The following is a 144179-nucleotide window of genomic DNA, read 5'->3' as shown; positions in this document are numbered from 1 at the left end:
ATAGGTTTCCAAAGTCTGGTTGGTTCGTTCGGTTTGGCCATTTGTTTGAGGATGGAAAGCCGAAGAAAAAGACAAATCAATGCCCATCTTAGCACAAAAGGACCGCCAAAACCTAGAGACAAACTGGGAACCTCTGTCCGACACAATGTTCTCCGGAATGCCTTGCAAATGAACCACATGTTGAAAAAATAATGGCACCAAATCAGAGGAAGAAGGTAATTTAGGCAAGGGTACCAAATGGACCATCTTAGAAAAGCGATCACAAACCACCCAGATGACAGACATCCTTTGAGAGACAGGAAGATCTGAAATAAAATCCATGGAAACATGCGTCCAAGGCCTTTTCGGGACTGGCAAGGGCAAAAGCAACCCACTGGCACGAGAACAGCATGGCTTAGCCCGAGCACAAGTCCCACAGGACTGCACAAAAGAACGCACATCCCGTGACAAGGAAGGCCACCAAAAGGACCTAGCCACCAAATCTCTGGTACCAAAAATCCCAGGATGACCAGCCAACACCGAGCAATGAACCTCAGAAATAACTCTGCTAGTCCATCTATCAGGGACAAACAATTTCTCCGCTGGACAACGGTCAGGTCTATCAGCCTGAAACTCCTGCAGCACCCGCCGCAAATCAGGGGAGATGGCAGACAGAATTACCCCCTCTTTGAGAATACCAGCCGGCTCAGGGACTCCCGGCGAATCAGGCACAAAACTCCTAGAAAGGGCATCCGCCTTCACATTCTTAGAACCTGGAAGGTATGAGACCACAAAATCGAAACGGGAGAAAAACAGCGACCATCGAGCCTGTCTAGGATTCAACCGCTTGGCAGACTCGAGATAAGTCAGATTTTTGTGATCCGTCAAGACCACCACGCGGTGCTTGGCTCCCTCAAGCCAATGTCGCCACTCCTCGAATGCCCACTTCATAGCTAGCAGATCCCGATTGCCAACATCATAATTACGCTCAGCAGGTGAAAACTTTCTAGAAAAGAAGGCACATGGCTTCATCACAGAGCCATCAGAACTTCTTTGAGACAAAACAGCCCCTGCTCCAATCTCAGAAGCATCAACCTCGACCTGAAAAGGGAGCGAAACATCTGGCTGACGCAACACAGGGGCCGAAGAAAAACGACGTTTCAGCTCCTGAAAAGCCTCAACGGCCGCAGAGGACCAATTCACCACATCAGCACCTTTCTTTGTCAAATCAGTCAAAGGTTTAACCACACTAGAAAAATTAGCGATGAAGCGACGGTAAAAATTAGCAAAGCCCAGGAATTTCTGGAGGCTCTTCACAGATGTAGGTTGAGTCCAATCATAAATGGCCTGAACTTTAACAGGATCCATCTCGATAGTAGAAGGGGAAAAAATGAAGCCCAAAAAGGAAACCTTCTGAACTCCGAAGAGACATTTAGACCCCTTCACAAACAAGGAATTAGCACGAAGGACCTGGAATACCATTCTGACCTGTTTCACATGAGACTCCCAATCATCCGAAAAGACCAAAATATCATCCAAATATACAATCATGAATCTATCCAGATACTTTCGGAAGATGTCATGCATAAAGGACTGAAACACAGATGGAGCATTTGAAAGCCTGAATGGCATTACCAGGTACTCAAAATGGCCCTCGGGCGTATTAAATGCTGTTTTCTATTCATCGCCCTGTTTAATACGCACAAGGTTATACGCCCCTCGAAGATCTATCTTGGTGAACCAACTAGCCCCCTTAATCCGAGCAAACAAATCAGACAGCAGAGGCAAAGGGTACTGAAATTTGACCGTGATTTTATTGAGAAGGCGGTAATCTATACAGGGTCTCAGAGAACCATCCTTCTTGGCCACAAAAAAGAACCCTGCTCCCAACGGTGATGAAGACGGGCGAATATGCCCTTTCTCCAAGGACTCCTTTATATAACTCAGCATAGCGGCGTGCTCTGGCACAGATAAATTAAAAAGTCGGCCCTTAGGAAACTTACTACCAGGAATCAAATTTATAGCACAATCACAATCCCTATGAGGGGGTAGGACACTGGATTTGGGCTCATCAAATACATCCTGGTAATCCGACAGAAACTCAGGGACTTCAGAAGGAGTGGAAGCAGAAATTGACACCAATGGAACATCGCCATGTACCCCTTGACAACCCCAACTAGACACAGACATTGATTTCCAATCCAATACTGGATTATGAACCTGTAGCCATGGCAAACCCAACACGACCACATCATGCAAATTATGCAACACCAAAAAGCGAATATCTTCCTGATGTGCAGGAGCCATGCACATGGTCAACTGAGTCCAGTACTGAGGTTTATTCTTGGCCAACGGCGTGGCATCAATTCCCCTTAATGGAATAGGATACTGCAAAGGCTCCAAGAAAAAACCACAGCGCCTGGCAAACTCCAAGTCCATCAAATTCAGGGCAGCGCCTGAATCCACAAATGCCATAACCGAGTAGGATGACAAAGAGCAAATCAGAGTAACAGAGAAAAGAAATTTAGGCTGTACAGTACCAATGGTGACAGACCTAGCGAACCGCTTGGTGCGCTTAGGACAATCAGAGATAGCATGAGTGGGGTCACCACAGTAAAAACACCGCCTATTCTGACGTCTGTGTTCTTGCCGTTCAGTTCTGGTCAAAGTTCTATCACATTGCATAAGCTCAGGCCTCTGCACAGAGGACACCGCCAAATGGTGCACAATTTTGCACTCGCACAAACGCCGATCAATTTGGATGGCCAAGGACATTGATTCATTCAGACCAGCAGGCGTGGGAAATCCCACCATAACATCCTTAAGGGCTTCAGAAAGACCCTTTCTAAAAATTGCTGCCAGGGCACACTCATTCCATTGAGTAAGCACAGACCATTTTCTAAACTTCTGACAATATATCTCCGCTTCATCCTGACCCTGACACAAAGATAGCAAGATTTTCTCTGCCTGATCCACTGAATTCGGTTCGTCATAAAGCAATCCAAGCGCCAGAAAAAATGCATCTACATTAAGCAATGCAGGATCTCCTGGCGCAAGGGAGAATGCCCAGTCTTGAGGGTCGCCACGCAACAAAGAAATAATAATTTTTACTTGCTGAATGGGGTCACCAGAGGAGCGGGGTTTCAAAGCAAGAAACAGTTTACAATTATTTTTGAAATTCAGAAACTTAGATCTATCCCCAGAAAACAAATCAGGAATTGGAATTCTAGGCTCTAACATCAGATTCTGAACTACATAATCTTGAATGCTTTGTACCCTTGCAGTGAGATGATCCACACAAGAGGACAGACCTTGAATATCCATATCTACACCTGTGTCCTGAACCACCCAGAGGTTAAGGAGAAAAGAGAGACAAAACACACTGCAAAGAAAAAAAAATGGGTTCAGAACTTCTCTTATCCTTCTTTTGAGATGCATTAACACTTTAGGGCCAGCTGTACTGTTATGGACCTGGTGGTTAGGAACACCCGGAATGACCTGATGAGTAAACTCAAAATCGGGACTAGCTCTGGGTAAGTGGGAACTCTGCTGACCGCAAACCCTACTCCTATCACACACACTAGAAATAGCCGTGGAGCGTACCTAACTCTCCCTAGACGCCTCTTCACAGCCTAAGAGCTAACTACACCTAAAGATAGAAATAGAAGCCTTACCTTGCCTCAGAGAAATTCCCCAAAGGTAAAGGCAGACCCCCACATATATTGACTGTGAGTTAAGAGGAAAGTCACAAACACAGGAATGAAACAGGTTTTAGCAAAGGAGGCCAGATTTCACTAAATAGTCAGAGGATAGAAAAGGGAACTATGCGGTCAGCACAAAAGACTACAAAAAACCACGCAGAGTAAGCAAAAAGACTCCCCACACCGACTCACGGTGTGGAGGTGCCACTCTGCACCCAGAGCTTCCAGCTAGCAAGGGAATATCATGATAGCAAGCTGGACTAGAATTTAGCAGTACTAAGAAATATATTCAGGAAGCAGTAACAACAAATGAACTAGCAAAGACTTAGCTTCTGCTGGAGTAGACAGGTCCTCAGAGAAGTCCAAGAGAGATCTGAACCAATACTGAAACACCGACAGCTGGCATGAAGTAACGATCTGAGTGGAGTTAAATAGGGAAGCAGCATAGCAATAAACGAGAGCAGCTGATAAAGCCAACCTCAGTGACCAGCAGTTCCGCTCGAAGCCACCAGAGGGAGTTCAAGAGCAGAACCAACCAAAGTACCATTCATGACCACAGGAGGGAGTCCGAGAACGGAATTCACAACAGACCAGACCACATATTACCACCACATAGTGACTGAATACTACAATGCTGATCATTAATTTAAAAAAAAAAACACAATACTAAGTGCTATTGTATACAGGAACTCTGTATTTACTGTCAGTGTACAGGTAATACAGTGATCACTGGTGACATTATACACAGGAGCTGTGTATATAGTGTCAGTGTACAGGTAATGCAGGGATCAAAACGAAGTCCAGCTCACCACAATCGACATCCCTGGAAACTCGGAGCACGGAACCGCTGTGTCAGGGCGTGAACAAAACAGGAAAAAGGAAGGAGATCCAGCTCAACGATGTAGTGAAAAAATCCGTAACTTTATTCACTTCAAATCGTATAATGTGGAGGATAAAACATCAGCAGCAATAAGAATAAAAACAATATCAACGCGTTTCTGGTGACAGAGCACCCTTAGTCATGCTATGGACAACCACCAAAGGTATAGATGGCCAGTATTCCTTTTCTCCCTACGCGTTTCAACTCCAATGGTGGAGAATCATCAGGGGAGTTAAAATATCAGCAAAGGCCAGTAGGCATTCATAAGAAGTCCAGAAAAAAGTCCGTATGTATAGTGGGTCTCACAGTGGCTGGGTGCCCATAAGCTAAAGTGACTGCCTGTGTCTGCAGTCTGAAGTGGATTGGTTTGTTGGTGTCTAAGCGATTTAGATATATTTATTATTAAAAGTTATGTTTTAACATTGGGATATCCTCCATAGCTAATCTCTGTAATACCCTCAGGGATTTTGATATGGTGTAGCCTTTGTACACTTTTGCTCTTTATATGCAGCCTCCTTTACCCCCCAAATTCCATCATGTGCAGCCTCCTTTAACCCCCCAAATTCCACCATGTGCAGCCTCCTTTAACCCCCCAAATTCCATCATGTGCAGCCTCCTTTATCCCCCCAAATTCCATCATGTGCAGCCTCCTTTCACCCCTCCCCACTTCTTCATTTGCAGTTACCCACCATTTAATAAAAAAAAAAGTTTTTTTTATACTTACATCACCACTCGCTCCCCTGCAGCGCCTCTCTGCTTCTAGCGTCCTGGTCGGGACATGTCGGCGCGTGCCCGACACCTCACCCGGAAGCATAGAGAGATCATGGAGGGAGCGGGAGCTGTGCAGCCGTCAAGGTGACAGCCGCACACAGCTCCCAGACCCAGCATGGACGTGTGCGCCGACTGTGACTGCTGCCGGCCGTGTCACAGTGCAGCGCACACCGCCGCGCACAATTTGATGTGCGGCTGTACAGCCACCACCAGGCGGCCGGCCCTGAGCAGCTGCTGGGGGAGCGGCCCGGGGGGGCATTTGCATCTTTGCCACCCGGCCCAGCCCGCTCCTGCTGACCACATGTATTGCCGTTTCCCCTGGTACTGCGTTTCCCGTCCATTCCTGACCCGGCTTGTCTGATCTCTCTCTCACCACCTAATGGCACCTGCACTGCCGCACTGAAGTTTTAAGCTGTGAGTGCTACCTCTCTTCCTTCTCCAGCACCCCCTAGGAAAGGACGCATGACACTGCACTGCGGCAGCATTACACAAATAACAGAAAACTGACTGGCACATGAAAAAATAGTCTGAACAGATGCATACCAAAAAACAGCTACTTACATGTACAATATACGAAAATGGTTGCACTCAATCGTCTTAAAGCATGTCAGTGTGAAATATATGAATGAGAACAATAAAAATGGCTTTTGAATATTAGGAAAAATACATGAAAAATACGCGAGACGCTTTGCACAAAATTTGGCCAAATAATGTCTGCCCATCAACCAATGTCAAGGTGGCCTCATGAGTCTGATGGGTTCCTGACCAGTGTGAACACTTCTCTAAGGCTAATGTCTGAATGCATGGGTGAATGTTGACACCTCTCTCAGTAAAGTCTACATTTATGGGTTGGCAGGAACCGGCTGTAATTGAAATCACTACATACACTCACCGGCCACTTTATTAGGTACACCATGCTAGTAACGGGTTGGACCCCTTTTGCCTTCAGAACTGCCTCAATTCTTCGTGGCATAGATTCAACAAGGTGCTGGAAGCATTCCTCAGAGATTTTGGTCCATATTGACATGATGGCATCACACAGTTGCCGCAGATTTGTCGGCTGCACATCCCAAAGATGCTCCATACAAGGCAGGATGGATCCATGCTTTCATGTTGTTTACGCCAAATTCTGACCCTACCATCCGAATGTCGCAGCAGAAATCGAGACTCATCAGACCAAGCAACGTTTTTCCAATCTTCTACTGTCCAATTTCGATGAGCTTGTGCAAATTGTAGCCTCAGTTTCCTGTTCTTAGCTGAAAGGAGTGGTACCCGGTGTGGTCTTCTGCTGCTGTAGCCCATCTGCCTCAAAGTTCGACGCACTGTGCGTTCAGAGATGCTCTTAGGCCTACCTTGGTTGTAACGGGTGGCGATTTGAGTCACTGTTGCCTTTCTATCAGCTCGAACCAGTCTGCCCATTCTCCTCTGACCTCTGGCATCAACAAGGCATTTCCGCCCACAGAACTGCCGCTCACTGGATTTTTTTTCTTTTTCGGGCCATTCTCTGTAAACCCTAGAGATGGTTGTGCGTGAAAATCCCAGTAGATCAGCAGTTTCTGAAATACTCAGACCAGCCCTTCTGGCACCAACAACCATGCCACGTTCAAAGGCACTCAAATCACCTTTCTTCCCCATACTGATGCTCGGTTTGAACTGCAGGAGATTGTCTTGACCATGTCTACATGCCTAAATGCACTGAGTTGCCGCCATGTGATTGGCTGATTAGAAATTAAGTGTTAACAAGAAGTTGGACAGGTGTACCTAATAAAGTGGCCAGTGAGTGTATATAGTGTGGCTTTAAAAAAAAATTAAAAAGTTTCTCCTTAACTGGCCTCTGAGGCGCAAACCTTGATTCCGGCGTATGACAGTGACATCATACGCTGGCGAAGTGCCCGCTGACGTCAGCTGCTGGCCTGTGATTGGCTGGCGGATTTTCACTGTTGCTGTGTGGGAGGAATCTCCCGCACAGCAACAAATGTTAACTGTCCAGGCGTCTGAGGACGCACGGGCAGTTACTGAGCCAGCAGAATCCTGCTGCTGGGGCCTACTGAGCAGAGGAGAGGGGGCCTCTGTTCATCGGGCCCCATACACCAGTAAGGGCAGTATTGTCCTGATGGTGGCCCTGGACACTATACACAGCTCTGTATACAGTGTACAGGTAATAAAGGGATCACCACTAGCATTATATACAGGAGCTCAGGCTATAGTGTACAGATAATACAGGGATCACCAGTGACATTATAAACAGGAGCTCTGTACGTAGTATATAGTCTCAGTATACAGGTAACACACTGACTCGCCAGTGACGTCTCTAAGTTGAAGTCCTTCATCTTCTTCATGCAGCGCAGACGGCCATCACTTCTTCCAGCCAGGACTCGTCTCTGCAGAAAATAACACACAGTTATCTAGAGCACCGATTCCAGAGCACATTTTCCATTTTTTCTCCAACTTCTACACTATGTCACATAAAGAAAAAAGTGACATAGTGCCGCCCTGCACATTAACAGGACCCTCCCCTCAATTCATCATTTGCTCTCCTCACCTTCAATTCATCATTTGCTGTCCCCCACCCTCAATTCATCATCTGCTCAGCATCATTTGCTCTCCCCCACCCCCAATTCATCATTATTTGTGCTCCCCTCAGTAAATCATTTGTGCTCCTCCACCCTCATACATGGTGATTTTCCTTTTCAGTCTGAGATACAATGTCACTATTATTGCGGATTTCTCTGATGCAACAGTGGCACATACGTGACTTGGCGTTAGTGAGGACTGCCTCTATACAATGAGCGGGCGGTGAGGTATGCATGACAGCTTTTTTGGAGAAACAATATCTTTTATTTCAGATTCTTAAAAAACTGTTCTGTCAGCTCATTCAGACATATCTGACCGCTCTTAGGCTATGTGCACATGATGCGGATTTGCTGCGGATCCGCAGCGGATTTTGTGCACGCAGAAACCCTGCAGATCCACACTGTGATGTACAGTATAATGTTATTCAATGGGAAAAAAAAAAGCTGTGCAGATGGTGCAGAAAAATCAGTGCGGAATTGCTGCGGATTTCAAAGAAGGCATGTCACTTCTTTTGTGTGGATCTGCTGCGTTTCTGCACCCCCCTATGTTAAAATTCCGCTGTGGCCAAAAATGCAGAAAATCCGCAGCAATTCCGCATAAAAACTGCACAAAATCCGCATACAAACCGAGGCTGTGGATTCCGCCAGGAGATGCGGATTTTGTGCAGAAAATTCTGCACTTCTTTTCTTATGTGTGCACATAGCCTAAATCACAGAGATCTCCATGACTAACAGCAGCCAGCAACACCGGAAAAGCGTCAGAAATGTCTGTATGAGCCAGCAGAAGTTTTTTATGGATCTGAAATAAAGCATACTGTTTTTATAAAACATGTACATGAAACATTTTTTGAAGAAAAATCAGGTATGTAACTGCTGGGCAGCAGTTTGAAGCGGGTCCCACATGTGAGGTGACACTATATTACATGTGATGTCAGGGAGTTCACTTTGTATTCTCTTTGGAGGTTGTATGTACCTGACATGTGCATGCAGCGCCCCAGAGTCCTGGTCGTTGCAGTACTGTTGCTCCGCCACTAAGGGGAGTGATGGTACGTCTGATGGCACTAAAGGAGTTCACCTGACCAGGTATCACAGTCACACATTACACTTCACACTCCGGCCACCAGGGGGAGCAAAGGGTTCTATGTATTAGGCCACTCCTCACACTTTGGTAAAACTGGGGGTTGGATAGGAAGTTAGGGAGAAGCTGACTGGGTTTTGCCCAGGTAACATCTAGTGAGAGAAAAGCGTTGCTTGGGAAGACCCAGGGGGGTCCCTGTCAGGGGTGGGATCCTGGCAGAGGCCTAGCGAAAAGGACAGATCATTACGGAGCCGCGCCTGCACTTCATTGCGGCGGCATCTTAAGAAAGGACACGAAGCGAAGTATACTATGGAGAAGTGAGAAACGAGATCACAGCACAAAGGCGATAGAACCAGTAGGAGTCGTGCCCCGAGATCGGCAACATCCTACTGAGGCGCGTAGCCGGTGGCCGGAACGCCGAGGAAGTATTGGGCTCCACGCATTACTTCAAACCAACAGCAGGGCAGTTAACTCTAGGTTGGCTGTCTCACCTAAATCACCTAATGAAGACAAAGGAGGCAATTGTGGGAGAGGGGCGTCTCTAGGGACCCTATAAAATAACTCCAGGCCTACCCCGTCATACGGGTGTGTCCTATCCATATCATCTGGGGGACGGAGAAAAAGAACAGAAACATACACGACAGTTGTGAGGACTATCCCGTGGTGCTCAGCAGAGAAGTACTACAACACCCAGGTGCTAGTAGGTAGGCACTGATTTCCACCTGCAAAGGGAACTCTGGATGTGCCTTCGGACCGGCCGGTCTCAGCTAGCCCTGTTAGCAGTGCTCTGGATTGCGGATGCCGAAGCCTTCAGTAAAGAGGTAAAGAGACTGCAACCCTGTGTCCTCGTTATTTACTGCGACCTACACCACCACCTACACCTTTTATTGGGCGCCCCTTAGCAGGACCACGGACCGGGTCGAGCCACCGTGACATCCTCAGAACCGAGAGAGACCCGGTATCGAGTACCCCGCTATCCTGCGTCTGGGGGCCGTTCCAACTTGGCGTCAGGAACAGGATCTACTTAAGCCTGAAGAATCAGGTCATGTTTGCCTTGGAACTGTGATTGAATTGTGCTTGAACCGTGATTTATTGCAAAGGCTGTGTATTGCTATTTCCCGCCAAAACCGCCGCCATTACAGCGCGACGCGGAGCGCAGGAGAAGAAGAAGGGCGTGGATTTGTGGGCGTGAACAAACTGAAGAGCGCAAAGAGCAATGGCCGCCCAATCTAAATATTTCTGTACCTTGAGGACGTGTCCGTCAGCAGCCGAGATCCGCCTCCTGATTCTCAATGGAGGGCGGAGACAAAGAAAACGGAACCGCCCACGAAGGAGAGAGCGGGAAAAAGACCAGGAAGTGAGTCACATGGAGGACACCATGGCCAGTCACTCAGACCCAGAATGTGGGGTTGAAGCAGAGGACTCCCCCAGCTACCCAGAAGAGCACAGCAGCCAGATCTCCACGCTTGGAACCGGCCTCCTGCAGATCGAGATGGAGGAATTGATCGGGCAGCTTCTCCAACTACGGATGGAAACCAAGGCCTCATCCCAGGAGACGCCAGCGGAGGATTCCCCGACATCGGTTCCTGTACCGCTGCCCGAGTTATTGCCGAAGTCTCCACCGACGTCACCGCCAGTGGAGCCAGCCGCGAGGTAGGACGCCGCAATGGCCGGTAAGCCCGCCGACCCTGCCCCGCTAGCGGAGGACCTGCTGATAGGCTCCGTCGCAGCACCACCTCCCCCTGGGACCCATAGACTCCAGAGCCTTGCACCCTGGGATCAGGCCACGGGTATGGAGCACCTCCTTAAGGCCCCGATTTCACCGATCACCGTGGCGGGAGAGGTCTATGCGGAACGGACTGTATGCCGCTGGGTGAACCCAGGATCAAACTTCATGGGGTTCCCCGGGGTGAAGACGCATGAAGGGGAGATGGTGGAGGCCGTTAGCTGGGAGGAATACCAGACCCAGCTAGACCAACGGTGGGAGGAGGAGAAGGAGTACCAGGCCCGGCGGGAGGCCCATCACCAACAGGACCTAGCGGTGAAGGACCGGGCCCGCAAGGACCGCACCACCCACCAGGCCCCGCGCAGGCAAGGTACCGTTGTGGCTTTTAGACTCCATGGGGGTTGGGGCTTTATTAAAGAACCAGACTTGTATGCCGAGATCTTTGTAAACTGGCGAGATGTAGAGTCCCACCTCAGAGAAGGCCACCCGGACTGGGATCTTTACCCGGGAGACATTGTCACCTATACCAGGCACTTCGGGGAGAAGGGCTGGTTCGCACTGAACGTGCACAAACAGCAAGGCCTAGTAACACCGACACCCGAAGCGCCAAGGAAAGTGTCTCCCATGGCAGTGGCGCCCCCTCGTGGTCAAGCTACGGTTACTACAAAGACCACCGTTGCTACCCCGACGTGCACCATCGTCAAAACGACGACCTGCACCGTTGCTGCTACCGCCACTGTTGTGGCTAGAGAACTAACCGCGGTGATGGCTAGTGCCCAGGCCATCTCAGGATCCAAAACTGTGGGTACCCAGACCCCTGTCTGGAGTGAGGGAGCTCCTGGTACCACACCTGGTAGCCGCAGGTATCTGGGCGGATGGCCTCGCCCATTGCTACCTGTGGAGCTGCAGCCGCTTGAACAGCAGTAAACTTCAGAACTGGAGCCACTGTAAATAGTTAACTGTGTGTTTTCCTTGCTGCTAAAACCCGACCAGGGTTAGTTCTTAAAGGGATCCCTTTGTTTACCCGAGATCCCTACTGCTGTATGTTTGTTTTGCATCACTGTTTTAAAAGACTGCCGAATCATGGACGGTGAATGATTCACAAACTGTTGCTGTAAATAGTTGCACCTTCTTAAAGGTGCCCCCTACTGGTTTTACAAAGGAAAGAGCTTTTTGAAGAGACTGTTCCTTAGTACAGCGCAGAAGCTCTTGTTCCCTGCGGACTTGCAACTTGAGCGTTGCACTACCTCAAAGAGACTTGAAATGTCCCTCTTAAAGGGGATGATCACTGTTACAATTAGCCAAGAAGTAATGTTGCTTTAAGGAAGTTGGAAAGTAATGATGTTTTACATAGTAGTATGTAGATAGAAAGATAGTGATAAGGAATAGAACTGTTGATAATGAATAAAAATTGAAGTTGAAGTGATTATCGGAACTAATGATAGAGAGCCAAGGAAAGATGCAGTAAGCCCGTGGGGGTAGACGAGAGAGTCCTGCATAGGAGAAAGAGAGCTCAGGAAAATATTGATTTGCACTTTTAGTTTTGTAGTATGCCTTTAGTGGGTACATGCCTTACGCCCTTAAAGGAAAAGTTAAATTATTGTTCAGAATTTGCACCTAGTAGATAGAATGCCTGGCTGGGTAATAATGGTTATTTATAGCCAGTTATTTAATAAATGTTATTTAAAATCTTAAGCACTATGTAAATATGTTATGTTTGTAACGTTCAAGTGTTCTCACCTCCCATAAAGGGAAGCACTGTTAAATTTACTTGTTTATTGCATTTCAAAATTTTGTATGTCTTTTGCTAACATGTATTGTTGTTCTTCTTTCCCAGTCCGGGAGTACTGGATTTAACCGGGGGGGAGTGCAGCGCCCCAGAGTCCTGGTCGTTGCAGTACTGTTGCTCCGCCACTAAGGGGATTGATGGTACGTCTGATGGCACTAAAGGAGTTCACCTGACCAGGTATCACAGTCACATATTACACTTCACACTCCGGCCACCAGGGGGAGCAAAGGGTTCTATGTATTAGGCCACTCCTCACACTTTGGTAAAACTGGGGGTTGGATAGGAAGTTAGGGAGAAGCTGACTGGGTTTTGCCCAGGTAACAACTAGTGAGAGAAGAGCGTTGCTTGGGAAGACCCAGGGGGGTCCCTGTCAGGGGTGGGATCCTGGCAGAGGCCTAGCGAAAAGGACAGATCATTACAGAGCCGCGCCTGCACTTCATTGTGGCAGCATCTTAAGAAAGGACACGAAGCGAAGTATACTGTGGAGAAGTGAGAAATGAGATCACAGCACAAAGGCGATAGAACCAGTAGGAGTCGTGCCCCGAGATCGGCAACATCCTACTGAGGCGCGTAGCCGGTGGCCGGAACGCCGAAGAAGTATTGGGCTCTACGCATTACTTCAAACCAACGGCAGGGCAGTTAATTTTAGGTTGGCTGTCTCACCTAAATCACCTAATGAAGACAAAGGAGGCAATTGTGGGAGAGGGGCATCTCTAGGGTCCCTATAAAATAACTCCTGGCCTACCCCGTCATATGGGTGCGTCCTATCCATATCATCTGGGGGACGGAGAGAAAGAACAGAAACATACACGATAGTTGTGAGGACTATCCCGTGGTGCTCAGCAGGGAAGTACTACAACACCCAGGCGCTAGTAGGTAGGCACTGATTTCCACCTGCAAAGGGAACTCTGGATGTGCCTTCGGACCGGCCGGTCTCAGCTAGCCCTGTTAGCAGTGCTCTGGATTGCGGATGCCGAAGCCTTCAGTAAAGAGGTAAAGAGACTGCAACCCTGTGTCCTCGTTATTTACTGCGACCTACACCACCACCCACACCTTTTATTGGGCGCCCCTTAGCAGGACCACGGACCGGGTCGAGCCACCGTGACATCCTCAGAACCGAGAGAGACCCGGTATCGAGTACCCCGCTGTCCTGCGTCTGGGGGCCGCTCCATGCATATGATGGATGCTCAGGTCAGTGGGTTTGGGGAGAAGAATACTTATATTGTAAAGTCTTCAGGAATATAACAACTAATTAAGGTATATAAAAGAATAGAGTGAGGCCGTACTGGGCCGCAGGCCATAAAACGGAGGATGACATGACAGAGTTGAGAGTGATTGAAGAAGCTGAGGTTATAGTAACAGGGAAGTACTGCAGGGGTTAATTTATGATAGTAGATGGGGCCGGGCATAACTTAGGGTGAAGGGTGGGGTTATGGCTAGTAATATAAATAACGGGAGCCATCTTAGTGGGGCAACCATTTTAGGTTCCCCTTCACAGTGACAATAATCTCCAGGGTCTGTGTGGGGTACCTGTCAGGATGGACGTCGAGTCCATGCTGCAAATGCTGAGGGATGCCACGGGTTCCCAGGGCACAGGATGGCTGCAAGCTTAGGTCCAGGGCTTGCTTCAAGGGGCGGTGACAGGGCCCCTTCAGGCTCAGCAGGACGGACGTCAGCCACGGAGAACCAGGCCTCCGGTGCGCCTAAGTCCAGAGGCCACCCCTCAGGTGAGGCGCCACATCAGGAGCCTTTCTAGGGACCCTCCGGCTCAAGGAGCAAGCTGCAGGTCAGGAGCTTGTGAGCCGAGAGCCAGGTGGCGGGGCCTACAACAGGGGGAGGAGTCGACCTCCCTCTCTACAGCAGTGATGACAGGGATGCTGGATCCAGGCGCAGGTACGGGGGTGTCCATACCTCCCAACATTTTAGGCAAGGAAAGAGGGACACAGTCTGCGGTGACCACGCCTCCGACACACCCATTCAGTACTGCCGATCATTGTTTCAGAAACACTGCAGTAATCAAAACCAGAAAAAAATAAATATTTATTTCCAATAAGTAATGAATTAGAGTACACTGACTGTGAGCGCCGGCCATAAAGCACAGCACAGCGGTGACGTCACCGCTGTGCTCTGCTTTAACTTTACGGCAGGCGCTCACAGTCAGTGCGGGAAGCTGACGGCGAGGAACATGACAGACACCGGAATGTAAGTATGTAGTGTTTTTTTTTTACATTTACAATGGTAACCAGGGTAAACATCGGGTTACTAAGCGCGGCCCTGCGCTTAGTAACCCAATGTTTACCCTGGTTACCCGGGTGCTGCAGGGGGACTTCGGCATCGTTGAAGACAGTTTCAACGATGCCAAAGTCGTTCCCCTGATCGTTGGTCGCTGAAGAGAGCTGTCTGTGTGACAGCTCCCCAGCGACCACACAACGACTTACCAACGATCACGGCCAGGTCGTATCGCTGGTCGTGATTGTTGGTAAGTCGTTTAGTGTGACTTAGGCTTTAAGGTACCTTCACACTAAATGATATCGCTAGCGATCCGTAACGTTGCAGCGTCCTGGCTAGCGATATCGTTTAGTTTGACACGCAGCAGCGATCAGGATCCTGCTGTGATATCGCTGGTCATTGAACAAAGTTCAGAACTTTATTTGGTCATCAGACCGGCGTGTATTGTCGTGTTTGACACCAAAAGCAACGATACCAGCGATGTTTTACACTGGTAACCAGGGTAAACATCGGGTTACTAAGCGCAGGGCCGCGCTTAATAACCCGATGTTTACCCTGGTTACCAGTGTAAAATGTAAAAAAAACAAACAGTACATACTCACCTTCGCGTCCCCCGGCGTCCGCTTCCCACACTGACTGAGCGCCGTAAAGTGAAAGTGAAAGTACAGCACAGCCGTGACTTCACCGCTCTGCTGTTAGGGCCGGCGCTCAGTCAGTGCAGGAAGCGGACGCCGGGGGTCGCGAATGTGAGTATGTACTGTTTGTTTTTTTTACATTTTACGCTGGTAACCAGGGTAAACATCGGGTTACTAAGCGCGGCCCTGCGCTTAGTAACCCGATGTTTACCCTGGTTACCTGGGGTCCTCGGCATCGTTGGTCGCTGGAGAGCGGTCTGTGTGACAGCTCTCCAGCGATCAAACAGCGATCGGCATCGTTGTCGCTATCGCTGCAGCGTCGCTTAATGTGAAGGTACCTTTAGGGTTAGAAAAAGTGCAAAATCACAAAAGCAGCTCTTCAATCAAGCAGGGACACACCTCACCCCTCTAAAGTTAATTGTGCAATGGTGGAGGTATTTTTTGTGAGGCCAAGCCCCACCACCTGTGACTGTACGTCTGACCCCCTGTGGTTACGGCACCACTAGGTCTACCTACACAATGGGCCTAGTGGCTGGAAGAACAATGGCTTAGGCCCCCCCAAGATACTGAGAGTAAGGGTACCGTCACACAGTGAAATTTCCATCGCTGCGACGGCACGATCCGTGACGTCGCAGCGTCGTATGATTATCGCTCCAGCGTCGTAGACTGCGGTCACACTTTGCAATCACGGCGCTGGAGCGATGCCGAAGTCCCTGGGTAACCAGGGTAAACATCGGGTTACTAAGCGCAGGGCCGCGCTTAGTAACCCGATGTTTACCCTGGTTACCAGCGTTAACGTAAAAAAAAAAAACAAACAGTACATACTTACATTCCGGTGTCTGTCCCCGGTGTTCTGCTTCTCTCCACTGTGTAAGCGCCATAGCCGGAAAGCAGAGCGGTGACGTCACCGCGTCACCGCTGTGCTCGCTTTCCGGCCGGCAGGCGCTCACACAGTGGAGAGAAGCAGAGACGCCGGAGGACTGACACCGGAATGTAAGTATGTACTGTTTTTTTTTTTTACGTTTACGCTTGTAACCAGGGTAAACATCGGGTTACTAAGCGCGGCCCTGCGCTTAGTTACCCGATGTTTACCCTGGTTACAAGCGAACACATCGCTGGATCGCTGTCACACACAACGATCCAGCGATGTCAGCGGGTGATCAAGCGACGAAAGAAAGTTCCAAACGATGTGCTACGATGTACGATTCTCAGCAGGGTCCCTGATCGCTGCTGCATGTCAGACACTGCGATATCGTAACGATATCGCTAGAACGTCACGAATCGTACCGTCGTAGCGATGGAAATTTCACTGTGTGACGGTACCCTAAAGGAGTGATGGCTTTACCTGATTACCAATCTTGGGTCTCACTTTAGGTCTACAGAAGATCCAGCTCGCATGTCTTCATCTGCTTACGGTTACTGAATAGAAACATGGATTTCTGAAGCTGAAATGATGGGCAAGCAAATCTATAATTAAAATCAGCAAGCAAATCACCAATACAAACACAATAATATTGATGTAACCAACATAGCAGCCGGCTCCTCTTAAGGTACCGTCACAATCAGCAACTTTGAAACGAGAACGACAACAATCCGTGACGTTGCAGCGTCCTGGATAGTGATCTCGTTGTGTTTGACACGCAGCAGCGATCTGGATCCCGCTGTGATATCGCTGGTCGGAGCTAGAAGTCCACAACTTTATTTAGTCGTCAGGTCGGCGTGTATCGTCATGTTTGACATCAAAAGCAACGATGCCAGCAATGTTTTACATGGAGCTAATGACCAGCGAGAACGATAAGTGAGTCGCCGTTACGTCACTGGATCGCTCCTGCATCGTTCTGGAGCTGCTGTGTTTGACGTCTCTACAGCGACCTAAACAGCGACGCTCCAGCAATCTAGTTTAGGTCGGCTCATTGTCTATATCGCCGCAGCGTCGCTGAGTGTGACGGTACCTTTAGTCAGTGAGAGTGAACCCTAATAGCAGCTGCTAATTGGTTGCAGTGCTCACGTGGCATAACGTCACGTGAGCCTTGGGAGACCAGGTGCCTGCATACTAAGAGAGGGGAGTATTATAGAGTATTTTTATTTACAAGGGGAAATACTTTTGTCAGACTTTTGAATCCTGACTAGTGATGAGCGAATGTACTCGTTGCTCGGGTTTTCCCCAGCACGCTCGGGGGTCCTCCGAGTAATTTTTAGTGCTCAGAGATTTAGTTTTCATCGCCGCAGCTGAATGAATTACATCTGTTAGCCAGCATAAGTACATGTGGGGGTTGCCTGGTTGCTAGGGAATGCCCACATGTACTCAGGCTGGCTAGTAGCTGTAAATCATTCAGCTGTGGTGATGAAAACTAAATCTCCGAGCAGTCATAAATAAATACTCGGAGATCACCCAAGCATGCTCTGGAAAACCCGAGCAACGAGTATATTCGCTCATCATCACTACTCCTGACAACAACTGCACTGCATGTTGGGAGGATTCTCCAGTGCCGGCAGCGGACAGTCATGTGTCCACAAGTATGTGATTTACATACATGCAGTCAGGTACTGACTAGATGGGTGCGGACTATATCAATGCAAGAGTATTGACTGAGATTGGTCATGTCTAGTCAGAATGTTTAAAGGAGTAAGGAAGTCACATACTCAAAGTCATATAACCGCCCGCTGCCGTGTCTGGAGAATCCTCACAGCGTGCGATGTGAACGCTGTGAAGATTCAAATCAAATGTCTACAGTCACATAGAGCAACCGAGAACAGTGGCATGAATAGAGTGTGATGGGTTGTGGTGCAAGATTTGAACTGGACCCCCGCATCATATCCATCTATAATATAACACTGGGAGCATCACTGTGTCCGAAGCCTTTATAAACTGAGCAAGCGCCTGCGCAGTCTGGACTCCACAGAGTTATGCATCCGGGGATGAGAATTGTGGCCCAGGAGATCGCGGTATGCGTAAGCACGGAACGCATACTGAGATCTCTGATGGAGAATCACGGACGTGCCAGGAGGGCAAGTATGCGATATTCCCCTGTCCCCGTTCCACCACTGGGCTCCGTCTTCCGCGTCCTCTGGCTCTGACGTTCAGGTCAGAGGGCGCGATGACGTGCTTAGTGCGTGCCATCTGACTGAACAGTCACAGCCAGAGACCCGGAAGACAGACTGGCGCACAGCGGTGGAACGTGGACAGGTGAATTTCGAAAGTGTCGGGGGCCTGAACCATTTTTTTTTTTATTGCAGCAGCATACGGGGCATATTATGCTATGGAGCATCTTATGGGGGCCATCAACCTTCATGGAGCAGCATACGGGGCATATGGATGGGAGCAGCACATGACAGAATGGGGGCGCAGGATGGGAGCAGCACATGACAGAATGGGGGCGCAGGATGGGAGCAGCACATGACAGAATGGGGGCGCAGGATGGGAGCAGCGCATGACAGAATGGGGGCACAGGATGGGAGCAGCGCATGACAGGATGGGGGGCCAGGATGGGAGCAGCACATGACAGAATGGGGGCGCAGGATGGGAGCAGCACATGACAGAATGGGGGCGCAGGATGGGAGCAGCGCATGACAGAATGGGGGCGCAGGATGGGAGCAGCGCATGACAGAATAGGGGCACAGGATGGGAGCAAATGACAGGATTGGGACGCAGGATGGAAGCAGTACATACCAGGATGGAGACCATATAGCAATATGAATGCTCGCCACCCGGGCGTAGAACGGGTTCAATAGCCAGTCTATCTATATACACACACTGGTATATGTCCCTTATACTGGGCCTCATCTTGGTATATACTGTATATCCCCATCCTGGTAATATATATCCCTTATCTTGGTATATGCCCCCTCCCATTCTGGTGCTGTTCTTTAACTCCTTTATTACCTATGCCGTAATAGTACGACATAAGTAATAAACCCCGTTTCAGCGCGGGCTCCGGCGCTGAGCCCGCACTGAACTGAGCACGTCAGCTGATCTATACAGCGGAGCCGCGTGTGTGTACGAGGTGTACTGAGGGGAGCCGCGTGTGTGTACGAGGTGAACCGAGCGGAGCCGCATGTGTGTGTGAGGTGTACCGAGCGGAGCCGCTTGTGTGTGTGTACGAGGTGTAAAGAGCGGAGCCGCGTGTGTGTACGAGGTGTACGAAGCGGAGCCGCGTGTGTGCGTACGAGGTGAACCGAGCGGAGCCGCATGTGTGTGTGTGTGTACGAGGTGTAAAGACCGGAGCCGCATGTTTGTACGAGGTGTACGAAGCGGAGCCGCATGTGTGTGTACGAGGTGAACCGAGCGGAGCCGCGTGTGTGTGTGTACGAGGTGTACCGAGCGGAGCCGCGTGTGTGTGTGTACGAGGTGTACCGAGCGGAGCCGCGTGTGTGTGTACGAAGCGGAGCCGCGTGTGTACGAGGTGAACCGAGCGGAGCCACGTGTGTGCAAGGTGTACCGAGCGGAGCCGCGTGTGTGTGTACGAGGTGTACCGAGCGGAGCCGCGTGTGTGTGTACGAAGCGGAGCCGCGTGTGTACGAGGTGAACCGAGCGGAGCCACGTGTGTGCGAGGTGTACCGAGCGGAGCCGCGTGTGTGTGTGTGTACGAGGTGTACCGAGCGGAGCCGAGTGTGTGTACGAAGCGGAGCCGCGTGTGTGTACGAGGTGAACCGAGCGGAGCCGAGTGTGTGTACGAAGCGGAGCCGCGTGTGTGTACGAGGTGAACCGAGCGGAGCCGCGTGTGTGTGTGCGAGGTGTACCGAGTGGAGCCGCGTGTGTGTGTACGAGGTGTACCGAGCGGAGCCGCGTGTGTGTACGAAGCGGAGCCGCGTGTGTACGAGGTGAACCGAGCGGAGCCACGTGTGTGTGTGTACGAGGTGTACCGAGCAGAGCCGCGTGTGTGTACGAAGCGGAGCCGCGTGTGTGTACGAGGTGAACCGAGCGGAGCCGCGTGTGTGTGTGCGAGGTGTACCGAGCGGAGCCGCTTGTGTGTGTGTACGAGGTGTACCGAGCGGAGCCGTGTGTGCGAGGTGTACCAAGCGGAGCCGCGTGTGTGTGTGCGAGGTGTGCCGAGCGGAGCCGCTTGTGTGTGTGTGTGTGTGTGTGTGTGTGTGTGTGTGTATGTCTGTACGAGAATATAGCACATGATCTGATACAGTGTCAGACAGACTGTCACAGGCCAGGGGCTTTGGCTTAGCCCTTTTTATGTGTGGGGTATTAATAGCAGTCACAATAATAGCGTCGTGATCGTGTAGTCACCCTCTCCCAGGGAACTGCAGCTTCAGCCTTCTCCTCAAATCAATGCACTGACTGGAGACAGAATATAAGCAGACCAGTGTGTGAGTGGACTGGAGCTGCTAATTATTGAATAATTAGCAGCTCCAGTCCACTCACACAGCACACTGGTCTGCTGCTTACATTGCCACCGGCAGTGGCACCCAGGCTGTGTTCGGCTGTTACGTGTTACGTACCTCAAACTAGAAGTGACTCAGTGAGTCCCCTCTCTCTCCCTCTCTGAACAGTGACGCTGGGAGACTCAGAACATGGGGAAGGGGTGTGGCCTAACAAAAGGGGGTGTGACGAGATCTCCTGCTGTCTCCCGGGATCACAGCGTCCTGCGCTGGACAGCGGGGCAAAGAGTCAAATCCGGGACAATCCCGCACAATGAGGGACGGTTGGGAGCTATGGGGGTGTCCACTCTGGAACGGGCCCCGCTCGCTGTGGTACAGGAGAGGCAGCGGCTCGACACAGGCCTGCGTCGCAGGCTTCACTACGGAATGAGAGCAGTGACCGGAGGGTATGTGGCTCCACCCACCGACCAGAGGTGCCTGTGGCCGGCATGGACGATAGAGGAGTCCAGGGAATAGAACCGGCGGGTGACTGTTTCATTTCCCCACCGGCTCGGTGGCGCGATGAAGGAGGGGTGAGCGGACGGGGCCTGCGGTGCAGGTGCCTCTGCTGAGAACGCCTGGTGAGCAGCAGCAGGAGAGCTCCGCCCATTCCCAGGACATGTTAGGGAACTATATTGATGACGGTCAGCATTCGGCTGGCCTCAGGTCAGGGAGGGAGGGTTTCAGCAGTGTGGGTTCAAGCTAAGGAGGATTACAGCACCGCGGGCAGCTGTCAGCTGGCCTGGGCATAAGAGCTGATGACACAAGAATGTCAGCACAAAGGGGCTTAGTGCAGACAGCCGACGCAAGGGTTGATAGTGGCTGGCTGTGCAATGCCTTGGAGACCCCGTGCCCAGAGAACGTGCACGAAGCAAGCATCGATGTGTCGCGACACGATTCCAGATCTTCAGCTGCTGGGATCACAGCACCCAGGTGAGACTGATCACTCTTTCCTTATTAACCCTTCATTAACTTCTTTTGAGGGTAGGGGTAGGAACGCGTTTTCTGGGGAGGTTAGTGGAGGGATGGGGTTATTACTACATAGTCTTTGTGATTTGGTTAGATTGTGGGATTCCAGGAATTCTCGGGGTGGAGTATCACCTTCGGCAGCATGGCTGGGAAATGTTAAAGATAGGGGGCTTCAAGGGCATGTGGCGGAGTCAGGTTTATCAGACTCAGACTCTGGGGTAGTTCTGGGCATTTCAACAAATAATTCAGCGGTCCTACTTGATGAAAGGGGGTTAACTGGTCTGGGGGCATCATCCATTGATGGGGGATAAAGAGAAGGAAGATACAGTGCGCTTGGATGATACTGCCAAGGGCGAGGTATTCGTTTGTTTTGAGGGGCCCTTTGGGGCACATTTAAAACAGGATGTTAGGGAAAGGATTTGGAAAGGGGAATATGTTGAGATATTTTCTCTGCTACCTTTGGAGCGCTTCAATTTGGATAGAGGAAGGAGGGATGACCAAGAAGGAAGATGAGGAGGTTTTGTTCGAACCTTTGCAAATTGGTTACAGGCATTCGCTATTCTAGCCAGTGTGATAGGTGAAAAAGCCCCAGAGAATTGTTCAGGCCTGTTTTGTTACATGGATTCTATCGGGGAAGCATACAGAGTTAAGCAGGGGTGGCTTAGATATGATGAGCAGTTCTGGCAGAGAAAGGCAGTGCGGCCTAACATTCATTGGAAACATAAAGATATAGCTCTGTGGATGAGGATAACTGCTTCAAGTAGACTGGTACAAGGTAATCAGTTGTTTCCAGGGGGCACCGGGGGTTCAGGACAGTCAGGACACTTGGTGGCAATGCAAAAAGGGCTGTGTTTCTCCTGCAATGAAGGTTCCTGCCAATTTAGGGGTAAATGTAAGTTCAAGCATGAGTGTTCATCATGCGGAGGTAGTCATGGGGTCACAAAATGTTTTAAGGGAGGAAAGCAAATGGTTTTGAAAAAAGGAATGACACCAGTTCGGCTACTAGAGATGGATCGCTTTCTAAATAAATATACCAACAGGGCAGCAGAAACATTACTGAGGGAAGGTTATAGGGATGGGTTTAAAATTCCTTTTGTTTACGTTAAGGTAGGGCTATCAACTAAGAATCTAAAGTCGGCACTGCAGTTTCCGGAAGTGGTGACTGAAAAATTGAATAAAGAAGTTGCATTGGGCAGAATGGCAGGGCCTTTTAAGTCAGCTCCAATTGTTAATTTGAGGGTATCACCACTGGGTGTAGTGCCAAAGAAGGAGCCTAATAAGTTTAGGCTGATTCATCACTTTTTGTTTCCAAAAGGTCTGTCGGTGAATGACGGGATTGATCCGCAGCTTTCTTCGGTGATATACACTTGTTTTGACTCTACCATGGATTGGGTACGTTTGTGTGGAAGTGGGGCTTTGTTGGCAAAAACGGACATCGAGGCAGCATTCTGTCTATTACCTGTTCGTCTGGACAGTATGCATTTATTGGGATGTTTTTGGAAAGGGGATTTTTACGTTGATTGTTGCCTGCCCATGGGGTGTTCGCTGTCATGCGCGTATTTTGAAACATTCAGTACATTCTTGGAGTGGACTGTTAAGGAGATGTCCGGCCTGAATTCTTGTATTCATTATTTGGATGACTTCTTGTTCATTGGTCCAGCTGAAAGTAATGTGTTCTCATTGTTGTTCTGTACAATGGAAAGAGTAGCCGTGAAATTTGGTGTACCATTAGCAGCTGAAAAGACTGTAGGCCCAGTCACCTCACTGAGTTTTTTTGGGCATTGAAATTGATTCCATTGCAATGGAATGCAGGTTACTGTTGGATAAATTGTTAGACGTGAAGATAGATGTTAATCGGGCTGCCGGTTTAAAAAAGATGACGCTACGAGAAATTCAGCCTTTGTTGGGCAAATAGAATTTTGCTTGTCGCATTATGCCTATGGGCAGAGCATTTTGTAGGCAGTTGTCATTGGCAACAGTGGGAATCAAATCTCCCGGGCATTTCATCAGGCTTAAGAAAGATTTACGTGACGACTTGAAGGTATGAGCAGTTTTCTTGGATTCATACAATGGCAGATCTATTTGGATCGCTCCTGTAACAGCAGCAGAGGATTTGGGCCTCTTGATTGGTCCCATTGGTTCACACGGTTTCTGTCTATTTTTTCTAGGCGAACGGCTGCTGGAGTGGTGGCCGCAAGTTTGCAAAGAAAATGGCTTGGTAGCTAACCAAGTTATACGGGAGTTCTTTCCAATAATTGTGGCATTGTCTTTGTGGGGTGGGAAAGTTCAGAAAAGGAAGATTTGTTTTTCTTGTGAGTCAGGGATGGCGTTGAGGGCCATAAACTCATTATCTTCACCTGATTATGCTGTATTGAGACTTCTTTAACAATTAGGATAGGTTTAAGTTACAACTTGTGGATTGTGGCGGAGGTACGGTCTCATATGAATTACCCTATTCTCGAAGCTCTTTCTTGTTCACAGTGGGACCGTCTTGGCACCTCATGCGGATTCAACAGGGATGGCATGTCCAGTTGAGTTTTGGAACCTTCCTTTGGGTCGGTAAGGGAATTATTATCCAGGTCATTGGCATCAGGAACCTGGGCACATTACAGGAAACCATGGAATGTTTGGGAGGAATGGAAAGCTATGCTGGTGATGAGGTGGATGATGAAAGTAAGTTACTAATGTTGGTCGGTCATTATTGGGAATTGGTATGGTCAGTCCTGAAAATAAATAGTTTGATGGCGGGTTTAGCTTTCGGCTTTAAGTTCAGGGGATTAAGAGATTTAACAAAGTCCTTTTTGGTCCTTCAAGCTATGAGGGGCTAGAAAAAGGGTTGGAAAGTGGCAGATGGAAGTCGCCCAGTATCTTATGAGGTTTTGTTGGTTTTGTGTAATTATTTAATTGATATTTGTTCTTCTCCCTGGGCATTAGCTCTTTTTAAGTTGGCTTTTTCGTTTTTCGGGGCTTTCCGTTTGGGGGAATTAGTCAGTCCATCTAAGTGTAAAAAAAGTGGACTTATGAGACATGGCGTAGATGTTGGAGAGGATAGAGTTGTGATATTTATCCATTCTTCAAAAACAGATATGGAGGGTAAGGGTTGTAAGATACTGCTATTCGAGTTACAGGGATCTCCGGTGAGTCTGGTTAAGTGTATGAAGCAATTCTGGAGCAACAGGGGACCGGCCGATTTCCCACTGCTGGTGCATGAAGATGGGTCTTTTCTGTCCCATTTCCAGTTTATGGCTATATTCAAAAAAATGCTTAGAAAAAGGGGGCATTCCGACAAAATATTATTGTCGCCATTCTTTTAGAATCGGGGCAGCTACGGAGGCAGCAAAGAGAGGTCTAGGGGAGGATGTAATAAGGAGGATTGGCCGTTGGGAGTCAGTAAGGTTTCGTTCTTATGTTCGCCCAGCTTTAGGTTAAGTAGTATTTTCGATAATGCTATTGAGGATTTTTACTTGGTGTTATAATTTGTTGTGTTTCAGAACGCAGACAACTGATCGGTTGGATCATGGGTCACTTGTTTGTCTTTTGGGCGGCATTGAGGGCAGCGGTTCGTCCAGACGGGAGACAATTAGGTGTGTCAAGGGACGAGGCAGTCTTGAGATGGATTGGTAAGCGGAGTGTGGTATGGAAACAGCTGCTTCCTGAATTTCATAGATTCATTAGACTCGATCAGGTTCCGCATGTGTTGGCGATTCATCTAGGAGGTAACGATTTGGGGAAGCGTCCATGCCGGGAGCTGACTAATGATATAAAGTTTGATATGTTGCGGTTGTGGTCCATGTTTCCAAGAGTGATGGTTGTCTGGTTGGAGATTATTCTGAAAAAAGGTTTGGTATGGCGCCAGATCCGTACAAGGGGTGAATAGGGCAAGGATCAAGGTGAACAGGGCAGTGTCTCATTTAATGGCGAGGAATGGAGCAATTGTTGTCCACATGGACTTGGAATTGGGGGAAAGGGGATTTTGGAGGAATGATGGTATTCATCTGAATGCAGTGGGGTTGGACATGTGGTGTCTGGCGGTGCAGGAGGGCATTGAAATAGGTTTGAAGGTGTGGAGGGGCATAAATGTTTGAGGGGGTCAGAACATTTATGTTGGTGGCGTGGGGGGAGGTCATCGAAGTTGGTGAGGCTGGCGGCTCTGAGGGGGGATCGCAAGAGGTCCAGGACTCCCCCTGTGTGGATTCATGTGGACTGGTATTTAGTTATCCCGCAGAAGGGATTAAAGGGGACCCATGGTAGGGGATGCTGGCCAGGCGAGTTGTTTTGGTGTCTCTGAGCTGATGCTTAGCGGTTGAAGGCAAGACTCGGCCCGGGGCCAAGCTGAGCATTTACTTATAATAATGGGTTCTGGTTTGGGGCTTTGAGGACCGCCCCTCCTGGATTGTTATTAAAAAATTGAATGTTTTGTATCTGTTAAATAAACGGCTGCTGTGGCTAATTTATTAAAATTGGTGTGGAATGTCTTTATTTGGGTCACAGTACGGAATAAGGGTTGGGGGAATCAATAGTGAAGGGGTTTATCATTAAAAATGAAAGGTAGGGTAAAAGCGCTGATGAATCTCAAATACCCCGTTGTCATGTAAGACCAGGGTCAAACGAGTATGGATCCTCTCATGCGAGAGAATCGGCTCAATTATGCTACTGATACTTGGCCCAATCTCTCATCCGAGTGTCATCTTAGTGTGATCCTATTCTCCTGAATGAGAGAATAGAAGAACATTGAGAAGATGGAGAACATAATTTCTCCATCTTCTCCATTGTCTGAAGCCGCTCATGTCAGACTGAACTCAGATGACAGCTGAGTGCAAGCTGATGTTTCACACGCACCCATAGACGTGTTTGGATTCATGTCATCTGATTTCTGGAGTCACTCAAGTCACAACATAATGCATATTATTTTCCACAGACCAATTCAGTCTGTAGAAAAAAAATCACAGATCTGCGCTGTCCCAAAAGTTTAACAGCTGGATAGACAGCTTCATTAACAATGACCTTTTGTGGCTTACCCTCCTTGTGGAGTGTAGCAATGACTTCCTTCTGGACGTGTCAAGTCAGCAGTCTTCCCCATGATTGTGGAGCCTACTGAAACAGACTAAGGGACCTTTTTTAAACGCTCAGGAAGCCTTTGCAGGTGTTTCTTGTTAATTATTCTAATTTACTGAGATAATGACTTTTGGGTTTTCATTGGCTGTAAGCCATATTCATCAACATTAACAGAAATAAATACTTGAAATAGATTACTGTTTGTAATGACTCTATATATATGAGTTTCACTTTTTGTAATGAAGAACTGAAATATATTAATATATTAACTTTTTGATGATATTCTAAATTTGTGAAAAGCACCTGTATGTACATAGAGAGGCTGGTGTGGGTGGGATTAGCTTTCTCAACTCTGCTACATCTAAAAACTCTGTGTCAGGGGGCGTAGCTTCGGGCGCTGCAGATGGCAGTCGTGTGAGCACTCAGCTCCTGTGATACTACCCATTGAAGTGACTTATAACTCAACACAGACGTTTTTTTTCCTCACATTTTTTATTAAAAATTTTAACTTATTAAATGGGATCATTTTGACACTAAGAAAGTGAATTTTGGTTCAGTAATATTTGAACTGTGTCCCTCTGAAGGGAGCGGAGCCGGAGCCTGAGGTGATTTACAGCCTGTGTCCAAAATGTATGCTGCTGAAGCATGAAAACTAGAGTGATGGTAGACTTCACAGAAGACTAAGAATACACCAGGTATTTATCCTGTCATTGTCGGTACTGTTGTGCCTGTGAATCTGGGCTTTTCTGTTGTTGTGAGGAAAGACGCTGCTGTGGAGAGAACGGTGAGGCGCTGAAGAGGGAGGCGCCATAGTGTGGCATTAGACGCACCCTGCCTCGGGGCTGACGCCATCTTTCCCAGCCTTCCATTCAAAGCCTCAGCAACAGAGAATACAGACAGCTCCTGAGAGACTACAGGTTGGTAACAGTAAATTGTATTTACACAGCGACTATTCAGTAACACTAAATGTGAATGCTGGATCTCTGCAATATAAGAACAGGACCCCAGAGGAATAAATGACTCCTGGCTCTATCATTGACTTTCTCTTCCTATTCTTAATTGAAGCTACTGGGATTGTGTTTACCCGTTGTACCTAGAAAGGAACTGGAGTTTTCACAGCGGGGAAGCTACAAAGACTCACCATCTTGTGGAACTCGGATAATTCAGCACTAGACATTTAAAGACCCTGGTTATATTAAAAGAACTATAGGACAATATTGCAATTTAAAATATAGATCAAGCTTGTAGAGCTCCTTGATAACAGAATATTAAGAAGGTACCGGAATAAGCTACTCTCATATTGACATAGAGTGGGTAAGGTAATATAATGTGCTCTCTTACTAAGTGCTGGTAGAAGACATTGAGTTCATTCTATTGTTGCTCTGGTGAATAATTTCTAGTTCCTTTTGCTAAAGGAGGTAATATCTAGGTGGACAAGAATATAGCAGATCATTTGGTACTTATATGCACACCGACGGAAAAGTGTATAAGATTGTGTGAGTTTGCTAACAATAAGTGGTCTTAAAGTAGACAGGAGATTTAACCTACTATATAGTTTAACAGCTCATAGACCTGCCCTTAAGATCTATAATTTTTGAGTGGTTATATAAACAAAACACTAAGCTTCATTATGGAATCAGGTGGAGCTAGACCTAAATCTTCTAATAAAACAGGAGAACACTCTAGTAATAGAGCAAAAAACTCAAAAGGGAAAGAAAACCCACGACAACTAACATTGAACCCTACTGAAGATGCACAAAATCTGCTTAGTTCTCCAAGGTCTAAAGAGGAATCATTTATTAAGCCAGCCAAATTTTCCTCAATACCCATTTTTAATAAAACCTCAAAAAATGGAAATGATATGATTCACATAGTGTCAAAATCCTGTCCTCAAAGTACTACTAATAGACAAAATAATGCTACTTTGGAGAGCAACACATCCGAAAGTATGGATCTCTCAAACACTGCTAAGGCTACTTTCACACTTCCGTTGGTGTGGGCCCGTCGCAATGCGTCGGGTCAACGTACCGACGGACGCTGTGAAATTAACTGCAAGGCATGGGCAGCGGATGCAGTTTTACAACGCATTCGCTGCCCATTCTGCAGTCCGGGGAAGAGGGGGCAGAGTTTCGGTCGCGCATGCGCGGTCGAAAATGGCGGACGCGAAGCACAAAAAAAGTTACATGGAACTTTTTTGTACCGATGGTCCGCCAAAACACGATGCATCCATCGCACGATGGATGCGACGTGTGGCAATCCGTCGCAATGCGTCGCTAATGCAAGTCTATGGAGAAAAATGCATGCTGCGGGCAACTTTGCAGGATGCGTTTTTTCTCCAAAACGATGCATTGCGACGTACGCCATAGGACGGAAGTGTGAAAGTAGCCTAAAAGGAAAGGTTCAGACTCCAGAGCCCCAGATAAGAACTTCTTAAATGCTGATTCAGATAGCTTATCGGACAAGTTCTCCCCCAACATAAGTCCAAATAAACAATGTCCCAAAAAAATACCCTCAGAGCTTACTAGTCCACCAGACACTCCATTCCCTGTTATAAGTTATGAGGATTTTCTCCCCTCAGATAGACAAGTAACAGAAGGCTTTATGGCGAGACTATGCAAATCTTTCAATGACTCCATTAAGTTGGGTTTCGAAGCTCAAAACAAAACGCTCCAGGAAATGCAGAGTTCTTTCTCTGAAAGATTAGAAGACAACAAAAAAAGAATCTCAGAGGTTGAGACAAAAACTAATTACCTCTTAGATGAAAACACGGTCTTTAAACAAGAAATTCTCACTCTGAAGATCAAACTTATAGACTTAGAAGACAGGAACAGACGCAATAATGTAAAAATAAGGGGGATTTCTGAAAGCATAATGCAGAACGATCTCTCTAGTTACGTTAAAAATCTATTTAAAAAAGCTATCCCAAAATTATCGGATCTAGACCTCACTATAGACAGGATCCATAGGCTCCCACGACCAAAGAATATTACTCCAGACAAACCAAGGGACATACCGTATATACTCGAGTATAAGCCGAGATTTTCAGCCCAAATTTTTGAGCTGAAAGTGCCCCTCTCGGCTTATACTCGAGTCACGGTCTGTGGCAGGGTCGGCGGGTGAGGGGCAGAGAGCGCTGAGGCATACTTACCTAGTCCCGGCGATCCTGACGCTCCCCCTGCCCGTCACACTGTGCCGCAGCTCTTCCCCTGTTCAGTGGTCACGTGGGACCGCTCATTAGAGAAATGAATATTCATTTCTCTAATCAGCGGTGCCAGTGACCGCTGATAGAGGAAGAGGCTGCGGCACCCGGAGACCAGCTGTCCGGGGAAAGGAGCGGGACGCCGGGAGCAGGTAAGTATCGCATATTTACCTCTCCACGATCCACACGCCGGGCGCCGCTCTGTCTTCCCGGCGTCTCTCTGCACTGACTGTTCAGGTCAGAGGGCGCGATGACGCATAGAGTGAGCGCGGCGCCCTCTGCCTGAGCAGTCAGTGCGGAGAGACGCCGGGACCGGACGCTGGGGAGCTGCAAGCAAGAAAGGTGAGTATGTGTTTTTTTTTATTGCAGCAGCAGCGTTATATATGGCACAGATTTATGTGGAGCATCTATGGGGCCAAACTGAATGGTGCAGAGCATTCCATATGGGGCAGCTTTATAATGAGCATCTATGGGGCCAAACTGAACGGTGCAGAGCATATAGGGAACAGCTTTATAAGGAGCATCTATGGGGCCAAACTGAACGGTGCAGAGCATTCCATATGGGGCAGCTTTATAATGAGCATCTATGGGGCCAAACTGAACGCTGCAGAGCATATAGGGCACAGCTTTATAATGAGCATCTGTGGGGCCAAACTGAACGGTGCAGAGCATATAGGGCACAGCTATATAAGGAGCATCTATGGGGCCAAACTGAACGGTGCAGAGCATATATGGCACAGCTTTATATGGAGCATCTATAGGGCCATAATGAACGGTGCAGAGCATTGTATATGGGGCAGCTTTATAATGAGCATCTATGGGGCCATACTGAACGGTGCAGAGCATTATATATGGCACAGCTTTATATGGAGCATCTATGGGGCCATAATGAATGGTGCAGAGCATTATATATGGCACAGCTTTATAAGGAGCATCTATGGGGCCATACTGAACGGTGCAGAGCATTATATATGGCACAGCTTTATATGGAGCATCTATGGGGCCATAATGAACGGTGCAGAGCATTATATATGGCACAGCTTTATAAGGAGCATCTATGGGGCCAAACTGAACGGTGCAGAGCATATAGGGCACAGCTATATAAGGAGCATCTATGGGGCCAAACTGAACGGTGCAGAGCATATATGGCACAGCTTTATATGGAGCATCTATAGGGCCATAATGAACGGTGCAGAGCATTGTATATGGGGCACAGCTTTATAAGGAGCATCTATGGGGCCATACTGAATGGTGCAGAGCATTATATACGGCACAGCTTTATATGGAGCATCTATGGGGCCATAATGAACAGTGCAGAGCATTATATATGGCACAGCTTTATAAGGAGCATCTATGGGGCCAAACTGAACGGTGCAGAGCATTATATATGGCACAGCTTTATAAGGAGCATCTATGGGGCCAAACTGAACGGTGCAGAGCATATAGGGCACAGCTATATAAGGAGCATCTATGGGGCCAAACTGAACGGTGCAGAGCATATAGGGCACAGCTTTATAATGAGCATCTATGGGGCCAAACTGAACGGTGCAGAGCATATAGGGCACAGCTTTATAATGAGCATCTATGGGGCCAAACTGAACGGTGCAGAGCATATATGGCACAGCTTTATATGGAGGATCTATAGGGCCATAATGAACGGTGCAGAGCATTGTATATGGGGCACAGCTTTATATGGAGCATCTATGGGGCCATAATGAACGGTGCAGAGCATTCTATATGGCACAGCTATATATGGATAATATATGGGGCAATAATCAATGGTATGGAGCATTATATATGGCACAGCTTTATATGGAGCATCTATGGGGCAATAATGAATGGTATGGAGCATCTATTTTTATTTTTGAAATTCACCGGTAGCTGCTGCATTTTCCACCCTAGGCTTATACTCGAGTCAATAAGTTTTCCCAGTTTTTTGTGGCAAAATTAGGGGGGTCGGCTTATACTCGAGTATATACGGTAATATTACATATGCATTTTTTTGAAACCAAACAAAAAATACTGAGTTATATTAGAGAGAGGTGTACTTTCCCAGACCCGCATGTAAATATAAAAATCTTTGCCGACCTTTCCAAAGCGACGATGGAGGCTAGAAGGGATTTTAGAGAGGTTACAACAAAACTGAGATCTATAGGAGTATTATATAGATGGAGATTCCCCACAAAAATCGTGGTTTGGCACAGGGGCAAAACTACCCCAATATACACTCCGGAAGAAGGAATACATTTTATTTCTTCCCTTCTGGGGGTCCACAATAATAAAGATAATGGCTGAAGCTCTAAATTAATGGATACCTTGTTTCACTCTGATTCCTCAAATAATAGTGGTTGCCATTTTATTCAACAAATTGATCAGTTTAATTAATAGCTGGGTATGTCACGGGTTCGTGCCTATTTTCTTTTGTCCCCAAAGTAGGAGAGACATCACTTCAGGTGATATCCTCCAGGGGAATTCACAAATTTGTATTTTGTTCTGATTCTTTCTTTTTTTTTTTCTTAGTGATAAGTTTACTTTTCTTTATTCTCACTTTTAGCTACTATTGTGTTATCAGACGAGCCTAGAGTAGTCCACATGAAATTAAAAGTTCTTTCATATAATGTTAAAGGTCTAAATGGCCCATACAAACAATTTATCACCTGGAAGGAAATTAAAAACTACCAGGCTGATATCACTTGCTTGCAAGAAGTAAGATTTGCAAGAGATAATCATCCACTATTTCATCATAAGAACTATCCACACATTTTCAAATCATTACGAGAAAACAAGAGGGCGGGGGTTATCACTCTAGTTAGTAATAATGACCCATTCCAATAGATAAAAGAAGTGATTGACCCGCTGGGAAGGTTCCACATCCTCATTGACAACTTAAATTCTAAGGTCTGCACAATCGTAAATGTCTACGCACCAAATAGACGACACATCCATTTTTTTAATAAGCTAATAAAAAAGGTCAATGAGGTCAGGAGAGGAGATTTGATAATAGCAGGGGACTTTAATGTAGTGCCAGATGCTCTCTTGGACTCCTCTACTTTGGTACGCCGACAGTCGCAGTCCCTTAATAATTGGATCAATAAAAATGAACTGTTTGACGTATTTCGCTGTCTCAACACGTCTTCCAGGGAATTTACGTTTTACTCTACAGTCCATAAATCATTTTCGAGAATTGACTTGTTTCTGACCAATATATTGTCATTATCCAAATTTACAAAAATTGACATATTAGATAAATCCTTTTCGGACCACTCCCCAATTATGGGTGAATTTATTCTCGGACCCTCCCTCAATAATACCTTTCTATGGAAATCGAATCCAACCCTTTTTAAAATTCCTGAATACAAGGAAATCATAGATAAGACAATAGCCAATTGTTTCAAAGAAAACTCATCAGAGGACATAGACCCGTTTGTCCTATGGTGTGCACATAAGGCAGTATTGAGGGGGTGCCTGATCCAACTTTCATCCAGGCTTAAAAAGAAAAACAGGGAAGTGATTACCTCCCTGCAGTCTCAAATAAAAATAAAAGAGAATTTACAGAAAAACTTAACAACCCCCTTCTCAGAAATCCATTGGGAGATTCTAGACTTAAGGCAAAAACTCAAGGAAGCCATTCTTGCCGAGTTCGATGCCGTAATAAGAGCCTCAAAATTCAATTATAATTCAGCAACTAACAAACCAACTAAACACTTGATGGACAGATTGAAACAAGACCGCATAAGGAAAAGGATACTTAAAATTAAAACACCTTCAGGGGTCATTAAAACCCACCCCTCAGAAATAGCAAACGTCTTTGCAGACTTTTTCTACAAACTTTATAATCTAAATCAGGACCCTTTAACTCCTACCCCAGATATGGAATCAATAAACTCCTTCCTATCGGTCCTTAATCTCCCACAGTTAGAGCCCTCTGATTTGGTATCCTTGAATCGGCCTTTGAAAATACAAGAAATTACAAATGTCATCAATAAACTCAAATCCCAAAAATCACCTGGGCCGGATGGGTTCACAAACGACTATTTCAAGACTTTCTCTCAAATTATCACCCCTCAATTAAAACTCTTATTTGATCACGCTTACACAACTGGATCCTTCCCCAGAGAAATGATACAAGCCAACATAATTATGATTCCCAAAGATAAGGAGGATTCAGACAGGGTCCAAAACTACAGGCTTATATCCTTAATCAATGGGGATATCAAAATCTATTCCAAAATCTTAGCCTATCGAATGAAAAATTTCTTCCGTCACTCATTAAAGATGACCAAATCGGGTTTATCACAGGAAGGCAGGCTTCAGATGGCACAAGAAGGATATTAAATATATTAAACATAGTTAAATCCCTGAACACCCCCTCACTTTTTGTAACCTTAGACGCAGAAAAGGCATTTGATAGAATTAACTGGAATTACCTCAAAGCAACTTTATTTAAATTCGGATTCAATGATAAATTTATATCTTTCATTTTTGCATTATACTCAGACCCAAATGCCAAAGTTTATACCAATAACCATCTTTCTAAATTGTTCCCCATAACAAATGGCACAAGACAGGGGTGCCCCTTATCACCTTTGCTCTTTGCCCTGGCAATGGAGCCATTGGCTGAAAAGGTTCGATTAAATAATTCAATTATGGGATTTAATACGCCACACCGCCAGCATAAAATTACCTTATTCACTGATGATATCTTTTTAACAATTAAGGACCCTTTAAAATCAACTACTGCCCTTAAATCAGATTTGGACTCCTTTTCGAAAATTTCATACTTTAAAATCAATCCTCAGAAATCTAAAATCCTACCTTTTTGCCTCAACCATAACTTGACCCAAGAAATTAAACAGCATACTAATTATCTAAGGGAAGACAAAGAGATTGCGTATTTAGGAATCACACTAACAAATAAATTCCACTTGTTAATCCCTACGAATATAGACAACCTGACTAAAACCACATCCAAAGACTTTGCCCACTTTAAATTCTTAAACTTGTCTCTGTTAGGTAAAATCCTGGTGGTGAAATCCATCATTTTGCCAAAAATTCTATACTTATTTCGAACCCTTCCTCTGATGATCCATTCCTCCTCCTTAATAAAGATACAAAACTTAATAAAATTTTGGAATAACAGAAAGGCGAGGGTAGCTAACGACGTTCTTTATAAAAAAAAAAAAGAAAAAGCTGTTCTAAAAAATAGCAGTGTCTGCATTTGTCTTTACAAACTCACAATATGTACTATTTTCATTCCTGTGAATCACTAAACCCAATATTTAGTTGTATACCCACAGTTTTTTTTTAGAACTGCTTCACATCTATGTTGCATAGAGTCAACCAACTTCTGGCACCTGACAACTGTTATTCCAGCCCAGGATGATTGGACTACATCCCACAATTTTCTGGTATTTGCTGGCTTTGCCTCAGAAATGGCATTTTTGATATCACCCCACAAGTGTTCTATCTGATTAAGGTTCGGGGATTGGGCTGGCCGCTCCATAACCTCAATTTTGTTTGACTGGAACCAAGATTTTGCTCTTTTACTGGTGTGTTTAGGGTCATTGTCTTGTTGAAACACCCATTTCAAGGGCATATCCTCTTCAGCATAAGGATACATGACCTCTTCAAGAATTTTAATATGCAAACTGGTCCATGATCCCTGGTAGGCGGTAAATAAGTCCGGCACCATAGTAAGAGAAACATGCCTATATCGTGATGCTTGCACCACCATGCTTCACTGTCTTCAGAGTGTACTGTGGCTTGAATTCAGAGTTTGGGGTCATCTGATGACCTGTCTGTGACCCCTGGACCCAAAAAGAACAATTTTACTCATCAGTCCACAAAATGTTTCTTCATTTCTCTATAGGCCAGTTGATGTGTTCTTTGGCAAATTGTATAAATCCTGAGTCTGTTGGTTTTCTTAGAATCTACTGCACCAACTTGTAAATTGTTTGAGATGTAGTAACATAATTTATACCAAAAACAGTAATTAATATGGATAGTCATATTATCTTTTTTCAGCTCTCCAGTTCTGATGATTTTATAAGAATATGTGCATGTAGACACAGACATATCGCATGTATTAACTCTGCACAACTTGAACTTTTATTTTAGGTGGTGTGGTGCATCTATATTTCTACTGGTTCATACTTTTAGACACAACGTCCATGATTTGATAAAGAATTACAGTGTGAAACAGTATGAGTTATTATTTTGTTACTTAAGTTTTATCTGTAAATGTGGTTGTTGTTTAATCTTTATTTTCAGTTTTGAATAAATGATATGCTCGTGCTCCGGGGCGGCCCGTGGGGGGGATTGTCTTTATGGGGTGTTCTGCTTAGGTATTCATAATGCAGCCTGCTGACAGGTCACTGATCCCTCGGCGACCTGCGTCCTATTTTACATATGAAATATAGTATGTTTTAAAAAAATCACAGCAGGCCTGAGCCTGTGCTGTAGCATGATCACATCTATAATAGCAATTTAATTATTTTATTTAGTGATTTAACTTTCTTCAGGAAAAAAATATATATATTTCTAAAAATGGCGCCAGCCGTACTCCCACAGTAGCATCTATCAGAGATACTACTCTACCATCTTGGTAGAGTCATTTTTTTTTACCTCTAGCAATACGGCACTGGCGGCAGTAGTATCTATTGGATACTACTGAGAAATACATTTAAAAAAAAAAATCATTAAATAAATTAATTAAATGGTTATTATATATGCGATCATGCTAAAGTGCAGGCACCGCCGCCACCTGCTAAATGTAAATTTTTTGTTCAAAATATAATATATTCAGTATCTAAAATAGGGGGCAGGTCACTGAGGGATCAGTGACCTGTCAAAAGCTATACAGATTAATACCTAATCAGAGCACCACATGAAGACCCCTCTCACAGGCCGCCCCGGAGCACTGGCATATCATTAACTCAAAACTAAAATAAAGATTAAACAACAACCACAAGACGGATTTCATCAACCAAGGTATCACTTTAATCAGTATAACGGCGCCGACCTGACACTGTACGTAGGTTACTGTGCACAATCCTGCTGACAGGTACCCTTTAAACCACTGTCATGAACAACTGAAGACATTAGTTCAAGAAAACGGAAATTAGACCTACCGGTAATTGTATTTCCAGGAATCCACCCTGACAGCACCATTGGAGGACATCCTTCTTACCCTCAGTGGGACAACAAGCGGTTAAAAGGACCCTCCTCTTACCACCCACCAGTGATTTTCCAAAGTACCACATCTGAATGGATGCAAAAAGAGTTTATTAGCAAATTCTACACCAATGTTGCATCACATTAGTATATAATAGAATTTTGCAGTGCGAGGGAACTAGTAGTGCTGTCAGGATGGATTCCTGGAAATACAATTACCGGTAGGTCTAATTACCGTTTTCCAGTTCACCACCTGACAGCACCATTGGAGGAATACCAAAGAATGGTAATCTTAGGGTGGGACTACTGCATGCAATACTTTCCTAACAAAAGCTAGCTGTTCTGATGAAACATCTAGCTTAGCTCTAGAGAACCTTGCTATCCAAGGATGGGAGGTCAAAGAGGAGTCAAAGAAGACACTAAGGGCTGCAATCTGTACTTTTAGAGTGCTAGGCTGGAGACCTTTTTTAAATCCTAGTTGTAGAAAGTCAAGTATCCTAGGGATGTCCGGATTTGAAGTATCTACTGGGACTTCTCCTAAGTGGTAAAGTCTATATTATCACACGGTGATTCAAACAGGTGCAGAGAGAAACTCAAGTTCACAACACTTGGTGCAAATAATAAACGCAGCTTAGCAGTCTATAGGAGACTTCAGAGGAAAATGCAATCAAGCAGAAAGTCTATGAAGCAGTTATTCTTGAGGATACTTGACACGAATAAATCCTTGTCTTAGTCCAGACACAGATAGATATGCTTATAGGCAGTTCAAATCATATCTTAGCTCAACCAGGGAGGCCTGGTTAATAGTCTCAGGTTAATGCAAAGCAGCTTACATGTCCAGCAAATGCAGATGGAAGTAAACACGAGCAGCAGATGAAGGAGGATTACTGGAACTGGTGTATGCAGCAGGAACTCAGAGCAGAGTAGCAGGATCACCACACAGGTTCACAGGAGCAGGTGTATAGCCAGGGAGTAATCAGAGGTCAGGAGCTGGATGGAAGGCAGAATACTCTAGCACAGACTGAAGGCTGGGGTGGAGTTTTATAGCAGGAAGACACAGTGCACATGAGACCAAAGACGCCATCTTGGAAAAGGGCAGTAATGCACAAAAGGTAAAAATGTTCAAAGTCCTGACAACCGGACCTTGGTACAGTAGATCCTGTCTCTTCGTTAGAAGCATAGGCCTTTCTGTCGACATTCTGGATAGTAGGGAGAACCAGCTTCTTCTTGGCCAAAAGGGAACAACTAAGTTTACTGTTGCTCCCTCGTCTCGTATCGAGTGTTCTTGGGATCAGTGGAAGAGGTGGAAAAGCTGGCATATGCTGCTGAACACTTCTAGATTTAACTCCCACTCTCTGGGGTCTATTGGCATTCTGCTCAAAAAGTCTGCCACCTGATTTTTGGCACCTTCCAGGTGGACCGTCGAGATGGATCTGACAGATTTTTCTGCCCATCTGAAAATCTGGTCTGCTAGGTGCTGTAGAAATGGATGTTTCGGGCCTCCCTGATGCCTTAGAAATGCCACTGCTGTCACATTGTCGGACAGTATCCTTACGTGTCTGTCTCTGACCTGTGACTGGGCTTGGTAAAGCACTTTCCAAATTGCATAAAGTTCTCTGAAATTCTATGATTTGGTTGTCATCTCCGGACTCCACTTCCCCCGTTAGTATGCCTTTCCTATATGTCCGCCCCATCCGTATTTGCTGGCGTCTGTGGTAACGATGACACAGGGATAAGGATCCATGGAACTCTCATCTTCAGGTTCTTCGGGATGGTCCACCAGGTTAGAGACTTCTTTCCTGAAGGAGGAGTCATCTTCTTTTCCAGAGAACTTTGCCTTCTGTCCCAAGTTTTCAGAATCTTTCTGTAACCACCGTGAGCGAAATTGACTCCACTTCACACAGGGAATACGGGCCATCATTAAGCCCAGAAAGCTCATTGCCTCCCTTATAGAGGCAGGGTTCCCTCTGAACCAGCATACGCTCTCGATTAATGACACCTGTCTTCTGGCAGAAAAGATGTTCTGGTGTGGGAATCGAATATGACCCCCAAAAATTTTATTCTGGAAAGTGGGAACAGGTTTGATTTTTCCCAATTCACAATCCACCCCAGCTCTTGTAGAATGGAGAGTGTGAAATTGCAATCGATCCTGAGAAGTTTCTCAGATTTTGCCATTATTAAAAAGTAGTCCAGGTACGGTACTATGGAAATACTTAAGTAGGCTACTACCTCTGACATCAGATTGGTAAATATCCTGGGGGCCGAAGCTAGACCGAAGGGGAGGCACCTGAATTGAAAATGATAAACTACTCCCTTGTTCATCAGAGTGAATATCAGAAATTTCTGGTAGGAAGCATGGATTGGGACATGGTAGTATGCACTCTTTAGATCTAAGGTGCACATCATGATGTCTTTGTCTATCAGAGGTATTGTGGACTTTATAGACTCCATCCTGAATCTCCTGTATCTTATCCACCTATTCAGGGGTTTGAGATTTATAATCGTCCGGGAGTCTCCCGATGTTTTTTTTTATTGAAAAGAGGTTTGAATAATGACCCTTGCCTCTCTCTGGGATGGGTACTGGGACAATTGCCTGTACTTTTAATAACTCCTGGATGTCTGGCCACATAGGGGAGTTTAAGAGGGGATAGGATCTGGTTACTATGAACCTTTCTGGAGGACGGCTGGTGAACTCTAGCTTGTAACCCTGACCGATTACCTGAAGAATCCATGGATTTTTGGATATAGTCTGCCAACCCCCAAGAAATTTTTGTAACCGACCTCCCACTCTGATGTCATTTATTAGGTTTCCCTGAAACAGGACCCAGGAAGATGGAGTCTCTACCCTTTCCACCTTTGGGATAAGACCATCTTCCCAGTTTTCCCCCTTACCCCTGTAGTCTTGTCTTCTGACTGTGTCGGGACCTACGAAAGGGCTGGTATTTTTTCGTATTTTCCTCAGGGAACCCTTTCTTTTTGTCTGAGGCTTTTTCTAAAATGTCGTCTAGAATCGGCCTAAACACTTTACCAAAAAAACACAATACGAAGAGCAGACTTACCAAATGCACTAGCAGGGTGCAGCAGGCCCCCAATAATAAATTCTAAAGCATCACAGGTGCAAGATACTGATGAGAGCAACCACCCACTCATCCAAACATTAGAAGGGTTGGCTGCCTAGTAGCAAAAATGCACACAGGTAAGGCTTGCATAAGACACTATTCACACAGATAGATGTGATGCAGTGTCTGGACAACCTATTGATCATGCCCATAGTATTAGCAGGCGGGCCGTCCAGCACTATATATATGTGTGTATATATATATATATATATATATATATACATGCAGCACACAAGGAACAACATAAAGGGGCCCTGCCGCACCTTGCAAAAAGATGATAAAAAGTGCAAAAATATGAAAAATTAAATAATGTATATAATACATTAGATGAGGTATTAGTTACAATTTTGGCCAAAATGGATAAGCTCGCAACCCAACGTCAAGGGTCCTCATAAACTTGCAAGTCCTACTCTAATATCAAAAACAGATAACAGAAAAACTCAAAAAAGCACAACATGAAGAGCAGACTCACCAAATGCACTAGCAGGGTGCACCAGGCCGCCAATAATAAATTCTAAAGCAGCACAGGTGCAAGCTTCTGAGGGCAGAATCATAAAATACGCTGAGGGCTGCCACCTGGACCCTCAGAGTACTTGGTTTAAGACCTTTTTTTGAATCCCTGCTGTAAAAAATCAAGAATTTTAGGAATGTCAGGGTGGTCAACATCGACCGTTGTGTCTCCACAAAAACTGCAGAATTTTTTCCATATTTTTAGATAGATTGCAGAAGTTACCGGCTTCCTACTTGCTTGAAGGATGGAGATGACTCCTTCCGAGAGCCCTTTTGCTTTCAGGATCTGGCGTTCAGGATCCAAGCTGCTAATTGGAGGCTTTCTGGGTTCTGATGAAGAATTGGACCCTGGAAGAGTACATCTTTCCTTTCCGGAAGGAGATAGGGTTCCTCTACCGACAGCTTCCTCAGCAGAGGGAACCAGCTTCTTTTGGGCCAGAAAGGGACCACCAAAATAATCTGAGCTCTGTCCTCATATATTTTCCTGAGGATTCTTGGTATTAATGCAAGAGGGGGAAATCATATAACAGACCCCTGCTCCATGATTGAGAGAGAGCATCTACTCCCACAGGTCTTTCTCGAGGGTTTAGTGAATAAAAGGTTTCGACCTTCGCATTTCGTCTGGTTGCAAATAAGTCCACCGTCGGTGTTCCCCAGCGTTGACATATTCTGCTGAAACCTTCGCTGTTTAGTTCCCACTCCGTAGCTGATAGCTTTTCTCTGGTTAGAAAATCTGCAACTTGGTTCTTTGAACCTTCCAGATGCACTGCAGAAATTGAGAGCACCGACTCTTCCGCCCATTTGAAGATCTGATCCGCCAGATGTTGTAATTTTGGATGTCTTGGACCACCCTTGTGCCGAAGAAAAGCTACCGTCGTCGTGTTGTCCGAGAGAATCTTTAGGTGTTTGTTCTTTAGCAAGACCTGAGCTGAACACAGGACCTTCCAAACTGCGTGTAGTTCACTGTGATTTGAGGAATTCTTGCTGTCTGTTGAATTCCACTGCCCCTGGTAGTATCTTCCGAGGACCTGACCGCCCCAACCCGGTTGGCTTGCATCTGGAGTCACCATGACAGCTGGAGACTGAATCCATGGGACACCAATTTCCTGATGGGATAGTTGGAACTCCTTGTCCAGTGAAGTTTGTCTTCTGTCCCAGGAAGCGAGAACTGCTCTCTGTAACCAACGGGAATGAAACTGGCTCCAGCTGACACAGGGAATGCAGGCTGTCATCAATCCCAGGATCTTCATCGTGTCCCTGATAGAGATTCGACTTCTTGAAAATTGGCGAATTCTTTTTATTAAGTCGGACCGCTTCTTGCCTGGAAGAAAAGATTTCCTGACATTTGAGTCCAGGATAACGCCTAGAAATTTTATTCTTGGTTTGGGTGTCAGGTCTGACTTTGACCAGTTTATCACCCAACCTAATTTTTGCAGTGTGGAGATCACCAACTGACAGTCGATTTTGAGCTGCCCCACAGAGTCTGCCACTATTAGATAATCATCTAAATAGGGTATTATCGTGATGTCCCGTTTTCTTAGATAAGACACTACTTCTACGACAAGTTCTGTATAAACTCTGGGCGCTGTCGCCAGACCAAATGGGAGGCAATGAAATTGAAAATAGAAGATCCTTCCTTCCTTTTCTACCACAAACCTGAGGTATTTTTGATGATGTGGAAAGATTGGTACGTGATAATATGCACTTTTTAAGTCTAAAGTACACATTACCACATTTTTCCCTAACAGGGGAATAGTGGAACGTATCGATTCCATTTGAACCTCTTGTATTGCAGCGATTTGTTTAAAGGCTTGAGGTTTATTATAGTTTGGGATTCCCCCGAAGATTTCTTTATAGAGAAGAGGCCTGAGTAATTTCCTCTTCCTATCTGTTGAGGAGGAACTGGAGATATTGCTTCCATCTGCAGAAGATCCTGTATGTCCGACCACATAGGGGAGACTGAAGAGAGATGGACGTTGGACACAAAATATCTTTCTGGGGGAAGGAAGTCGAATTCTATTCTGTACCCCTGGGAGATGACTTGGAGGACCCAAGGACTTCTGGTAATCCTTTCCCACTCTACCAGGAAGTTCAACAACCACCCCCCTATCCTGGTGGCATCATTTCCTTCGAAACTCCGATCTAGAGGTCGAGGGACCTGATTCTCTATTTTTGTTTCTATTTTCTCCTCCTTTCTGATAGCTCCATCTCCCCTGCTTTCCCTTACCCCTATAGTCTGATCTATGACTATAATAGGGCCTGCGAAAGGGCTGGTACTTATGTTTTTCCTCTGGAAACCCCTTTTTCTCATCTGAAGCTTTCGCCAGAATATCATCCAGTATGGGCCCAAAGACTCTGCCCCCTGAAAAGGGGATGGAGCACAGGTTATTTTTTAAATGAACATCTCCTGACCAGTTTTTTAACCATATAGCCCTCCTGGCTGCATTTGATAAGGACTGGCCTCTAGCCAGTGATTCTGCAGTAGCATCTGCTAAAAAGCCGGTCGCTAGTTTCAGTAGAGGGATAGCTTTTATAATAGACTCTCTAGGGGTTCTAGCTGACAATTGATCTTTCCAGTCATCTACCCACAAATGCATAGCCCGCGCCATGGATGTCGCTGCCATATTTGTGCAGATTACAGCCGCTGAGCTTTCCCAAGCTCTTTTTTTTTTTTAAATTCGTTTATTGATTACAACATCAGTCATACATACATTTGCTTATATTCCCCAACATCCAGAGGGTACATAAAATTATTACACATCACCATATTTGGGATATTGCAAAGGTTACAAGCAACGCATGTCAATTATTTGTTCATATCTTGTTCAAACTTTAACTGCCTTATCTTCTAATGAAACCTCTAAAACTAACACGCTGCCATTTAAAAGAGAGTTCTAGATAAATTCCGCCCTGTAAGCAATTAATGTTCCGTACAGTTTGACACCCTTTCCTTATATGACTATTAAATTATGTTAATCTAAACAGTATGGGAAGAAGAGTTCCATCTTCCCCATATCTTCTCAAATTTGGCTGGATTGCCTCTATTCTGATATAATGCCCGCTCATATGGAACAATGGAATTCACCAAATCGACCCACGCTCTAAGAGTTGGGCAAGAGCCCCCCATCCACCACAGAGCCAACACCTTCCGTGCTAAAAACAGAGTCTCCCTCAGAAAAATTCCCGTGTGACGATCCCAAATCTGTCTCCCATACTCCAAATAAACATACCAGAGGTTCAAGTGGGACAGGGATAGATATCAGTGATGTCAATAGTGTCGTTACCTCATTCCAGAATTGGGAGACAATAGGACACTGCCATATCATGTGAATAAAATCTGCGTTGCTGGAATGGCATCTCAGGCAGTCTGATGAGTGTAGACGACCCATTTTGAAGAGACGAATCGGGGTCAGATACAATTATATATTATATATCAATCCTATCATCCTATTATTAACTGAGGGGGAGACTTTAGTTGGGGACTCCAAGATTTCATCCCATTCCTCCCCTAGTGTGTCTGGGAGGAGCCGTCCCCACTTCCCCTTAATGGAATCTAGAGTGGATCCCTCATTCATGGACAATAGATAGGTATATAGTGAGGAAATAAGTCCCTGGGGACCCTGCGAATTAAGGATACCTATTAGCGGTAAATCTGAGATAGCCCGACCTGTATCTACACTCCGCATATGTGATTGGAAGGCTGACCTTAGTTGTAGGTAACGGAAAAATTGAGATTTTGGTATATTGTGAGTAGTTTGTAACCGCTCAAAGGAGGTAAAGATCCCCTGTTGGTACAAATCACCCACTGTAAGAACACTGTACGATATCCAGAATTTAGTGGACGGATGACCCAGTAGTATCGGGAAATAACCATTATTCCACAACGGCATTTCAGTTGCTATACCAGCAAATCCTATTAATTTTTTAATTTGCCTCCATATTGATCGTGCTAGTCGGAGCATAGGAAGTATATGAGGAACCGCAGTTCTCTCCATTTCCAAAAATCCCAGTGGACAATCAACTTTGGCTGAGTACAAAATGTGGTGTTCAGAATTAGGGAGAATTTTCCCGGGCATCCACATATTCAACATTTTGGCCTGGCCCGCTAGGTAATATAGGTAGAAGTCTGGCAGGGCCGCCCCACCCCCTTGTTTAGGTCTCTGTAGAGTAGATAATTTAAGCTTAGGCCTAGCCTTTCCCCATATGAAGGATGTAGTAAGAGAATTTAGGGTTGCAAAGAAAGACTTGGGTATTATAACTGCACTATGTTGAAAACAATAGCTCAACTTGGGGAGTAATATCATCTTTATAAGGTTAATGCGTCCAGCTACAGATAATGGTAATTTGTCCCAGGTAGCGAATTTGGATTTAACCACATCCAGTAACGGGAAGATATTAAGATGTAAATCTAGGTGACTACTCTGGGACATATATATTCCTAAATATTTAAACTGGGAGACAATGGGTAGCAGTGAGAGGGTTTCAAGGCAGGGCATTGGGGTATGGGAAAGAGGCATCAGAGCAGATTTTCCCCAATTTATATAAAGGCCAGAAAATTTACTGAATCTATCAATCATCGTTATTACTTTTGGTAATGTGTCTTCCGTTTGATCCATAAACACCACCATGTCATCAGCATACAGACCGATGACATCCACCCTATCAGCAATATGTATCCCTTTAATATCTACAGAAGACCTCATTCGTATTGCCAGGGCCTCTATCGCCAAGGCAAATAGAGCTGGGGAGAGAGGGCACCCTTGTCGAGTTCCCCTATGCAAAGAAAACGATGCAGACATTAAGCCGTTCACCACCATACGTGCCTTGGGTTTCGCATATAGTGTATCTATCCCTCTCAAAAATTTATTCCCGAACCCATATTTCCGTAAACATGCAATTAAGAAGGGCCATTCGAGGGAGTCAAAAGCCTTAGCTGCGTCTAGCGAAGCCAATGCCCATTTATTATCTGGTTCTAGAGAACTATATTGTATGACCGACTGCACCCTCCTGATATTTATAGAAGTGTTTTTCCCCGGCATAAAACCGGTTTGATCCGGGTGTATGAGATCTGATATGATCTTGTTCAGTCTAGTGGCTAAAATCTTAGTAAAAATTTTGTAATCCACATTTACCAAAGAAATTGGTCTATATGATCCACAATCTAAAGGATCTTTCCCCTCCTTCTTAAGTACTATAACATTAGCATCATAAAACGTTTCAGGAATAGATTCCCCCTCCCATATTCCTTTGAGTACCTTCAGCAGTATGGGGGCTAGCTTGTCCCGGTATTTCCCATAGAACTCCATGGGAAACCCATCAGGTCCTGGGGCCTTTCCAGTTGCCATGTCAGCTATAGCCTGCTCCACCTCTTCCAAAGTAAATTCCGCCTCCATAAGGGCTTGTTGCGATGGATTTAGTGAGGGGAATGTTATATCTGATAAATAATCTAAGCACTCATCAACATCAGAGTCACTACTAGACCTATACAACAAGGTATAATAGTCATAGAAGCCCTGAAGTATTTCCTCAGAAGAGGATACTAAAGATCCATCAGACACCCGGATCTGCAAAATTGTATTGGAGGTATTGTGTTGACGTACCAAGAAGGCTAGAAGTGTACTGGCCTGATTCCCTAACTCAAAATAAGATTGACGAGTAAAAAACAGTTTACGTTTTGATTTAACCTCTGTATGTTGGGTATAAAGTCTTTGGGAGGTGAGCCATTCAATTCTGTTACTGCTGGATTGATTGGCTATATAAGCGGCCTCTGAATCTTTTAATCTTTGTTCTATCTCCTCATCCTCTTTCGCCGTTGCCCTCTTTATATAGGAGATAGTGGAGGACAGACATCCCCTTAAATATGCCTTCAGGGTGTCCCACAATAAACCGAGGTTCTGGAGTTCCGAATGTACCAAAATGAAAGTATTCAACTGAGCAACCGTCCTGTCACTAGAGTCTATTAATTTTAACCAGAAGGGGCTCAATTTCCAGGACCCACTGTTAGTATCGGATCGTCCAAATTTAAGTTTAAGGATAATTGGGGAGTGATCCGAGATCCCCCGGCTACCATGTTCAATACTATCCTACCCATAATGCCAATCCACTCGACCCAAATATATAATCTATCCGAGATAATGACTGTCTAGTGGATGAGTGACAAGTATACCCTTTGATCTCCGGATGACTCATTCTCCACAAATCCAGCCAACCACTACCATCCATAAATAATGCTAATTGAGAGGGAGTCTGAGGTATAGTGTCTCCCGACGTTGCGTCATCTAATCTCAGTCTATCTATGGATTGATTCATAGTCAAATTAAAGTCTCCCATGCAGATGACATTGGCTTCCGGGTACTTTAAAGAGAAGCCTAGGGCCATACGGAGAATTGATATATTGGCAGGGGGGGGGGTTATAGATACATAACAACACGTATTCTCGCGAGTTAATGAGTGCATGTACAAAAACAAAACGACCCTCTGGATCACGTCTCGCCTCCTTCGCCTCCCATCTGACCTCTTTGTGTACTAGTAAAGAGACCCCTCTTGAATAACTGGTGTGGAAGGCATGTAGGGACCACTGAACCCACGGTTTTTGCATACATCGGACTGTGTCCCTTGTTAAATGTGTTTCTACTAGTGCTACAATATGGGGGTGGCATCTTTTTATCTGTGAAAATACTTTAATTTTCTTTCTAGGAGTCTTTATGCCTCGGATATTCCAGGTCATGCATATAAGTTCAGCCCCCATATTTACTCTTAAGGGAAAAGTTAATACATATCATTATTATTCGGGTGTATTTCAACAACAGCATACTGGGCATAAAGTTAGTGTCAATGGCAGCTTTACCTAATAAACAACCAAAACAAAAACATAAAACCAAATTAAACAAGAAAATTTGAACAGTAGGGGAGAGTATTTCCATCCTCCCACAGTCAGATTGAAAAGGGGATACCCTCACTGAATTCAGTGTCCGGTATTGTTGATTTTCCCGCACCTATACGGAAAGCTCAATTTTATTGCCAACATACAAGGAACCCAAGTTAGGGGTCTTCCACAGTTGATCCTCCGCTAGATCGCAGCCAGTCAAACGCCTCCGCTGGGTCTGTGAAGAATAATGAGGAGCTTTTATGGACGATACGGAGCCGAGCTGGGTAGAGCATAGAATAAACAATGTTCTTGTCTCTAAGTTGCTTCTTAACATCCACAAATCTTGCACGCTGTTTTTGAAGATCCGCGGAAAAATCTGGAAAAATCGATATGGTGGCATTATCGAATTTGATGAGGCCCTTCTGTCGCGCCAGACGAAGAATAGTATCCCTGTCTCCGCAATTAAGAAGACGCGCCAGGAGAGGTCGCGGCGGAGCTCCAGGAGGGAGGCCTTGTTGGCACCCTATGGGCTCTTTCCACCGAAAAAGTTGAGGAGAATCCATCTCCCAGTGTGGACTTAAGCCAGTCCTCCAAAAATTGCTCAGGCTGCTGACCCTCTGACCGTTCCGGGAGACCTATAATTCGGACATTGTTACGGCGCAGTCTATTTTCCAAGTCATCTGCTTTTTGCTTCCAAGCATTTACAGATCCAGTGGCTTTGGTTAATTTGGCCTCCATAGGAGTGATAGTGTCTTCTATATTAGATACCCTCGTTTCGACCTCTGATATACGCCCCCTCATAGTTTGCATATCATGTCGCAGGCGGCCCACCTCAGTATGCACATCCTCTATTTTTTCCGTAAGAGATGCTCTAGTGAGGGATATAGCCTGCATTAACTGTTCCGATGCCTGTTTGAGAGTCAGTTCTTCCTCTTCCCCTGTACCATCAGAGGGGCGACCCCTGCGTTGAGAGGATGCAGGGTTGTTTCTAAGGTTGCGTACATTTTCATGGGGGTCATCCTTAGCAAATTTTTTAAGTTTTTCAGCAGCCGCTGCTCCTCTAGGATGCTGCATGGCAGGTATACACAAGAGGACCTCACAGATTAGTGCTAGAAGTAATTATAGGCAGACCGTGCTCCAACTCTATGGATATAAATGAAACAAGCTCTAACCCCAAGTTTTGTATAATATTAAATAATGCTCCAAGGCTCCATAAATTTTTTAGCAGGTGATGACAGGGAGGACCGCAGGGTAGTTCTCCAAGTGTTAATTTATGTATTTAGGCCTTATATACTGGGCGGGCGCTCAGTTCGTGCAAAGAGGGAGAGCAGCAGGGAGGGGGTTAATTCCCACTATTATGGTGCCACCAGTGAAGCGATTAAGTAACAGAGGAGGTGCAGGGCCCAATATCTCAGGGCATAAATACACCGCACCACCTCACTAGTTTTCCAGGCACAGAATTGTTTCACATGTAGCACTGCAGATGTGTTAAGCGTCGCTACCTTTGCTGTTAGGTAGCGCGCTGTAGTAATGGCCGCCTCTCCCCTCGAGCCCCTCCGCCCCCCTCAGGCCTCACAACTGTCGTGCGTTGGTATAGATCTCACCGCTGCGTTCCTGCCGCTCTCAGCTCCGTTATAAGGGAGGTCCGGTTCCAGCTGGAGGTGATGGCGCCGCGTCCTGTGTCCCGGAGCGCACGTGCATTGAAGATGGCTGCCGCTCCACGTGTGCCTTCCCAGGACCTCTGTCCCCTGCAGGCACCGCCGTCCGCCTAGATCTTCTGACTCCTGCGTGCCGGTGTCCTCCAGCGATCCCCACCAATGTCCGCAGAGCCGTCGGGTCCAACGAGGAGAGCCCGACACCAAAGGGAGCCGGCACTGCGCTCTGCTCAGCCGGAGCGCGCGCAGGTAAAATGGCCGCCGCCACACAAGGAATTCCTATCAGCCCGGGTCACCACAGCTTCCAGCACTCCAGGACCTCACGGCGTCCGTCCGGAGGGGTCACCAGATTCCTGGGGTCTTGGGGCACCAGCGCCAGCCTGTATTTTGTGTTAATGATAAGTTTTAACGGCAGGATAGAGTCAGGATAGTAGGAGCTTACACGAGGCACGTCTTCCTTCCTCTGCTACATAGCCACGCCCCCCCCAAGCTCTTTTTAAGAGTCCATCCGCCTTGCGGTCCATTGGCTCCTTTAAGTTAGAGGAGTCCTCAAATGGAATGGCGGTTCTCTTAGACACTTTTGCAAATGGAATGTCAATTTTGGGGATATCTTCCCAATCCTTGACCTCCTCATGATCAAAGGGGAGGCGAAGCCTGAAGTCTCTAGGAATTGATATCCTCCTTTCAGCTTCCTCCCATTCTTCAAAAATCATAGAACGAATATGGGCATTTACAGGGAAGACTTTCGAAGTTTGAGAGCGTAGCCCCCCAAACATCTCATCCTGAACCGTCTGAGTAGTTGAGGGCTCCTCAATTTGCATAGTCCGTCTAACTGCTTCCAGGAGCTCATCTATATCGTTAGATGAGAACAAATATTTCTTCCCTTTTTCAGGAGGATCCCTGCTCAACTCTTCCTCTTCCAGATCTTCTGCCAAGAGTCTTTGAGCTTTACGGCACAAATGGGGCACTTCTGTTACTTGCCGGACTTCTTACCCACCGACGGGGCCTACAACAGACAATATAAACACCTGATGGGCCCGTACGTTTAGTGAAAATTATAGGGAGCAGACCGCTAACTGGGGACTCACATGTGCCTGGCCCTCCTGCAGCGTCTCAGATTTCGTATCCTCCATACCGCTGCTTTAGGCTGGTAACTCCCTATAGCCCACACATACCTTATACACTAGTCGTCGCCGTCACCTGTCCCGGAGCCTCCTGACGTTGCGGGGAGTAGGAGGGAAGAGAACACTGCCCCATGCTGCCGGCCGCGACCCGGAAGTGACGCTTGCGGCAGCCGTGAACCGGAAGTGACTCACCGGGAAGCCACGATCTGGAAGAGAGCACCTGCCGCTCCCTGGACCACAGACACCCCGGCTCGCGTACCTTACGATGTCCTGCAGCACTACACTCCCCCGGATCTGCTTGCCAAGGGTGCACCTTGCAGAGGCGTCCGAACGCAGGTACATCGGGGCTTCGTCCAGGGTCGAGAGCCCCCCCGGGGGGGAGCGACCCTAAGCCAGGAGCAGCGCTACACTTGTACTGCTGAGGGACCCCATTACTCGGGTGTCAGCAAAGCAGAGTCTTGTAGTGGGAAGGAAGAGGCCGAGCCCCCCCGATCTTCACCCCTTGCACGGGCCAGACGGAGCTCTCGACGTTCCCATCCACAGTGGGACAGGAAAAACACTGAAGGGTGGTAGGGGGGGCTCCTTTCAAACTCTCGTGGTTTCCTGTCCCACTATGGATAAGAAGGACGTCCTCCATGGTGCTGTCAGGTGGTGACCTGGAAATGTCAGTTTCAGCTGTAAAGGGTTATGTCCAGCTTCTATACATAACAGGAGCTGTGCATTGTGTGCTGCTGTTGCTTTAAACTGTACCTGTCGTATCAAATAACTTTTCATAATAGGGTGGTATGTGTGTAAATGAGAAATAACACAATTTCAGGCCGATATATCACTTCTATTTTTACCAGGTTTCCCCTTTGCAGACTAATTTTTATTCCTCTCTGAGCTGGTTGCTGAAGACTAGCTTCTATAATGTTTTCTGTACACAACACACAAAAAGAGAAGTATTTCTTCTCATCCTTCTCTATCACAAGGAAAGAAACAGCAGCAGCATGGAGGGCACTATAATACAGTACTGAGCTGTGTACCTGTGAATCCAACACTGGAGTGAAGAAAAACAGTTAACTGAAGCTGCAGCTCAATCTTCCCGTGTCTGCTCAGCTCTCACAGAATTTAGTGTTCCTCACGCCTCCTCCAAATTCCATAAAATATAAAAGGACCTCACAATACTAACAGATTGTCTTGCTTTATTGATGAAGAATTTAAGCAGTTTTTTCCCCCAAAGTGGATGGTGAATTCAGGAGGCTGGGAAACAAGGAGAGCTAGGAACAGGATAAACTGTCTCATAATTGAAGAAAGAAGCAATTTTTTCTGATGAGATTTACCGTATTACAAAACTGTTATATTAATTTCTGCAAGGTTTGGTGAAATTACTGTAACCACTTAAGATTTTATGATAAGACATGGGCTGATAATTGGGAGGACATGCAGTTTATAGATGTTACAGCCCTACATAGCAAGTAATAGCATATACATTTTCAGGCCAAAATATTCCATTTTCCAATTAAACGCACACAAGATGTGTATGTTATGCTCAAACCAAGGCTTTTAATTAATTCATTTTAGATCCATGTTGATCGCTTAATAAAATAATAAAATTGGCACACAGCAACCCGCCATTTCTTCTCACTTTTCTATGCTTGAAAAAAATTATAAGAAAGAAAAAAAAATTCCTGTTTTGTTCTGCTGCACATAAGCAATTTATATTCAGCACTTAATATTTTAAACCAAATTTCATTATTCTAAAGAAAAAAGAGAAAGAAAAAAGAAAAAGAAAAAAAAAAGACCGCAGACATTTCAGAAAAGATAACTGTAAACGTGTCTGGCAGTTTCAGATGAACAGCATGCCAAGTCCTGAAAAATTATCAATATAAATTAATTTAGCATTTTGTATGAGAAGTTGCTGCAAGTCAGTAATGATACAGGACGGTAGAGAGATGGAGGGAGACGATTTAATGGTGTTCTTCATGATGACACAGGATGAGGTTTCCTGGCTCTTTGTTCTAGGAGATGACGAGACTGAGAAGTCTTCTGGTAACTATCCACAGTGACTCTCAAGGGTTTTATGTCTTTTAATTGCACTTTTGTCTTCAATCAGGCATTTCAAAGGTAGAGAACTTGGGCGGCCAAGCTGGATGTACTCAACTGGTTGCAAAAGTGTCCATAATAAGTTAAGTCATTCTTTAATCTGGTAAGGAAAAAAAATTCAAAATGAATATGAAATTCATGATACAGAACAATCCTTACCAGCGACACAACGTGCCGTAAACAAAATAAACACGGACCTCCCAAATTCTAAGAAAGAAATTATTTGCCTTATCCGGGCCATTAGAAAGGCCCCAACGATGACACCCAACACTTTAGCAGTAAAAGTTTATTATTTTTTCTTTGCCAAGCATAGTCCTAGTTTTTCGGTTTAGGACTAGATTTATTCATTAGAATACGTGGAAATGGCAAATCTATGACTGCTCACAGTCAAATGTAGGACGGTATTTTTTCCATAGTAAATCATCAAGAGTTTTGACTCCAGGAACCAACTTGTAGAGGTTCAGGGACCATTTATACAATCGTATCCATTTACACAGCTGACAATGGAGCCATTTATGTATTGTCATATTGCCAGAAGAAATGTTTAGTGCTTTATGTGACCACTATTACATTGTTAACAGTGAAATGAATTTCAGACCCAAGTCAGACGGGCACAGATTATGCTAAGGGTTTTATTTTCCCTGAAGCAATATCGAATCCCAACTCTAATATGGACAATTTTATACTTTTTTGCAATTTCTGTCATGGCAGAAACCAAGTAATAGTTTTAAAACGAAAATGTATAAAATACTGTACAGCGTTCGACTGAAAGGCTTGCTGGGAAAACTCTAGTGTTTTTTGTTTTCTTATAGGAATACGTTTTACAGCAAGTATCTTCTCCTGCTTAGCTGCCTGGACAATTAACTCTTCCGCGCTGCAAGAGCTTCTTCCCAAGAACTTTGGATCCGATTCATGAACGCTAGCGTTTTGCACAGTCTTCATGAAATTAACGAATTCATTAAGAGGCACCTCTCTAGTGAGTTTTACACATCTTTGCACTACCGCACGCTAGGGCCAGAAATTATGAATTTGTTGGGTGGGCTTGGCCATGCCCGTCCGGCCACAGCTCCGCCCACTTTAGTGTAGGTAGCGAGGACTGGTATCAAAATGCCAAAAGTCACATTTTTGCGCAACTTTGAGTTGTGCAAACATTTTTGGGAATTTTACGCCAGAACTGAAACTACATCATGAAAAGGGCAATATGATGTTTTATTTTTCAAGCAATATAGCCACATGAAGGCTTGTTTTTTTAGGCGTGAGTTGTATTTAGGAATGCCACCATTTTATAAACCATATCATATACTGAAAAAAAAACAAAAAAAAAACAAAACAGAACATATATAAATGTAATTCCACCACTGTTGCTTGGGTTTTACTTTAACATTATTTACTGTGTGCTAAAAAATAACTTGGGTGACTTTAATCTGCAGGTCAGTGTGATTTGGTGATGTCAAATTGATATACCTTTATTTTTAGTGTTTCATGGCTTTTTAATTTTTATGGGGAGGTGAAGTGATCAAAAATGATATTTCTAGTATTTTTTTTTTCCTCCATTTATCCTGCTGGATAAATAATGACTATTGAAGAGCGAATGAGCTCGATAAGTTTGAGACCTCGTTGCAGCATGTGATTTCTTGAAATCCTACCCACTATGCTGTCACAGCTAGCCACTGCGGGTTTGACGCTGCATAAATACGTTTCAGGGATAGAGGGAGAGGTTTTACATATTATAGAGTGCTAGAACCTGAGCTTCATAGCCAAAACCAGGAGTGGGTGATAAATACAGAAGTGGTGACGTGTTTCTATTATACACTGCTCAAAAAAATAAAGGGAATACTTAAACAACAGAATATAACCCCAAATAAATCAAACTACTGTGAAATCAAACTGTCCACTTAGGAAGCAACACTGTTTGACAATCAATTTCACATGCTGTTGTGCGAACAGACAACAGATGGAAATTATTGGCAATTATCAAGACACACTCAATAAAGGAGTGGTTCTGCAGGTGGGGACCACAGACCACATCTCAGTACCAATGTTTTCTGGCTGATGCATTGGTCACTTTTGAATGTTGGGTGTGCTTTCACACTCGTGGTAGCATGAGACAAACTCTACAACCCACACAAGTGCTCAGGTAGTGCAGCTCATCCAGGATGGCACATCAATGCGAGCTGTGGCAAGAAGGTTTGCAGTGTCTGTCAGCGTAGTGTCTAGAGGCGCTACCAGGAGACAGGCCAGTACACCAGGAGACGTGGAGGAGTCCGTAGGAGGGCAACAACCCAGCAGCAGGACCGCTACCTCAGCCTTTGTGCAAGGAGGAACAGGAGGAGCACTGCCAGAGCCCTGCAAAATGACTTCCAGCAGGCCACAATTGTGCATGTGTCTGCACAAACTGTTAGAAACCGACTCCATGAGGATGGTCTGAGTGCCCGACGTCCGCAGATGGGGGGGTTGTGCTCACAGCCCAACACCGTGCAGGACGTTTGGCATTTGCCACCAAACACCCGGATTGGCAAATTCGCCACTGGCGCCCTTTGCTCTTCACAGATGAAAGCAGGTTCACACTGAGCACATGTGACAGAAGTGAGAGTCTGGAGACGCCGTGGAGAGCAATCTACTGCCTGCAAAATCCTCCAGCATGACCGGTTTGGCAGTGGGTCAATAATAATGTGGGGTGGCATTTCTTTGGAGGGCCACACAGCCCTCCATGTGCTCGCCAGACGTAGCCTGACTGCCATTAGGTACAGAGATGAGATCCTCAGACCCCTTGTGAGGTCATGTGCTTGTGCAGTTGGCCCTGGGTTCCTCCTAATGCAGGACAATGCCAGACCTCATGTGGCTGGAGTGTGTCAGCAGTTCCTGCATGATGAAGGTATTGAAGCTATGGACTGGCCCGCCCGTTTCCCAGACCTGAATCCGATTGAACACATCTGGGACATCATGTCTCGCATCTACCAACGTCACATTGCACCACAGACTGTCCAGGAGTTGGCGGATGCTTTAGTCCAGGTCTGGGAGGAGATCCCTCAGGAGACCATCTGCCGCCTCATCAGAGCTTTCCCAGGTGTTATAGGGAGATCATACAGGCATGTGGAGGCCACACACACTACTGAGCATCATTTCCTTGTCTTGAGGCATTTTCACTGAAGTTGGATCAACCTGTAACTTCATTTTCCACTTTGATTTTGAGCATCATTCCAACTCCAGACCTCTGTGCAGGGCCGGCGTCAGCACCCGGCGTACCCGGGCAAGTGCCGGGGCCCTAGAGAGACAGGGGGGCCCATTCAGGGCCGGCGTTAGGGGCAGGCAGCTGCCTAGGGCCCCCGCTCCCCCAAGGGCCCTCAGCTAGTGGCACATCAGCAGCCGCTATGGGGCCTCTGTGAGGCAGTGGGGCCTGCTTGTCGCCAGCGCCAACTCCCCCGCCGCCGCATTGAACTATACCGGCGTCTGCCGGCAAAGTTCAAAGCAAATGATGGAGGAGAGAGCGTCACCTGACGCTCCCGCTCCCATCATTCCCCACTCTGCCTCTGACACTGCAGGTGCGCGATGACGTCATCGCGCACTCGCTGTGTACCAGGCAGTGCAGCGGCAGCAGCCGAGACCAGAGCAGTTAGCAGCGCGGGCACGTTGAGAGGTGAGGAGTGTTTTTTCTTTTAACTATAACAGTGAGTACTGGGGGCTGTGCTGCATACTACATGTCTGTGCTATATACTACATGGCTGTGTTATATACTACGTGGGCTGTGCGATATACTATATGGGCTGTTATATGCTACGTGGGCTGTGCTGTATACTACATGTCTGTGCTATATACTACATGGCTGTGCCTGTGCTATATACTATATGGGCTGTTATATGCTACGTGGCTGTGCTATATACTACATGGCTGTTCTATATACTACGTGGGCCGTGTTATATACTACGTGGGCTGTGTTATATAATATGTGGCTGTGCTATATACTATATGGGCTGTTATATGCTACGTGGGCTGTGCTATATACTACGTGGCTGTGTTATATACTACGTGGGCTGTGTTATATACTGCATGGCTGTGTTATATGCGATCATGAATCATGGTATGTGTTAAAGGGGGGGCCCACTGAGACTCTTTTGCCTGGTGCCCTCAAAAACCTGGAGCCGGCCCTGCCTCTGTGGGATATTAGTTGTGATTTACGTTGATCATTTTTAGGTTTTATTGTTCTCAACACATTCCACTATGTAATGAATAAAGATTTACAACTGGAATATTTCATTCAGTGATATCTAGGATGTGGGATTTTAGTGTTCCCTTTATTTTTTTGAGCAGTGTGCTTTTCCTCTGATTGTTCCACTACTGATTTTGGTGGCTCCCAAATACTGAGATAAAATACTGACCAAATACTGAACGTGTGAACATGGCCTTAGTGTAATACTGTTAAAATCAGTTTAAAAAAAAAATGTTACAAAAAAAATTGAGTTTTTTTTTCTGGATGAAAAACGAACGATTTTGCATACAGTTGTGTGAATGTGTGATCCAAAAGGCCAAATCCAGTTTTCTGTGTTAATAATTGTAATATATACATGAAAGGCACATAACATACAGATGATAGAACATGCGTGATCAGTTTTTTGGGTATAATGTGAGAGTCTGTATGAAAAGGGATTATGGATCATTGTATGCTACAATTTTTTGGACGCAGGTGATGAGGTCATGTATTAAAATGCTCATGTTAATTGCCACAGTGACTACATTGGTCAGTAACTGTCCATATGCTAACCATTTTTCATAAAGACATCACACAAACGTTTATTACGCTCAACTGAACAAGCTTTAAATCTAGAATTCTACCTCTGTCACTATGGATCAACTAAGGATAATTTGCTGTGAACAATGAGCAAAGGGACCTAGCGAATAAGAAAAACTATAGTACATTTCTAATTTGAAGTATTTGCTAATATTATTGTTACACCTACTACATGGTGGGATTTATTGCTTGATTTGTTCATAGCACACAAGTACCGTATGTACTCGAGTAAAAGCCTAGATTTCAGCCCATTTTTTTAGGCTGCAATTGCCCCTCTCAGCTTATACTCGAGTCATTCCCAGGGGTCGGCAGGGGAGCGGAAGCGGCAGCTGTCTAATAATACTCACCTGCTCCTGGCGCGGTCCCTGCACATCCCTGGTTCTCCGGGCGCTGACAGCTTCTTCCTGTATTGAGCGGTCACATGGTACCGCTTATTACAGCAATGAATATGGACCCGACTCCACTCCCATAGGGGTGGAGCCGCATATTCATTACTGTAATGAGCGGTACCATGTGACCGCTCACTACAGGAAGAAGCTGCCGGCGCCCGGAGAACCAAGGGCGTGCAGGGACCGCGCCGGGAGCAGGTGAGTATAACGGGGGGCAGTGCGCGGTATTCACCTGTCCCCCGTTCCGCTGTGTCTTCTGCGTCCTCTGCAGTGACGCTCAGGTCAGAGGGAGCGATGACGCGATTATTGTGCGCGCCGCCCTCTGCCTGAACAGTCAGTGCAGAGGACGCGGAAGACACAGCGGCGCCAACGGTGAAACGCGGACGGGTGACTATAGCAAGTGTCGGGGGCCTGAGCGACGAGAGGTAAGTATGTGATTTTTGATTTTTTTTAATAGCAGCAACAGCATATGGGGCATAATAGTCTATGGAGCATCTTATAGGGCCATAATCAGCATTTGTGCAGCATTGTATGGGGCAAATATTTCTATGGAGCATCTTATGGAGCCATGTGCAGCATTATATGGGGCAAATATCTCTATGGAGCATCTTATGGGGCCATAATCAGCATTTGTGCAGCATAATATGGGGCAAATATCTCTATGGAGCATCTTATGGGGCCATAATCAGCATTTGTGCAGCATTATACGGGGCAAATGTGTCTATGGAGCATCTTATGGGGCCATAATCAGCATTTGTGCAGCATTATATGGGGCAAATGTCTGTACGGAGCATCTTATGGGGCCCATCATAAACTGTATGGAGCATTATATGGGGCGTATTTTGTATGGAGCATCTTATGGGGCCCATCATGAACTGTATGGAGCATTATATGGGGCTCCTGATTCAATATGGATATTCAAAAACACAACCTACTGATGTCTCAATTAATTTTACTTTTATTGGTATCTATTTTTATTTTTGACATTTTCCGGTAGCTGCTGCATTTTCCACCCTAGGCTTATACTCGAGTCATTAAGTTTTTCCATTTTTTTGTGGCAAAATTAGGGGTCTCACTTATACTCGGGTCGGCTTTTACTTGAGTATATACGGTAAGTGGTATGGAACAGCCCTCTATGGCTGTACTAAAAATGGCTATATTTCTTGTTAGAATAAAAATAAATGTCTGGATCCCTTATGCTGTGATAAGTCTCAGTTGCTCAAATTAGCATACCGCTGGTATAAACATCAGCCGAGTGAAACATAATTCAGGGAACCAAAAAAAAACCCTGCACAGCAGCAACTGACCTCTGTGACAACTCCAGCTGCTATAGATGACCCACTGTACCGAAGCATGAACCTGCCAAGTTCTTTAAACTCCTTGTATAATTCTAAAGCAACAGGTCTTTGTGTTTGGAGCTCTATAATGGCATTCATTCCTTTCGTGAGACATCTGAAAGACAATAAAAGCAACCACTTGAAAAATTGGATTTACAAAAAAACAACTCTCTCTCTATATATATATACATATCTCGCGACCAATCACAAGACAGCGACATCATCGCAGGTCCTGAACCACACCATCTTTAGGAACCGAAGCGGCAGCATGCAGCGGTGAGAGGCGGGAACACTCCGGGGACCATCGAAGGTGAGTATATGACTATTTTTTATTTTAATTCTTTTTTTTTTACCAATTATATGGTGCCCAGTCCGTGGAGGAGAGTCTCCTCTCCTCCACCCTGGGTACCAACCGCACATAATCTGCTTACTTCCTGCATGGTGGGCACAGCCCCGTGCGGGAAGTAAGCAGATCAATGCACTCCTAGGTGTGCGGAATCCCCGCAATTCCGCATTTTTAATGAACATGTTGCTTTTTTTTCAGCGATGCGATTTTTTCGCGGAAAAAAATGCAACATTTGCACAAAAAATGCGGAATACACTGTAACTAATAGGAGGCATATGTTAGCGTTTTTTTTCGCGTTTTTATCACGTTTTTATAGCGAAAAAACGCGAAAAATACTGAACGTGTGCACATGGCCTAATACTTCTTACAGTCTTCCTCTTCTGAGTAGCAGCTGTGAGATGCTTGGAAGACGCACGCCTAGTAAACATCTAGTCTAGAGGAGGAGCTTTACTACTAAGAATTTGCAACACATTTTCACTTTCACTTTCATACATTGTAAGTAGGGGGGTTGGGGCAGCATGAGGTTAACCAAGTATAAGATTAGATAAGGGCAGTGGAGAACAGTGACACACAAGAAGTAAGAAATGTCTCTATCTCCAGCAGAACTGCTTATCACTGCTGTTCATAGTTTGATAGAACATATATATTTGAGTAACATTTATAAAATTCATATGAAAGTTCAATTATGAAATATTAATACATTTTTTTTTTAAGCTGGAGTCGGAGTCGGTACATTTCTACCGACTCAGAGTCTGACTCCAACCAAAACTAACTCCGACTCCACAGCCCTGGTTAAAACTGATCAGCAATTTCTCATTTTTATAACAAAATTTACAAAACCACATTTGAAGTGACTTTGAGGGGCCTATATAACAGAAAATACCCAAAAGTGACACCATTCTAAAAACTGCACCCCTCAAATAACTCAAAACCACATTCAAGAAGTTTAACTCTTCCAGTGCTTCACAGAAACGAAAGCAATGTGGAAAGGAAAAAATTAACATTTAACTTTTTTCACAAAAATATTACTTTAGCTCCAATTTCTTTTAAAGGGAACCTGTCACCTGAATTTGGCGGGACAGGTTTGCGGTCATATGGGCGGGGTTTTCGGGTGTTTGATTCACCCTTTCCTTACCCGCTGGCTGCATGCTGGCCGCAATATTGGGTTGAAGTTCATGCTGTGTCCTCCGTAGTACACGCCTGCACAAGGCAATCTTGCCTTGCGCACACGCAGTATGCTTTGCCCAACTGCGGGCAAAGCCGAAAAGCCTTAGTGCGCATGCGCCGGCGCACTATGTCTCGGAAGTATTTTGCTGTGTTGAGCATGCGTGTACTACGGAGGACACAGCATGAACTTCAACCCAATATTGCGGCCAGCATGCAGCCAGCGGGTAAGGAAAGGGTGAATCAAACACCCGAAAACCCCGCCCATATGACCGCAAACCTGTCCTGCCAAATTCAGGTGACAGGTTCCCTTTAATTTTCACAAGAGTATCAGGTGAAAAAGGACCCTAAAATATGTTGTGCAATTTCTCCCGAATATGCCAATGCCCCATATGTCAGGGAAATCCATTGTTTTGGTACATGGCAGGGCTCGGAAGGGAAGGAGCACCGTTTGACTTTTTGAACACAAAAATGGCTGGAATCGAAAGCAGACGTATGTCGCTTTTGGAGAGCCCTGATGTGCCTACACAGTGGAAATCTCCATTTATAATGTAGAAATGTAGAAATTTTTACCCACAAAAATGTGCTTTTAGCCCCCCAAATTTTATTTTCACAAGGGTAACAGGAGAAAATGGACCAAAAATTTGTTCTGTAATTTCTCCTGAGTACGCAGATACCCTATATGTTGAGGAAAACATAAGTGACCCCCCATTTTGGAAACTACACTTCTCAAAGATTTTGTCCATAGTGAGCATTTTAAACCCACAGGTACAACACAGAATTTGACACCATTAGGTTATGAAAATGTTGTTTGAGCCCCAAATTTTTAATTTTCACAATGGATAATAGGAGAAAACGGACCCCATACTTAGTTGTGCAATATGTCCCTTATGCGACTATACCCCATATGTGGTCAAAAACTTCTGCTTGGGCACATGCCTGGGATAGATCGTGAATGCTATGTCGCATTTGAAGAGTCCCTGACATGAGAAAAAACAGCAGAACCCACCACAAGTTACCCCATTTTGGAAACTAGACCCCTCAATGAATTCATCTAGGGGTGTAGTAAGTATTTTGAACTCATAGGTGCCTCACAGAATTTTATAACATTGAGACATGGAAATTTCACATTTTAGTGGTAAAAATGTAATTTTTATATTGCTGCAAATTTGGCAGGTACACAAGAGTTAATAGGTGAAACTAGACCCCACAATGTATTGCACAATTTCTCCCGAATTCGGTGCTGCCCCTATATATTCAGAAATTACTGTTTGGCCACACGTCAGGGCTGAGAAGGAAGGATCTCGATTTGTCTTTTGGAGCACAGATTTTGCTAGAATAGTTTGCAGGCGACATTTGTGGAGCCCCAAAGGTGCAAGAATAGCAGAGAAAAAACAAACAAAGTGACCCCATTGTAGAAACTGCACCTCTCAATGAATTCATCTACGTCTGCAGTAACAATTTTGTAACATCCAACCCAGGCTTTTTTCTCTGGAAAATTGCAAATCTGCCAGTTTAGTACCCAGACATTATGTCCCCATATAGTGTACAGCCCCCATATATATTGTGCCCACATACATTGTGCCAGCTTGTGCTTCTCGCAATATGCACCCATAAATTAAGTACCTTCTCTCCATTACAATAGTGACAAACATGTGGCCGCTTACTGTGGTTTAGGCACAGTGGGGCTCAGAAGGAGGGGGCATTTGGATTTGGGAGAGCAGAATTCATAGGATTTTATTTGAGGGGATGGGAGACATGACGCTTTTCCAGAGTCTTTGTTCTAGCAGTAATGTGGGAACCCCCATAGTTCTAGTGACAGATGATGCACATGAGTGGGGCTGGTTTTGTGCAGGATAAATTAGGGGTTTTATTGGAAATTGTCTCTTCAAAGAGGAAGAGGACTAGAACTCTATCTAGTGCCACCTATTGGAAGTAGCAATCCTAACAGTCAATGTCTACCCTTTAACGAGCCTTGTCACATGACTTAGGATAAAAGCCAAACCAGAATCTCAATTTGCAGACACTGTTTCGGGGTACTGCCCCTCGTCAGTGCAAAGTGGGGATTTTGTTTGGCTGATTGAGAAGTGTCTGACCGATATCCAAGAAGTATCGCTTCTCCTTGCGGAGATTGACATGCTAAGCATGCCGAGATGAAGATACTAAAAGCCGCAATGCTCCTCTGGAAAATATGCAAATGGTAACATTTTGGGGTACATAATATATTTCAATCGCTTGCAGAATAAGACTGGATCACATTCTTGTGTTCTACTCGGAGCACTTACGTGGAGGTTTCTGTATGAATCCCACAAAAATGCGATTCAGACAAAACCACCAACGGAACCACCCACCATAATGAGGCAGATGGAGACACTTCGTACTCAGTCTGGCGTCTGCTCTGGTGGTATCCATCTTTTTAGGCGTTCACAGATCTGTGGTCGCCCACACTTGATTGCTAAAAAGATGCCTAAAATGATGGAACACAGCTGGAATGGAGACCAGTCCACAGTGGCACCATCTGCTTCATAAGTGAGTGGTTCCCTCCAGGGTTTAGCCTGAATCGCAGTTTTGGGGAATTAAAAAGGAAACCCTGACATAAACGCTCAGTGGAGAGCACAGGATAATTGTGAGCTGAGCCTTATTATGATTTTTGGGAGGTAAAATTAACATTGCTGAGATCTCATCTCCCGAGATCTTGATGCCGAGATTTTCATCTGCGCAAGCGCCGCCCCCGGTAGCCATTTTCGCGGAGTCCACCGTATAGGAAACCATGGAACTGCGGGGGCTCTGGACTTTCACAAAATGTTGGCAGAGCTCGCACAGCAGCGGACACCACCGGCAGCTCCAGACACCACCCGCAGCGGTGCGCCGCACATCTGAACACTCCATCATCCCAGCCTGCGGCCTGCAGCAATGCAACCACTACCCCCGGTAAGCAATAAGACGCATGGATTAAAGGAAGCACCACTATTTTATTAGAAAATTTTTTTTCCTATTTTTCTCCACAAAATTTGGGGTTTGTCTTATAATACGGAGCGTTTTATAATCAGAAAAATACGGTAGATGTGAAGAAGTTCAAAAAACAACTAAATATTAGGTTAGTGATTCACGGGAAGGCAAAACCCACAAAAAAATGTATATATTGTGAGTTTTTAAAGACAAATGCGGACACTGCTATTTTTTAGTACAGCCCAATGTTCATTTTTTGTTAATTTCTGTAAAGTAGTTAAAAATTACTGGTATATACATTTCTCCTCATGCTTTGAATTAGACAACAGTGTGCAATGTTCTCAAAGCTGGAAATAAAACCTATTATAAAGATTTTGTGATTGACTCATGTTTTGGAATACATTGCTATTATTTTGAACACTACTGTATAGACACAGTACTCTGTCCATCACATTACCAAAAGAGACCTTCTATACAGTACAGTAATATATACTCAGGACATAAGTCGCATCTCACTTTGGCTTTTTCTTGACCACTTCTCCTGTGCTCTTGTGCAGTACACTAATCAGCTTCCTGATGGTGGCAGGCTCACTCACAGTTTGGTAATGTATAATAACCTACAAGGGGAAAGAAAAAAATGCTAAATTTAACAATGCGTGGGTAATAGGACTAAGGATCTGTCTGCAAGAATCTAATGGCAACTAATTAGACATCAAAGCACTAAAAAGTCCTCTGTCTAGGACTAAGCATGCAAGAACAAATACTTACTGGGAATCCCTGTGTTACAGGAATATCAAAATTAAAGATGAGAACTCTGGCTCGGAATCGTGTGCTTGCTCTGATAGGTTCACTAGGACTGCAAAACACACAGCCCACGCTGTAAAAGGAAAGAATATTGGTGTCAGGCTGCAATCACAAACCCCATGATACAAGGCTTTAACACTGATGACTACAGACGGCCATGCACATCCATTACATACCTGTTTGGTAGAACATGAATGTACAGATCAACAGAACAATAATTTTTTATTAAATATGCCAACTTTGCACAGTGTGTCGCCCAGTTCCCTTCCTTACCCATAGGACACATACAAAACTGTGAGCAATTACAAGACAGTGATTCCTTATTACTGACAAACCATACACTAAACCCACAAAACCTGTGTCTGTGATTTGGTTGATCTTCGACAATTTAATGGTTTTTCTAATCAGGAAATCTGCTTGCCACTTCAAAGGGTGCCACGTATTACTGTAGTTAGGAGACTGGCATATGGTATACACTTCCTGAAATGCCTGGGTCACGGTGGGTTCATACAGGTCAGTATGTTATTGAATTTTAATGTTATTCCTTTTTTGGTACCGAAATGGTTGTTAATCTATTCTTATTGTTGTTATAACGCACACGTATAAGGTCCTTTTTGTGCTTTTATGTCGCCAACCCTTATCTGGTAATTCATTTCTGCATCAAAAGAGTTTCAGAGCACCCATGTTTTTAATATAGGAGTAATGAAAAGATCAGAAAGGGGCTGTAATTGGACAGAATATCCTGTGCGTGTGATAAGCAAAGGTAATAGGCGACTGCCAAAATGCACCTTTATTAGCACTAGTGAAGTGCGAACATGCTCAGATAAGGAGCATGCTCGGGTGCTAACCGAGGGTCTTCGGTGTGTTCGAGTCCGAGTGCCTCATGACTGTTAGACAGCAGCAACACATGCAGGAATTGCCTAAAAAACAGATAATCCCTCCACGTATTGCGACTGTCAAACCGCCGTGGGGACTCAAACCCTGGTTAGCACACAGGCATGTTCGGATAACACCTTATCCAAGCATGTTCGCTCATCACTAATTAGCACTTATTGTAACCAATAATGCCATAAGCGGGTGTGTGTGTGTGTGTGTGTGTGTGTGTGTGTATATATTATATATGATTGCGAATTCTGAAGTTTCTTTTTATTTCGCATCTAATATAACCTGTATTTAATACAAAAGTGACAGCCTTTTCAGTCACGAGCACAATCTTAACACTTCAGAACCACTACTAAAGGACTATAATGGTATTCCAACCATAGAGTAGGTGTACAAGGTGTCTTTAAGCTTCAGCAAAACCCCAATGGCTGAATTCTTGAAAAGTTTTTGTTGTTTTTTTTTTTAGTCGTTTTAGCTCTATACTTTCAATTATGAATGAATGAATGAGCATGTTATTTCTTTTCACTGCTTCAATGTTTCCAAACCCTGAAGCGATGTGTGGTTTAGACATTGCTGTGCATGATGCTCATTTTTTGAGGCGCTTTTTCAGGAGGCATCAAAGATATGGCGCGTGCGTAAACCCCTCAGGATATTTACAGTTTTTTGCTGACTTTTTGAAGCGGAAACTTTAAGGGTACTGTCACACAGTACCATTTTGATCGCTACGACGGCACGATCCGTGACGTCGCAGCGATCGTATGAATATCGCTCCAGCGTCGTAGACTGCGGTCACACGGTGCAATCACGGCGCTGGAGCGATGCCGAAGTCCCCGGTAACCAGGGTAAACATCGGGTAACTAAGCGCAGGGCCGCGCTTAGTAACCCGATGTTTACCGTGGTTACCAGCGTAAAAGTAATAAAAAAAACAAACAGTACATACTTACATTCCGGTGTCTGTCCCCGGCGTTCTGCTTCTCTCCACTGTGTAAGCGCCATAGCCGGCAAGCACAGCGGTGACGTCAGACGTCACCGCTGTGCTCGCTTTCCGGCTGGCAGACGCTCACACAGTGCAGAGAAGCTGAGACGCTGGAGGACAGACACCGGAATGTGAGTATGTACTGTTTGTTTTTTTTTTACGTTTACGCTGGTAACCACGGTAAACATCGGGTTACTAAGCGCGGCCCTGCGCTTAGATACCCGATGTTTACCCTGGTTACAAGCGAACACATCGCTGGATCGCTGTCACACACAACGATCCAGCGATGTCAGCGGGTGATCAAGCGACGAAAGAAAGTTCCACACGATCTGCTACGACGTACGATTCTCAGCAGGGTCCCTGATCGCTGCTGCGTGTCAGACACTGCGATATCGTAACGATATCGCTAGAACGTCACGAATCGTACCGTCGTAGCGATCAAAATGGTACTGTGTGACAGTACCCTAAGACATTGAGGCGTTTTGAGTTTTTAGGAGGATCTGGAGAGTTTCCGCTTAGGGTAGTTTATGCACCAAAAAGGTCTCAGGAAAATTTAGTGTGCACACACCCTTATACATGTATAGCATACCAATAAGATGTCCCATAATGGTCTGATAAGTATGGGTCCTAGAGTTGACTTTCTTTATACAATCTGTGCCTAGTCCTAACAAGTTGCTAAAAAACAAAAGTGGAATCTGGAAGAAAATTTGGGAGATCTATACCCGATACTGCAAGGATAGCAGACGGATTGAGTTGGGAGAGGAAACACTAAATGAAACGCTGTAAATATGACATTGTAAACCAGAATTGAATGTGACGTCAACACCTATCAAGCAGTTACAACCTCTCTTGACCGCAGGACAATTCCAAAATCAGAGTCCAATTCACTGGTAACCGCAATGCAAACGAAGAAGCCACTAACGTGACTGAAAAGCTACAAGAGGGAATACCACACCCAGGTGCAGAGTTTTGCAAAGGTTGCAATGTGGTGACAACCGATGTCTTCGGGCTGAGAACTGCACAGTAATATGTTCCTGTTTACGGGAGATCAGTTTCAGACCCGGTTTCATTAATAATTGACAAATTTTAAGCAACAGTCAATTCTGTCTAAAAATAAAACCACTCAACTCTCGGAGACTACGCCCTCCGCACGAGGTCCTGAAACTGCTGCTGAGTCAGACACTGATTGATGAGCACTTACTTGATCTTGATGATATCCACGCCGGTCAAAGTGAGACTAACGTGATCGCCGGCAGCGGCCCAATCAACTGCTTCATCATGTAATGTGATTCCTGGAAATGAGTAAGAATAGAACATTATTGCTGGATGCAAGAACCACAAGGTTTTCTCTGGGCCAAATATGATACATGAGTCATTGTATTTCAGTTATAAATGGTTAGAATGAGAATCTACGCGACAGCAATATGAGGGAGCATACTGCAGGCAGCACCGGGCTTGGTATTTTTCTACAATACTCCATGCCCAGGATCCATCTTCCAAAGTTCTTCACTCCGTTTCAGGCTCTGCCATTTTTGAACAGTGTAATTAAGTTATAAAGATTCCTTATACAGTGGTATTCCACAAACCTCCAGTCGTTGGAAAAGATTGGTAAATCTTTACCGCTCCGTATAGCCATATTGAGAAGTTCCAATTCAATGTGAACAGTGCCTTGCTGAAAACCAGACCTGATATTGCTTTATGGACGCAGGTTGGATAGAGAAATCGCATGCACTTCACAAGGGCAATTAATCATGATGTGGAGGCTTCATCAATTCACTGTCTGCAAGCAGTGATCTTGGAAAAGTTATGACCTGATTCACAAACTATAGTTACTGAACTTTTCATTTTATAGTGAATAATCTTTAATCACATAAAAAAATGAAATAATGAGCTACAGACTAGCAAAAAATAAATAATCCAGCATCTTAGATGAGTCCATTAGTATAAAATCCTGGATAACGTCTACCGGCAGGCTATGTGCACACAGCATTTTTTTTTTTTTTTTTTTTAAGGTGCAGTAGCTTCAGGAGAATGCTGGCGGGCGTTTTTCTAAAGCGGCTTTGCAGGCATATTGCTGCCGATTTTGCGGTGGCTCCATTGCCAGTGTCTTTTACTCTATACTATGAAGTATAGAGAGCTAGCTGCTTCCTAGTGGAAGACGCCCCAAAAATGAGTATGTCACTTTGTTTAACCAATTTGGGGGTTCCGCACCCTGAAGTGTTTAAGACAGAACATGTGCACAGAGATGTCGTTTTGATATTGCTGTGCGTTATGTTCATTTTAAGGGCCAATTTGAATCGCTTTTCAGGCAGGTACTGAGCAAACTCTGCCAGAAGAAGACATTGAGGGCACATAACCCAATAGCACAACATGGCACATCTCAAATCATAGGTCGCTTCACAGCTATGAAAACTTCTTTGACTGCTATTACAAATGTTTTCAGTAGAGGGCACTAGAGGCACACAACATATTTCTTGCCATTATATAAAAAGCCAATACATGAGTAGAAATTCCCATAAGCCACCAAAGCAAGAAGCAGAAGACTGACCCCTCTACCTACACCTAATAGGCTTCTCTATGAAACTCCAGTAAAGCTTAGAAAGGCACATGGATAATCAGGAGAGGACACTGGTTACACTAGACAATATGCACTGAACCAAAACAGAATTGGGTTTTTGATTTCTTGTCTCAAGACTACCACTTTTGTCCTATCAGTAAGTGCAGACTATTCTCTGCAAGGCTGGCACTTCTTGGTCTTACATGGATGGCCATTCACTTGTATACCAGCTTGTAAAGCCACATTTCACACAATTGGGGTTAAATCTCAAATAAGAGACCTCCTTTATCTTTTTAGGACAACCTTCAGAAGGTGTGCTTTGCAGAGGCAATGTTTGTACACAGTTCCATAGAGTGCTAGGTCTGTCCCAAAACTGCTCAAAGACATGATATGGCAATTAAGCAACGATAGACTGACACTTAAAGACATGAAGGTCAGTAAATCCAGAAAATTGCTAGAACCTTGAACCTCAAGAGCAGTCATGAAAACCATCGATCGCGATGATGAAACTGGCTCTCATGTGGCCTGGAATCAGGAAAGACCAAGAATTACCCCTACTGCAGAGAGTAAGTTTATTACAATTACCAGCTTCACAAACTGCAGATTGACTGCACCTTGAATAACAGCCCTCATAAATGATGCACAGACACCAAGTAGACAAATTTCAACATCAACTATCCATAGGAGACACAGAGAAACCTTCATGGTCGAATTGCTCCAAGGAAGCCACTACTGAGGCCTGCAAACAAGAAGAGACTTGTTTGGGGCAAGGAACACAAGGACAGGACACTAAATAGAAATCTGTACTGTGGTCTGAGAAGTAAAAATTTGAGATTTTTGGTACAAAAGTTAATGTCTTTGTGAGACACAGAAAAGGCGAGTGGATGGCCTCTTACATGCATGGTCCTCACTGTGATGCATGGAGGGGGAGGATTGATGGCATTAGGGTGCTTAACTTGTAACGTGGTTAGTTATTTACTCCAAAATCAAGGTACCGTACACTTAGCCAGCATGGCTACCACAGCTTTCTGTAATGACTTGCCATCCTATCTGCTTTGCACTTAGTGGGATCATATGTGTTGCAACAGGACCATGATCCAAGACATATCTCCAGTTAGAGTGCAGCATCTGTGACATGGCCACAATCACCTGACATCAACCTAATTGAGATGGTTTGGGATCAGTTGGAGTGCAGAGAGAAGTCAAAGCAGCCAAAAAGTGCTCAGCACCAGTAGGAACGCTTTCAAGACTATTGGAAGCCGTGCCAAGGGACTACCTGATGAAGAATACCAAGCGGTCACCAAAATAAGGGGGTAGTTTGAGGACTCTAAGGTTTATCACACACTCCGGTTTGTTTCACATTTGTTTCTGGTCTCCTTTTCTCGGTGTGTTCCTTTGTGATTTTGTGGCCTTCAGCCTGAATATACAATGTGCACACCTCCAACAAGAGCAAGGAAAACCTTTTCATGAACAGGCAGGTCTAAACTTTTGACCAGTACTGTAGGAAGAAAATAAAATTAAAGCCTAGGATGGTTTACAATACCTTTAGACTATGGTCACACATGGCAGAACATTTCTACAGATTTCAGCTTGGTCTATTAAAAGCATTGGAAGTCATTTGGAAAATTGACTCAAGAAGGAGAATGCTGTAGGTTTGAACATTCGCACCATGCACTGATTTTTGTGCAGATATTAATTTTAATTTTTACATGGCATCACATGGAAAGCCGTTAAGTCAACTCAGAATTTCACAACAACGTGGAATTTGAGCCTGAAAGGTTATTCACTTCTTTGGGACGATGAACGGCTGAGATAAGAACGGGAGCTATGGAAGCACGGCTACCTGTTTTCATAGCCCCAATCTTATGTTGCCGACACTCAGAGACAGATATTGTCAGCCATAAATGCTGAGATGGGGAAACCCCTGTAGCTTGACAAGCTTGCACTTATATTGCTGACGTTGTAAGAAATATCAGACTTTCAAAATGATCAAATACAAGTACATACGTTTTATTTTTAGGACCTTAAATCCAAAACATAACCCCTCTCACTCGCCCTAACAGTCTGATCGCAGCATGATGCAAAGAGGTACTAATCAAAGACATGGTGTATAAACAAGATGACTAATAAATCAATGGGGGAATCATACCATGGCGTGAGAAAAAGAAGACTCAAGCATCAAGTGTAATGTCTCAAACATCTAGCCCCAGAGATGTTCAGACACAGTCACCTGTGAGGAAATTCGTTTCAAGATTTTGGATAAATTATTCAACAGTCAGTATCAGTTTGACAGCGCGCTCCAGTTTCAGGTGCAGAAAGGGCTTTCAGAAGCCGGCCTGAAACAGATGCTGTGAGAAGTGAGCTAGGGCATCTTCCATAACAGACTTCAGCCATGTCTAGCTGCTCACCTTTTACCGTGCAGGTCTCATTAGGGGGCATCACCAGTAAGCGCTCACCAGCCTGGATATACCCCGCTTCTATTTTGCCAGTCACACAAAATCCAGAGCCTTGATCTGTGTAAATTAAATTAGATACAATCAAAGTTTGTTCTCTTATCCAGTCTCATGACATAAAAATACCTTACTGTCAAGGGGGTTTACGATGGCTTAAGATGCATATACACAGGCCGGGTGTGGTGAACGTATGCTCCTAGAAGCGCTCGTTTCTCGATCATCACGCAGTGTAAACAGGCGATCACCCGCAGAACAGCAAAGTGCTCATTCATCAGGTGAAATGATTTTTAAGCTTGCTTTATAATAATTACCCAGGACAATGTGCTCCGCAAGTAAGAGAACAGCTGATAGGCAGGAGTGCCGGGTGTCGGACCCCGGCCGATCAGACATTGACCATCAATGTAAAAGTAGTGGACAACCTCTTTAACTATTGACTGTATGTCGGCACACCAGGCACTTTACCATCTCAGCTACAAAAAGGGGTTTCCAAAGACAGCAAACATTGCACTGATTTTACAATGGGGAAAGAAAATGATATATACCCAGCAGAGATTTTTGGCACTCACCATAAAATGTCTTTTTCATAGCCTTCATTGGGGGGACATAGGAGTTATGTTTAATATGCTGCCACCTGGAGGCTGACAACAAGAATGCATCTTAGAAAAAAAAAAAGCTCCAGGTGGCAACATGGTTAACCCACGGTTATGGTGTCCCCCAACGAAGGGTCTGAAAAATAAGCTTAACATATCCTCAAAGTATATTCAACAGATGGGCGTGGCTATCCAGATATATACATATATGTATATATATGCACACACACACACACACTATATATATATATATATCTATCTCAGAGTAAAGCAAAAGTCTTCTTCTGGCTGGTTGTCTCTCATTACTCATTTGAATATGTGAAGCCACACAGAAAGGTAAGGAATAACAGGTCTGCAGCACACTCAGCTCACACTGACATTTTCTGTGTCTGGCAGAGAGGAGGTGTGATGAGCACATATCACAACAAAAATGAAGTTCTTACCTTTGAAAACATCAGATGCACATAACCTGAAAGGCTTGTCGATGGAACGCTGTGGCGCTTTAAAAGAATCTGCAATGAGCAAAAACTGGTTCAGTAATAAGTAAGATGGATAGCAAAAAATCAACAAACATGTAATGGTTTATACACTAGCGATATTAGTTTCCGGTCACAGCCTTTATTCTTTGTTTTACCGCCTCTAATGTGGTCATGTTAAAGTTACAAGCTTCTGTACGATGTGGACTTGCAGAAGAATTCACAGACAAGTTATTTTTGTTTTTTCTCCCGAACAACAAGTCCAAAAACAAAGTCTTACCAATTTGGTCAATAAGGCATGGTCCTTGGTACCAACTTGTCAGTTCCTTAATTTCGCTCTTTTTGGACAGATTTTCTCCACTTAGACCACTGGTAGGAATGTAATGAACATCACTATCCTACAAGAGGTGACATGCGAGTGAGCTCGAGTGGTCACACGTTACGCTTTATATCAGAACTATTAACTCATGACCACAGTACCTTGAAACCAGCTTGCTTTAGGAAGTGTCCGAGCTTACTAGTAACTTCACGAAACCTTTCCTCCTGCCAGTTAACCTGTCGGAAGTAGACCAAGTGCTCAGAAAACGCTTGGGATTATCGTGTGATGCATGAAACAACATGGATCTTGATATACAGCATATCTTAAGAGCTTGTCAAATATCAATAGTGATGAGCTGAAGAAAACTTTCACTGCACACAGATGACTACTTGTGGTGGAAGTCGCTTCAATCCTGCTCATTTGGTCAGTCCAATTTTCAATCGCCTATAAGAGGTCTGCGCCTAGCAACCTGCCGTCCTGGCCCCAACAGATGAGATACTTGAAAAGGGTTGTATCAAGAAGACAAAACACTTTTCAAAGTGAAGTTGGTAATCATCTGATCACCACATCACTACAGCTTGGCAGGCACAATGGCCAGTTTGCACCAGCAGAACATACCTGATAAAAAAAGCACAAATGACAGTAATAAAGTAAAAGGTAAAGGGCACCGAACTGTGGGATAGTCTCCACACAAGTAAAGCAGATGAAGCCCACAGCTTGAAATTAAGTGCAAACTAAATGTAAGAACCCGAAGAGATGATGATCTGAAGAATTTCTGCAGCAGAGCTCTGGAACAAATTAGGCCAAAAACGATAGAGATCTGCTAGTATAGTAAAAGCACTTAGACAATGCCATAGTCGCTCCAGCAATGTCACTAGATCCACACTGAAATGATGATTGCATAACATACCTGATCCATTTTATTGACTACCACAGCTAATTGAGTAACTCCTAAAGATCGGACCAGAAGCGCATGTTCACGGGTCTGTCCACCAGCTTCAAAGCCGGCTTCAAACTCTCCACGACTGGCATCTACAACCAAAACGGCCACGTCAGCCTAAAAGACAGGAGGACAATACAACGGACAATATAACTATAAACCACTATACAAAAGTGTAGACACTAAATCTAAGGATTTACAGATGTATTCCTTATGTTTCCATATAGCAATGAGGAGAAGCATCTAATCCCACTCAATCCATCCATACATCTCCAACTTTGGGAAGAATATGTTAGTTATGTCACACATTTGTTAGGGCTGAACAATCTACAGAACAATTTCATTTATCTAAATCTCTGCTCCTACAAGGTCAGACGCATCTCCTGCAAAGTTCCCATTACAATTAATAGGAGTATTACAGGTGAAGCTGTGTCTTTCTGGGTGGCAGAAAAAAGAAGCAACATACCAACTAACTTATTCGTCATCAGCTTTAAAAAACATCAGTAAAAATCTAGAAGATTACATAAATAATAGAATATAAACATGCTATATGGGGTATTAAAAGAGGACTGCCTTCAATCAAAAACACATTGTCTCAAAGGAGTACTGATCTCATGGCTAGAGACATAGGTCAAAGTAGCTTTCACTGCTTTCTGTTACCTCCTAAGATCCAAAATTTAGAACCCTGTATGGAAAGGAAAGGTTCCTGTTACTAAGATATTAGGAAAACCTTACTAGAAGAAAATCTTTTTTTTTTCTTTTCACTCTTGTAGAAAGGGTTTGAATAATATCATAGCTACTGAATAGACAGCTCATGCATTATACTATTAACAGGAGCCAGTTGATTAGTCCTCAAGACCTTGCCTTTAGTCTCATATTTCCAGTTTGTACTCTACTGTTTACTCAATAGTGACAGTTTTTGTTGGTCTACAAGGTCTTAATATGAACCTGTCATCTCCAGAAATACCAATTACCTGCAGATTTAATGGGTGATCTGCAGGCAAATAGGGTTTAAATCCCATTTAGTAGACAAACCGAGACAGAGAGAAAAGTAAATGCTATTCTACCTGCAGCCACCTGCTTCTTAGTCATTGGGGCGGTGCAGAGAGCTGTTAGTCACTGCTCACTATACTATGAGCGCATTGTTCTCACTCCGTGGGACACTGACAACCAGCTGGGCACATGCCATACAAATACTCTGCAGAGCAGACAGTCAATCAATGTGCTGTGAGAGATTACAATGCCCCCACTGTGTACTGAAATGTGGCTGTACAGCCCCTGCACCACCCTGACTGGGAGTAAGTGGCTGCAGGGAGAATAAAACTTCATTTTCTCTCTGTAGCTGCTGCTCTAGCAAGTTAGCGAGACATGATTTAAACGCTATTTACCTGCAGCTCATTACTAGATCTGCAAATAAAAAGCGTTTTAGATGACCGGTTTCTTTTCATTTCCAGTTTTCTATATTTTCATTAGATTTTGTTTAGATACAGTTTCTGAAGCTGGTGCTTATTTCACTACTAAATAAAGGCGTTTGTCTACCGTAGTTTTTGACGGATTCTGAGGCTGAAGACTAAATGACTGGTACTAAATGGCTATTGTGACTGGAAAATAATCAAATGGACAACCACAGACTTCTGCGCAGTACAGAGTTCAGAACAGAACATCAACTTACTTGTGCAGCTCCAGTAATCATGTTTGGGATGAAATCTTTGTGCCCAGGAGCATCCATCAGAGTAATAACTTTAGTCCTTGTTTCAAATTTTGTCATGCCAACATCCATAGTTACCCCTCTACCACGAGAGAAAGAAAAATTGAAAATTTTCGAAAGTGAGTAGTAGATTCCAGTTAAAAAGAAGTGTTGTCTCCTCTGGGCAACCGCTTAACATATGATCTAATGCGGTGTATGGAAGTCATAGAGGACATCTCTGAGACACAGTACATAGATGCTAAGAAGCAGTACAGATTCTTAAATCTGGGCTCACTTTAAGGACAATTTACCTTCAGGTCACATCTCTAGTGGAATAAAGACTACCAGAGAAGCAATTCTGACATTGACCAGGTAATGAGTAACCCAGATGACTCCGGAAACCTTTGTACACGTCACAACGCGTAAAAGACAAAATACCTTTGCCTTTCTTCTCCCGTCTCATCTAGCACCCACGCATATGCAAAAGAAGCCTTTCCTGCTTTCTTGGATTCTTGTTCATATTTGTGCATAGTTCTTTTGTTCACATGTCCCAAGAGATACAATAAATGGCCCATGAGCGTGCTTTTACCGGCATCGACATGACCTGAATTGAGAGACATCGTAAGAAACGGAGAACACAGCATGTATACTCACCCATACGCCTTAGTCTACTACAGTTACGGAAGCCCTAGGTTTGCCAAGAAGATGAATAGTCAACTTTTCCAGCTTTTATGATTCACCTAAACTATTGTAAAGTGTACAATGATAATGCAACTGAGGTATGCACCTATGCCAGAATGTCCTATCTGAATGACTTTGTTCACCGATTTGCTGTTAAACATCAAAGTGAAATATTTATCACAGTTAAAAGTGAATCTGCTAGTAAGGTCAACCCCCTCCAAACCACATATATCCATGCAGGTCTTTGAAATCAAAAGCCATTGACACCTTTATATCTTCTATCTGTTGCTGCCATCCTGAGTAAGGAACATTAATGTGTTAATGAGGCTATAAGTGCTATGGGTGTGACAGGCAGAGATTAATTAGTCTCTGCCTTTCCTAGTTGTTTCCCCCACCTAGCACCAGCCTCATTAGGCCCAGTCACATGAAGGTAATTCATGGTTTGTAAAGGACCAAACTGCTGAGACTGGTGGTGGGTCACTGGACCTGACCTTACAGCCTTATATGGGTCTATCAGTCTGTATGTTTGAGTCGGAAGTCCCAAGATCAATCTGGATCATGAAAAACACATGTGTGAACCCAGCCTTCCCATGATTGATAGCTCACTGTCTTTGTGACATTGATAACCACACAAGGACATCAGGCAGCAAGCTATCAATCAAGCTAAAGAGGCTGATGTGGCTAGGAAGTAAGTGGTTTGTTAACTGCTCTATTATGCAAAGATCACTTAAAGCCCAAATTGTTTATGAGCGAAAATGCTAATTACTTGGGAATGCAGCAACAGATAGATGTAAACGTGTCTATGGATTTACATTTCATAGACCTGCATGCCCATATATGTGGTTGGGAAAGGGGGAGCATGTTGATCTTACTGATGGATTCACTTTAAAGGGGTTTCCCCTGGAGTGACAATTACCACTCTCCACAGAGCAGGTGATAAATGTATGATCCCTGGAAGTCTACCCCCTCCCCGATCACTATAACAGGTCTTTTGAGTCCCCATTCCTGCCAGCGTTAAATGGAGCACCATGGTTGGGCATAAACTGCCAGCTCCATCCATTACCTATGTGACTTTAGCTACATTTTCACACTCAGAATTTGCCATGTGAATTTCGAACCACGATTCAGTAACAATCCACATAAAGAAGAAAATCAAAGCATGGAAAACCAGCTAGGGCCCATAGTCCCATAAACAATGAAGACAGCAGTGATACGCATGTATGATCATTCTGCTCCTTTCAATACTGAGAGCATTTTAAGAAGAATGGTGGCTTGGAAACCCAGCTGATAGGGGCCTCACTGGGCCCAAAGCAATCAGACATTAATGATCTATTGTGGATAGGTGAAAACTATTGTTCATTAGAAAACCTTTAAGTTTGACATAAAATATAATGGCAATCTTCACACAACTTCTGTCTTTCACATGTATACCTATAACAACAAGGTTGAGCAGCTGTTTTCCTCCTTGTCTTTTCTCTAGCTCCTCTTTAATATTTATCTTTTGCTTGGATTTGCCGGCGCCTTTCCCTTGTGATGGGGTAGAATTCAGGTCTTCTGAGTTCGGAGATGTGTTCGTTACATTGGGGGATGCCACACTGCTGTCAGCTTCTTCCATAGAGTCGTCCATAGCCTGGACCCTCGGGCACACAGTACCACCCTGGCCATTCAATTCAGATGCACTGTTACAAGTCAACAAAAAAACAAAAAGAAATGATGTTTTAGGCATCATTTATACTAGTACAGCCTGAATGGAAAGCCATAGTATATACAAAGTAGTTTGAAGAGCTTCTGAATTGCCATCTTCAGTAATACTAACTGTCTTGTGAGTGGCACATGCTAAAAGGACATCAATCAATGAACAAGACTGATCAAGATCAACCAACAATCTAATAAGTATGGGGGGAGGGTCTCCTGACTGTTCCCCAGACAGTTGAGGGAAAGCATGAATGGCATTTTGGAATTCCATTGGCTGATCCTTTGGTTCTTCGGGAGTAAAGACGATGCCAGAGAAGTCTGGCAGCAGCTCTGTCAGAGAACACTAAAGTGCTTAGCCAGGCTGAGTATTCCTGTGTATGGGAAAGTCGGGGGAGATTAAACATTTTTTTTCCCCACTTTGAGGAATGTGGACCCCAAATTGCTTTAATTGGCTAAACAGCACAAAGCAGGTAACTCACTCATCCTGGGTCCAGGCAGACTATTTGCCCCTGTGCAGTTCTCGGTGTTCTGGCTGCAGTGGTGACGTCACATCAACTGTGTGCATCATTGCTGTAGCCAATCACTAAGAGTCAGCCAAAGTAGACGGCACCAGCAGCCGAGCTCAGTGATTGGCTACAGCGGTGATGAGAGCCGTCAACTTCCTGTCACTGATGCCACCATCCGAGCAGTGGCGGGAAGGCAGCGCTACACCCAGGGAGGACTACCACCTGCTCTGTTTGTTATTTTAGGCATTTTAATGCATTTGGGGGTTGACGTTCTAGAAAGTGGAAGACCCTTTTAAAAAATCAAATCATCTGCACCGCCCAGATGACTATTGAGTGAAAAGCACAGTTGTGTTAGAACTTCATTTTTTTCCATTCTTGTATCATGCAGAGTGTAGCATAAATTATTTCAATGTTATCAAATTATAATGTCTCAGCTCTTTAAACTTGTTCTACTCGTCTCAAACAAAATAACATTTCAGCTGAGTTTAAGATGCACATAAAAAAGTCTGCAAACTGCTAGAAGTGCAACCTAGCTGGGACTGTAACGGCCATTCACATATAGAAAAATGCAAAACCCCAAATGATTTAAGTAACGGACACAGATATTAGTCATCTTTGCACTTGTTACCTACAGAATCTTCCTGCTGTAACTAATGCCTTCTTCTCAAGTTCTTTGCTTCTCTCTCAAGTTTGACTCAATCCACCCCACCTGTCCAATTGAAATACATTTCTATCCTTCCTCAGCAGTTAGTCTCATATCCTGTTCCAGATGACAAGTCAACTATGCTATGCACTTAGCAGAACATGAACATGGAGAGGAAAATGTCAGAAACTGTATAGGCCATGTCTGCTGCACTCAGGCTGCGGTGTGCATCTCAGATTAAGAGTTTTAAGACCAGCATATTAGTATATATTCAAATTAAGTCTTCAAACCGAGCTGGAGTGTATATGAAAAAAATAAATACATATTATGTGTATATATAGTGTATATATATATATACACATATACACACACACACAGTATATGCACAGTATATGTTTATTTATGTTTTATATTTCTTATTGCATCACTTGAATACAACTAAAAAACACTTACATTTGGTACAATCACAATCAACCTGACCTAGAGAATCATGTTAACAGGTCAATCTTACCGCAGAATGAATGCTGTAAAAACTAAACCCTATATGCAAATTGGAACACTGTTTTTCTACATTTCATTGCACTGGAAAATGTTTCAGTTCACAATACTGTAAAATGAACATTGCCAATAAAACAAACAAAAAAAGCCCTCATACAGCTACCGTGTTTCCCAGGAAATAAGACCTACCCGAGAATAAGCCTTAGCATGATTTTACAGGATTTTTTGAGATTGCTTAAAATATAAGCTTTACTCCAAATATTAGCCCCTATGGTCCTTGATCCATACGGATAATGATCAGTCATGCTGTCTAGTCTAGTTATTTCCCCAACTTTACTTTGTTACTTTTTTTGTAGTTTTATTACACAGAGCAAAATGACACATTCCTCTTGGTGGTTTCCACTCATCCATATGCTTCATACACACACCTTGGAACAGCAAATCCCATCGTCTGCTTGTTTCCAGAAACGGTCAACTTGGCAATTTTAGGAACAATCTGGGTATCTGGAGAAGGCATGTCTCTTGATTTGCCTAGAATGAAACAGAAAATAAAAAACGGTCAGTTATCTAAAATGAAGTTGTGTATTAGCAGCTGCCCCAAAAGTTCAGAACACACAGATTGCAAGCTTACCGAGATCAGAGAGGACTAATGAAAAGTGACATGTGCAGCTACAGCTTGAATTCATACTCCAATATGATCCTACAACTGAACAGTGCAAGACTAGACCGCCACTGGTTTAAGATACAAGTGAAAGAAAAGAATACACATATGTTGGAACACCATAAGCTTTGGATCAATGCCATGGTATTTAATACGACTCCAGCTTAATGTCTTCCCAAAACGGAATTTTCACATTTAAGACTTGTCATCACCATCTCAAGGGTAATGTATTTACTAAATCAGAAATGTCCGGATAATGGATAGGTCCTCTTTATCATGGAACTTACCTTAATTCTATACATTATACAACAACAGGCTCGGTCACTCTGCAATGTTAGGTAGTGGGAAGTGGGTATTTTGACAACAATCATAGCACCGACTTGGTTCCCTTAAGCTTATTTCTTTGTAATGAGCAGAACTATAGAACCTCCTTATAACTATGGAATTAATTAATGGCATAAGAAATTCACTGACAAGACTGGGATAAAGAGGCAGTCGAGTACCTATCTAAAAAGTATTGTAAAAAAGGACACTGCATCTGAGATCAGTTATAAATCAATAGTACACAGAAAAATAAGAAACTTTGTAATATATCTTATCAGAGAGCATTAAGAACGTGTAATAGCGCCACATGTGCAACTGGTCTATCCATACATTTCATTGGAGATACATTTTTGGAAATGTCTGTTTGCAACCATTTGATGATGGGTGACCTATATTGGGATATACTGTGGTGTAATTGCCCTATATTACATTCATGACTCACCACCTCTGCACCTTTTTTTCTACTTGGCATATCCCCTTTGTTAAAAACCTTTTGCATGTGTCCTTTATTTCACGTGATATATGGCTTTTAAATCTATGTTCACTAAACTCTATTGATTTTATCTTCTGGTGCTAGTGGTCTATGGATACTTTGCATTTATCTTTAGGTTATATAGAATGTAATCCGCAAAAAAAATAAATATAAATACAAATATATATATATATATATATAAAACTAGATGGAGGCGATGGAGGCGATAGTGGCAGGCTTTGCAGCATTGAGAATCTCTGCTCATGTGTGCAGCCCCGCTCTCCACTCGCCGTCCCGCTTGTCCCTCCAAAGCTCAGCTCTCCACTCGCCGTCCCGCTTGTCCCTCCAAAGCTCAGCTCTCCAACCACCGTCCCGCTGTGTTCTTTCACATATGTGTCCACTGGGCGTCCTGCTTTCTCCCTCAGGAGCTCCGCAGCCCGGCCGTCTCCCTCCACAGCCCCGCTGTCCATCTACCGTCATGCTCACTCTACAATTGCCATCCCGCATTATCCCTCCACAGCCCCGCTCTCCCCCCTCAGCAGCCCCGCTCTCCCCCCTCAGCAGCCCTGATCTCCACTGGCCATCCCGCTCTCTCCCTCCGCAGCCCCGCTCTCCACTGGCCGTTCGGTGCTCTCCCTCCGCAGCCTCGCTCCACTCGCTGTCCCGCTGTCCACCCGCCGTCCCGCTCTCCACCCGCCATCCCGCTCTGTCCCTCCGCAGCCCGTGTCCACTAGCCGTCCTGCCCTCTACCTCAGCAGCCAAGCTCTCCACCCGCGTCCTGCTCTCTCCCTTAACAGCCCCACTCTCAATCTGCCATCACTCTCTCTTTTTCCGCAAACCCACTCTCAACCCGCCGTTCCGTTCTCTCCCTCTGCAGCCCCGCCACAGCGGGGGGTCCGGCGATGACCCGCTGGTGGTACTGCGCAATCACTTGGGTATTCCAATATGGCAGTCGGCGAAATTCCGCTGCAGCGCGGTGGATTGTGGGATTCGAGGACGTCCAGACGGAAGTGGATGACAGACAATTTAAGGCAATTATATAAATAGATGGAGAGGCAAGCACATATATGTGTCTAGCCAGTTTAACTGTCCCTTTATGCTTTTTGAATATTTGTCTCTGATAAGATTCTATGTAGAGGGTTGATGGAAGAGTAAAAGAAAGGCGCTAGAGACAGAGCACCTCCCTACCCTTTCCCATCTAAACAAAATATCTTATCAGCAGCAACTAAACTCAGTAACGTGAACTTCTGTCTTCACCGAATACTAATTTTACCCAAGAATTTTGAGAATGAGCTATCAGTCCTCATGGAGAAAAAAAAAGAAAAAAAATTGGATTTCTCTGATAAGATCTATTACATAAGTTTCTTATTTTCATGAGTTCTAATGATTGCGCCTGACTTCACTCAATGTTTGTATAAACCACGGCACTCCAGATGTGATCTTGTAAGTTGGAGCACAGCCATTGTATACTGTAAAACAGGGATGGGGAATCTTTTTTTCTGCCATTTGAATATTTATACCATCCTTCGGGGCCCTACAAATTGCGAGCTAACTCCGCCCACAAAGAACATCCTGACGCTGGCACTGGTTTCAGGAAGTAATCTTTCACTGCATCACCTTCAGCACTCAGTAGTGAACACGGCATGCGCATGCTCATTGGGCAAGAAGAAATTAATGGGCTGGCAGCCATCAAAATACAGCTGCCGGCCAAGTACTGAGGTCCCCAGAAATCTGCCCAGGGGCTGGATAAAAGGTCATTAAGGGGCGTAAAGGCCTGAGGTTCACCACTCCTGCTGTAAATCAAAAGAACTTAACGCTCAGATATTAGATAGGAAATTTATTTGCATTCCAAAAGTGATGCAGAATGTTTCAGTCATTGACTCTGACCGTCATCAGGTACATAGGCAGTTTTGAGAGAGAGACATGAATCAAGTTGTGATAAGGCGCTATAGGATAAACATAGGATGCCTGCAGTGGCAAGTGCTCTCACGATCCTGTGTTTCTCCATTCATTCTTTAGGGCTACTTGATACAGTTAAGAAGCCATATAGAAAGTGGATGAAGCGCAGTTCGAGCTTGAGCACTGCCGCTCAATTAAATCGGTAATAATGGTTTCCCATTCTGCTGATCGTTGCAGGTCACATTATTCAAGCTTTGACCTGTCAACAAGTTATCATCTATCCCATGTTTAGGGGATACAATGCTTTCACCGGACAACCCCTTGAACAATACAGAACAGTTGTGTTTCCCCTTAGATCCAACCCTAGCCCATAGATAGCTATTTGTAAGCTTACATTGAACGAGTATTCTCAAGTTGTCACTTGACCAGCTCAAAGCTATGAAGTTTCCTGGTTACTTGGGGGACGGACTCTCCTCATTGATTAACAGTTCTGGAGGGTCGCTTCATTCTGCTACTACACTTTCTGTCGTTGCTTGTTTTGAGTCTACACTGTCATCACTATATTTACATAAAGAGATAACAGTGCCTTTGAACAAGCACAAGGCTCATGAAAGTGAGAACTGAGATTAGGAGAACAGTTCTGGAAACTGCTGATGCTGGAATGTTGGGGAAATGCAATTCTACAGGACTGATGAGCGCTGGGAGCGAGGTAAGCAGCTAACTACTGTATATCAACCAATTGGCTAGAGAGCTGACTTGTATGTTAAGGAGTTAACAATTCTCCTGGAATGTAACTAGGCCAGGGTATCGGCAGGCACAAGTGGCCAAGCTCCATCAAAACAAGCTCTGCACTAGGAAAGATAAAAGCCATCAGTGCAGGAGAATGACAGCGGATACAAAAAGCAAGTCAATTACAAACTGGCTGATTTTCATGCTGTTTAACTAAACCAGTTTAATAACACGAGAATAAGATCCCATATAATAATTATGTCACTTTCACTGGTCAAAATGGTGAGTTTTCAGAAGGTAAAACCCAAAGGAATGTTGTATAAAAATATTTTCAGGCCAGAGTTCTCCTTTATGATGGACTGTTAGATATGCACATTGTTAGGCAAAAATACCACACCATTATAATAACTCCACAATGCTACATGCAGAAAAGTTATAACATTAGGTAATAAAGAACTTATGCTACTTTTAAGTCTATTAATTAAGAGAAAAATTGCACCCAAGATTAAAAGGTACCCCATAGATAATGACTGTACTTAAGAAATAAGGACACATTCTCCTGAGAACATTTCAGTTGTGTGTCATAGTTGTGATTGTAACCACAATTGGTTTTAAGGTTAGAAAGCCTGCTTAGTTAATAACTTTTATCTTCCGAACCACAAACGTCTGGGGCTTGGCTCTTGCCACACAAGCGTCACCTTTTTATAAAGTCTGGCCACAATGAAGACATACTGTAGAAGCGGTGCATGTAAGTAAAAGTACATCCTCTGCAAATAATTTAGATATTTTCTAGAAGAATACTAAATTGTACATTGCTCACTAGTATACTGAGAAGTACATACATTTTTACATTGAAAAGCTGACTTTTCTTTTTTTATTAAAAGGGAACCTGTACCAAATAAAGTACCTGTAAGCCCTGTTACAGCATTCCGGTATGCTGTATATATCATCCCCCCAATCCACTCTGCAAGGCACAAAAGAGCTCTTATTATACTCACAGACAGTGCAGTCCAGACCAATGGGCGTCATTGGTCTTGATATGACGCCACCTCTTCGTATGAGCGATGTCCTACCTTCCCTACTTCATGTGGAGGACATGTCCTAAGTCATCCACACAGTCCTCCATCACGCTCCTGCTCAGGTGTACTTCTCTCTGCCCTACTGAGAGCAGAGCAAAGTATTGTGGTTCGCATGTGCGGGAAAGGCCGAATGTAGGTAAAGCTGTCGCATGCGTAATACAGTAATTTGCCCTAGGCAGGAGTGCGATGGAGGACACTGTGGATGACATAGGACACATCAAACACATGAAGCAAGCAGAACGACGGCGATAGTAAGACGAGGCGCTGGACCAGGATCAAAAATGCCCATCAGACTGGACCGCGGCACCTGTGAGTATAATACAACCTTTTCTTGAGCCTTGCAAAGCAGATTGGGGACATATATAATGCATCTTAGAATGCTGTAACAGAGGGTTTAGAGGTGTTGGACCTACTTTACGTGGGGAAAATTGGGTGAAAGGTTTCATTCAAACTATATGGAATAACATTTTCTAAATTAAATGCACTATAGCTGAATCAATAAAGACTTGTATATGCAATGGAATTGTATCGAAGAGGGAAAGCAGAATTCCATTTTCTACAGCTTTGTACAGTCTGTCCTTTCCTAAAGACCAAATTATTTGAGAAACTACCCATTATCCACACCAGATACCCTGTGCCAAATTATCAGTTCCACCATACATAATTCATGCTGGCCATTTTCCTTGACATACTTAGAAGACACTTTCAATGCTATTTTGTGTGTTAAAGAGATTGTTCTCACATTGTTAATTGGCCAAAGAAAGTGAAGGAAAAAAAAAAAAAGAAAAAAATACTCACCTCCCTCACAGGTTTTGCACCTCCATAGTAAGCACTGTCATCAACATCTCATGGGACCGTTACGTGAGCACTGAAGCCAGCCAATCAACAGAAACAGTTTTTCTTCCGGATCAGACAAAACATGAATGAAGCTGTATGTATTTTTTTCCAACATCCTAGAACAATTGATAAGTGGTTACCCAGTCACAGAGAACCCCCTTTAAGTCTGGACACCAGTATTAACTGTCAATACATGAACCTTTGTAATCTCATGAGTGAAACGTGAATCTATCATACTACAGCACATTTTACTATTTAAAAAAAATTAGAACAATATAGCAATCAGAGTACCATTCAGCCAAATGGGAGCAAGCTCTTCATCTTGTGTAAAAGGGACTCTGTCATGACAGTTCAAACTAAAGGCTGAGTCACACATAACGATATCGTTAACGATATCGTTGCAACGTCACGCTTTTGGTGATGTAAGCAACGATCCCGCTAACGATCTCGTTATGTGTGACAGCGACCAACGATCAGGCCCCTGCTGGGAGATCGTTAGTCGATGGGAATGATCAGGACCATTTTTTGGTCGCTGATCACCCGCTGTCATCGCTGGATCGGCGTGTGTGACGCCGATCCAGCGATGTGTTCACTTGTAACCAGGGTAAATATCGGGTTACTAAGTGCAGGGCCGCGCTTAGTAACCCAATATTTACCCTGGTTACCATTGTAAACGTTAAAAAAAAAAAAACACTACATACTCACATTCTGATGTCTGTCACGTCCCCCGGCGTCCACAGGGTTGACTGTCAGCGCCGGCCGTAAAGCAGAGCACAGCGGTGACGTCACCGCTGTGCTCTGCTTTACGGCCGGCGCTGACACATTCAGTGCAGGGAAGCTCTCGGCAGCAGCGCGTGCATTACCAGCGCTCCTGCCGAAAGCAGTTTTAACCCTGTGGACGCCGGGGGACGTGACAGACATCAGAATGTGAGTATGTACTGTTTTTTTTTTTTTTACTTTTACAATGGTAACCAGGGTAAATATCGGGTTACTAAGCGCGGCCCTGCACTTAGTAACCCGATGTTTACCCTGGTTACCCGGGTGCTGCAGGGGGACTTCGGCATCGTTGAAGACAGTTTCAACGATGCCGAAGTCGTTCCCCTGATCGTTGGTCGCTGGAGAGAGCTGTCTGTGTGACAGCTCCCCAGCGACCACACAACGACTTACCAACGATCACGGCCAGGTCGTATCGCTGGTCGTGATCGTTGGTAAGTCGTTTAGTGTAACGGTACCTTGTCCCGTCACTCAGTGCTTCACATCAGGGACGATCATTTAAATACACCTTCCCACCTGCTTGCTTTGCCTCTATCTCCACCTCCCAGTGGATGCGCCTGAACTTGGTTAGAACAGTCACTATATGCTGACAGACTCCCTTTAAAGGGGTAGTACAGTGTTACAAAAAACATGGCTGCATGTAATCATTAACCATGCCTGTTCACATGCATTGTATAGTACTGCAGTTCACCCCTAATAAGAGCACAGATACAATTACACCTAGTTAGGTAATTTATGGATATGTGTGGTACAAATGCAACTTTTCTCATTTGGTGTCATTTTCATTATATACAACTCTGGCAAAAATTAAGAAACCACTGCAAAATTTTCAATTTCTCTGATTTTTCTGTGTACATGTATCTTGTCTGGTTGCTAGGGAATCGCCACATGTAATCAATGTAATCAGTAATCAACCAATGATGATTGTGAACAAGCCATAATCCTAACAATCTAGTAAAGTTCTGAAACCTTGCTCAAACTTATCTGAGCACACAAATCTCCAAAAGGTGCCCAAACTTTTGCGTAAGCCCATTTTCCTTTTTCTAATTTTTAAAATTTAAAAAATTAGAATTTATTATTTTTTGCCTAAAATACAAAGGAAATGTGCTTTCTTGTGCCCAAACTTTTACATGCCACTATACATACCCACGTCTCTGCCTCTTATTTGACACGCCCTTGATGAAGCAGTGGGTGAAAAGCACATTGGGGCGCCAGGCCCACATGCTACATTTGTCTGACATATGTAAATGTCATACTTTTCTTAAATTATATGCTGTACCATAAAGGATTCTATGTAAACATTATGGACTACAAAGTCACACATTTCTGTCTACTAAGGTCACTAATAAGGATATAATGTAGTATTTCTATGTTAACTAGCCATTTTACATACAATGGTGTTAGTTTATTGAATGTAGTACTCCTCCAATGAGGTTAATCTGCTTATGATAATTTTGTTTTTATTCTTTAATACATTCTGCATTTTAACCCCTTCACCCCCCAAGGGTGGTTTGCACGTTCATGACCAGGCCAATTTTTCCAATTCTGACCACTGTCCCTTTATGAGGTTTTAACTCTGGAACGCTTCAACAGATTCTGATGATTCTGACATCTACTTTACATCAGCACAATTTTGGAACCAAAATTTTTTTTTGTTAGGGAGTTATAAGGGTTAAAAGTTGACCAGCAATTTCTCATTTTTACACCACCATTTTTTTAGGGACCACATCACATTTGAAGTCATTTTGAGGGGTCTATATGATAGAAAATAAACAAATGTGACACCATTCTAAAAACTGCACCACTCAAGGTGCTCCAATTTGTTTTATTTTACCAAGGGTAACAGGAGAGAATGGACCCCAAAAGTTGTTGTACAACTTGTCCTGAGTACGCCGATACCCCATATGTGGGGGTAAACTACTGTTTGAGCGCATGGCAGAGCTTGGAAGGGAAGGAGCGCCGTTTGACTTTTCAATGCAAAATTGACTGGAATTGAGATGGGACGCCATGTTGCGTTTGGAGAGCCCCTGATGTGCCTAAACATTGAAACCCCCCACAAGTGACACCATTTTGGAAAGTAGACCCCCTAAGGAACTTATCTAGATGTGTTGTGAGAGCTTTGAACCCCCAAGTGTTTCACTACAGTTTACAACGCAGAGTCGTGAAAATAAAAAATCTTTTCCACATTTTTTTTTTTTCCACAAAAATTATTTTTTAGCCCTCAGATTTGTATTTTCCCAAGGGTAACAGGAGAAATTGGACCCCAAAAGTTGTTGTCCAATTTGTCCTGAGTACGCCGATACCCCATATGTGGAGGGGAAGCACCGTTTGGGCGCATGGCAGAGCTCGGAAGGGAAGGAGCGCCGTTTGGAATGCAGACTTAGATGGATTGGTCTGCATTGCATTTGCAGAGCCCCTGATGTACCTAAACAGTAGAAACCCCCCACAAGTGACCCCATATTGGAAACTAGACACCCTAAGGAACTTATCTAGATGTGTTGTGAGAACTTTGAACTCCCAAGTGTTTCACTACAGTTTATAACACAGAGCCGTGAAAATAAAAAATATTTTTTTTTCACACAAAAGTGTTTTTTTAGCCCCCCAAATTTTTATTTTCCCAAGGGTAACAAGAGAAATTGGACCCCAAAAGTTGTTGTCCAGTTCGTCCTGAGTACCCTGATACCCCATATGTTAGGGTAAACCCCTGTTTGGGCACACGTTAGAGCTCGGAAGGGAAGGAGCACTGTTTTACTTTTTCAACGCAGAATTGGCTGGAATTGAGATTGGACGCGATGTCAGGTTTGGAGAGCCCTTGATGTGCCTAAACAGTGGAAACCCCCAATTCTAACTGAAACCCTAATCCCAACACACCCCTAACCCTAATCCCAACTCTACCCATAACCCTAACCACACCCCTAACCCAAACATGCCCCAACCCTAACCCCAACCACACCCCTAACCCCAACAGACACCTAACCCTAATCCCAACCCTAACCACACCCCTAACTCCAACACACCCCTAACCCTAATCCCAACCATAACCCTAACCACACCCCTAACCCTGACATACCCCTAACCCTAATCCCAACCGTAAATGTAATCCAAACCCTAATTTTAGCCCCAACCCTAACTTTAGCTCCAACCCTAACCCTAACTTTAGCCCCTACCCTAACCCTAATGGGAAAATGTAAATAAATACATTTTTTTTAATTTTATTATTTTTCCCTAACTAAGGGGGTCATGAAGGGAGTTTGATTTACTATTTATAGCGGGTTTTTTAGCGGATTTTTGTGATTGGCAGCAGTCACACACTAAAAAACGCTTTTCATTGCAAAAAATAGTTTTTGCGTCTCCACATTTTGAGAGCTATATTTTTTTCAATATTTTGCTCCACATAGCCATGTAAGGTCTTGTTTGTTGCGGGACGAGGTGATATTTTTATTGGTACCATTTTCAGGCATGTGACATTTTTTGATCGCTTTTTATTCCGATTTTTGTGAGGCAGAATGACCAAAAACCAGCTATTCATGAATTTCTTTTTGGGGGGGCGTTTATACCGTTCCACGTTTGGTAAAATTGATAAAGCGGTTTTATACTTCGGGATAGTACGATTACAGCGATACCTCATTTACATAATTTTTTTTATGTTTTGGTGCATTTATACGATAAAAACTATTTTATAGAAAAAATAATTATTTTTGCATCGCTTTATTCTGAGGACTATAACTTTTTTATTTTTTCGCTGATGATGCTGTATCGCGGCTCGTTTTTTGCGGGACAAGATGACTTTTTCAGTGGTACCATGTTTATTTATATCCGTCTTTTTGATTGGGTGTTATTCCACTTTTTCTTCGGCGGTATGATAATAAAGCGTTGTTTTGCCTCGGTGTTTTTTTTTTTTTTTTACGGTGATCACTGAAGGGGTTAACTAGTGGGATAGTTTTATAGGTCGGGTCGTTACGGATGCGGCGATACTAAATATGTGTACTCTTATTGTTTTTTTGTTTTTTTAGATAAAGAAATGTATTTATGGGAACTATATATTTTTTTCTTTATTTAGGATTTTTTTTTTTTTTTACATATGTGAATATATATATATTTTTTTACTTTATAACATTGTATCAGATCAGTGATCACACAGGCACTGCAGGGACGCTTGCAAGCGCTTGCTCTGAGCAGGCGCTTGCAAGCCACCTCCCTGCAGGACCCGGAAGCAGCCCCGCGGCCATAATGGATCCGGGGCCTGCAGGGAGGAGGTAGGAGACCCTAGGAGCAAAGCGATCACATTGCGTTGCTCCGAGGGTCTCAGGGAAGCACGCAGGGAGCCCCCTCCCTGCGCGATGCTTCCCTATGCCGCCAGAACGCTGCGATCATCTTTGATCGCAGTGTGCCGGGGGTTAATGTGCCAGGAGAGGTCCGTGACAGCTCCTGGCACATAGTGCCGGATGTCAGCTGTGATAGCTGACACCCGGCCACGATCCCCCGTGAGCACGGCTGATCACCTATGACGTACTATCCCGTCACTGGGAATTAAGTCCCAGGTCACCTCGACGGGATAGTACGTCATATGGGATTAAGAGATTTCAGGCACCTATTTTTGTTTTTGGTGGTATTCTATGTTCAAAGGTGTGTCTCTAGTTACCTTATTTAGAGTTTGATGCTCTTATGTGCTGGTAATCATTAAAGGGAACCTGTCACCCCCAAAATCGAAGATGAGCTAAGCCCACCAGCATCAGGAGCTTATCTACAGCGTTCTGGAATGCTGTAGATAAGCCCCCGATGTATCCAGAAAGGTAAGAAAAAGAGGTTAGATTATACTCACCTGGGTGGGCGGTCCGATCCGATGGGTGTCGCGGTCCGGGGCCTCCCATCTTCATAGGATGACGTGCTCTTTTCTTCACGCTGCGGCTCCGGCACAGGCGTACTTCGTCTCCCCTGTTGAGGGCAGAGCAAAGTACTGCAGTGCGCAGGTGCCAGGAAAGGTCAGAGAGGCCCGGCACCTGCGCACTGGAGTACTTTGCTCTGCCCTCAACAGGGCAGACAAAGTACACCTGCACCAGAGCCGCAGCATAAATACAAGAAGAGGACGTCATCCTATGAAGATGAGAGGTCCCGGATCGGGCCGCAACTCCCATCAGACCCGAACAGAACCGGGACCGCCCCTGGGTGAGTATAATCTAACCTCTTTTTCTTAGCTTTCAGGATACATCGGGGGCTTATCTACAGCATTCCAGAATGCTGTAGATAAGGCCCTGATGCTGGTGGGCTTAACTCATCTTCCATTTTGGGGGTGACAGGTTCCCTTTAATATACAGGTTTGAAGGAAAATATTCTGTATAACTTGTCATTTACCCTTTGAAATCCATAAATATCTGAGCGTAACAATAATTGAGCAACCCATATCTGTATGCACACAAAGCTGTCAATCCAAGACATGGACTACCCCTTAATTGGTAAGCCCAGAAACCTAAATATCAATCTATTCAGCTTCTCTACACTATAAAATGTTGGACATAAGCTCTATAGTATTTCCAAACTGACAGGTGAGGTTCTCTGTTAACTGTGGAGTGGTTCACTTGATGTTCAAAAGTAAAGGCCACCATCTATTATATAATTGACTAAGGGTCACTTCCGTTTGTCTGTCTGTCAAGGATATTCATTGGTCGCAGCCTCTGTCTGTCATGGAAATCCCAAGTCGCTGATTGGTCGCGGCAAAACGCCCACGACCATTCAGCGACGGGCACAGTCCGGCGGCAACATGGCCGCTCCTTCCTCCCCGCAGTCAGTGCCCGCTCCATACTCCCCTCCAGTCAGCGCTCACAGAGGGTTAATGCCAGCGTTAATGGACCGCGGTGTAACGCACTCCATTAACGCAGCTATTAACCCTGTGTGACCAACTTTTTACTATTGATACGGCCTATGCAGCATCAATAGTAAAAAGATCTGTTACAAATAATAATTAAAAAAAAAGGTTATTCTTACCCTCAGACGTGGCGCGGTGTCCTCGGCAGTGCAAGCGGCAGGTTCCGGCGCCAAGGATGCTATGCGAGAAGGACCTGCCATGACGTCAAGGTCATATGACCGCAACGTCATCACAGGTCCTGCGAGCCTGCACGAGAAGGACCTGCCATAACATCACAGTCATGTGACCGCGACGTCATCACAGGTCCTGCGCTCATACCAACCCTGGGACCGGAAGCTGCCGCGTGCACCGTACACAGGCGCCAGGACTTCAAAGGCACTTCGGAAGGTGAGTATATGTTTATTTTTTATTTTACGTCACTGGACAATATACTACGTGGCTGGGCAATATACTACGTGGCTGGGCAATATACTACGTGGCTGGGCAATATACTACGTGGCTGGGCAATATACTACGTGGCTGAGCAATATACTACGTGGCTGGGCAATATACTACGTGGCTGGGCAATATACTACGAGGCTGGGCAATATACTACGTCGCTGGGCAATATACTACGTCGCTGGGCAATATACTACGTCACTGGGCAATATACTACGTCGCTGGGCAATATACTACGTCGCTGGGCAATATACTACGTCGCTGGGCAATATACTACGTCGCTGGGCAATATACTACGTGACTGGGCAATATATTACGTGACTGGGCAATGTACTACGTGACTGGGTAATGTACTACGTGGCTGGGCAATATACTACGTGGCTGGGCAATATACTACGTGGCTGGGCAATATACTACGTGGCTGGGCAATATACTACGTGGCTGGGCAATATACTACGTGGCTGAGCAATATACTACGTGGCTGGGCAATATACTACGTCGCTGGGCAATATACTACGTGGTTGGACAATATACTATGTCGCTGGGCAATATACTACGAGGCTGGGCAATATACTACGAGGCTGGACAACATACTACGTCGCTGGGCAATATGCTACGTCGCTGGGCAATATACTACGTGGCTGGGCAATATACTACGTCGCTGGGCAATATACTACGTGGTTGGACAATATACTATGTCGCTGGGCAATATACTACGAGGCTGGGCAATATACTACGAGGCTGGACAATATACTACGTCGCTGGGCAATATACTACGTCGCTGGGCAATATACTACGTGACTGGGCAATATATTACGTGCCTGGGCAATATACTATGTGACTGGGTAATGTACTACGTGACTGGGCAATATACTACGTGGCTGGGCAATATACTACGTGGCGCCTGTGACTGGGCATTATACTACGTGACTGGCAATATACTACGTGGCTGGGCAATATACAACGTGGCTGGGCAATATACAACGTGGCTGGGCAATATACTACGTGGTTGGGCAATATGCTACGTGGCTGGGCAATATACTACGTGGCTGGGCAATATACTACGTGGCTGAGCAATATACTACGTGGCTGGGCAATATACTACGTGGCTGGGCAATATACTACGTCGCTGGGCAATATACTACGTGGTTGGACAATATACTATGTCGCTGGGCAATATACTACGAGGCTGGGCAATATACTACGAGGCTGGACAATATACTACGTCGCTGGGCAATATACTACGTCGCTGGGCAATATACTACGTGACTGGGCAATATATTACGTGCCTGGGCAATATACTATGTGACTGGGTAATGTACTACGTGACTGGGCAATATACTACGTGGCTGGGCAATATACTACGTGGCGCCTGTGACTGGGCATTATACTATGTGACTGGCAATATACTACTTGGCTGGGCAATATACAACGTGGCTGGGCAATATACAACGTGGCTGGGCAATATACAACGTGGCTGGGCAATATGCTACGTGACTGGGCAATATACTACGTGGACATGCATATTCTAGAATCGGGCCACCATCTAGTACATAATAAAGGTGTCCAAACCAGCGGTACCAACCGACCATGTAATGTGTATTAAAAATAACAAGTTTCCCCTGGAAGAAACTGTTGGAGGAGAGAATGGGAAAGGATGAATTTAAATACTATCTAGGGAAGGTAAACCGATGGTAAAGGTACCTGGTAGTGGCTTTCTCCCCTCTCCCCAATAAAACCATGCATGGAGGAGTGAGAAGACGGAGCTGTCCGCCATACGAGTTTGCATGGACAACGTAACTCTTTATCACACACTGACAACAGCCATTCTTGTAAGACAGGGAGATTACTACTTACAACTAATCAGTTGTAAGAACTAAGACTTTCTTATAATCACAATTGGAATGTTGTTACTTAATTGACTTTTGTGCATCAACAATTTCAGAGTCATAACTTGAAGTTTCAGAGCCTCAATACGTAATGTGAAACTGTGCCCACCATCGACCATATGCCATTTCCAATAGTGCAGTGTTCTGATGTGGAAGAGAGCCCAGCTGTGACTGCTACGTCTCAATCTCTATGTGTTCTTCAGACTTCAGACATTCCAGCAGCAGAAAATCCACAGCTAAATCTGCAGCGGTAACCAGGTTTGAGAAAAAATACGCAACTTTTTAGAACCAGAAAAGAGGAATAAACTTTGTGATATATTGCCCCTCTTTCTCCAAACCTAGAAATATTTTCTTCTCAAATCAAAAGTTTCAAGCCTCACTAAGGCCCCTTTCACACCAGTTTTTGCTGTCAGTCGCAATCCGTTGAATTAAAAAAAAAACAGATCCAGCGACTGATGCCGCCGGATCCGTTTTCTTCTCATAGACTTGTATTAGCGACGGATTGTGACAGATGGCCTCACGTTTCATCCGTCGTTCACCGGATCGTCGAAAATTGTTGATCCGGCGGCCGGAGACGACGGACAAAGTAAGGTTTTTTTTTTCTCAGACGAAAAAACGGACAGCAACGGATCCATCGCCGTCCGTTGTTTGTTAGAATGGAAGCCTATGGCGCCGGCTCCATCTAATGATGGAATCCGGCGACGGATTCTGATTTTTTTTAACTGAGCATGCTCAGATTTTTTAAGGATCCTTTAGCCAGCCCCCCTAGTTGGATCCATAGAAAAAACGGATCTGTCGCATCAGTTTTTCACAATCTGTGAAGGATCCATCGAGCCAACGGATTGTGACTGACGGCAAAAAACTGACGAGTGAAAGGGGCCTAAGCCTTCTGATGTAATCACACAATATAAGGATATTTTATAGGGAAAAATTAATTGACTTGACACACAGGTCATAATAAAAAAAATAAATAAATAAAGTAATTCAGCCAGAGTCCTTTTTGACTAGACAAGTGTCATTTACATACCACATTATCAATCGCTGCTAAGGTTACATTTTGTGGTTACAGATGTTACACATTAGCTTCAGGTAAGGAAGCAGCAAACCGCAAGTTTGCTATCAGTGGACAAAAGCAAAAATAGATAAACTACAAGTGCACAATTCATCGAGAAAAGCAGTTGTAGCTCTGAAGACCTAAAAATATTGTCCGATGTCTGATGGTGTGCACAATACACACACAAACTGTACATCCTGTATGTAGAATACATGCGGCATATGTCGCTCATTAGACAGAATGGAATGTAAGGAAAGGGTGAAGAAAATCATATGCTGTACACATCACAGTGACTGATGCTATCAGTAATTCCTGGAGCCACAATGCTCTGTTACTGTAATATGCAAGATGTCACAATAGGAAAGGAGGAAAAAAAATGACAATTTTTGCATTGAAATTCAGATGCTGTTAGGTGATATATTACACATTGAGTAGTTTGGGTATATAAAGCCTCTATTTAGTGTTATTGACTGACATTAATTGGTGCATTAATGGGAACCTTTCACGTTCCGAAAAACGAATTACCTGCAGGTATAGGGTTATAAGCAGTTAAATAGCTTTATTTCCTGATTAACCAGCTTATTGGAGCAGCAGCTACAGGGAGAAAAAAGTTTTATTCTCCCAGCAGCTATTTGCTTCCAGTCTTTGGAGCAGTGCAGGCATTACACGGTTAAAGGGCTGTAATCACTGCCAAGAACATTGATTGACAACATGCTGTGCAGAGGAGGCTGTCAAAAAACATCCTGATAACAGTGCGGTAACCTTATAGTGAGTGGTGACTAACAGCTCATTGCACCATCCCGATAACTGGAAGTGTGCTACTGCAGGGAAAATACAACTATTTTCTCCCTGTAGCCGCTGCTCCAATAAACTGGCTAATTGGGATTTAAACAATGTTTACCTGCAGATTGCCCCTATTTCGGGAGATAAATGGCATTTCTGGAAGTGACAAGTTCCTTTTAAGACACAATGGCCCATAATTAAGACTGGCTTTACAAAAAAAAAAAAAACGTTGCAGTTATTTGCACCAAAGTCTCAATTTCTGTCGGGATTAAAAGTAAAAGGGCAGCCCAAATTCAGTGCCTTATCGTTTTCTTTTTTTCAGGGGAGATGAGCCACTACCAGAGATGTCAGACAGGGTATTTCTTTACTTTGGGCACCTCCAGCTCCCTTCATCAGGTACTGTAGTCAAGGCTATCCAAACCATGGATGCTAACAAAAGCCAAACCGCATTCAGAAATGTCATTCTGTCAAGTGCCAGGCTCAAATTTCTGAATATAGTTGATCTTTGGTGCAAATAACTGCAACGTACAAGCCTTGTGAGAAGTATTTTAATGTAAATAGTATTTTTTTATAGATTTAGTATCAGCAATAAAGCTAGTAATATGGAGGTCATGGCTCGGTAGAAGCAGCAAGGGCAAAAATCAAGGTGGGCCACATGACATCAGACCTTTCAAGTCCTGATGATGTGTCCCATGACATGCTCATTTTTTTGGATTTTATAATTCATAATTGGGTGGTAAGAAGAAGAATTGCCCTACTTCACTACTGGAGTCCAGTGGTTATTATTATTTATTGATATGGTTCCATCTTTACTTCACAAGGAGGTGGTTTATGAACCAGTTGTAAGACCAGTGGCCAAGCAACCAGTATTAGTCTGCATAGCATTAGTAGAATTCTAAAGCTTAACACAAGTTCTGCTATAAGACATAGCTTTCAGTGACTGGGAGAAAGCTGCCAGACTGATGAATAACTGGATATCTTCAGAAGAGGAGAGGGAGGTGAGCAGGTAACGAACAGACGTAAAAAAATCAATGGATTGGAGAAAGCTGTCTATGTTAGGAGTGAACCCCTCTCCTGGAATTTAACTAGTGCACACTCTCAAACAGGTTCTGGGCAGGCACTAGAGGCCAAGCTCCATGAAAATAAGCTGGATAGTATAAAACAAGAGTGGGGAACAATCTAAAGCCCATGGGCAGATTCCCGGTGACCGCAGTTGCTCAAGCTGGCGACGCCGTGCTTCTGTCTGCCGGCCCTTTAATTCCTCTCTACACTGCAAGTATGCATCGTTCACTACAGAATTCTGCAGCACATTCAATGAAAGATTATGTCTTAAAGCTGGCCTTTGCCAGAACGTCATTTTCTTGGTTGGCGGAGTTAGCGTGCTCTGCGCTCCCAACCCTCTGATGATGGAAGTCAGCAGTCGCAGTGCCTCTTATGTGATGTATTACACCAGCCCTACTATCTCCCAAGTATTGTATGCACCAGCTCCACTGTCTACTATGTGCTCTAAATACACCAGCCCACCTATGTAATGTATATACACCAGGCCCATGTCTCCTTTGTAATGTATGCACCAGCCCCGCTGTTTCCTATGTAATGTATGAATGTACAGCAGTCCAGGTGTCTCCTATGTGATGTATATGCACCAGTCTGGGTGTCTCCTATGTAATGTTTACAGCAGTCTCAGTGTCTCCTATGTGATGTATATGCACCAGTCCTGGTGTCTCCTATGTGATGCATACAGCAGTCTCAGTTTCTCCTATGTGATGTATGTGCACCAGTCTGGGTGTCTCCTATGTGATGTTTACAGCAGTCTCAGTGTCTCCTATGTGATGTATATGCACCAGTCCTGGTGTCTCCTATGTGATGTTTACAGCAGTCTCTGTGTCTCCTATGTGATGTATATGCACCAGTCCTGGTGTCTCCTATGTGATGCATACAGCAGTCTCAGTGTCTCCTATGTGATGTATGTGCACCAGTCTGGGTGTCTCCTATGTGATGTTTACAGCAGTCTCAGTGTCTCCTATGTAATGTATGCGCCAGCCCCGCTGATTCCTATGTAATGTATGAATGTACACCAGTCTGGGTGTCTCCTATGTGATGTATATGCACCAGTCCTGGTGTCTCCTATGTGATGCATACAGCAGGCTCATTGTCTCCTATGTGATTGTATGTGCACCAGTCTTGGTGTCCCTCAAGTGATGTATACTGGTGACCTCCCAGTGCTTGACCTCTATAAATGTAACATGAGCAGTGATGAATTTCTCCCTGTGAGACCTGCAGTGAAACATACATCTGTGTTCAGAACAATCTACTTATGCGAGTAGTTCTTTACACAATGTATCGCAAAGAGGTGACTGCCCAATGATCAGCTTGTAAAATGAGCCCTCCCGGTTTGACTTTCTGTAAAATTGTAACAATACTTGGGAGACTGCTTAGTGCTTCTGCCACTTATGTGCCAATTATACGGCCCTTCTAATGTCAACTACAAGGCTACAGCTTACACTACCCAGTGCAGGCTGAGAATTCCCCTACTCTTTGACTGGGTAGCTCTGCGTCCATGGAAAGTGCCACTGACTACCAGGTACGGACTGGGGCTGAAATTCAGCCCTGGCATTTGACATCACACAGGCCCATGTTGTCCCCGTCCCCATGAACCAGATGGGATATATTACCAATATTACCCTGGATGGAGGAAAGGAAGATTTTCTACAAGACCATTATTTCTAATCATACCCGTGGCCTGCTGGGGTAAGTGACGGAGTCAGCAACTTTGTGCTCCATCACAACTCTTAACAGTATGGATGTCTTGAGAACACCAATTTTGTTAATAACGTAACGGACAAAGCAGACCATGACCAGACAGGCCCTTTTAGCATTTGCCAGAATAGCCAGATGGCCAGTCCGGCCCTGCTGACTACCATTCTAGACAGTGTATCATGCAGCCTAAGAAATACTAATAGTGGAATGGCATGTGGCCCAAGAACTGGCGGCAGAAGCAAGCAAAAGGAGGACACCAGGTGGCTTTACTAAGCATTTCACTTCTACCTTCCGTTCTTGTGTCACATCGGAGGGACACTTTAACGACACTTCATATTAACAAGTCAGAAATTCATTTGGGAAAACCCCCTTGCAAAAAAATCATCAGATGGGTCTGCGGACGAGAGTTCCCATTGCAGTCCTTATTTTTACATAATGATGTGTTATTAAGGGGAATAGCATTGATAAAAAAGCGCATCAGCACAGGCTGTATCTACTTTTCTATATGCAGTGATGAATACACTTTTGATAGGCCAAAGACCAGATACGCTTATTCGGGTAGTCTGGCTGGGGCTTTCTCAGAGACTTTGAACATTTACTTGCAAACAGTTTCAGTCTGTCTGTACACCATACTCAGAACACTGCTGCGTAAATATTCAAAGAACATTAGGGTTTTTCAGAGAAGAAAGCCTGCCGATCACAATGCGCACATTCACTGGTAGTTACAAAACAAGGCCACCTACAAGCATGGGGAAAATAGGTTTTCACCCAGCAACTGCAAAAACAGACATAAGCAGATGAAGTATTAGAAGAGTAAGCTAAATGGCCAGAAAAGACCATAAAAGAGGCGGTCTCATCTTATCAGATGGGTCACATTGCAAAGTGCTGGTAAAAACAGGCAACATTGCAATTTATCACGTATTAAAAATCCTCTCTGTTCTCAAGGATGGAGGGAATTTTAATTCTATAGGTACTGCTAATTGCCAAAGTTACCAGCCACATCTGCAGTGTATGGGTGCGTCCCCACGATCAGGAATAGTAGCGGTTTAGACTCACTGCGTTCTAATTACCGAACTTGTCTTTTAGAACTCTGCGGATTCACCGCATCTAATAACAGTCTATTCAGGGAACGTAAAGAAGAGACTAGTGTCTCCGCTACAGAAATTAACATGCTGTGGCGCGGTAACGCAACGCAGGTCAGTTTCTGCGGAGTTAAAAAGAAGCACAGTGGGCATGGGGTTTCCATAAATCCCATCCACTGTGCTTGCAACGTAAAACGCAACGAGAATACACTATGTCCAAAATGCTACCAATCCTATGTGTGGGCACGTAGCCATCAGAGGAGACTGGTTTCCTAGGCAAAGAGCATGCAAGCTGTTTCCTATCCATCTTGTAAGCGCTGCTATTTGCTGGATAAGGCCAGCTTCGGAGTCAAAGTTCTCCTAGGGTGTTGCAGAGGCAACTGGCGGCCTCTGCCAGCAGCATCAGAGTGCGCACAGTTCAGGCCACCAAACTGGGAAACGTAAACATATGAGCAACCTACAACAGGCGCATTTGTCATTTTAACAGTATAGTAATGAGAACCCTACCTTCTCAGCAAGGTATATACAAATGGAATAAATGTACAACCCGAAGACACGGAGGCCATCATCCAGAGGAGGATGTGACAATAATCCAGGAAGAAAGAAGGATTCATAATTAATTACCACAAATACGGCTATTCCAGACCAAACACTTCTAGGCACACAGGGAAATTCACACACATCTACGTAAACAGACACACCCATTCATACACTAACACCCACTCCTCCGCTTACAGCCCCAAGAGAAGTAGTACAATAAAAGGAATCAGTCAGCAGGTTTTTGATATGTAATCCGAAAGCAGCATGATATGGAGCAAGAAAGCCTCATTCCAGTGATATATCACTTACTGGACTGCTTGATGTAGTTTTTATAAAATCCCTGTTTTATCTGTTGTAGCAGTGGTCATATTGCTAAACGGTGTACAATCCCATCAAATCCCTATTGTCATCTTTATGTGTAGACTGCATTGTGAGCAAGCTGCTAATCAGTGGTGGTTACACAAATTAGCTAGTGCGCTGTGCATGAGAGACCTAGTCCTCTAGTGATAATCTCCAGCAGATAAAACATTGATTGTATTGAAACTACAGCACACAGCCTAATAACTGACAAATCCTAGGAATCAGGTGCTCTTGCCCTATATTATGCAGCTCTATATTGCCCTATATTTATAGCAAAATCCTGTTGATAGATTCTCTTAAGATACCAACTGTAATGAACCCCATTAGCTATTAATCTAGGGGGCGCTACAATTGTGGACTCAAGAGTAGACACAGGGGCTACCCTTGTCACTGGGCTGCATCTATCACCCCGTTCAATAGAAAATGCTTTCTTCTAATTCTAGACAATTTCTTTAGATAAAACAACCCACGACTTCATAGACCTTTTGCCTTTTGTCTTCCTCAAGATCAACAAAGCATGGTAACAGGTTGGACTTGATGGATCCATGTTTTATAAGCTTAGGGGAGGTGCATAAGATGTGGAAAAAATGAAAATGTGTGAAATCCAAACTGGGCTCAGCTTGCCAATCCCTCGCTGATCTATGGCAATTCAACAATGAGGTTTTATAAATCAAGACAATTCCACCTGTGAATGTCTATAGTGGTACCAAAACTACAGCATATGTCACTGATGGAGACCGGCGCACAAAGACTGATGGTGATCTGGGGAAGCATTACCGCCAAAGTGATAGGACATTGGTAAGGTAAATATATTGGTTTTTTCATTCTTTACACAATCTTAATTACACCTGTGGATTGCCTATGGATAAACCGCAAAATCTGGAAGAATACCATTTGATTGCAAATTTAGACTTTCCCTTGATGCAACAGAATTTGACAGATATATATATATATAACTTAAACCTGAACGCTACCGGGTGGAATAACGTTAATTTCTTCCTGGCAGCGGGGCTCTAAGTGCAGGCGCCAAGCAGCTTCAGAACATTATTAACCTGCAGATTAACCCTATAGCTGCATGTTAATCGTGTTTTCTTCATGTGACAGGATCCATTCAACAGGTACAGAAATTCTGCAACGTCAAATACTCACAAGAACGCGGCCTAAAATTATTTTCTCCTCGAACGCTTTGGAACTATACCTGGCTCTAAATGTGTGGTATGGGCAGCCTAAATCAGAAGACTGGTTCCCATTAACAGCTTTTAGGCTAAAATGCTGAAAACTAACATGTACATTTTCGTTTTGTAATTACATGAAGTTACAAACAGGGCTGCGGAGTTGGAGCTACTTTTGGAAGAAGTTGGACTCCAGCTATCAGAAAATAGATTAAGCCGTTTGTAATATTGGCTAATTAACTTAATTACTTTCATAGGAACATTGCAATCTAGAAATATTCATACAATACAAATATATTCCATGTTTTATCAATCTGATCAGAAAACCCGTCATATACTACAGTAATTTGTTATGATTAATCACTGACCATTTTCGAAGGACTCGGTGGAAAAACAGAGGAGTCCTAGAGTATGACAATTGGTTTCTCGTCCATCGTTTTACTTTGTTTAAGTCCATGAATGAAAAAAATATGTAAATTTCACCTCTCATAACATAATTAATCCATGAAGAGTGAAACTATGAGGAATCCTGGTTAGTAAAGGGATGGATGCAAATCAGAAAAAAAACGTGTTGGGCATTCAGTGACAACATAATGGCTACCTAAACATTATGCCCTTTCTATATTAATGAAGACAGTACAAAGTATGAAGAAATGGAAAAACAGAATTTATGTTGCATTTTGTTCACTTCAAGAGAGTGACAATATTGGCCACCTGGGGGAGCTAGCGGGCTAAAAATAATCCAAAAACCAAATCGGAGCTGTGTATAGATGTAGGATGTTTCCCCCACATATTTTACATTAATAGTCTTTTCTGCCTATGTAAGTATAATATCGATCACAGAAAATTATGGAAATGGATGGTATGCTTGGCTAGACCAACAGCCTTATGTGTATGGAGGCCTCCAGACTGTCCTCTGGCAGATTACGTCAAGACATAATGGTCAGACGGTTTGAATTAACACGCGACCCTTTTGTTCCTCAGGAGCCAAGCCAATATCAGGGCTATGTGACAGCAGCTTTCTCACTTCTCCCCAGAAAACCCATGAGCGCTAGGCAGAGTTGGCCATTCAGAAGTATGGAGGAGTGTGGAGAAGCAGCTGATGGATAAATAGGGCCACCTGCTATCGTCTGTGTATGGCCAGCATTAGAGCGCCGTCCCCTTCACAACCTTCCCTGCACAGTACACTGGCTGGGCCAAAAGAGCTGTGCACGGACATCTTGGAAAGGGACATGGCCCTAAATTAACTCCTTTATTTCCAGGCTTGGTGATGGTTTAATGATAAAAAAAAAACAAAAACTAATCATTAAAGAGAACCTGTCGCGTGAAAAAAACGCTATTAACCTGCAGATATGGGGTTAATCTGCAAGTTAATATAGGTCTGAACATGCCTGGCTCCAGCACCTAGATCCCAGCTGCAGGGAGAAAATGAATTTTATTCCCCTCGGCAGCGTTCGGGTTTTAGTCACGGGGGCGGAGCCAGCATTGGGTTCAGTCACTGCTCAATGCACAGAACGTGGCAGCTGTAACCGCACCCCTGGGACTGACTGACAGCCAGCTGAAATGCTGATCCTGCTGTCAGTCAGTGCCGGGGGGAGTGGTTACAGCTGCCGCTCTCTATACACTGAGCAGTGACTGAACCGACGCCACCCCATGACTGAACCCGGGGGGGGGAATAAAGTTAATTTCCTCCTGGCAGTGGAGCACTAGGTGTCGCCACTGGGCCGGTTCAGAACGCTTTTAAGCTGCAGATCAACCCACATTCAGGTTTTTCACCTGACGGGTTCCCTTTAAAGGGAATCTGTGAGCAGTTTTTTGCTTAATTATCTGAGAGCAGCATGATGTAGGGGCAGAGACCCTGATTGAAGCGATGTATCACAGCCAGCTGGGTGCAGCACTTGTAATAAAATTAGTATTCTCTGCTGCAGATGTAGCAGATCTTAAATGCTGAGCCCTGTATAAATCCACTTGACCATCACTGATTGGCAGCTTTTTATCAAAATACAGTGTACACAGAAAGCTGCTAATCAGTGGTGGGGGCGATGTTACAAACAGCAGGAGGATTAGGCCTCTTTTACACTTCCGTCTTGAGACGTCTGTCATAAAGCAGGGGAGCGACGTATCGACGGACGTTGTAAAAAGATCGCCAAATGGATGTAACGCATCCAGTAACGTGACGGATGCGTCAAATTTGTTAGTACCTGAATTTCAATGCATAAAATTCTGGAGAGAAAGAGAGAGAGAAAGAAAGAAAATTTTTTTCTTTTCCGGACTTGAAAAGTAGTTCCATGCATGCTCAGAATGAAAAAACAAAAAACGTGACACGTCGCTGGATTACTGTGTTTGACGGTCAGCGACGGATCCTGCGTCCACAGGCTTCCATTATAGCCAACTATGGACAGCGCAGGACCCATCGCTGAGCGATTTTCCGATGTGCAGAAAAAACGTTCCTCTGTGCATTTTCTCTGCCCGACGGACCGTTTTTTACGCAGGATCCAGTGTACGATGGATGAAACGGATGGCCATCCGTCACAATCTGTCGCTAATGCAAGTCTATGAGAAAATACAGGATCCTGCATTCTCAAAAATCGACGGATTATGACGGGAGCTGAAAGACGGAAGTATGAAAGTAGCCTTACATGGCACAATGAAAAGTCCTGGTGAGAATTTCCTGCTGAAAAAACACTGATTTTATTGAAACACAGCTGGAATCAGGATCTCAGTCCCTACACTTTGCTGTGCTCAGATTATATAGCAAAAACCTGGAGACATGGAGGTAAGTACTTGGATATCCTTGTGATATAACATCGTATTATGAGGGTGAACTAATAGTGTTTTCATGATTCAGCTACCTCTGACAAACCACTGCAGAGTAACATTTTTGCACATATAGATGTTAAAAAGGGTTTTCACTTACAAAAAAATTGTGCTCAAACAATCGATTGTACACTTGTAAAACAACACTGATCGTGCTTTGTTTTTTTCCACCACTGCCGGATTCTCTTTTTACTGTCTTCAGCCAGTCACTGAGGTCAGTGTGCCATCTACATCAACAAAGCCACTTAGCTCACTGATTGTCTGCAGTGGTGACGTGCACCAGGGCCGCCATCAGGGTATTACTGCCCTGACTGGCGTATGGGGCCCAATGAATAGAGGGGACCGTATCTTCTGCTTATCGGGCCCCAGCGGCAGGATTCTGCATATACAGTGACTGAACCTGCGTCCGTGACACAGGTTCAGTAAAGCCCTATTGCACGGCAATAGTTAAAAGCCGCCAGCCAAACGGAGGCTGGCAGCTGACGTCAGCACACACGTCGCCGGCATATGACGTCATTGTCGTTCGCCGGAGAGTACGCGCTTGAAATGTTTCTTAAAGCCAGAAAGTTGCCATTTGAGATGACTTTAGTTTTGTGCCATGTCTGTGATCTGCTTTTTTTTTTCTACAAAATTAAACAACTGAATGAACATCCTCCAAGGCCGGTGATTCCATAATTTTTGCCAGGGGTTGGATTAGAGATGTGTCACACAAGGATCATATTTCATCTTCCATGTAGGTGAAAAGAATAGATATACTAAACGGTGTTAAACCGGTTCATAATATTATCATCAATAATAATAATAATGGTATATATATTTATATTATGTATTCCACACATAGATCCACACACACATTTGTGTACAGAAATCTTTGGTCAGTGACCGAATCTTCGTTATTTGGTCTAGGCATGTCTCCATTTTATTTTATATTTAAAATGAAACAACTAAGATACAAGTGAAGTGGAGATTTTCAGGTCAAATTTAAAGGGGTTGAATAAAAACAAACTGTAAAACATTAGGAATTGCAACCATTTTTCTATAAAGCCTCCCCATTTCAGGGGTTCAAAAGTAATTGGGACAAATTAACTTTACCATAGCTAAAATGTTCATTTTTAATACTTTGCATAGGATTCTCTACAATGACTGCCTGAAGGCTGGGAGCCATGGACGTCACTAAACACTGGATTTCCTCCTTTGTGATCCTTTGCCAGGCCTTTACTGCGGCTGACTTCAGTTGTTCGTTTGTGAGTTTTGTCTTAGGCATGTGAAATGCATACTCAATGGGTTGAGGTCTGGTGATTGATTCAGCCATGCAGAATATACCTTTTCTCTGCCTAAAAGGAGTAGTCCACTACTAGAACAACCCCTTCTTGAACAAAATGTTTGGTCCAGATAAAATAAAAAAACCTATACTTGCCTCCCATTCCATTGCCATTCCCAGGGTGTCCGGCAATCGCTCTCCCCGATTGCCGACAATGCGGGAACGGCGCAGGTGAAGTTTCTTTATGGTAAAATTAAATACTGAAACAACTACCGTACTTCCTGGAGAGTGTGCTTCATTTGGATGGATGTTGTGAAGGGATTTTTCTTTCCCATGGAAAGGATTCTAGGATTATCCACCACTGTTGTCTTGCGTGGACGTTCAGGCCTTTTTGATTTCCCAAGCTCACCAGTACGCTTTTCTTCTGCAAAATGTATCAAACTGTTGATTTGGCCACTCTAATATTTCTGCTATCTTTTGGATGGATTTCTTTTTTTTTTTTTTCAGCCTGATGATGGTCTGTTTCACTTCCATGGAGAGCTCCTTTGACCGCATGTTTTGCGTTCACAGCAACAGCTTCCAAATGCAAATGCCACACCTGAAATCAGCTCCAAACCTTTTATCTGCTTATTGATGATGGATTAATGAGAAAATAGCCCATGCAGCCCATTAAAGAGCTTTTGAGATATCTGGCTGTCTAATTACTTTATAATAATTACTAATAAAATCCTGTGATCCCAACGTATTGTTACCCCTCTATAAATCACTGGTGAGGCCACATCTAGAATATGGAGTCCAGTTTTTGGCTCCACATTTAAAAAAAAGGATATTCAGAAATTAGAGTCAATTCAAAGGCGGGCAACTAGATTATTATAAGGGATGGAAGGCCTCTCATATGATGAGAGGTTAGAAAAGTTGGGCTTCTTTAGTTTAGAAAAAAAGACGCCTCGGGGGTATCTCATTTATGTAAGTGTGGTCAGATGGGGCACATCCCATCTATAAATCTACTCTTTAATACTACATCTACTAAAACTTTATATATGTAATTTGAAATTAATCCCTGAGCATAGGATTGTGCTATAGGCCAGCAGAAGCAAGCATCTTCTGATGATCAATTTTGTACTCATTACTATTGTATCTGTATGATCTACAGAATACCTGCAGGGGAATCAAATAGCTGCCTGGGAATTTATCTAATTTGTTCATTTTGTTCCTTCATCTATATTGTTTTCCCCCCTATATTGGTAGGGTTTAATAGTTAAGATAGACAGTCCTCGTTGAGTGGTGGAGCAAAAATATCATTCATTTAGGGTGCCAACCTCCACTGCCAGGCAGGTTCAGTACTAAGTTTATTGCAGGGTTCTGTAGGTTTTTTATTGTTGTTTTTTAATTTGGTATTTAACCAATTGTATTCACTGGGTAGGTGTTTCTAACAATGGAGTAATTAAAGTAAATTGTTTTAAGGAATTATGTGTTCACTCTTGGACAGTACAAAAGGACTGATGCATGACTTATTCCTTCCAAGGACCAAACTAAGGACCGGAGGCGATTCGACAGCTAAACAAGAAAGGGTTCTTTACAGCTAGAATTCCCTACAGCAGGAGGTAGTAATGGCAGACACTGTAACAGCCTATAAAAAAGGGCTGGATTATTTCCTCAGTGCACATAACATTGCAGGTTATAGTTAATTTACTAACAAAATGAATTGGTGGAGAAAGGATGAACTTGATGGACCTAGGTCTTTTTTCAACTTTTCATCTAACTTTTGGTCCCTTTAAAAAGAGGCAGCTACATATTAAAAAAGCTGAAACTCCTAAATCCTTACTCAAATTAGGATGTGAATACCCTCAAATTAAAGCTGAGCGTCTGCAATTTCAGACCATATTGACTATATAATCATCTTAAATATGTTTTTCTAAACAGCTAAAATGCCAAAACCTGTGTCACTGTTCAAAAAATTCTTCTGAACCTAACTATATTATGTGTGAAACAATTCAGATCACCAAATAAATTTAAATATTAGACAAAGATAACATACCGTAAGTAAACATAAAATGCAATTTTTAAATGAAGGTCTTTATTATTAAGGGAAAATGAAATCCAAGCCTACAGGGCCCTGTGTGAAAAACCTTGTAAACCTAACAACTGGTTGGGCCACCTTTAGGCTTCTTTCACACTTCCGTCTTCCAAATCTGCACAGGATCCGTCAAGACGTTGAAATGACGGATCCTGTGCCGATTGTGGAAAACGTGTGCACTGGGCCCGTCTTTCTGACGGACCCGCCAAGGCTATGTGCACCTGTTGTGTATGTGTTTCCGCAGCGGTTCTCCGCTGCGAAAACGCATACACAACACAAACCAGGTTAAAAATATTAAAGAAAAAAAAAAATCGCAGTATTCTCACCTACAGGCGTTCCCGCGCAGCGATGCTCCTGGCAGCTAGCGTTCCTAGTTATACATTGAGAAATCTAGTGAGAAGATTTCGCAATGTAGTACTAGGAATGCTAGCTGCCGTGAGCATCGGTGATGCTGCGCGGGAACGCCGGTAGGTGAGAATATTGCGATTTTTTTTTTTAAATTATTTTTAACATTATATCTTGTTACTATTGATGCTGCATAGGCAGCATCAATAGTAAAAAGAGAAAGAGAGAGAGCTCAGCTCGCATGCTCAGTTTGAAAAGGAGGGACCCATCGCTGGATTCCTGCTTTTCACAGGTAGCGACGCATCGCTGACCGATTTTCCAACGTGCAGAAAAAATGTTCCTCTGAACGTTTTCTCTGCCCGACGGACCGTTTTTTTATGCAGGATCCAGTGCACGAAGGATGAAACGGATGGCCATTCGTCACAATCCGTCGCTAATACAAGTCTATGAGAAAATGCAGGATCCTGCAAATCTTTTTGCAGGATCCTGCATTCTCAAAAATCGACGGATTGTGACGGGAGGTGAAAGACGGACGTGTGAAAGAGGCCTTAGAAGCAACAACTGCAATAAAGGATTTGTGATAACTGCCAATGAGTCTTTTACAACACTCTGGAGTAATTTTGGCCCACTCATCTTTGCAGAATTGTTGTAATTCAGCCACATTGGAGGACTTCCGAGCATGAAAAACCTTTTTAAAGGTCATGCCACAGCATCTCAATCAAATTAAGGTCAGAGCTCTTAATTTTGTTATTTCTTAAGCCACTCATAGGTGAACTTGTTGGTGTATTTTGGATCACTGTCCTGCTGCATAACCCAAGTGAACATCAGGATTTTTTTGTTACTCAGCAGAATTCATGGTCACATTTACCGCAACAAGGCTTCCAGGTCCTGAAGCAGCAAAACAGCCCCAGACCATCATACTACCTCCAACATATTTTACTGTTGGCATGACATTCCTTTTTTGATATGCTGTGATACTTCTGCGCTAGATGTAATTGGACATACACCTACCATAAAGTTCAACTTTTGTCTAGACAGTCCAGAGTATTCTCTCAAAAATTTTTGGGATCATCAAGACTGACACAAGCCTTTATGTTCTTATTACTTAGCAGTGATTTTTGTCTTGGAACTCTGCCATGCAGGCCATTTTTGCCCAGTCTCTTTCTTATGGTGGAGTCACGAACACTGACCTTAACTGATGCAAGAGAGGCCTGCAGTTCTTTGTGTTTAGGAGTTTCAACTCATTAACATGTGCCACCCTGTTTTTAAAGGGACCAAAAGTAATTGAACAGATTAAATAATTGTAAATAAAACGTTCATTTCTAGTACTTGGTTGAAAACCCTTTGTTGGCAATGACTGCCTGAAGTCTTGAACTCATGGACATCACCAGACGCTGTGTTTCCTCCTTTTTGATGCTCTGCCAGGCCTTCACTGCGGTGGTTTTCAGTTGCTGTTTGTTTGTGGGCCTTTCTGTCTGAAGTTTAGTCTTTAACAAGTGAAATGCATGCTCAGTCGGGTTGAGATCAGGTGACTGACTTGCCTATTCAAGAATATTCCACTTCTTTGCTTTAATAAACATTAACAAAAATTACCCCAAGAGCGCAGCGACGACTCATCCAAGAGGTCACATTAGTCCCCACAACAACATCCAAACTAACTTTCCGGGGTGAAGTGGGGGCAGTTGCTGTGGAGCAGGGAAGACAGCGGCGGCAGGGTTAAGAGGAGGGGGTTTCAGCAGTGCAAGGCTGCAGCGGATCCCGGGCTTTCACCAAATGTTGGTGGAGTCCCAAGCTCTTACCATCCGCACATTTCATTGTGGTGAACTCCGGGAAAACTCCGGCTCCAGAGATCGCAATCTGCACAAGCGCCATCTCCGGCGGCCATTTTCCCGGTCCGAGTCCACCGTATTGAAAAAGATGGGAAATGTGGGGACCCCATCAACATTTTCTGCAAGACCCGAAGCCTTGCACCGCCAAGCACCTGCCCCTCCCAGCACGGGGACCACAGCATCGACCGACTCCTGCTGCCATCAGCAGCAACTTTGTCTCCTGGGACCTTTCTCTATTGCAGCCACCTCTTTCCCCAGTAAGCTAACATAAAAGTGGACTGTAGGACGCGCCGCATTTTATTAAAACCTTTTTTTTACAACTGTCCTCTCCAAAATTGTTGTGCTGGAATAGACAACAGGTAGAAATGATAGGCAATTAGCAAGACAGCCCCTATAAAGGAGTGGTTCTGCAGGTGGTGACCACACACCATTTCTCTTTTCTCATCCTTTTCGGCTACTGTTTTGGTCACTTTTGCATTATGTCGTTGCTCTCACCCTCCAAGGTACAGTAGCATGAGGCAGTGTCTACTGTACAACCCACAGAAGTTGCTCAGGTAGAGCAGATCATCCAGGATGGCACATCAACGCAAGCTGTAACAAGAAAGGTAGCTGTCTGTCAGTATAGCATCCAGAGCATTGAACAGATACCAGAGGCAGGCCAGTACACCATGGGAATATGGAGGGAGGCGTAGGAGGGCAACCACCCAGCAGCAGGACCGCTATCTCTTCTTTTGTGCATATCGAACAGGAGGAGCAGTGCCAGTGCCCTGCAAAATTACCTCCAGCAGGCCGCTAGCATCCATGTGTCTGCTCGAACTGTCAGAAACAGACTCCATGATGGTGGTATGAGGGCCCAAGTGGGTGTTGTGCTTACACCCAAAACACTGAGCAGGGTGATTGGCATTTGCCAGAGAACACCAATATTGGCAGATTTGACATTGATGCCCTGTGCTCTTCACGGATGAGAGCAGGTTCATACTGAACACATGTGAAAGACGTGACAGTCTGGTGACGCAGTGGAGAACGTTCTGCTGCCTGCAACATCCTCCAGCATGACCGGTTTGGCAGTGGGTCAGTAATGGTGTGGGGAGGCACTTCTTTGGAGGGTCGCAGAGCCCTAAATGTGCTAGCCAGAGGTACCCTGACTGACATTAGGCACCGGGATAAGCTCCTCAGACCCAAAATGAGAGCATAAGCAGATGCAGTGGGCCCTTGGTTCCTTCTGATGCGTGACAACGCTAGGTTTGATGTGGCTAAAGTGTGTCAGCAGTTCCTGCATGATGAAGGCATTGATGCTATGGACTGACCTGCACGTTCCCCAGACCCGAGTCCAATTGAGCACATCTTGGATATCACATCTCATTCCATCCACAGTCAGTTGCACCACAGACTGTCCAGGGATTGACTGATGAACAGGCACGTGGAGGCCACACACACTAGCTAGCATCATTTCATTGTCTTGAGGTATTTCCACTGAAGTTGGATAGGCCTGTAATTTAATTTTCCACTTTAATTTTGAGTATCATTCCAAATCCAGACCTCCAAAGGGAGGGCCACAGGATGGCTGACAAAAAGCACCAAAATAATGCAATCCTTTGGACAAGCTACTATCCTGATGAAGAGGTCGTGTAGAACCTTGAAACACGTTGACTTTTAAAACCTGTATAAGCAAACTCCTTTGATTTTACATCAGCCTTCAAACTTTTATCAGCAGTGCAATTGAATGACATCACCTTCTTGCACATCGTTTCTCCTGTGTCTATCTGACCGGTGTCCTGCAGGAGCTGTTACATATACCTTTCTCATGTTGCAAGTCGGCAACCATTTCAGGTGAGTGGTGTCACAGTTCTTATTTCTCCGTACCATCGGATAAGACCATATTGCGCTTTTTGTCGCCTAGCTTTCTCATATGTATATCTCACACGCACAGTGTCTTCTTTTTACCTATTTTGGTACATTACAACCTGTGTTTAAATATTTTTGCAATTTGATTTGTGTGTCATGCATCAGCACTAGACAGTCTAAGTTGGTGAAGTGAAAAAATATGGGCATAAATTAAATTTATGGGATCAAATAACTAAAAATTGCCATGTGCACATGTATTCACTCCTTTTGCGATCAAGCCCCTAAAAATTTCTGGTGCAAGCAATTACCTTCATAAGTCACATGCTTAGCGAAAGGAAGTCCACCTGTGTGCAATCTAAGTGCCACATGGTCTGTCAGTATATACACACACTATTTTTGAAAGGCCATAGAAGCTGCAACACCATTAAGCATGAGGCACCACTAACCAAACACCACCATGAAGACCAAGGAGATCTCCAAACAAGTCAGGGACAAAGTTGTTGAGAAGTGCAAGTCAGGGTTGGGTTGAAAAAAAATATCTTAATCTCTAATAATGCTCCGAAGCACCATCAAGTCCATTATCATCAAATCGAAAGAACGTAGTACAGGCAAGTGCGTTGGTACTGTGTTTTGGGGCGATATGCTGTGCCTTTTGGCCTCCAAACATGGTATTATGACATGCAAAGAATTCAATTTTGGTTTCATCTGACTAGACTAGTATCCCAGTATTTCACAGGCTTGTCTAAATGTTGTTGAGCAAATTTTAAATGCGCTTGCATATGCTATTTGTTCAACAATGGAGTCTTGAATGGTGAGTATGCACACAGGCCATTGAGGTTGAGTGAATTACCTTTTTTTTTTTTTTTTTAAACAATTGTACTGCTGATTCCAGGTCCTTCTGTAGCTCTCCACAGGTGATCATTGGCTCTTAAGGTACCTTCACACGAAACGACTTTGTAACGATATCGCTAGCGATCCGTGACGTTGCAGCGTCCTGGCTAGCGATATCGTTTAGTTTGACACGCAGCAGCGATCAGGATCCTGCTGTGATGTCGCTGGTCGTTGAATAAAGTTCAGAACTTTATTTGGTCGTCCGATCGCCGTGTATCGTTGTGTTTGACAGCAAAAGCAACGATACCAGCGATATTTTACACTGGTAACCAGGGTAAACATCGGGTTACTAAGTGCAGGGCCGCGCTTAGTAACCCGATGTTTACCCTGGTTACCAGTGTAAAATGTAAAAAAAACAAACAGTACATACTTACATTCGCGTCCCCCGCCGTCTGCTTCCCACACTGACTGAGCACCGCAAAGTGAAAGTGAAAGCACAGCACAGCGGTGACATCACCGCTGTGCCCTGCTACTGCCGGCGCTCAGTCAGTCAGTCAGTGCAGGAAGCGGACGCCGGGGGACGCGAATGTAAGTATGTACTGTTTGTTTTTTTTTACATTTTACGCTGGTAACCAGGGTAAACATCGGGTTACTAAGCGCGGCCCTGCGCTTAGCAACCCGATGTTTACCCTGGTTACCCGGGGACCTCGGCATCGTTGGTCGCTGGAGAGCGGTCTGTGTGACAGCTCTCCAGCGATCAAACAGCGACGCTGCAGCGATCGGCATCGTTGTCGCTATCGCTGCAGCGTCGTTTCGTGTGAAGGTACCTTAACCTTCAGTAGCTTAGAAATTCTTCTGTAACCAATGCCATCAGTATATTTTGCAACAATTAGGTTACAAATGTCTTGAGACAGTTCACTGGTTTTATATATGATGAGACGTTTCTTGTATGGCAACTTGGTAATGAGACACCTTCTTATTGGCCATCAGTTGAACCAGCTGATATTTTACCTTCTAATTACTGATACATTTCAGCTGGTGTCAAGACTTTCTTCCATAGCTTTTTGCACCTCTCTTTCTTCAGGTGTCCAATAATTTTTTCACCATGTCAATTCTCATTATTACACACACAACTTAATTTATGGACATCTATGGTCTGATATCTTTGCCTGTTTGGATTGGATGGGTTGTTACCAGCATCTTAAAATAATTTCATGTCAATTGCACCTTTAGAAATATATTTACTGAGAAAATTGGTGTTGTGTTCACCAGCTCTATATAAAGATATATTTCATGTCTCTGCGCAATGCCCACAGGTCAAGAGCTTGTGCCCAATGTTCTATAGAAATGCTTGCAGGACGTCAAAAGAATTGTCGTTCTCACACTTGCTGCAGTTTAGAATACATGGAAAAAACTAAAAGATATTGATCAGCAGATGTTTGTCTATTAAACAGCATCTACTGATAGGCTACTCAATACATTTATAGATGTGTACTTGAAAAAAGCTGGAGTCTCAGACTTTCCAGTGTGGGCGAGCTGGTAAAACAAAAAATAAAATAAAAATGATGTGTTTGAACTGTTCACACCGTGTTTTGTTGTAATAAAAGCCACATCCTTTGCTCAGTACCTACAAAGCTAAATACCACAGCAGTGAAGAAGTGCACTGGCACAGATCTTAAATGAACCCCATCTATTGTTGGCACAAAAATGTTTGTAATTTACAATATATAAAGTAAATAAAAACAATTTACAAACTGGACCCATATGCTTGCAAAAAAGGGAAAAAATAAAAAAGGGATAAAGGCTAGTTACTCCTTAACCCATTCACGACTTTTGATGTATATTTACGCATAATGTTGTGTCCCTGTCTTTGATGTGGACTTACACGCCGTGCCATCTTTCCCTGCACTTGATGCCATCAAGTGCCATTAACACGCGTTGGCAGGAAGAGCATTATTAACCCAGCCCATCAGCGTCCGTCTGGTGATTGCGGGCACCGATGAGTTGTCATGACAGCTGTAGGTCTACTGATGACCCCCGTACCTGACATTAATATACCGTGAACGACAGCCCATGTGCGGTGCTCATAAGGAGATAGTCGTTTCTGCTTATACAGTACATAGCAGTGCTGAAGTGACACGTCACTATGTATAGCAAAAGCAATCGAACAAGCGTAGCTTCAAGTCTCCTGAGGGGACCTTTGCCGTCAGTAAAAGCTGAAGAAAAAACAAATCAAATTCAAATAACCCCCTTTTTCCCCATTAAAAAGAAAAAAAAGGAAAAAAAATACACATTTGGTATTGGTGCATTCAGAAATGTCTGATCTATCAAAATATAAAATAAAGTAATCCGATCTGTAAATGGCATAACGAGAAAAAAAATCGAAACACTAGAATTGAGTTTTTTGGATAACAGCAACATTGCAATAAGAGTCGCTCAATTCATCGAATCTAAGTCAAAATGGTATCAATAAGAATGTCAGCTCAATCTGCAAAAAAATAAGCTCTCACACAGCCCCAGCTCCCGAAAAATGGAAACGCAAGCTCTCATAGAAAAATAAAAAAAAAGTTATGGCTCTTGGGCGAAGAAAAATCGAAAGTGCAAAACAGAAAGTCGCATGGTCATAAAGGGGCTAAAGGGGTTATCTGAGACTGTATTTTTATTTGAAATGGAATCTGTCATCAGTTTTTTAGTGTCTGAACAAATATTACTTTTAACAGTGCCTGTGCAGCATTCCACAAACTTGCAAATAATCCCCTGAATCCCCCTGTATATCCCCAAAAATACCATTTGAATTGCTCCCGCACTGTATGTAAATCAGGAAAGTCTGGTCCGATGGGTGTCATTGCTGCGGCATCTGTCCCCCTTCGCTGCTGCTAATCGCCGTCCTCCAGCTATGACTGATGTGGATGAGAAGTCCTACGTCATCAGCATAGCCCAGTGAAATCACACGCCTGTGCCGGAGTACAGCCAGCTTGTGCAGACGCAGTTTCCTCTGCTTTATTGCGGGCATGCGTAGTTATGTTTTATTGCTTACTATCTGCCTGGCACTGATCTATGTTGGCTCAGAGTGGTCATGGACAGCTTTTGCCCCTTCATTTGACTACACAGCAACAAACTACTTATTCCAGACAACTTTGTTGATGGGCCATCACTGCGAACGTCATGCTGATTGACAGCCGGCAGGGGGGGTACCTGTCAATCAGCATGACATCGGCAAAGACGAACTGCTAACAGAGCAAAGGAGAAAAAAAGAAGCTGCTCCAGCGATGTGATATCACCGTAAGTCACAAAATCACTGGCACAAGCCGTCCATGACGGATATCCCCTTAGCAAATTCTCTTACACACGTGCTGGGCTTGGCATAGCGGTAAAAAAAGCATGAGCTTTTACAACACGATCCGTGAGCCCCACAGCTGCACAAAGACAATCGATTCTCAAAGGGTTTGCTTTAGCTTTGGGTTTTTTTTGCATTGTATTAGAAAAATGTAAAATGATATTAGACAAGCTGAAATTACCCATCAAGTACAAATCGTAAAACCTTGGAATATGATGCACATAATATACACTAGGAATGATGAAAAGGGTAAGCTGCAGTTGTACAGATAGAGGGGTCCCTCTTGCATCTTTATTAAGTATACATCTAATAAGCACACACAAGAGCCAACATATTTCATAAAAAAATATTATGTCTATGGTATTTAAAAAGTTTCCAACACAGAAACTAAATATTTGTAAGCCCAGGCTTTACATGATTTGAGCAAATGCTGAGAAATAGGCAGTGGATGTTTAGGAAAATAAATATCGATAATACAGAGTATAAAAAGTATCTTGTGGTTATCAGAAAAAAAAATCACTGATAAAATTACTGGCTATAGAAAAAAATCTGGGTAAGTTGTTTGGCAATCAAAAATACAGTGAATGCTCTTTTATCTCCCCTAAAACGGAATTTTCCAGATGTATGCAAAATCCAATCCCTTTCACTTCCGAATCGGGAAGTTGCTGGTGTTGCAGAGATGTCCATTTGACAGGTCTCATGCATGGCCTGCACATATTGTATACTTACTGACAAGTGAACATTTCCTGCTGACAACACAATATCAGCAGCACTTTTCATGTCTAAATCAGTTAGTGAGATGTTCTGGATAACACCTTAAAGGGGTATTTTCCAAAGAACAAAGTTAATATTTAGTAACATTTTAATCAATAGATCTTTGAATAATAATAAGTTCCACAATTGGATGTGTTTATAAATAATGTTCCTGTGCTGAGATAATCTTATAAATCTGCCCCTGCTGTGTATTGTGTAATGGCTGTGTCTGACCCTACAGGGACATGGTCTGATCATACCACAGCTCCTGGGCAGGGGAGGACGCAGAAGAGAGTATACAGACAGGACAGCAGGGGATTGTTTCTTTGAGGTAAAACTTGGTTTAAAAAAAGGCAGTGAAATGTTTTGCCTTACAAAAAAAGAATAATCTGTGATCCCCTGCTGTCCTGTCTGTATACTCTTTTGCTTCCTCCCCTGCCCAGGAGCTGAGGTATGATCAGACCACGTCCCTGTACGGTCAGACACAGCCATTACACAGTACACAGCGGCGGCACATTTATCAGATTATCTCCGCACAGGAACATTTTATTTAAACACATCCAATTGTGAAAATTATTATCATTCCAAGATCTATTTATTAAAATGTACTTTCTTTGAGGGAAAAACCGTTTAATGCCCATAAGTTGATGTAAAAAATACTTTAAAGAGGGGGAAAAAAAAAAAGATTCTGCTTTTGGATCTAAAAGTAATAAAACTCCTCGGCATATCATGAAATATAAAAAGTTGCTAAAATATAACTAAATATACAGCTCAATTTCTGCAAATTACATATACAATCAAGAAAATATTTCTGTAAAAAAAGGGGTAAACATCCATATTAGGACATCTTTCACTTTATCTCATAAACGCCTTTTTCTGACTTTCTTTTACAATGTCATCAGGGGAGGGAGTCTGGAAATCAAACGGCATTATCTGGGTTTGATTTGTGTAATTAGGTAGCGTTAATTCCTTATTTTGGCAGTCCGGTGGTTGCGCTACTAAAAACGACTTCCTGCACGCTTTAGGAATGTAGGTAAAACATAAGCTTAACGCAAATGTGGAGGGCTTGGCTTTCAACGATTTACCCCAAAAGTCAGGTTTCTTGCGATTTTTAGAGCTTAGACTTTTCACTGAATGTATACATTTGTCACTCTTGTGTTCCACTGGATCAGGTGCAGTAGGGTTTACATTAAGACTTAAAGGATCGAGATGGTCCAGAGGCTCACTAATAAGAAAGCGGAGATCTATGTTGGCATCAGTCTCCGTCAGAGTCACTCCACTGGGCTGAAACAAACTGTGGAGGTCATCATGAGGTTTGTTATTGGCTTCAACAAGGAGATCAGACAGGGAAACGTGAAAGTCTCCCTGATCAGTGCTCTGAGAAACAGCTAGGGATGACAGAGACGTGGTCAGAGATGGTACATCGAATGCTGCATCAGGCCCGTCAGATAACTGTGACAATGGAACAAACAATCCAGCCTGCAAGTCTGTTTTACATCGATTCTTCTGAGGAGAATCGATCGCAAGATCCTGTAAAGGGTTCCTCCCCCTGTGCTCCTGGATCAGATCAGCCAGTGATGGACTTCCATACTTTGGTACAGACAGATTTTCTCCATCAGAGGACATACTATCCTCTGAATTTAAGACTGAACTTAGGCTTCCAAATAAAGTGGACTTTTCACGCAAGACATGATTTTCTGGCCCAGTATTTATGGGGAAGGAACTTATTCGAGAACCATGTAGGCCACCGACAGCCACGTCCATGGATTTTTCTACACTAATAGATGATTGACTTATCTGCATCAAATCAGGAATCGGGGCTGAGGGTTGATAGCAGGGCACAGACATGTCACTAACAGCACCAGGGGTAACAGGCGGATGATTCATTAAATCCAGCAAACTAATTTGCGACAATCTAATGGGTTTTCCATTGCCAATGTTTTGCTGGGAGCCATCGTTTATGAGGGCAGATAGAGTCAAACTGGGAGTAAAATCAGAAAAAATGTTCTCCTTGCTACCATCTAAAGGATCACCAGAAAAACTGCTACTCTGTGACCGTCTATTTGCTGGCTCAGTAATGGTCAACTGTGAAGGGTCGGGACATTCTGAGTTCAGAGGTAAAGACGATAAAGCTTGGTCACTGGGTAAGTGCTGTAAAGAGGTAAATAAGGCTTCTTACCTTACCATGGCCAATAGTATTCAGGTTGATGAAATACAAGACGTCAGCAGGAGCAATACAAAAAAGAAAGAAAAAGACACAAAAAGGCATTTATTTGCTAAATGTCACAAGAAAACGCTTACATAACATGGATCATTTTTAAAAGAAATTTTTGCACATAGAGCTATTTTTTGCAGACAAATAATAGCACCACGTAGAAACCAGTTGTAACCCCTTAAAGTCCTCCCGTTGTTTTTATTCTTCAGGCTTTCCTCAGCATTGCACAAGTGTGATGACTTGTGGCAGTTTCTGATGCCATAATAATACTTCCATCACCTGGGCAATACTTAGGGAATCCTGAAAACATGATCTGTAGGGGGCCGTGAGGACTGGAGTTTAGGAAACACTTCTTTATAGGATTACACTGTAAGGCACTTCTGGGTCACGCAGAGCGAAGTGTGATCAGTACAGGAGGTGAAACAGCAGTCATATGTCTCAAAAGAAGAGCGCAACGATGGGGCATACCAGAAAAAACTGAGCTGTGAGTATCTTAACACACACTACACTAACATTTTGGCCGGGGTCACACTTGCGTGTGCAATGCGAGAGACTCACACGAGTCTCTCACCTCAATACCCGGCACTGCCGAAGGCACTCGGGGGGACCAGAGCGTTCGGCTGCTTATATATTTCTATACAGCTGAACGCTCCGGTCCCGAGAGCCGGTTGTTGATGCGAGACACTTACTCAGACTTCAGGAATCAAAAGAATAACGGAGGGCTTCATTAATCAGTTCAAGATTGGACCATTTACTCCCTTTCCTGACCAGACACATTTCCAGGTTTTTTCATACATGCGCTTTAAAGAGCTGTAAACACTTTTCTCTGATATTTAAATAATTTTTGATGGGGGGGGTGGTCCGTGATACGTGAGGCTTTTTAAAGGTAGCCTGTCAGCAGGGTTATGCATAGTAACCTACAGACAGTGTCAGGTCGGCACCGTTCTACTGTTTAAAATGATCCCTTGGTTGATGAAATCCATCTTGTGCTTCTTTTTTAATCCTTATTTTTAGTTTTTAGTTAATGATACGCTCGTGCCCTAAGGCGGGGTTGGTGCATGTGGTGCTCTGATGAGATATTCATAATGCAGGCTGCTGACAGGTCACTGCTCCCTCACTGGCCTGCCCCCTAGTTTGCATAATGAATATACTAATGTGTGCATTTGAAAAAAACATGTCACTACAACAAAATGGCGCATGCACAGTAAAATAATCGGCAATCAATTGTCAATTTGCGCATGTGCCGCCCACTCAATTCAGAGAACAAGTGTGCGGGGAGGAAATCCCCACTGTTGCTAATAACTCAGTCCCCACAGTAAACTATTTATCAAGAATGGAATAATGTATTCAACCCCACTGTGCCACCAATGTATTAACCCCTTTCTGACATTAGACGTACTATCCCGTCGAGGTGGGGTGGGCCCGTATGACCACCGACGGGATAGTACGTCATATGCAATCGGCCGCGCTCACAGGGGAGCGCGGCCGGGTGTCAGCTGCCTATCACAGCTGACATCCGGCACTATGTGCCAGGAGCGGTCACGGACCGCCCCCGGCACACCACGATCAAACATGATCGCGGTGTGCCGGAGGGGGCTCCCTGCGGGCTTCCCTGAGACCCCCGGAGCAACGCGAAGTAATCACGTTGCTGCGAGGGTCTCTCCTCCCTGCAGCAGGCCCGGATCCAAAATGGCCGCGGCATCCGGGTCCTCCAGGGAGGGAGCAGGCTCAGAGCAGGCGCTTGGTAAGCCTGCAGCGCTGGAACTCAGATCGGTGATCTGACAGAGTGCTATGCAAACTGTCAGATCAGCGATCTGTGATGTCCCCCCTGGGACAAAGTAAAAAAAAAAATTTCCACATGTGTAAAAAAATAGAAAAAAAAATTCCTAAATAAAGAAAAAAAAAATAATATTATTCCCATAAAAACATTTATCTAAATAAAAACAAAAAAATCAAACAATAAAGGTACACATATTTAGTATCGCCGCGTCCGTAACGACCCCACCTATAAAACTATATCACTAGTTAACCCCTTCAGTGAACACCGTAAAAAAAAAAAAAAAGGCAAAAAACAACGCTTTATTCTCATACCGCCAAACAAAAAGTGGAATAACACGCGATCAAAAAGACGGATATAAATAACCATGGTACCGCTGAAAACGTCATCTTGTCCCGCAAAAAACGAGCCGCCATACAGCATCATCAGCGAAAAAATAAAAAAAGTTATAGTCCTCAGAATAAAGCGATGCAAAAATAATTATTTTTTCTATAAAATAGTTTTTATCGTATAAGCGCAAAAACATAAAAAAATTATATAAATGAGGTATCGCTGTAATCGTACTGACCTGAAGAATAAAACTGCTTTATCAATTTTACCAAAGGCGGAACGGTATAAACGCCTCCCCCAAAAGAAATTCATGAATAGCTGGTTTTTGGTCATTCTGCCTCACAAAAATCGGAATAAAAAGCGATCAAAAAAATCTCCCGTGCCCGAACATGTTACCAATAAAAACGTCAACTCGTCCCGCAAAAAACAAGACCTCACATGACTCTGTGGACTCAAATATGGAAAAATTATAGCTCTCAAAATGTGGTAACGCAAAAACTATTTTTTGCAATAAAAAGCATCTTTCAGTGTGTGACGGCTGCCAATCATAAAAATCCGCTAAAAAACCCGATAAACAAAGTAAATCAAACCCCTTCATCACCCCCTTAGTTAGGGAAAAAATAAAAAATTTAAAAAATGTATTTATTTCTATTTTCCCATTAGGGTGAGGGCTAGGGTGAGGGCTAGGGTTAGGGCTACAGTTAGGGTTGGGGCTAAAGTTAGGGTTTGGATTACATTTACGGTTGGGAATAGGGTTGGGATTAGGGTTAGGTGTGTGTCTGGGTTAGAGGTGTGGTTAAGGTTACCGTTGGGATTAGGGTTAGGGGTGTGTTTGGATTAGGGTTTCAGTTATAATTGGGGGGGTTTCCACTGTTTAGGTACACCAGGGGCTCTCCAAACGCAACATGGCGTCCGATCTCAATTCCAGCCAATTCTGCGTTGAAAAAGTAAAACAGTGCTCCTTCCCTTCCGAGCTCTCCCGTGTTTACCCCAACATATGGGGTATCAGCGTACTCAGGACACATTGCAGAACAACTTTTGGGGTCCAATTTCTCCTGTCACCCTTGGGAAAATACAAAACTGGGGGCTAAAAAATAATTTTTGTGGAAAAAAAAAATATTTTTTATTTGCACGACTCTGCGTTCTAAACTGTAGTGAAACACTTGGGGGTTCAAAGCTCTCACAACACATCTAGATGAGTTCCTTAGGGGGTCTACTTTCCAAAATGGTGTCACTTGTGGGGGGTTTCTGCTGTTTAGGTACATTAGGGGCTCTGCAAACGCAATGTGATGCCTGCAGACCAATCCATCTAAGTCTGCATTCCAAATGATGCTCCTTCCCTTCCGAGCTCTGCCATGCGCCCAAACGGTGGTTCCCCCCCAACATATGGGGTATCAGCGTACTCAGGACAAATTGGACAACAACTTTTTGGGTCCAATTTCTCCTGTTACCCTCGGGAAAATACAAAACTGGGGGCTAAAAAATAATTTTTGTGGGAAAAAATTTTTGTTTTATTTTTACGGCTCTGCATTATAAACTTCTGTGAAGCACTTGGTGGGTCAAAGTGCTCACCACACCTCTAGGTAAGTTCCTTAGGGGGTCTACTTTCCATAATGGTGTCACTTGTGGGGGGTTTCAATGTTTAGGCACATCAGTGGCTCTCCAAACGCAACATGGCGTCCCATCTCAATTCCTGTCAATTTTGCATTGAAAAGTCAAACAGCGCTCCTTCCCTTCCGAGCTCTCCCATGCATCCAAACAGTGGTTTACCCCCACATATGGGGTAGCAGCGTACTCGGGACAAATTGTACAACAACTTTGGTGGTCCAATTTCTTCTCTTACCCTTGGGAAAATAAAAAATTGGGGGCGAAAATATTACTTTTGTGAAAAAATATGATTTTTTATTTTACGGTTCTGCATTATAAACTTCTGTGAAGCACTTGGTGGGTCAAAGTGCTCACCACACCTCTAGATAAGTTCCTTAGGGGGTCTAATTTCCAAAATGGTGTCACTTGTGGGGGGGTTTCAATGTTTAGGCACATCAGTGGCTCTCCAAACGCAACATGGCGTCCCATCTCAATTCCTGTCAATTTTGCATTGAAAAGTCAAACGGCGCTCCTTCCCTTCCGAGCTCTCCCATGAGCACAAACAGTGGTTTACCCCCACATATGGGGTATCGGCGTACTCAGGACAAATTGTACAACATCTTTTGGGGTCCATTTTCTCCTGTTACCCTTGGTAAAATAAAACAAATTGGAGCTGAAGTAAATTTTTTGTGAAAAAAGTTAAATGTTAATTTTTATTTAAACATTCCAAAAATTCCTGTGAAAAACCTGAAGGGTTAATAAACTTCTTGAATGTGGTTTTGAGCACCTTGAGGGGTGCAGTTTTTAGAATGGTGTCACACTTGCGTATTTTCTATCATACAGACCCCTCAAAGTGACTTCAAATGAGATGTGGTCCCTAAAAAAAAATGGTGTTGTAAAAATGAGAAATTGCTGGTCAACTTTTAACCCTTATAACTCCCTAACAAAAAACTATTTTGGTTTCAAAATTGTGCTGATGTAAAGTAGACATGTGGGAAATGTTACTTATTAAGTATTTTGTGTGACATATCTCTGTGATTTAATTGCATAAAAATTCAAAGTTGGAAAATTGCAAAATTTTAAAAATTTTCGCCAAATTTCCGTTTTTTTCACAAATAAACGCAGGTAATATCAAAGAAATTTTACCACTATCATGAAGTACAATATGTCACGAGAAAATGTCAGAATCACCAGGATCCGTTAAGCGTTCCAGAGTTATAACCTCATAAAGGGACAGTGGTCAGAATTGTAAAAATTGGCCTGGTCATTAACGTGCAAACCACCCTTGGGGGTGAAGGGGTTAAACTACAGAATGAATATTACTAACCAGGAAGCCTGCATAATGAGATAGTAATAGGGTGAGACAGTATAGCTACATACATAGGGATATTTTTATAGGATACATCATACACCATATCCAGTACTGAACTCCGACCATCAACTTCTCCTGGAAGTCCATTTTACAGTTTGGAAGTGCAGGAAAGAGAGAGAGGGAGGGAGAGAGATATTTTCCAGCTCCAAAATTTGGTTCCCCAATGATTTCAATGGGGTTCGGGTTCGGGTACAGCTCTGATACCCCAAACGAACATCCACGGGTCCGCTCATCTCTACTGATAGATCTGCAGCAGATAAAACAGGGATTTTATCACAACTGCAGCAAGGAGCCCAGTAAGTGACATCACTGGAATCAGGGTCTCTGACCCTACATTGTGCAGCTCTCAGATGGGGTAGCAAACACATAGTGACAGATTACCTTTAAAAACAATTAAAAACAAACAAAAATGGTATGCACAGTAAAAGTACTACATGACTGAAGAATAATAAGCGCCACAGGAAATATCCAGTGATACACAATGAAATCCAAAATGCACAACTAGCAGAGTACTACCAGAGTGTTAGCTGTTTCCAGTGAACAGGATTATTATTATTATTAATAATAATAGTAAAGCTTCCACACTGCAAAGCTTTGACAACGCACCTAACACTATATAGTCGAAGTTGTCGAATTGTGAACAGTGTGAATATAAAAGAAGCAATTATAAAAGAAACATACCTTTTCCTGGTCTTTCAATAGAGGAGTCTTGGGTAACAGGCTTCTTGTTAGTGTTGCTATCTTGCTTGAAGACGAAGTCCAGGGACTTTGCTACATCAAAGCCACATTGCAATACTGCATCGGTCATGATTTGCTCCGACACAGATTCTCCTAGGACTTCTCTCATTTGATCCAGGCAGGAATATAAGCGAGCTGAAAAATAAAATATGTCAAATGGGTCCCAAAGAGTGCAAACTGTGAGGATATGAGAAATGAGCCTCCGATACCTTGATCTAAAGGACTCAGCGTCGAGCAGGAAGGTTTGGATTTATCGTCTTCATATTGATCTTCCTCTTCTTCTTCCAAAGGCTCAGTGAAGCTAGAATGTCTGTCCCGCTTAGAATATATGAACTGAGCAGCTGCAAAGAAGAACAGAAAAATCTAAACTACCAATCTTATTCACAATGCATTGAACTGACAGAGCTAATGAGTGGAAACTAGCTCCTAACCACTAAACAGGGTTTCCTGCTCTTTTTACCTATGGTAACACATAGAAGCAGCATGGAGGACATTGAGCTTTGTAGCTGTGAATCCAGCTCTGGAGTGAGAAAGAACATGCTAGGAAATCTGCCTCACAGATCTATTTGTCTCCTTGCTGCTCACACCTTCCTTCTCCGTAGACTCCAATAGGCTGTAAAAGGTGACACCTCACCTAGCAAGATGATTTTGAGCAGTTTGTCAAAGTCAATGATGAGTCCAGGATGTATAGGGGGAGAAGTGGCTTTTAAGTGGAGAAAGAAACAGATTTCTATTTTAGGATACAATACAAAGTTTCTTATATTCTCTTGTCCTACTGATTTATACAAAACTTTGTTGAAACTAATTCTAAAGCTCCATCGCAAACCCAGTGTAGGCCACATCAGAATTCTGGGCAAGCTCTGTAACAGATTCAGATTTCACTGTACCACTACAGCTGGGGATTTGCTGCAGTGGTCACGAGGCTAGAAGAGCATGCCATCGGAGAAATATCTGACCACGAGCCCTTCTAGTCTCTGGTACTGTTACTTCAGAGCGAAGCAGGCACTACTTCCGGAGCCAGCACAGACATTCTGAGAGGCTTGTGCTGGATCCGCCAGTGAGCTGGTAAGTGATTATGTCTCTGCTTGTTATTTTCAAATAATCCAAGCCTAAAAACAATTTAAAAAAATATTTTACTGTTGGTGAACCACTAAAGATAATTAAAGACACAGATTAAAATAACAGAACTTATATGAAGAGTAATATGCGTTAAGAGTGAAGCTCTTCCTCCTCCGTTCTGCTCTGTAGACTGAGCGTGACTGCCGACGTCATGCTGATTGACAGCCAGCTTCCCCAGTTAGGCAGCGTTGAGCCAGCTGTCAATCAGCATGACATCAGCAGTGATGTCCTATCAATAGGGACGATCGGAAGAGAAGCAACTGGCAGAGATTGGCGCCAGGAAGAACATGCAGATAGTTGGCAACGTCCTGCCTGTAAGTTCAGAAAAAAAACACAAAAGTCACAGATAACCAACCGATTGAGTATATAAAAAAATATTAATTATAGCTTTTAAAAAGGCAGTAAATTATATGGTTATCATTACCACCTGCTGGTAAGAATACATGTTACAATAAGCTTTAATCATAACATTTGGCAGCAGTTAAAGGGGATGTCTAGACCAAATTCACTGATGAACTATCCTCATTCTATTCCAGAACTATACTATGGGCCAGGTGAAAAGCTATATGGCCCATTCATTAAAGGCAACTATTTGCTCACGTGGCTGCTTTCCAAGGACCCAGATTTTACTCACAGGTCTCAGGAACATCTCTAATATGTACTGCTCAGACAACACAGCAAAAACATCCCCATGTGCTTCTCACGCAGGAGGCCAGGAATTCATTGAAGGGAATCTATCAGCAGATTTTTCTAGGTAATTTAAGAGTAGCACGATGTAGGAGCTGAGAGCCTGAATCCAGTGATGTGTCATTTACAAGGCTGTGTTGCTGTTCAATAAAATCAGTGTTTTATCAGCAGGAGATTATCGCTACAGGACTAGATGTCTAGTGCCTCCTCGTCTACTGCTGTATAACCCTGCCCCCACCACGGATTGGTACCTTTCTGCATACACACTGACAGAAAACTGCCAATCCTTGGTGTGCGTGGAGTTATGCAGAGCTCAGCATTCTGAGCACTGCTACATCTGCAGCAGAGATCATGGTGAATTTATCACAGCTGCTGCACTCAGTAAACTAAGTGATGCATCATTGGAATCAGAGTCTCTGCCACTACATTATGGTGCTCTCAGATGAGGTAGCAAAAAGCTGCTGACGGGTTCTCTTTAAGCGCTCGGCAGGGAGTAGCTATTAGGCACGTGCACTGTGAGGAGTGCTGGCAAGTAGGTGCACCCAGCATGAAACACTATAGTCCCGCTGCTTACCAATCTGATATTTAGCTCTTTAGCTGCTCCTCTCTGAGAGCCGGAGAGGGACAGAGAATAGGCAAAATGTGGCTTTTTTTTCCTCGCTTACAATTATTTACAAGACCATTTAGTTTCCTGTTATAGAATTGCAATAGCCATAAAAAAAAACGATGCTATATGGTGGCTCCGTATGGCATCCGATTATTTTGTGCACCTATAGACTCATCCAATTTATGGAAGAAACTAGTGCATGCTGAGCATTTTCCACACGCAGATTTGGTCAGTGAAAAAAATAAATAAAAACAACAAAAAAAAAAAATAATATCGCTCATCTGCACTGCCCCTTTGAATCATACTGGTCTGTGTGCTATCCTTTTTATTACTTTAACCTACCCTTAGGCCATGTTCACACTTTGCGGTGACCTCTGCGGGTTTATCCCGCAGCGGATTTGATAAATCTGCAGGGCAAAACCGCTGCGGTTATCCCTGCAGATTTATCGCGGTTTGTTCTGCGGTTTCCGCTGCGGGTTTCTGCCTATACTATTGATGCAGCATATGCAGCAATATCAACCAATGCTGATAAGCAATACACAGAATACAGCACACATATATCTGTGTCCACATAAGGGGATTTTGTACAAGAAAAGCAAGAACAAATCCATGCAAAAAACACTATATAGAACCTACAAAGAAGATTATGCACAATGGAGGATTAATATATCAAATAGTAATCTTTATTGAAATATAAAATACCAACAACAAATAAAGAAGATCTGTTTTAAAAGGATGTTATGAAGGTGACGCTGCACCTTAGCCGCAGGACAGAGGATATGCTCAATACCATTGATTAATTACGATCAAAATAGGGAGACATGTGTGCTGATAAAACACGAGATATAAAGAGCCCGGCTGGTAAATAGTATCCAGTTCAGCATACACACATTAAATATAAGGAAATAACTTACAAAGATGAAGCATGGATACCTCCGACCTGCGGCGCCACCCCTACGCGCGTTTCGGCGTGCGTGCCTTCTTCCGGGGGAGTGGCGTCGTCAGGTCAGGATGTAGTAAATATACAAGTGCCTAACCAATGGGGAATCACTCCTGTAATGGCACCTGAAGTGCCGACCGTAAACGGCGCATGCTCAATTGAGAACGGTGGGGCACTGATCCCAGGGAGCGTCATCGCTAAAATGAATGAGCTGGGACCGCCCACAAAACGTGAGCAGGTACCGCCCATAAACAAAAGTTGCGATAGAGACGCTGTCTGTGACTGTGAACCGCCCACCCCTAACGGGCATGCACACTGGCCAAGAAGTGAAAGATCAGGCAGAGACAATATAACAGAGCCACGGAAATGAAAGTGCAGCAGTGCAAGTGAGCAAGTGTGTACAGGTATACATAATATAAATATCGATAAGAGTATATCAAATACTAGCTCATAAAGTAATAAAAGAGCTAAAACATGATATTAAAATATGCTAATGAATGAATAAAATGTGAAATCGTGCTAAACACCAAACATATTGCATCATGAAGAGTATTACAACGCAATACCATGAACAATACAAATATGTATATAAAGTGACAATAATAAAAAAAAAAAGCATCACAAATAGTACAACCTTATATACAAAATATATAAGCAATAAGAAATACAAAAAGTCATATGAAACACTGTAGACAAACATCCAGCGATAAATATAATAAAAGTGCATATACTGGTGCCACCAAAACAGTGGATCCGTGACGAAACCGCGGCACAAGTAGATAATCTTCTCCTGATATGAAGCAGAGTATTCCCCACAGGAAACAGCCAAATAGTATAAACCAAATACTAAATATGTAGAAATATACTGAAAAAAAACGAATAAAAAAAGTTAGAAAACACAAAAAATATTAAAAACATTTAAAAGAACCCCTGACGAGGCCAATTAAAACTCTGATGACGGGGATCCCAAGAGAGACGCACAGTGGCACTTACTCACAAAAAGGGGGCATAGCTTATCATTTCATTAAGGCCTAGAGGGGATGTGGTGCGTAACTCCCAAATCCATCGAGCCTCCTTTTGGGCTAACACTCGTCCCACACCACCACCCCGAAGATTTAAGCGTACACAATCAATACCTTTAACCTGAAGTAAAGAAGGATCACAGGCATGAAATTGTTTAAAATGCCTCGGCACGCTCTTCAGCGCGTCCATGTCTTTCTCATTTTTTGCAGCCAAAATGTCTCTAACATGTTCCCTCACTCTAATTTTCAGGGCCCTTGTGGTCAATCCGATATAGATTTTGACACACGGACAGGATGCATGATACACGACAGCCGTTGTATCACACGTGATGGTATGTGTGATTTTAAACAGACGCCCATCAGTTGAGGAAAAATCCTTCGCTGATATAATGTTGGGGCAGGCCACACACTTCCCGCATGGCTTGCAACCCCACACCGAGAGTGGTCTCTGCCGGTCAGACTGAAAAAGTGGGGAAGGAGTAATGAAATGATAAGCTATGCCCCCTTTTTGTGAGTAAGTGCCACTGTGCGTCTCTCTTGGGATCCCCGTCATCAGAGTTTTAATTGGCCTCGTCAGGGGTTCTTTTAAATGTTTTTAATATTTTTTGTGTTTTCTAACTTTTTTTATTCGTTTTTTTTCAGTATATTTCTACATATTTAGTATTTGGTTTATACTATTTGGCTGTTTCCTGTGGGGAATACTCTGCTTCATATCAGGAGAAGATTATCTACTTGTGCCGCGGTTTCGTCACGGATCCACTGTTTTGGTGGCACCAGTATATGCACTTTTATTATATTTATCGCTGGATGTTTGTCTACAGTGTTTCATATGACTTTTTGTATTTCTTATTGCTTATATATTTTGTATATAAGGTTGTACTATTTGTGATGCTTTTTTTTTTTATTATTGTCACTTTATATACATATTTGTATTGTTCATGGTATTGCGTTGTAATACTCTTCATGATGCAATATGTTTGGTGTTTAGCACGATTTCACATTTTATTCATTCATTAGCATATTTTAATATCATGTTTTAGCTCTTTTATTACTTTATGAGCTAGTATTTGATATACTCTTATCGATATTTATATTATGTATACCTGTACACACTTGCTCACTTGCACTGCTGCACTTTCATTTCCGTGGCTCTGTTATATTGTCTCTGCCTGATCTTTCACTTCTTGGCCAGTGTGCATGCCCGTTAGGGGTGGGCGGTTCACAGTCACAGACAGCGTCTCTATCGCAACTTTTGTTTATGGGCGGTACCTGCTCACGTTTTGTGGGCGGTCCCAGCTCATTCATTTTAGCGATGACGCTCCCTGGGATCAGTGCCCCACCGTTCTCAATTGAGCATGCGCCGTTTACGGTCGGCACTTCAGGTGCCATTACAGGAGTGATTCCCCATTGGTTAGGCACTTGTATATTTACTACATCCTGACCTGACGACGCCACTCCCCCGGAAGAAGGCACGCACGCCGAAACGCGCGTAGGGGTGGCGCCGCAGGTCGGAGGTATCCATGCTTCATCTTTGTAAGTTATTTCCTTATATTTAATGTGTGTATGCTGAACTGGATACTATTTACCAGCCGGGCTCTTTATATCTCGTGTTTTATCAGCACACATGTCTCCCTATTTTGATCGTAATTAATCAATGGTATTGAGCATATCCTCTGTCCTGCGGCTAAGGTGCAGCGTCACCTTCATAACATCCTTTTAAAACAGATCTTCTTTATTTGTTGTTGGTATTTTATATTTCAATAAAGATTACTATTTGATATATTAATCCTCCATTGTGCATAATCTTCTTTGTAGGTTCTATATATGCAGCAATATGCAGCATCAATAGTAATGTTAAAATAAAAAAAAAAGTTTATATACTCACCCTCTGACGTCTCGATCTCCTCGGCGCTGCACCCGGCGCTCCGGTTCCAAAGATGATGTGCGAGAAGGACCCTTCGTGACGTCACGGTCATGTGACCCGGGCGTCATCACGGTCATGTGACCGCGACGTCACCGCAGGTCCTGTTCGCACAGCAACCCTGAGACCGGACGGCCGCGTGCAGCGCTGAGAGGTGAGTATAACATGATTTTTTATTTTAATTCTTTTTTTTACCCCAAATATGGTTCCCAGGGCCTGGAGGAGAGTCTCCTCTCCTCCACCCCGGGTACCACCCGCACATTAACCACTTACTTCCCGCATCGTGGGCACAGCCCCATGCGGGAAGTAAGTGGTTCAATGCATTCCTATGGGTGCAGAATCACAGCGATTCTGCACAAAGAAGTGACATGCTGCGGGTTGTAAACCGCTGCGTTTCTGCGCGGTTTTTCCCGCAGCATGTGCACAGCGGTTTGCGGTTTCCATAGGGTTTATATGTTAATGTAAACGCAATGGAAACTGCTGCGGACCCGCAGCATCAAAATCGCCGCGGATCCGCGGTAAAAACTGCAAAGTGTGAACATGGCCTCAGAGGGATTTCAGCATTCACTGAATATTTCCCCTTTTATGCCTGATGAAGAGACCTGCGTAGTCTCGAAAGCTTGCAATTTGTTACCATCTTTTCAGTTAGCCATTAAAAGGGATCAACCACTGAGGACTCTCAATTCTAAATATTTTCCCTTTTACCCAGCAATTTTGTGCTTTTAGGAATTTCCCAAAATCTTTAAAAAAAAGTTACGATAATTGGAGTCACCCTGCTATGTTCAAAGCAAAATCAAATAAGGCAAGACGTTTATAACATACGTTAGTTATTATTGGTTAAACACAGAAAAGCTGCCAGCGAACGTACAAACATAAAATTACCTTTACATGAATGAGCAATTACTGTTGCCCAATTAGCACCCATTGCATTGGTTAGAGGGCAGTTGCCTATGGTTGAGGGTTAATAATGCAGTTTAGGTACAATGTCAAGGAGTCATGATTGTGTCCCACAACAAAGGGTGACTTTTCATTATATAAAAAATTGTTGGGTGCGTTCTGCCACACCCGCTACCAGCCAAGGTTCACCCACATGTTAGAAAGTTGGCGGATCTCCCTGAGAATGGTGTAAAAACCCCAAAAGTAGGGTAGTATAATGTTTCCATAGCTACTAATGGTACTCACATTTTTCAACATTTCATGAAGTTTTACGCAAAAAGCTAATGTAAATTGCTTGATGAATTGGGGGTCAAACCCTTTTGGTTTGTGGCAATCTTTGGTCGGCAGGCTCTGGGTATGGCATATACGGTACTTTTTTTTTGCAAGTATTCCCTTAGGTTTCTCTATATATTTAGGCATTGATAACATCAAGCAAAGAGCTGCCTATAAAAGGACCCCTATAGTACACCCCTGCTAAAAGGCCTATGTTCAGATACATCTTAATAGCCTCTCATTGAAAACACAACGAACCACTTGTTAGGCCAATCGTTCCTTCAGCGGCTGTGTCGGCCATCTCAGCCAAGCGAGCACTCCGTGTTCTTTACGTGAGAACCGCTGACAAACAGGTCAAGTGGCGGCTTATCTCAGGGAGAAGATTGACAGTTCAAAAAGGGGCATGCCACATCCGTAACACCCCTGAAAACAATCATCTGTTCGTTGTCCCCATACATAATAGAATGTTGGCTGAACCCATTGATTTTTGTTGCCTTTGGCTGACAAAAGTCTAATGTGTGCGAGGGGTGTTAGGCCTGGTTTATTGCTTCCCAAAGAAGCTGTATTGGTCAATAGAACCATGATCAGACTGAGTGTTACAGGCACAAAAATGCTTGTATAAAACTGGCCTTGATTGGGACTGAGATATGAAAAGGTGTCAGTGATATTTTAGCTTCAGCTAAATAAGGAGAAGTGACAAGTAAGAACTCACCAGTGAAAAGCAAGGGAAATAAGGCTGAACTCACCAGAGAAAATATATATATATTTGGGAGTAAAAGTTGCCACAGAGAACAATTGTCACGTTTCAATAATATACTGTCACAGAGGCTAAGCAAGTACAATGGATGGTACAATCAGTCACTCCGATTCATTTTACACAAGCAGTGACAAGAAGCAAGCTGGGAGGTGACATCTTTGCTCCCTGCCTTGTATTACCTGCAGCAGACGCCAACTTCGTAATTTTTTTCATATTGTTCTCCAAAATAGGTTTCCATTTCAACAGGCAGGTCAGAAACATTACCACCAATCACCTGTAGTCATCGTCATAACGATAACAATGATCGAGCTCGGTAGGTAACAATCATTACCACCATTCATCTATAGCCATCATTACCAGTGATACCATTTGTCGGATTGGACAGGTCAGAATCATTACCACCATTCGTCTATAGTTATCATTATCAGTGATAATGGTTGGATTGGACAGGACAGAATCATTACCACCATTCATCTATACTCAGCATTATCAGTGATACCAACTGTTGGATTGGACAGGTCACAATCATTACCACCATTCATCTACACTACTGTTCAAAAGTTTAGGGTCACTTACAAATTTTCTTATTTTTTTAAAGAAAAGCACAGTTTATTCCAATGAAAATAACATTAAATGATTCAGAAATACACTCTATACATTGTTAATGTGGTAAATGACTTTTAGCTGCAAATGTCTGGTTTGTAATGCAATACCTTCATAGGTGTATAGAGGCCCATTTCCAACAACCATCACTCCAGTGTTCTTATAGTACTTTGTGTTTGCTATCTGTGTAAGAAGGCTAATGGATGGTTAGAATACCCTTGAAAACCCTTGTGCAAGTGTGTTAGCACAGCTGAAAACAGATTGGCTGATTAGCGAACCTATAAACCTGACCTTCCTTTGAGCTGGTTGAGAATCTGGAGCATTAGATTTGTTGGTTCCCTTAAACTCTCAAAATGGCCAGAAAAAAAGAACTTCCATGTGAAACGTGACAGTCTATTCTTGTTCTTAGAAATGAAGGCTGTTCCATGTGAGAAATTGCCAAGAAACGGAAGATTTCCTACAACGGTGTGTACTACTCCCTTCAGAGGAGAGCACAAACAGGCTCTAACCAGAGTAGAAAGAGAAGTGGGAGGCCCCGCTGGACAACTGAGCAACAGGACAAGTACATTTGAGTCTGTAGTTTGAGAAATCGACACCTCACAGGTCCTCAACTGGCAGCTTCATTAAATAGGACACACAAACCGCCAGTGTCAACATCTACAGTGAAGAGGCGACTCTGGGATGCTGGCCTTCAGGGCAGAGTGGCAAAGAAAAAGCCATATCTGAGACTGGATAATAAAAGGAAAAGATTAATAAGGGCAAAAGAACACAGATATTGGACAGAGGAAGATTGGAAAAAAGTGTTATGGACAGACGAATCCAAGTTTGAGGTGTTTGGATCACACAGAAGAACATTTGTGAGATGCAGAACAACTGAAAAGATGCTGGGAGAGTGTCTGATGCCATCTGTCAAGCATGGTGGAGGTAATGTGATGGTCTGGGGTTGCTTTGGTGCTGGTAAAGGGGGAGATTTGTACAAGGTAAAAGGCATATTGAATAAGGAAGGCTATTACTCCATTTTGCAAAGCCATGCCATACCTAGTGGACAGCACTTGATTGGAGCCAATTTCATCCTACAACAGGACAATGACCCAAAGCACACCTCCAAATTATGAAATAACTATTTAGGGAAGAAACAGACAGCTGGTATTCTATCTGTAATGGAGTGACCAGCGTAGTCACCAGGTCTCAACCCCATTGAGCTGTTGTGGGAGCAGCTTGACCGTATGGTGCACAAAAAGTGCCTATCAAGCCAAACCAACTTGTGGGAGGGGCTTCTGGAAGCATGGGGTGAAATTTCTCCTGATTACCTCAGCAAATTAACTGCTAGAATGCCAAAGGTCTGCAATGCTGTAATTGCTGGAAAGGGAGCATTCTTTGACAAAAGCAAAGTTTGAAGGAGAAAATTATTATTTCAAATAAAAATCTTTTTTTCGAACCTTGTCAATGTCTGGACTAGATCTTCAATTCATTTGGCAACTCATTTGAATAATAAAAGTATGAGTTTTCATGGAAAACACACAATTGTTTGGGTGACCCTAAACTTTTGAACGGTCGTGTATAGTCATCATTATCAGTGATAATGGTCGGATTGGGCACGTCACAATCATTACCACCATTCATCTATAGTCATCATTATCTGTGATAATAATGGTTGGATTGGGCATGTCAGAATCATTAGCACTAGTCATCTATAAACATCATTATCAGTGATACTAATGGTTGGCTTGAGCAGGTCACAATCATTACCACCATTCATCTATAGTCATCATTATCTGTGATAATAATGGTTGGATTGATCAGGTCACAATCATTACCACCATTTATCTATAGTCATCATTATCTGTGATAATAATGGTTGGATTAGGCACGTGACAATCATTACCGCCATTCAACTATAGTCATCATTATCAGTGATACTAATGGTTGGATTGATCAGGTCAGAATCATTACCACCATTCATCTATAGTCATCATTATCAGTGATACCAATGGTTGGATTGATCAGGTCAGAATCATTACCACCATTCATCTATAGTCATCATTATCAGTGATAATAATGGTTGGATTGGGCAGGTCACAATCATTACCACCATTCATCTATAGTCATCATTATCAGTGATAATGGTTGGATTGGGCAGGACAGAATCATTACCACCATTCATCTATAGTCATCATTATCGGTGACAACAATGATTGGATTGGGCAGGTCACAATCATTAACACCGTTCACCTGTAATGATCAGGATCATAGCTCCAAACTTTGGTAGCAGTAACCACTGCAGCTTGACCTTCCTGCTTATCACATTTTGGAGACTAATCTGCAGCATTAAATATTGATTATTGAAATTGTGGAAGTTCCCAACACGATAGTTTTTCCTTAATTGGACGGAGAGCATCCCTGTTTTATAGGATAGCTAGGAACTGTATCATGCTTTGTGTTCAAAGCCATATTTGTGGCATATGTGGGACCTGGTTAGCCAAATACCTAAAAAACGTGTCACATTCCACAAGCTATCAGAAAATGGAATTAATGTATACCTGTTGCTGGTGAGATACAGTAGTCATCTTCTACGGACTGTCCATACATATCATCATCATCAAAATCTTTAAAAGACAAAATATATAGAAATAATAGTCAGGACAAGTTTAGTTAAAGCATGAGTGTATGCAATTACCAAAATATACTATAAGGCATTAAACCCCATGAACCTACAAAGTAAAAGGGGCAGTACATCTTGCTTTGATGTAGATGGATTTTAAGTGAATGAGTTCAGGGAGAAGGAGGAGAAGCAGATGTCACCGATAAGGTGCATTACATATTTTTTATAATCATTATACTATACTGGGATGAGTGCAAGACTTATAATAATTACATCATGATTTTGTCAATTTTTAAAAGAAGGTGATACAGAAATATTGAAAACTAGATGGAGGCCTGATGCTACCGCATCGGGAGGGCGGTAATGTCATGATGGGGGCAGGCTTTGCAGCGTTGAGAATCTCTCCCCCCCCCATGTGGCCACCCACCTATCCACTCTCTCTTTCCCCATGTGCTGACTTCTCCCGTCTGTGCTGTCTTCTTTGACCTGTCTACCCCATGTACTAGCCCCCTTGTCTGCCGTCTCTCTCTCCTTCCTGTGCTGTGTTCTCCCCTCATGTGCTGTCCTGTTTGAGCTGTCTCCCCCCTGTGCTCTGTCTCTCTCACCTCTGTGCGCTTTCGGAAGCAAAAGACAATACTGACATTACAGCAGGAGATCACAGAGGATTCATTTTGCAAGGTAAAATATTGTTTAAAAACAGTCAGTGAAATATTTTACCTCACAAAATGAATCCTCTGTGATCCCCTGCTGTAATGTCAGTATTGTCTTTTGCTTCCTCCCCTGCCCAGGAGATGTGGTTTGCTCCGTACACAGTCAGACACCCTTTAATGTGACCGGCTTCTTCTGCCTGTAGACACATCGCGCATCTCCACCGGGATCAGCTGAATGATTCACTGCGCCTGCGCGGAATTCACGCAGGTGCAGTAAATGAGACCGCCGCCGTCTTTGTGCAGACAGATAGCAGTGGTCATATTAAAACTGCGCATGCGCTCCTCCTGTACAAAGATGGCGGCGGTCAGTGAATCATTCGGCTGATCCTGGCGGCGGTGTGTTCATGACGGTGTTCCACTGGTGGTACCACGCAAGAGGCTGCGTATGGCGTATACAGTGTGTGTGGTGCGTACGGCATATATAGTGTGTGTGTGTGTGTGTGTGTGTGTGTGTGTGTGTATGTAAGAGGCTGGAACCACCATCAGTTTCCGTATTTAGACACCCATCACTTGGGTGTCCCAATATGGCAGTTGGTAAACTTCCGACGCTTGGAATTCTGGAATCCAGACACATCTGGAGGGAACAGCATGTGAAAACATTTCAAGACAAGTATACAGTAAGATGTGCTCATACACCAAATACACCATAAAAAGAAGGAATTTAGGCAACCTGCATAGGGACAGAGTAGACCAAGGAATTTTGACACAGTAAGTGCTCAATGCCAGTAAAATAGGTGAACCATGCCCCCTCCCTATGCAGGTAGTCAACATTAACACTTTTCTCTGACATAACCTAATGTACATCTGATGTATATGCACATATATTTTTATCTTATGTTCTTTTTAAAATTCACTAAAAATCACTTAAATCATTCAAAGATTTTCCATTTTTCCCCACTTTTTTCCCCAGAGCCATAACTTTTTTATTTTTCCATCAATATGGCCATATGAGGGCTTGTTTTCTGCAGGACGAGTTGTAAATTGTAATGACAAAATTGATTTTACCATATAGGGCACTGGAAAATAATTCCAAGTGTGGTGAAATTGCAAACAAAAAGTGCAATTCCACATTATTTTTTAGGTCTTTTATTTACCATGTTCACTAAATGCTAAAACTGACCTGCCATTATGATTCTCCAGGTCATTATGAGTTCATAGACACCAAAGATGTCTAGGTTGTTTTTTAACAAAATTGTAATTCTGGAATTTTGACTTTTTTCATTACGCCATTTACCAATCAGATGAATTTACTTTATATTTTGATAGACTGGACATTTCTGAATGAAGCGATACTAAATGTGCATTTTTTTATTGTTTTATTTTGAGTTATGCAAAACGGGCTGATTGGAAGTTGTGGTTTTTTATTTGTTTTTATGTTTTTTTAACACATTTTCTTTTTACCCCACAAATATGAACCCCAATTGCCACCACTACAGGGAAAGTGGGAAGAGCCGGGCAAAGCGCCAGAATTGGGGCATCTAATAGATGTGCTTTTTCTGAGCAGCTGCGAGCTGCTATTTTTAGGCTGGGGGGCCTATATCAATGGCCCCTTAGCAGCCGGAGAATACCAGCCCCCATCTGTGAGCTTTAGCAATTTTGGTTGTCAAAAATGGGGGGACCCCACACCACTTTTTTTTTATTATTCAAATAATTTAAAAAACAGCGTGGGGACCCCTCAGTTCTTGATAACCAACCTTGCTGAAGCTGACAGCTGGGCGTTGCAGCTGTGAGTTTTGTCTGGTTGGTTCAAGAAAATAGGGGAGAACCCACGTTGGGTTTTTCATTCATTTATTTCGATAGATCGCAGGCTGCGGCTGAGGAATACCCCGATCATCCGCTCCTGCTGTCACTGTTATTAGCGGCAGCAGGTGTCGGATGATGGGAGTAAGAGTCCCAAAAGCCCCCACCTGCTGTCATCGTTCGGACTTTATTATAACTCTCATCATTATCCTCTGCTCGCACCGATCGCCGTCAGAGCAGGGGAGAATGATGAGAGCCGTCTTCAGCACCCGGCACCGGGGAACAGTGCTTACTGTAGCGCTTCTTCCCCGGCGCTGATGCGTGTCACACGGAGGACATCAATGTGTGTTCTCCGTGTGCGGGACGTTTTGCCGTCCGTACTGACAGTAAAAAATGGACATGTCTACATGTGAGGCCCACGGACACATGGTCCGTGGAAACACACCGACATGTGCACAGACCCATTCATTTGAATTGGTCTACGTGTGTACGTGTCTCCGGTACACGTGAAAACTGTCACCACAAGTACCGGAGTCACAGACGTGTGAAAGAGGCCTGAGGCTGCATTCACACAACCGTGTGACATGATGATGGCATCACGTCTGTTTTTTCCTTGACCAACACACTGACCCCATTCAGTTTTATTGAGCCATAAACATCCATTTTAAAAACAGGTCCAAGTCTCAGACTTAAAGCCTGTCCTATTCTCATCGGTTTTGCAAATCAAACTCATCCATTAAAGGGACTGTCCACTACTGGGACAACCTTTCCTCAATCCCTATGTTTCCCTCAATAAAATAAAGCCCCATATAATCATCGGTGCCATTCCAGCGGTGTTGGCACTGGCTCTCGGGAATCGCGTAACATTGTGGCTTCAATCTCCCGTCTTTGGACAAATTGCATACATCTGAAGCTGTGCTCTCTCATTCCTTCCGGATGTCGGTGATTTGTACGGAGGTGCGGAGAGCGAAGCCAGCGCTGACTGGCAGCAGGGATTGCATGGCATAATATGTCACGTGAGCCCTGGGACAGCTAATGACGACACTGCTGGAACGGCACCAGAGGGGAGTATAGATGCTATTATTTTACTAGAGGTATGAGAAGGGGTTGTCTGAGTAGTGGACAAACCCTTGAGGCTATGTGCACACGTTGCGGATTCTTGTGTGGATTTTTCAGCACCGCTTTTGAAAAATCGACAGGTAAACGCACTGCGTTTTACCTGCGGATTTACCGCGGATTTTCAGCGTTTTTTGTGTGGATTTCACCTGCGTTTTACCACCTGCGGATTCCTATACAGGAGCAGGTGTAAAACGCTGCGGAATCCGCACGAAGAATTGACATGCTGTGGAAAATACAACGTAGCGTTTCCACGCAGTATTTTCCGCACAATGTGCACTGCGGATTTGGTTTTCCATAGGTTTACATGGTACATGTACAATGCATGGAAAACTGCTACGAATCCGCAGCCAAATCCGCAACATGTGCACATAGCCTTAAAGTTTACGGAGGTCCATGTAAAATGGATGAAACACAGAAGGGGCATTGTGGCAAGTATCACAAGTGTCGGGGACCACGAGCAGGTACCAGTGTCTGTGTAGCGCTGTAACCGGTATGTCACCAATACTAGTAAACATGCCCTGCTATATGGGAGGACCTGGAGGGGTCTATGGGGGTGTGTGATCTGAATATGGGGTGGGTGATCTGAATGGGGAAGGAAGGGGGGGTGATCTGAATGGGGAAGGGGGGGGGGGGGGTGATCTGAATGGGGAAGGTGATCTGAATAGGGGGGTGGGTGATCTGAATGGGGAAGGGGGGGGTGATCTGAATGGGGAAGGAAGGGGGGGTGATCTGAATGGGGAAGGAAGGGGGGGTGATCTGAATGGGGAAGGGGGGGGTGATCTGAATGGGGAAGGGGGGGTGATCTGAATAGGGGGGTGGGTGATCTGACTAGGGGGGTGGGTGATCTGACTAGGGGGGTGGGTGATCTGACTAAGGGGGTGGGTGATCTGACTAGGGGGGTGCGTGATCTGACTAGGGGGGTGGGTGATCTGAATAGGGGGGTGGGTGATCTGAATAGGGGGGTGGGTGATCTGAATAGGGGGGTGGGTGATCTGAATAGGGGGGTGGGTGATCTGAATAGGGGGGTGGGTGATCTGAATAGGGGGGTGGGTGATCTGAATAGGGGGTGGGTGATCTGAATGGGGGGGGGTGATCTGAATGGGGGGGGGTGATCTGAATGGGGGGGTGGGTGATCTGAATGGGGGGGTGGGTGATCTGAATAGGGGGGTGGGTGATCTGAATAGGGGGGTGGGTGATCTGAATAGGGGGTGGGTGATCTGAATGGGGGGGTGGGTGATCTGAATGGGGGGGGTGGGTGATCTGAATGGGGGGGTGATCTGAATGGGGGGGTGGGTGATCTGAATGGGGGGTGGGTGATCTGAATAAGGGGGTGGGTGATCTGAATAGGGGGGTGGGTGATCTGAATAGGGGGGTGGGTGATCTGAATAGGGGGTGGGTGATCTGAATGGGGGGGGTGGGTGATCTGAATGGGGGGGTGGGTGATCTGAATGGGTGGGGTGGGTGATCTGAATGGGGGGTGGGTGATCTGAATAGTGGGTGGGGGTGACTGTACAATTGATCAGAATTAAGTTTTAACAGGAAACATGAGTCTATGGATGAGCGGCCCACCCCAACCAATCAGGGAGCTGCAGTCACTAGTGTTATTCTGACAACTCCCTGTGAGAATCCATGGTATACTATGGAGACAGCACATAGCAGCCATCCTATGGTAACCAAGCCTCACAGCAGACTGCACTCCACCTACGGACAGTGCCCGGCAAACATATGGAGGAGCGTCCGTGCACTGACAGCAGGCTCGGACCACTGAGGCTCCTCCCACCGGCCGCTCACCGTCATCATAGTTGTACCCGCGCACGTTTCGGTGCCTGGCCATGGCGGACGCAGCGTTCTCGTTTTCCTCCCTTCACCACCTGCACATCTTCTGCCCCTACAGCGCCGGCGCCGCCACTGCTGCAGCCAACGTCACCGTATGCGGCCGAAGCGCACGAAATGCGCCTGTCACTAGAGGCCGAACTGTTCCAGACAAATTAGATGTCTTGTGATACAACGCTGTGGTGATAAGGGGCGGCCATTTTACCGAAGACCTCACTGTCTATTATTCTCCTCTCTGTCCAGCTGACTGCTGTGAGGACCTTAGCACTGCAGTCGGGGAGTATTTCTCTCGCACGTAGAGACACGTACTCGTCGTGTTCAATGATTTGAACCAACTTTATCAGTTTACGCAGTTTGTGATCATTTATTTAGAGCAGGGGTGGGGAACTCCATGTATGAGTCTTCTTGTAATCTCCACATTGGAACACATTTATAAACTGTCCTAAATGGCGCAGCTCCCTGAGCATCTGTGTGCTGTATACAGTGGCATGTAAAAGTCTGGGCACCCCTGGTCAAAATGACTGTTATTGTGATGAACAGTTCAGCAGGTTGAACCTGAAATCATCTCTAAAAGGACTAAAGTTAATGACATATTTCCTTTGTATTTTAAGCAAAAAAAAGTATTGTCATAAAAATGGGACAATGCCAAAGTTTTGGCACCCTTCTGGATAGCTCACAACATTTTGGATTTTTCAAGCTGGTGTTATAAAGTACTCTAATTTACTGAGCTAATCACTTTTGGGTTTTCATGGGCTGTAAGCCATAATCATCAACATTAACAGAAATAAACACTTGAAATAGATCACTCTGTATGAAATGACGATATCTAATATGTGAGTTTCACTTTTTGTATTAAAGAACTGAAATAAACTTTTTGATGATAGTCTAATTTTGTGAGAAGCACCTGTACATAAACCAGTCCCGGTGTCTCCTACGTGATATATATATAAACCAGTGCCTGAGTCTACTATATTATTAATATACACCATTCTCGATGTCTGCTATGTGCTGTATATACTAGTTCCAGTGTCTCCTATGTGCTTTTTTATAAACCAGTCCCAGTGTCTCCTGTGTGCTTTATATACCCCAATCCCAGTGCCTACTGTGTGCTGTATATATACACAAGTCCCATTGTCTCCTATGTCATGTACATAAACCAGTCCCAGTGTCTCCTATGTGATGTGTATAAACCAGTACCTGTGTCTCCTATATTATGTATATACAGCGTCTCGCTGTCTCCTATGTGCTATATATAGACTAGTCCCAGTGTCTCCTATGTGCTGCATAAACACCAACCCCAATGTCTCCTATGTGCTTTATATACACCAGTCCCAGTGTCTCCTATGAGCTGTATATACCCAAATCTCAATGTTTCCTATGTGCTATGTATACACCAGTCGCGAAGTCTTCTATATCCTTTATATACTGTTACACCAGTCCTAGTGTCATCTATGTGCTGTAAATACACCAGTCTCAGTATTTTCTGTGTGCTTTATGTACCCCAAATTACAGTGTCTCCTATGTGCTTAATATACACCAGTCCTAATATCTTCTGAGTGCTGTAGATATACCTGTCCCAGTGTCTCCTGTGTGCTTTATACACCACAATCCCAGTTTCTCATCTGTACTGTATATCCACCAGTCCCAGGGCCTCCTGGGACTATATATGTATATATACACTGCTCAAAAAAATAAAGGGAACAATAAAAATACCACATCCTAGTTATATCTGAATGAAATTTTTCAGTTGCTAATTTTTATTCATTGCATAGTGGAATGTGTTCAGAACAATAAAACATAACAATTATCAATGTAAATCAAAATGAATATCCCATGGCAGTCTGGATTTGGAATGATACTCAAAATCAAAGTGGAATATCAAATTACAGGCTGATCCAACTTCAGTGGTAATGCCTCATGACAAGGAAAAGATGCTCAGTATTGTGTGTGGCCTCCACGTGCCTGTATGATCTCCCTACTGTACAATGCCTGGGCATGCTCCTGATGAGGCGGCGGATGGTTTCCTGAGGGATCTCCTCCCAGACCTGGACTAAAGCATCCACCAACTCCTGGACAGTCTGTGGTGCAACGTGACGTTGGTGGATGGAGCGAGACATGATGTCCCAGATGTGCTCAATCGGATTCAGGTCTGGGGAACGGGCGGGCCACTCCATAGCTTTAATGCCTTCATCTTGCAGGAACTGCTGACACACTCCAGCCACATGAGGTCTGGCATTGTCCTGCATTAGGTGGAACCCAGGGCCAACCGCACCAGCATATGGTCTCACAAAAGGTCTGAGGATCTCATCTTGGT

The 144179-nt window shown here is 44.0% G+C and overlaps 1 protein-coding gene across 2 annotated transcripts; it reads right to left on the bottom strand.

Annotated features, from left to right (window-relative positions):
* Positions 1 to 51570: 51570 nt before the first annotated feature.
* HBS1L (HBS1 like translational GTPase) lies at positions 51571 to 142119 on the bottom strand. Of its 2 annotated transcripts, XM_077289324.1 has the most exons (18): positions 141824 to 142119; positions 136402 to 136467; positions 125206 to 125337; positions 124940 to 125131; positions 79595 to 79697; positions 77256 to 77503; positions 75582 to 75747; positions 75129 to 75246; positions 73427 to 73573; positions 72678 to 72752; positions 72478 to 72595; positions 72165 to 72233; positions 71087 to 71191; positions 67323 to 67413; positions 64228 to 64336; positions 63976 to 64076; positions 58971 to 59115; positions 51571 to 52588 (listed from the first exon to the last, which is right to left on the bottom strand). In XM_077289324.1, exons 1-18 carry the CDS (start codon positions 141864 to 141866, stop codon positions 52577 to 52579), a joined length of 2040 nt encoding a protein of 679 aa, XP_077145439.1. In that variant the 5' UTR covers positions 141867 to 142119; the 3' UTR covers positions 51571 to 52576. The 2 variants fall into 2 exon arrangements, with proteins under 2 accessions (XP_077145439.1, XP_077145440.1); XM_077289325.1 differs by lacking the exons at positions 51571 to 52588; positions 58971 to 59115; positions 63976 to 64076; ... (9 more) ...; positions 77256 to 77503; positions 79595 to 79697 and adding an exon at positions 117454 to 119151 and having other exon boundaries at positions 141824 to 142011.
* Between the last annotated feature and the right edge of the window lie 2060 nt (positions 142120 to 144179).

The sequence above is a fragment of the Ranitomeya variabilis genome, chromosome 2 (assembly GCF_051348905.1).
Source record: "Ranitomeya variabilis isolate aRanVar5 chromosome 2, aRanVar5.hap1, whole genome shotgun sequence".
Lineage (NCBI taxonomy): Eukaryota > Metazoa > Chordata > Amphibia > Anura > Dendrobatidae > Ranitomeya > Ranitomeya variabilis.
This window is presented reverse-complemented; position numbering and strand designations above follow the sequence as displayed.

Bases quoted from the DNA above. Each gene is read 5' to 3' on its own strand.
- HBS1L (XM_077289324.1), bottom strand. From the start codon at position 141,866: ATGGCCAGGCACCGAAACGTGCGCGGGTACAACTATGATGACG. The intron at 125,132-125,205 runs GTATCGGAGGCT...TTTATTTTTCAG, and splicing joins GCTGAGTCCTTTAGATCAAG to CTCGCTTATATTCCTGCCTG. The intron at 72,234-72,477 runs GTAAGACTTTGT...TGCTCATTGCAG, and splicing joins ATGCCTTATTGACCAAATTG to ATTCTTTTAAAGCGCCACAG.